This window comes from Amia ocellicauda, chromosome 14, assembly GCF_036373705.1.
Source record: "Amia ocellicauda isolate fAmiCal2 chromosome 14, fAmiCal2.hap1, whole genome shotgun sequence".
Classification (NCBI taxonomy): domain Eukaryota; kingdom Metazoa; phylum Chordata; class Actinopteri; order Amiiformes; family Amiidae; genus Amia; species Amia ocellicauda.
Genome location: NC_089863.1, coordinates 24,054,579 through 24,180,916, shown reverse-complemented (window position 1 = coordinate 24,180,916; position 126,338 = coordinate 24,054,579). Strand labels below are relative to the sequence as shown.

The 126,338-nt window shown below is 47.7% G+C and overlaps 8 protein-coding genes and 1 pseudogene across 11 annotated transcripts; 7 read left to right on the top strand and 2 right to left on the bottom strand.

The window, feature by feature from the left end:
- The first annotated feature begins 8,677 nt into the window (after window positions 1–8,677).
- Window positions 8,678–24,213, top strand: LOC136767481 (ephrin-A1). Of its 2 annotated transcripts, XM_066721279.1 has the most exons (5): window positions 8,678–8,960; window positions 21,156–21,451; window positions 21,580–21,645; window positions 22,195–22,254; window positions 22,487–24,213. In XM_066721279.1, the coding sequence occupies exons 1-5, from the start codon at window positions 8,869–8,871 to the stop codon at window positions 22,612–22,614; spliced, it is 642 nt and encodes a 213-aa protein (XP_066577376.1). In that variant the 5' UTR covers window positions 8,678–8,868; the 3' UTR covers window positions 22,615–24,213. The 2 variants fall into 2 exon arrangements, with proteins under 2 accessions (XP_066577376.1, XP_066577377.1); XM_066721280.1 differs by lacking the exon at window positions 22,195–22,254.
- A 2,368-nt stretch (window positions 24,214–26,581) lies between these two features.
- slc50a1 (solute carrier family 50 member 1) lies at window positions 26,582–34,764 on the top strand. Its single transcript, XM_066721275.1, has 6 exons — window positions 26,582–26,794; window positions 32,030–32,107; window positions 32,248–32,371; window positions 32,452–32,613; window positions 33,186–33,305; window positions 33,696–34,764. Exons 1-6 carry the CDS (start codon window positions 26,727–26,729, stop codon window positions 33,801–33,803), a joined length of 660 nt encoding a protein of 219 aa, XP_066577372.1. The 5' UTR covers window positions 26,582–26,726; the 3' UTR covers window positions 33,804–34,764.
- A 218-nt stretch (window positions 34,765–34,982) lies between these two features.
- dpm3 (dolichyl-phosphate mannosyltransferase subunit 3, regulatory) lies at window positions 34,983–36,246 on the bottom strand. Of its 3 annotated transcripts, none has more exons than XM_066721277.1 (2): window positions 36,182–36,246; window positions 34,983–35,598 (listed from the first exon to the last, which is right to left on the bottom strand). In XM_066721277.1, the coding sequence occupies exon 2, from the start codon at window positions 35,541–35,543 to the stop codon at window positions 35,265–35,267; it is 279 nt and encodes a 92-aa protein (XP_066577374.1). In that variant the 5' UTR covers window positions 35,544–35,598; window positions 36,182–36,246; the 3' UTR covers window positions 34,983–35,264. The 3 variants fall into 3 exon arrangements, with proteins under 3 accessions (XP_066577374.1, XP_066577373.1, XP_066577375.1); XM_066721276.1 differs by having other exon boundaries at window positions 36,125–36,200; XM_066721278.1 differs by lacking the exon at window positions 36,182–36,246 and adding an exon at window positions 36,058–36,080.
- Window positions 36,247–46,650: 10,404 nt separating this feature from the next.
- krtcap2 (keratinocyte associated protein 2) lies at window positions 46,651–49,065 on the bottom strand. Its single transcript, XM_066721273.1, has 5 exons — window positions 48,916–49,065; window positions 47,891–48,045; window positions 47,613–47,676; window positions 47,218–47,284; window positions 46,651–47,021 (listed from the first exon to the last, which is right to left on the bottom strand). The coding sequence occupies exons 1-5, from the start codon at window positions 48,917–48,919 to the stop codon at window positions 46,901–46,903; spliced, it is 411 nt and encodes a 136-aa protein (XP_066577370.1). The 5' UTR covers window positions 48,920–49,065; the 3' UTR covers window positions 46,651–46,900.
- Window positions 49,066–49,334: 269 nt separating this feature from the next.
- On the top strand, window positions 49,335–71,984 carry LOC136767478 (tripartite motif-containing protein 46). The gene is made up of 12 exons (XM_066721274.1): window positions 49,335–50,077; window positions 53,953–54,208; window positions 54,349–54,499; window positions 60,526–60,724; window positions 60,842–60,988; window positions 62,099–62,194; window positions 62,345–62,598; window positions 65,719–65,840; window positions 65,994–66,314; window positions 67,651–67,880; window positions 68,142–68,209; window positions 71,387–71,984. The coding sequence occupies exons 1-12, from the start codon at window positions 50,018–50,020 to the stop codon at window positions 71,862–71,864; spliced, it is 2,382 nt and encodes a 793-aa protein (XP_066577371.1). The 5' UTR covers window positions 49,335–50,017; the 3' UTR covers window positions 71,865–71,984.
- Window positions 71,985–80,866: 8,882 nt separating this feature from the next.
- Window positions 80,867–93,178, top strand: LOC136767476 (maestro heat-like repeat-containing protein family member 7). Its single transcript, XM_066721271.1, has 22 exons — window positions 80,867–80,954; window positions 81,523–81,556; window positions 81,695–81,807; window positions 82,266–82,391; window positions 82,530–82,692; window positions 82,834–82,965; window positions 83,114–83,271; window positions 83,428–83,577; window positions 83,811–83,915; window positions 84,022–84,094; window positions 84,361–84,474; window positions 85,427–85,539; window positions 85,631–85,770; window positions 85,887–86,019; window positions 86,202–86,374; window positions 89,135–89,272; window positions 89,378–89,663; window positions 89,788–89,979; window positions 90,086–90,235; window positions 90,395–90,526; window positions 90,705–90,807; window positions 91,007–93,178. Exons 3-22 carry the CDS (start codon window positions 81,721–81,723, stop codon window positions 91,285–91,287), a joined length of 2,949 nt encoding a protein of 982 aa, XP_066577368.1. The 5' UTR covers window positions 80,867–80,954; window positions 81,523–81,556; window positions 81,695–81,720; the 3' UTR covers window positions 91,288–93,178.
- A 1,449-nt stretch (window positions 93,179–94,627) lies between these two features.
- LOC136767475 (tripartite motif-containing protein 46-like) lies at window positions 94,628–99,024 on the top strand. Its single transcript, XM_066721270.1, has 3 exons — window positions 94,628–94,967; window positions 95,219–95,286; window positions 98,427–99,024. The coding sequence occupies exons 2-3, from the start codon at window positions 95,273–95,275 to the stop codon at window positions 98,902–98,904; spliced, it is 492 nt and encodes a 163-aa protein (XP_066577367.1). The 5' UTR covers window positions 94,628–94,967; window positions 95,219–95,272; the 3' UTR covers window positions 98,905–99,024.
- Window positions 99,025–108,924: 9,900 nt separating this feature from the next.
- LOC136767474 (maestro heat-like repeat-containing protein family member 7) lies at window positions 108,925–121,521 on the top strand. Its single transcript, XM_066721268.1, has 22 exons — window positions 108,925–109,012; window positions 109,581–109,614; window positions 109,753–109,865; window positions 110,324–110,449; window positions 110,588–110,750; window positions 110,892–111,023; window positions 111,172–111,329; window positions 111,486–111,635; window positions 111,869–111,973; window positions 112,080–112,152; window positions 112,419–112,532; window positions 113,485–113,597; window positions 113,689–113,828; window positions 113,945–114,077; window positions 114,260–114,432; window positions 117,185–117,322; window positions 117,428–117,713; window positions 117,838–118,029; window positions 118,136–118,285; window positions 118,445–118,576; window positions 118,755–118,857; window positions 119,058–121,521. The coding sequence occupies exons 3-22, from the start codon at window positions 109,779–109,781 to the stop codon at window positions 119,336–119,338; spliced, it is 2,949 nt and encodes a 982-aa protein (XP_066577365.1). The 5' UTR covers window positions 108,925–109,012; window positions 109,581–109,614; window positions 109,753–109,778; the 3' UTR covers window positions 119,339–121,521.
- Window positions 121,522–124,803: 3,282 nt separating this feature from the next.
- LOC136767472 (zinc finger protein 271-like) overlaps window positions 124,804–126,338 on the top strand; it is a 19,888-nt pseudogene continuing 18,353 nt past the window's right edge.

Here is a 126,338-nt window from a genome sequence, read left to right as displayed (position 1 = left end):
ACACAGCAACACAACACAACAACACAGCACAATAACACAACACAGCAACACAGCAACACAACACAGCACAATAACACAACACAGCAACACAGCAACACAACACAGCAACACAGCAACACAACACAGCACAATAACACAACACAGCAACACAGCAACACAACACAGCACAATAACACAACACAGCAACACAGCAACACAACACAGCAACACAATAACACAACACAGCACAATAACACAACACAGCAACACAGCAACACAACACAGCAACACAACACAGCACAATAACACAACACAGCAACACAGCAACACAACACAGCACAATAACACAACACAGCAACACAGCAACACAACACAGCAACACAATAACACAACACAGCACAATAACACAACACAGCAACACAGCAACACAACACAGCAACACAACACAGCAACACAACACAACACAGCAACACAACACAACACAATAACACAACACAGCAACACAGCAATGCAACACAGCAACACAACACAACACAATAACACAACACAATAACACAACACAGCAACACAACACAACACAGCAACACAACACAACACAATAACACAACACAATAACACAACACAGCAACACAACACAACAACACAGCACAATAACACAGCAACACAACACAGCAACACAACACAGCAACACAACACAACACACTAACACAACACAATAACACAACACAGCAACACAACACAACACAATAACACAACACAGCAACACAACACAACACAACACAATAACACAACACAATAACACAACACAGCAACACAACACAATAACACAACACAGCAACAACTACGGTAACTGCAACCAGCACTACCAAGCAGAGCGAAAGGTTTGATAGGAAATGCAGGCAGGTATAGAAGGCATGTTTGTAGCATAGGCTGCATACTTGTCAGACCATATACTTGCACACTGTACAAATACACACACACTCACACAGACAGACACTCTCTCTCTCTCTCTCTCTCTCTTTCACACACACACTCACACAGGACACACATTCTCTGTCCAGATCACTATTATCAGCTGTACAGACGTCTCTGACTTCACTGCGGCCGGACAGTTCAGGCTAACCATGGGACTTGTACCCAGCCCTGCAGCTTTCCCCTCTCCCTCCCCATCCCTCTCCATCACCCCTTTTCCCCATCTCTATTTAATCCCCCCCCCACGCCATCGAATAAATACAGCTTAAAGAAATGTAACGTTCAGTCTGTTTATTTATATCTCCGGACACACTTGGATCAGCAGACTCTTTATAGCACACTTTGCCCCCTTTCCCTCTCCCTCTATCCCTTTTGCTTTATCCCTCTACCCTCTCTCTCCCTCTATCCCTCTCTCCCTCTCTCCCCCTCTCTCTCACTCCTCTTCTCCCTCTCCATCTCCTTCTCCCTCTCTCCCTCTATCCCTCTCCATCTCCTTCTCCCTCTCCCCCTCTCTCCCTCTATCCCTCTCCCTTTATCCCCCTCTTCTTCTTCCTATCCCTCTTGCTCTCCTTCTCCCTCTCCTTCTCTCCTCCTCTCCCTCTCCCTCCCTCTCCTTCTTTCCCTCCCTGCCCCCATCCCCTCTCTCCCTCATCTCTCTCTTCCCCTACTTTCCCCCTCTCTCTCTCCCTTTCCCCATATATCTGTGCCCCCTTCCCCCTCTCTCTCCCTCCATCCCTCTCAGTTTATTTCTGGTGATAGCATCAGACTTGTTATATTTAGGCTGTAATCCTGAATCTCTCTGTTCAGGCTCGAGTAGAGGGAGGGATGGAGAGATCGGGGGGGTTGTGTGTGTATTGGGAGTCAGTGGGACAGTAATCCTCGCACATCTGGACACCGGCAGCGATAAGAGCCAGGGCCACAGCTGGATTACACAACATTCAGGGATTACAACACATAACGCCAACATAGTCCCGTTCCGTCCAGTCCAGTCAGGGACTGTGCAGCAGTCCAGTCCAGTCCAGTCCAGATTCTGTTTTGTGTTCCTTGGGGGCACAGAGCAGAGACAGAGGGGGAGAGAGGGAGACAGTCTGGTCTAGTCAGCAGTGAGATCATCCCTTCTTTTTTGTTCTCCACCTCTCCCCAGATCACTGCCACTCCCTCCCTCTCTCTTTCACAGCTGCAGATGCTGGCACCAGAACCCACCACTGAAACACCCCCCACCCTCTCTATCTCTCTCTCTCACACACACACACACACAAACATACACACACCCACTGACCCATAAAAAAAAACACAGTGTGTCAGGCAGTCAGAGTGTCAGTCAGTCAGTCAGTGTGTCAGTCAGTGTGTCAGTCAGTCAGTCAGTCAGTGTGTCAGTCAGTGTGTCAGTCAGTCAGTCAGTGTGTCAGTCAGTCAGTCAGTCAGTGTGTCAGTCAGTCAGTCAGTGTGTCAGTCAGTCAATCAGTCAGTCAGTCAGTCAGTCAGTCATTTAGTCAATGTTTCTCTCACTTGTTGATGGACTTTGCCCCTTTGCAATCTTTGCGGTAAACTCACACACACACACGTCACGAGCGCTCTACACCCACTCACACGTTCACAAATGCACGTACACAGACACGCATGTGGACATAGCCACGCATACACACATACTCACACTAAAACACACTAACCGACGCATGTACATACACACACACACACACATGAAGGACCAGGGCCAACAGACACACATAGACAGAGAAACAAATGGACACACACACACACACACACACACACACACACACCCAGACACACACACACACACACACACACACACACACCCAGACACACACACACACACACCCAGACACAGACACAGACACAAAAACACAGACATAAAAGCTCACTCACTCTCTCCGTCTCCCCCCCACCCCTCTCTCTTTCTATGTTTCTCTCTTAAGACAGATAAGGTATCAGAAACCCAAGCTCTGTACTTTTACCCCACCCCCCCAGCTCTCTCCTTCTTTGTCTCTCTCTCTCTCTCTTACTTATACTCTCCCTTTCCCTCTCCCCATTATCCCTCGCTCTCTCCTCCCTTCCCTTCATCTATCTCTTGGCCTGTTTCTTTCCCTCTGCCTTTCTCCCTCTCTCTCAGTATGCCTCTAAAACACACGCCGCCGTGGTGCATGCTGGGACTTGAGCCGCTCGAGCGTTTACACTACCAGGATCAAATGCTACTGATGTATTTGATCCGGATTAGAAATAGTAGTGTAAACGCGCCTACTGTGTCCCTCTCTCTTCCCCTCTTTTTGCAGTTTTCCCTCTTTCTCTCTCTCTCTCTTTCTCTGGCTCTGCCCAGGGACAGCTGTGCGATGGGAGGAGGTGCGGGAGTAGGAGGAGAGAGAGAGAGAGAGAGTGATGGTTTAAATAGACGAAGCGACTGCCCGACTGCGAACTCTGCCACACAACCAGTTATAATTAGGATGTCCAAGAATAGAGAGAAAGAGAGGGAAGGAAATGGAGAGAGAGAGAGGGAGAAGGGAGGAAAAGAAGGGAGGGGAGAGAGGGAGCAACAGGGTTAGGGAGGAGAAAGAGAGGGAGAGAGAGTTAGATGGTGGTGGGGGAGAAGGAGTGACTGACACAAACAAACATCCGAAGGGGGGAAAAAAAAACTGCAAGAAACCAAACGCCACAAAAACATCACAACACGCCTGGACACGCTGACACACACAACCTCACACGCACACAACCACACATACAAAGACACACACACACTCACACCTACACACACACACGCTCAGACATGAAAACACACATACATACAGGCACACAAACACAGACACACACACACACACCCTTGTGAATGGGATCCAGACTCACACACACTGCTGTACGTCCTACTATAAGCAAGTCATTCTCATTGTGGGGGGGGGTCGGTAATAAGCTCTCTCATCTATCCCAGCCACCCGAAATATAACGGTTGCAGCCCCCGCACGGCAACAGCCATTCTATCACGGTTATTTATTTCTTTATTAATCTTTTAATTATCCGCCTGGGCTGTTATCTGATGCGGGGGGCGGCTGCTGCGCCGAGTGTCTGTTTATCTGCCGGCTGCACAATCGCCTGCCAGCCACGATCGAACTCTGGGGGGCTCCCGCAGGCGATGAAGTTCGGGGAGGGCGGTAATTGAGTCTGCACCAGGGGGGGGGACCGGGGGGCCGCACAGCCATCCGAGCTCCGTAAGGTGCTGCGGATTGTGCCGCACTTGTGTTGATTGATTAATTGTTTTATTAATTGATTAATTGGTTTTTAAAACAATCTTCTCCCACTGGCAGAAGGTTCTACTTCAGTGATGCTGGGTTTTACTAACTCTCAGTCCCAACCCGGGGAAACCATCACCCTAAATTGCTCACTTAATTTCCGTCCCAGATAGATTGCTATGATGTAATATTAATAAAGCTCTCAAAACGACCCAAATGTAACCGTAAGTCCACCCCTGCCTTGAACCGTATCCTAAATATAGGTTTCTCAGTGTCAGAGTTGGGCCTTTAAGGTTTACAACTTTTCTGTTGACCTCTTTCTTCAACCTCCACCTCTTCGCTCTGTACAGACGTGGCGGAGTCTCAACCTCACACCCAGACTTTTTTTTTTTTTCTCGTTGTTATGACCGTTTTGTTTTTACCCCCAGGGTGCACAGGGCTCGGCGCTGCGTGTACATGTGTATATTATACATGACTGCCTTGGTGTTTCCTGTTTGTCGCGGTGTGTGTGTGTTTTTTTTTTCTCCCTTGCCTGCCGTGCGTAAGATTCTTAAAATAAAAAAGAAAGAAATAAGCAAGTAAAATAATTTGAACCTTTGCAAACGATGACATCGTCTGGCGGAGCTCTCTGTATAATTTCTCTTGGCTCAGTTTCACCCTCTCCTGCTCTCTCTCTCTTTCTCATGGTCTGTCTCGCACTCTCTCCCTCTCTCTTTTCTCTCACTCTCACTCCCTCTTTTTCTGTGTGTGTTACTGCTGTTGTTTACACAGATCCACAGAACAAATCTCGGCTAAGATCCGGCAGCATTGAATTGCAATGTATAAGATAAGACGTATAGTGTGCAGTCCAGTAGTTTTGTTCAGTACAATACTGTGTAGGCCCTGTACTAGAGTACAGAATTGCATATGTAGTTTAATATAGTTTAATGCAGTGTAGTGTGGAGTTGTGTAATACAGCATAGGTAAGTGCTGAATCCCCAACCTCTGTCCTAAAGATACAAAACATCTTCTCTATTTCATTTCCATATTCTGTGCACACTGTGTTCTGTGCTGTTTGCTGTGTGCTCTGTGCTGAGTTCTGTGCTCTGTGCTCTGTGCTATGTATTCTGTGTTCTGTGTGTTGTGTGCTCTGTGCTGAGTTCTGTGCTCTGTGCTCTGTGTTATGTATTCTGTGTTCTGTGTGTTCTGTGCTCTGTGCTGTATGTTCTGTGTTGTGTGCGCTGTGCTCTGTGTTGTGTGCTCTGCTTGGACGAACCAGCAGCCCTGATCATTGATTTTCCCTTTGCCTTTCTCTTTTCGTTCCTCCCTTTCTTCTTGTCTTTCTCTCTGTTCATCTTTACAAGATGGGGGGGGGGGTCATTTGTGTAACAGGTGGTGGAGGGGGTAGAAGAGTCTTTTAATTACAGAAGTGTGCCTGTTTGTGGTCTTACAGAAACACAGACACACACAGACACACACAAAAACAGACAGACAGACAGACAGACACACACACACACACACAAAGACAGACAGACAGACACATCTAATCAGACAGACAGACAGACACACACACACACACACACACACACACACACACAAAGACAGGCAGACAGGCACATCTCATCAGATAGATACACACACACACACAGACACCCACACACACAGACACACAGACAGACAGACTGGCTGCCAGGCACACTTAGCTGCACAGTAGAACAGAACAGAACACCATCTGGAATCATAAAAAGCTGTTAATGAATACAGCTCTGGGGAGGGAGGGAGAGGGGGAGCCAGGGAGGGAAGGAGAAGAGGAGAGGGGGATGGGAGGAAGGGAGGGAGGGAGAGAAGGAGGCAGAAAGAGGGAGATAAATTATTCTTGCTTTCAGGGCGCTATCTGCTGCAGGCATCTGGGCTACTGTCTCCTGAGAGAGAGAGAGAGAGAGAGAGAGAGAGAGAGAGAGGGAAAGAAAGAAAGATGTAGAGAGAGAAAGAGAAAACGAGAGGAAGAGAAAGAGGGAGAGGGGAGCAAAAACATCTTTTCAGCATGAGAGAGAGAAAATGATATATATGAAGTCTAAATGAATTTAAATTAATGATGAACAAATTAAAATGACATGCCGTTACTCTGCCCTATACTGTACATCTGATTTAACTGTATCACTATTCTGATTCTTATAATTCCGATTCTTATTATTCTAATTCTTCTTATTATATAAGATTCCATTCCATTGCAGTGCTGTAGTGTAATGTCTGCTGCTCATAGTGACACACTCAGTTTTGTGGAGAAAGAGAGGAAGAGACAGAGAGAGTAAGGGTGGGGGGGCGCAGTTATTCAGTGACCTTATAACCCCCCCCAGGACGGCACACTCCGCAATAGACCGCCACCGAGTCCCCCAGTCACTCGGGCCACATGGACACTATTGTGCAGGAGTGTGGCGCACAGCAGGGCAGTGTAGCAGGGCGCGGGGGGGGCACCTGTATGCTAATGGAATGGGCCTCGTCCTTTTGTGCTGCCCAAAACTGAGCAGCTTGTGTAAGTGTGCCAGACTGGATGCTCTAAAGACATGCAGGGAGAGAGGTGGGGGGGCTGTTAAATTGATTTTCCTTTTCTTCTTCTCTTTCTGGAAGGAGTCGGGGGGGGTGGTAGAGGGATAGTTTCGGGGCCACACAGAGAGACTGGGGGGCGGGGGGTGGGGGGATTAGTGAGAGGGAGAGAGGGAGAGAGGGGTAGAGAGAGAGGGAGAGATGGGGAGAGAGAGGGAGAGAGAGAGGGATTGAGGAAGAGAGAGGGGTAGAGATAGAGCGAGAGGAAGGATAGGTGAGAGGGATGAGAGAGGGAGAGAAGGGAAGAGAGAGGAAGAGAGGGAGACAGGGGTAGAGAGAGAGGGAGAGATGGGGAGAGAGAGGGAGAGAGAGAGGAATTGAGGAAGAGAGAGGGGTAGAGATAGAGAGAGCGAGAGGAGGGATAGGCGAGAGGGACGAGAGAGGGAGAGAGAAGGGAAGAGAGGGAGAGAGGGGGAGAGAGAGGAAGAGAGGGGTAGAGAGAGAGAAGGGAGAGATGGAGAGAGTTGGATGAGAGGGGGAGAGAGAGGGGAAGGGAGAGGAAGAGAGGGGGAGAAGGGGAGACAGGGAGGGAGAAGGAGAAAGGAAGAGAGTGGGGTAGAGAGAGAGGAGGGAGAGATGGAGAGATGTATGAGAGAGGGGAAAGAGAGGGGGAGAGATAGAGGAAGAGAGAGAAAGAGAGGGGGCGAGAGAGGGAGAGAGATAGAGAGAGAGGGGGGGAGAAAAAGAGAGGAAGCGAGCCGGAGATGGAGAGGGAGTAGGACACAGTTACAGACAGGCAGGGACGTATACAGTACAATATGGTTCATTTTAAAGCTGCGTTAGGTGGGGGGTAGTTGTGTCAGGGCAGTGAGAACAGCCCTGGGGGGGCTGGCTGCCTGGAAAGGTATTTTATATCTTTTGTGAAGGGTGGGGGGGCAGACAGGTTTTGGCCCTCCAGCTGTTTCTCTGGCAGAGTCTCCGAGTGAGGGAGAGAGAGAGGTTATCTTACTATCATCTGTCTCTCTCTCTCTCTCTGTCTCCTTCCCCAATTCATTCCCCCTCACCCCCGCCCCGCCACCCCCCTCTCTCTCTTCAGTGTTGTGAGGGACTTTACACTATATTATGAATGCTAAATTCATATAAATGAGTCTCTCTCTCTCTCCCCCTCTCTCTCTCTCGCTCTTGTTCTATCTCTTGGTAGTGTAGTGAAGGAGTTATATACATTGCCAATTCTCTCGCTCTCTCCTCTTCCTCATCCCCTCTTTCACTCCTTGTCTATTTTCCTTCTTTTCTTTCTCTCCGTTATGAATCTCTCTCCCTCTCTCTCGCTCTCTCCCTCCAGTTTCTGGTTACAGTCTGTGTCCGTGGTGATTGACTCAGTATTAATGACTTAATGACTGCGCTCGGAAATTGTTGCATGAAACCAGTTATCCACCGGAAAACAAACAAACAAACAAACAAAAACAAAAAACAAAAACAGACAGTGAGGGAGATGGTGCAAAGTTGCTCGGCTCCATGTTGCATTATAATACCAGTAATAATGGTTGTTATTATTATGTTATAGCACTGTATTCCTCTACATGCATGTGCAAAACTCTTTCAGGACAAGAAGAGACAGACAGGGAGAGGAAATTGACACTACATGCGTATCTTTTACGCAACTGCTACTACACTGTACTAAACTGCACACTACCATTCAATATAACACATATTCATGAACAATGCATGCAAAAGGCACTGGAAGTCCCGTCGGATACTTTAAATTACAGCTGCGGTGCGTCGTATTGTTATTGCTCTGATTGTTATGCTGATTCCTACCATCGTTTGGAGAAACAGCTTGCGGGAAGGGGGCGGGGCAACGCGGGAGAATGGGAGGGGCTTAGTGGGTGCCGTGGCCCGTGATTGGTGATCAGACCGTAGAGGGGGCGGGGTCATCCAGGAGGGCCGTTGAACAAAACCAGATGGCCCGAGGTCGGGCTCAGCAGAAGTGAGCCGGTGCTGGAAGCGCGTCTGATCTCCCGTGTTTGTTTGCACTGCAGGACATTGAGAACTGGGACTCGCTTTTTGTGTCGTCGTCGTCGTTGTTTTGCTGCTATCTGTCCGTGTTGCGGTGGGTCTGCATCACAGCACCGCCTCCCTGCTCTACCCGCACGCCGCGATGGACGTGTTGTGGATGGTGTGCGTGGCCGTGGCTGCGGGGGTCGCCGCGGCGGAGAGGCACAGCGTGTACTGGAACAGCAGCAACCCCAAGTGAGTGCCTCGCCGGCCGCAGGGTGCGTGTGCTGTGCGTCTGCGGGCCGGTTGGGACCCGGTGCTGTGCGATCGCGGTGGGAGGTGGTCGTGGGGGGGGCAGCGCAGGGTGTGAGGGGTTAAACGGGGGAGTGTGTTTTGGGGGAATGTTTGTGTTTGTGTCAGTGACTTGGAGTGTGTGTGTGTTACAGGGTTGTTGCAGTGTGAGAGTGTGTTACAGTGTTGTTGCGGTGTGAGTGTGTTACAGTGTTGTTGCAGTGTGAGAGTGTGTTAGTGTTGTTGCAGTGTGAGAGTGTGTTACAGTGTTGTTGCAGTGTGAGAGTGTGTTACAGTGTTGTTGCAGTGTGAGAGTGTTACAGGGTTGTTGCAGTGTGAGAGTGTGTTACAGTGTTGTTGCGGTGTGAGAGTGTGTTACAGTGTTGTTGCGGTGTGAGTGTGTTACAGTGTTGTTGCAGTGTGAGAGTGTGTTAGTGTTGTTGCAGTGTGAGAGTGTGTTACAGTGTTGTTGCAGTGTGAGAGTGTGTTACAGTGTTGTTGCAGTGTGAGAGTGTGTTACAGTGTTGTTGCAGTGTGAGAGTGTGTTACAGTGTTGTTGCAGTGTGAGAGTGTGTTACAGTGTTGTTGCAGTGTGAGAGTGTGTTAATGTGTTGTTGCGGTGTGAGAGTGTGTTAGTGTTGTTGCAGTGTGAGAGTGTGTTAGTGTTGTTGCGGTGTGAGAGTGTGTTAGTGTTGTTGCAGTGTGAGAGTGTGTTAGTGTTGTTGCAGTGTGAGAGTGTGTTACAGTGTTGTTGCAGTGTGAGAGTGTGTTACAGTGTTGTTGCGGTGTGAGAGTGTGTTAATGTGTTGTTGCGGTGTGAGAGTGTGTTAATGTGTTGTTGCGGTGTGAGAGTGTGTTAGTGTTGTTGCAGTGTGAGAGTGTGTTAGTGTTGTTGCAGTGTGAGAGTGTGTTACAGTGTTGTTGCAGTGTGAGAGTGTGTTACAGTGTTGTTGCAGTGTGAGAGTGTGTTACAGTGTTGTTGCAGTGTGAGAGTGTGTTAATGTGTTGTTGCAGTGTGAGAGTGTGTTAATGTGTTGTTGCAGTGTGAGAGTGTGTTAATGTGTTGTTGCGGTGTGAGAGTGTGTTAGTGTTGTTGCAGTGTGAGAGTGTGTTACAGTGTTGTTGCAGTGTGAGAGTGTGTTACAGTGTTGTTGCGGTGTGAGAGTGTGTTAATGTGTTGTTGCGGTGTGAGAGTGTGTTAGTGTTGCAGTGTGAGAGTGTGTTACAGTGTTGTTGCAGTGTGAGAGTGTGTTACAGTGTTGTTGCAGTGTGAGAGTGTTACAGTGTTGTTGCAGTGTGAGAGTGTGTTACAGTGTTGTTGCAGTGTGAGAGTGTGTTAATGTGTTGTTGCAGTGTGAGAGTGTGTTAATGTGTTGTTGCGGTGTGAGAGTGTGTTAATGTGTTGTTGCGGTGTGAGAGTGTGTTACAGTGTTGTTGCGGTGTGAGAGTGTGTTACAGTGTTGTTGCGGTGTGAGAGTGTGTTACAGTGTTGTTGCGGTGTGAGAGTGTGTTACAGTGATTTTTGGAGAGTGTTGTTTGCTATTACAGCACAGACTGTAGACTGAAGAAAGTCCAGTGCAGCTGCCAATTGAACTGCAAGAGTACCTCTGTAGTGTTTGTGTTAAACATGGGGGGTGGGGGGGACACACTGCAGTGGAGGACACTTGTGTTAAAGACAACAACACGACACGAATGCGCTCCACGCGAGTCTGTGCTAAAACCTAGGAAGTGAGTGAGTGAGTGTGTCAGAAGATTGTGTAACTGAACATTAACCCAACTTGTTTGAACACGAATAGTGTGTGTACGCGTTTCTCGACAGTTTCTGTTTGTTACTATTATTTAGTTGTGGTAGTGTAGTAGTGTGTGTTAGATGTCCTAGTTGTGGTGAATAACAATAGTAGTGGATAACAGTATTGGTGTATAAGCATAGTAGTGTTAGTAGAAGTCCTAGTAGTGTATAAAGAGTGGTATTTGTTGAAGTCCTAGTAGTAATGTATAACAGTAGTAGTGTTAGAAGTCCTAGTAGTGGTATATAACATTAGTAATGTTAATAGAAGTCCTAGTAATGTTGAACAGTAATAGTTGTGTATACCAGTTGTAGTGTTAGTAAGTATTCTAGTAGTAGTTGTATATACCAGCAGTAGTGTTAGTTGAGGTCCTAGTAATAGTGAATAACAGGAGCAGTAGTGTATAACAGTAGTAGTGTTTGTCAAGGTCCTAGTAGTAGTGACTTACAGTAATAGTGTGAGTAAAGTTTCCTCCTCTGGCTGCTACGGAAAGCTCTCAGCCTTGACTTGCGGGAAGTGAGCAGCTTGAACACACACCCTGTGTCCGACGCTGTGGGGGGGATTAGAGTCAGAGCTGCTCCTCTGTTAGTGTCGAGCGGGTCGTGTTTTGTGAGTGGGGTCCCAGTGGGGCGCTGAGTTGTGCGGCGCCCTGCCGGGCTGTGTTGTCTGACCTGGGCTGCCGTGCCGTATTTCCAAATGTCTTTGGCAGGACTTTCACAACCTCATCACACCAATGAAACTTTTTTTTTTCCTCTCTCTCTCTCTCTCTCTCTCTCTCTCTCTCTCTCTCTCTTTCTCCCTCTCTCTCCTTAATGAGAGAGGGAGAGAGATTTACAGCATCTCCCTTAAGTGCAGTGATTTCGTAGCTGCCTTAATTACAAGTGGTGCGATTCTGCCTCATCAGCGAAGTGCACATTCACACTGACACAGGACGCAAGATGCGGATATGCAGTCGTGTTCCCACATATAAATATATATAAATACATGGTGTATATAAATACACACGCACACAGTGGCTGTACAGATGCTCCCTGTATAGAATGGGCTGCATTTATAAATACTCCAAGAAACACTGGAGTCAAGTCATATATATATATATATATATATATATGTGTGTGTGTGTTATATAAATACATGAATGTCTATGTAGGGGTCTCATATCATGTTTATAACTAAAGTGCAAGTGTAAGACCAGGTAACCAAATCTCATCACAAACCCACAGAAAGACCATATTCACAAACGACAACAATAATAAATGGCCGCAGAAAGTCAGTCATTGATTGGCTGGCAGTCACACAGTTCTATACAGTGATTGGGGTTAAAGGTCAAAAACAGCAGCAGCAGTAGTAGTAGTATAGGGGACAGAACTTTCACGTGTTTGTTTTTGTTCCTGTCGGTTTCACTTCCCCCTCGAGAACGCCAGCTCTCACTCTTGCACAGACTTCTGCAGTTGATTTATAAGGTGCACTGCACCCGAGGACTGCAGCAGCGGTTCGTGCGAGTTACCTGTACGGCTCTGTGTATAAACACGGGCGTGTCCGTGGCAGGCTTTACGAGGAGGGAGGGAGGGAGGGAGAGAGAAAGGCGGAGGCTGTGTGTGTGAGAGAGAGAGAGAGAGAGAGAGAGAGAGAGAGAGAGAGAGAAAATCGCCAAGTTTTGGGGGGCTTCTTCTATTCAGTCTCTTCTTTTTGTAATCTGGAATTGGAATCCGCTCAGTGTTCTAATGACTGGATTATATTTTTTGAATTAATTAATTTCAAATTTAGTTTTACTTGTTTTCACTCAGTATGAAGGTGGGGGGGAGGGGGAGACAAAGGGAGAGAGAGAGAGAGAGAGATGAAAGATGAGAGGGAGAGCAGTAAGGAGAGACCGAGATAAAATAAACTGGAACAACCCCCCCCCACCTCACCCACCCCCAGTAATTTCTGCAGTTTTGGGATTAAGTGTATTTTCGTGGGTGGGATTGTATTTCTTTTTTCAGTGTTTTTTATCCCGAAAAGGCGCTTTAAAAATAGCTCCCGCATCTGGCGGATTAGGGCTCTGCGCCGCGCATTCCGCATATTGCTGCTTTGCGCTAATAATAATAATATTGTGGAGATGAAGATGATGATTTTTGGATGATTATCGTTGTTCTTGTGGTCGTTCGGCTTCATCTTAATCCGTCCATTCCAGGAATCAAGTCTGGGGAGGGGGCATTGGTGGCGGGAGTGGGATTATGTAAATGGCGGGGGGGGATGGGGGGATTGCTGACTGACTGTACTGTCCCTCTTCTCTCTTGTTCTTGTTGTTTTTCTCACTTTGTTTTTTCTTCAGTCGCACTCCTTCGGTCTCTCTCTCTCTCCTTGTTTCTCTCTCTCTCTCTCACCTTCTGTCTCTCTCTCACTTTCTCCTCCTCTTCAGATCTTGCTCTCTTCCTCTCTCTCACCATCTTTCTCTCTGCCCCCCCCCGACTAATTATATTCAGTCTAATTGGCTCGTTTATTTGATTGCATTAGTGTTTTGAGACACGCATCACAATACACACAGTCTCTCACACAATACACATATTCTCAGTGTGTTTGTATATCAGTGCCTTCCTGTGTGTGTAATTTGTCTGTGCGTTTTGTGCAGTGTGCATCAGTGTGTGAGTAATGGCCTCGTGTGTGACTTGGCTGGGATGTGTAGTGTGCAACAGTCATGTGTGTAACTCTTGTTTGTGTGCGTCTCTGTGTGTGTATGTGTAACTCTTGTTTGCAATCGTGTGAGTATTAATCAGGGCTGTGAGTCTGCCTACCCCCCCCAGCACAGTTACTGGAAAAGTGATCAGTGATCGTGTAGCTGTGCTAATACACGTACTCGCCCTTTCAGCGAAACACGCGGACACACGTACCAACTATCAAATCAACACACACACACACACACACACAGTCCCAAGGCACGTACTCACACTTCCAACTAAACGCACGCGCACTCTCCCCCTCTCTCTCGCTCTTTCTGTGTACTTTATACTCTCTCTCCTTCTCTGTGTACTTTCCCCATTCCAATTCTCTCCCTCTCCCTCTCCCCCCCCCTCCCCCTCTCTCTCTATCTTTCTGGCTGCACTGTGGTGTCAGTCAGTGCAATGCAATGCAGTGCACCGCTGTGATTCAGCTGATAGACAACATTTCGCAACCCTCACCCCTCCCCCCCCATCCAGGAACAAGGTGTGTTTGAGACACGACTGGAGACGGGGAAAAAAAAGAAACTCCTTCCCTCCTCCCTCCTCTCTCTCTCTCCCCCTGCACCATCTTTTCCCCGGCCCTCGGTCGAGCCGTTACCTCGTTGAGCTGGAGGTAGTAGTAGTAGCGTTGTAGTAGTTTTATCCCTGGTGCAAAACCTGTCATTAACAACGCCCCACACTTCTGCACAACAATGCACATGCACAGAGGGATATTATAGTATAGCGAGTGCCTTGTGCTTATAAGGGATCAAGCCCAGGGAAAATAAACAAGAGCAAATCAGTTTGGAGCCTGTCTGAGCAGGAACACCCAGAGAGAGAGAGAGACTGAGAGAGAGAGAGAGACTGAGAGAGAGAGAGAGACTGAGAGAGAGAGAGAGACTGAGAGACAGGCTCTGTTGAATTCGTAAGTGTGTCATGACTGTGTGTGTTGTTCCCATCGGCCTGGTCCTGAGCACTGGGCCGGTCTGTCACTGCCGTGGCCACCCTGTCACTCAGTCGGGACAATAAAGATTTCCGAATTGAATAGAGAGAGAGAGAGAGAGAGAGAGAGTGTGCACATATAGATACAGATGGATGGAGCGGTAGAAGAAAGCGAGGAGGAGAGGGGAGGCAGAGAAAGTGAGAACTATTCTAGCTTCTTGCTCCGATAGTTAGACAGACGGAGCAAGGGGGGTTGGGGAGTTTGAAAGAAGTAGAGAGAGTAAAACGTTGCCGTAGCAACAGTGGAACTCCATTGTCAATATTATTCTTCCAAAAGATCAATGGAGTCCCACAACCTGGGAGGGTGGGATGGGTGCAGGGATGATCAGGATTTTATTTTATTTTTATCTGTCTTTTAGATGTTGCCTGTTTTAGTCCATATGCGCCCTCTAGCCACCCCCCCCCCACCCCAAATGTCTGTGTGCGGTGTCTGGATTAACACAGTCAGAGAAATTGCTCTTACATTTCTGAGTAATCCCCAGATGTCTAGTCTGTCGCTTCAGGGCAAAAATAAGACTCGGATTAGCAGCTGGTCTGTTGTACTGGATTGTGTCTCCCGAGGGCTGGAGACCCTGCTGGGCTGGACTGTGTCTCTGTAGGACCAGGGCTGAGACCCTGCTGGACTGGACTGTGTCTCTGTAGGACCAGGGCTGAGACCCTGCTGGACTGGACTGGAGCGGCAGTACGTGTCATTATTGAGCTGTGCAGGGACTTGATTTTGATTTGATTAGCCCGACGAGGAGTAAATAAATGTATCGGCACCCGGAAACCCTCTATTGTCCAGAATGAGCGTGAGAGCAGTGTGGGAGCGCAGGGCAGTGTGGAAGTTGTGTGACGGGGTGTTATTTGTGCGTCGGTGTGAGATCAAGAGCGAGAGAGAGTGTGTGTGTGTGTGTGTGTGTGTGTGTGTGTGTGTGTGTGTGTGTGTGTGTGAGTTGGATGTGTGCGTGAGAGTGCATGCAGGGGCGTGTGTGTGCGTGTGTGAGAGTCTGTGTGCGAACAGTTCTCTGTATTGTTCACCGGACACGCTGTTTTCCTGATCTGGGGGGGATGGGGGGACAGAATGGGGATTAACAGGGATTCCCCCCTTCCTTCTCAGTTTGCTTTCCTTCATTCTCTCACTCTTTTTCTCTTGACTTACCCCCTCTTTCTCTTTCTCCCTACTTTCCCTTTTTTTCTCCCTCTCTTCCTCCTCACTTTCTCAGCTCCCTTACACCCCCCCCCCGCCCCTCTCTCTGTGTTCTTCCTCTCCCCCTCTTATCCTAGGCACAGACTTCCCCTCTCCCACTCGCGGCTTCCTGAGTTCTCACCAACCTGCCTCTCTACTATTACTATTACTATTGTTGTTGTTGTTGATCTTGCGTATTTGGTTCTGTCTCTGTTCTCGTCGCACTGCGTTTCCTCTCCGGGAGTGGGGGCTGGGGGGGGGACGGGGACGTACAGGGGGTTCCATTAACGCACTAGTTCACACGGACGCCTCGGTGGTGTTATTGTCATTATTGCCGGGCTGAGGATTTAGTGCCGAGGTGGGAGAGGGTGTGTGTGTGTGTGAGTGAGTGTGCCGCTTGCAGTGATTATAGTACGGTGCAGTTATTAGTGCAGTAAGTGCAGTACAGTACATTTCAGTGCAGTAAGTACAGTACATTTCGGTGCAGTGATTAGTACAGTAAGTGCAGTGCAGTACATTTTGGTGCAGTGATTAGTGCAGTGCAGTACATTTTGGTGCAGTGATTAGTGCAGTGCAGTACATTTTGGTGCAGTGATTAGTGCAGTGCAGTACATTTCCATGCAGTGATAAGTGAAGTACAGTACATTTCCGTGAAGTAAGTGCATACAGTACATTTCAGTGCAGTGATTTGTACAGTAAGTGCAGTACAATACATTCCAGTGCAGTGCAGTGCAGTACATTTCCATGCAGTGATTAGTGCAGTAAGTGCAGTACAGTACATTTCCGTGCAGTGATAAGAACCGTACGTAGTTCTATTTAATTTTTCTCCTTCTCTAGCTTCTTTCACTGTCTTTCCCCCTATTTTCCTTCACTTTCCCTTGCATTCGCACTTGCCTTTTTTTCTTTTTCGTTCTCTTGTGTAACGAATGGTGTGTGTGTGTGTGTAGGTTAATAGGTGTTGTGAAGGGTGTCTCTAATTGTAGAAGAGATGTCATCCCATGCAGTTTGGAGTGAAATAACATCTTGTACAATAAGAGACACCCTTCACACAACCTATTCACTTATTGCAAATCACACACGCAATGATTTAGACGCACACATATCTTTGGCAGCGGATTTATGTGTTGTCAGATCTTACAATCAGCCCCCTCTTCTCTCCATGTCCAAATGTTTCGTCCCCGGACCCCCTGTAATTGAGCGGTCTGCGTTGTGTTCACATTGGTAACGAAAGTGTTAAGAACAAATTGTACATCCTGTGATTCTGCACTGCTGAACAGGAAGACGTTTATACACAAGGGGTATAGGAATGTTCGGAAACGCTGCTCTGTGATTGGCCGATTTCTGGTATGTGATTTATCATGCAGGTAGTGGTGTACAGTTACTATACAGCGTTCTGTACAGTGTAAAATCTCGGTCCCCTACTGCCACCTAGCGGCCAGCTGTTCATTCATTTATATCAATATCGGGCAACTTTATAATAACTCGTTTACACCCACTCTAACAATTTTGACAATTAATAATAATAATCATAATCGTATCAGGACCAGGTATACCAAATATACTGTGTGTCACGTTGTACAAATAACAAACATCGAGCGCCTTGGGGGAGGGCGAGCAGCCACCCGGTCGGTCTAGTCTGGAGGAGCGTGGCGTCGAGGCGGGTGTGACCCGGGCGAGGCCAAGCCGTTACCGTGCCGGGGCGAATCCTATTTTTTTCCTCTTTCGCCTGTCGGGTGTTCGAGAGCGACAACGCCTCTCTGAACAGCGGGGACGGGGACGGGGAGGGGGGCCGACGGGAGGATAGGGAACAGTTCAGGGACAAAGAGGGGAGAGGAAACTGGCAGAGAGCGAGAGAGACAGCAACAGAAATGCAGGATGCAGATGGACAGAGATGAGAGGCGACACTGGGGAGGGGGGGGGTTGAGTCTCTTCTTGTTAAAAAAAACTTTGAAACCGCCCTTCTGTATCAGATCAGACTGTCAAACCTGTCTCTACAGGTCCGTTGGAATCATAATAATGATGATTTGATTATTATTAATAGTTGGGCTTAAACTCCCAGGTTCTTCCAGTCATGCGAGTCACCATAGCAACTGCAAAGGCCGCGACTGTTGGCAAACTTTTTAAGCAGCCTCTCTCCCTTCGCTCAGGTCCCCTGTTCAAATACTGCCATCGCTGTGCAGGCAGCACAGCTAACGCATTTATTGCCTCCAGTACAACGACCTTTTATACTTTTTTTTTTTTTTTTTTCCTCTCTGCAGAACAGCGCTGTTGCCTGACTCGAAAACCCCTCTCCCTCGGATCTCTTGTTTTTCGATTCCGTCTTTCTCTTCTCTCTTCCCCGTGCACAAGAATGTGCCCCATCCCCCACTCTCTTTTTCTCTCCCCCCACCCCTCTCTCTCTCTCTCTCTCTTCCCCCCCAGAGTCTTCAAAGCACTATTTGTTGTCGTTTTGCGCCGATGTAACCATGAATTGTGTCGGTGCCACTTTGTGCCCCGGCCTGCCCGCCTGTCTCTCTCTCTCGGGGCCCCCCCATCTCGGAGGCCGCGTTTGTTCGGGTCTGTTACCCCTGAATAGGCTCCTCGTTAACGGATGGCCGCGACTCTAATCCCCCGGCATTGACGCCCGGATTACTCGGGCCCCCGCGAAACATAGGCCCTGTCAACCGTCCCATAATGACCCGGAATGCCTTTGCATTCCGCTGGAGAGCGACGCTAGAATGATCACTTGTAATGAAATCGGATAGATGGGAGTTAATGGCCGAGCATGTAAGAGTTGCGGTTAATTGGTGTCATGGCGGCAGTGCTGGCGATTTTGTACTGCGTTTTGTTTTTATTTCCATGCATAATGATTTATGTAGATTAGTTGTGTGAACTGAATTGAAATGTAACTGACTGGACTGCAGCAGAGACACTGACTGGACTGGACTGGACTCTATAGCAGAGTCACTGACTGGACTGGACTGGACTCTATAGCAGAGACACTGACTGGACTGGACTGGACTCTATAGCAGAGACACTGACTGGACTGGACTGGACTCTATAGCAGAGACACTGACTGGACTGGACTGGACTCTATAGCAGAGACACTGACTGGACTGGACTGGACTCTATAGCAGAGACACTGACTGGACTGGACTCTATAGCAGAGTCACTGACTGGACTGGACTCTATAGCATAGTCACTGACTGGACTGGACTCTATAGCATAGTCACTGACTGGACTGGACTCTATAGCAGAGTCACTGACTGGACTGGACTGGACTCTATAGCAGAGTCACTGACTGGACTGGACTGGACTCTATAGCAGAGTCACTGACTGGACTGGACTGGACTCTATAGCAGAGTCACTGACTGGACTGGACTGGACTCTATAGCAGAGTCACTGACTGGACTGGACTGGGCTCTATAGCAGAGTCACTGACTGGACTGGACTCTATAGCAGAGTCACTGACTGGACTGGACTGCTGTTTCTAGTTTTCATTGCCGTGCTTTGATGTTGCGGACCCTGCTAGTGTACAATAGTGAAGTGTAATAGTTAAGTGCGAGTGTATTTTCCCCGAGTGTGGAGTCAGTGTGTGTGTATGTGTGCGATTGTGCATTAACTGACAGCCTGGCTGACCCTCGTGACCCCCCCCACCATCATTCACATTCCATCAGTGAACAACAAGACTGAAAGCCCACCTCTCTCTCTCTCTCCTCCTCTCTCTTCCTCCCTCTCTCTCCTATCCCCAGGTTGTCTTTGTCTGTTTTTTTTTTCCCCTCTTTCTTTTTCGGTATTTTGTATCTCTCGCTCTCTCCTCCTCCTCCCTCCCCTCGGGCGAGCTGGTGAATAGAGCGACACGGGATAGATGGAGTCGGGCGATGTTAACAATGATAATAGGGCAACAATCGAGGCACACCGCATTGTCAGCTCCGCAGTGCTGCATCAGTCGTATGGCTCTGCTTTCCGTTTGTGACTTGGTTGTGTGTGTGTGTGTGTGTGGGGGGGGGCAATCGAGTGCCAGGCAGGCAGATGGCATGTGAGGGGGAGTCTGTGTGTTTCTGAGAGCAGTGTTAATGGCAGAAGTATGGGAACACATTTTTCTCTCTCTCTCTCTCTGACTGAGAGAGATGGAGGGGAGAGGTCTGAGAGAGATGGCGGGGGGGTCACGTTTGTGTTGCCCCCTCTCTTTCTTCCACCTAATTAGCCTGTAATTAGTCTGTAAATGGTTAATATGGGGCTCAGGGGGGGTTGAATAGAGTCTGTAAACCTCAATCAACAAACGGGTTAAAAAGAAGCTGGGGGAAAGACAGGGAGAGAGGAGGAGAGGAAGATGGACCGAGAGAGAGAGAGAGACAGACTGAGACAGACCGAGAGAGAGAGATCGGGTGTTACTGCCCCCTCCCCCGGCCCTCCTGCCCCTCCCTTATCCACCCATGGTGCCAGTGCCCTGGGGGGAGGTGTGGGTTCTAATTACCCCCCGCCCAGGGGCAACTCTTAGATCTTCTTTAAACTTTAATTACAGCTAATTTAGCACCTATCTACTCCCCCCACTCCTCCGCCTCTCCTCACCCCGAGCCTAGGACAGTGCGGACACACAGCCGGACCTCGGCCTGCCCTCCCTGCACAGAGATGTTAATCTGCACAGAGAGAGAGAGGGATGGAGGGAGAGATAATGGAAGTCGGAGGGGTGGGGGGCAGGTGCTGTAATCACAGGTTTATACAAAATTGAGATGGTATCTGCTGTCCATTGTTTGCACATTAGTCTCTCTCTCCCTCTCCCCCCCAGTCGACTGTGGGCACAGTCTCCTGCAGAATTAGTTAGTTCAGTTAAAACCACGCTTTCGGGAGCGCGGAGGGGGTCAGAGGTCAGGAGTGGGAGGTTAGAGGTCAAGTGTTCTTGGGCTGCGTGGTGCCATGAAGTCTCCGCACTCGTGTGTAGTCTACAGCCGCAGCTCCTACCGTGCCACAATCACCACGGGGTCTGCTGCTGCTGCGATCACGCCTTTCAGCGGGAGAGAGGGAGCGTGTCCCCGTGTGTGAGCGTGTCTCAGCGTCTCTGTGTGTGGGGTGGGTCCACGGAGCCGGTCTGTCTGACCGAACGTAGCGTCTGGAGTCGTAGGAGCCAGAGGGGTCAGTAAACTGGACAGAACTCACGGCATCATAAACCCAGAGAGACGGAGAGGGAGGGAGGGAGGGAGGGAGGGAGAGGACGAGGACGAGGACATTTGGCACCATGAGAATTACAGTTTGGGTGAAACTTAAAACCTTAAAACAACACACGGCCTCTTAAAACAACAGGAGGGAGGGAGTGTGTGTGTGTGTGTGTGTGAGAGAGAAGAGAAGAGAATTTGAAGGACTTGTCAAAATAAACGAGTTGGACCAGCCGAGCCAGTCTGCGTGTCTCCGCGTTGCGACTGCGCGTCTGTCTGTCTGCGGTGTGAGTGTGCGTGTCGGTATTTGCGTGTCAGCGGTTTGTAGCATGCGTGTTGTGTATTTTTTCTTGCCTAACCTGGCGCTCCCCCACTCTCTCTCCCTCTCCCAGGTTCCTGTGGGACGAGTACCGCGTCTCCGTGCAGCTCAACGACTACCTGGACATTGTGTGCCCGCACTACGCCCACGGGGCCGTGCCGTCCAGTGAGGCGGAGCGCTACGCCCTGTACTCCGTGGAGCGCGACGACTTCCTGGCCTGCCGTGCCGGGGGCCCCCAGGAGCTGCGCTGGGAGTGTGACCGGCCCTTCGCCCCCCACGGGCCCGAGCGCTTCTCCGAGAAGTTCCAGCGCTACACCCCCTTCACCCTGGGCAAGGAGTTCCGGCCTGGCGAGACTTACTACTACGTGTGTGAGTGTCAAGGGGCTGGACTGGGGTGTGTGTGTGTGTGTGTGTGTGTGAGTGAGAGTGTGTGTGTGTGTGTCATATTTATTGCTGCAGAGCTGTGTGTTAACCCCTCGCTCTCTGTCCCCTCACAGCCAAGCCCATCCATCACCACGGAGAGAGCTGCCTCAGGCTGCAGGTTGAGGTCGTTGCAAAGACAGGTGAGAGAACATGGGAACCCCCTCATGAGTTATAATGATGATATTAATGATATTAATAATATTAATAATAATACTAATGATGATATTTACACTTGTCAGCTTTCCATCAAGCCTCTTTTTGCCATTAAAAGTCCTGTCGAATTGAAACGATGACAATGAAAACCCAGAATGTCCACTGGATTCCGTAAATGTGGACTGAAAGTTTTTGTGTTCGTCCGGGGTGGATTTTTCCTCCGCCGAATCAGTCGGTTGTGTGACAAATGCCAGTGGAAACGGTTTTACCGATTACCGGTGCCTTGTCGAATACATTTGCAGTCGTGCCAAAGACTAAGTGCTTTGGCAGGAAATGATGTTGAAATTTTAAATATTTTTACATATTTTGGTCCTGATGAGGCAAGGAAACGCACCTTGGCTTGGAAAATGCGCGCAAACTTAATGAGTTTCATACAAAATGTGTTCGTTTAAGTGGGTGGAAACCTAGCTAGTAAACGGAATAAGAAGAATAATGATGACAAGGTTAATAACGTAGATTTTCCTGCTGTGTTGCAGGAGCTCAGGAGCCCCGAGTGGGAGGTGGGGTACACAACCCTGTGACCAGACTGCCTGCAGGTACACAGCTACGCAACTACACTCTGCGCACACCCTCACTGACTAACACACTAACGCACTGACTGACTAACTGAATAACCGACTCAACGCCCGACCGACGCACTGACGGAGACCCAGACAGACACCGTGGTTGTGATAATGACAGACCGACACAAACACACACACAAAATATACAAAGTCCCTGTGTATTAACCCCTCTCTCCCTCTTTCTCTCCCCCCCCCCCCCCCACAGACGACCCTGCAGTGGTCCTACCGGACGTCTTGAAGAGTGTGGGCAACAGCTCCGGCCTCCGCGCCTTCCCGCTCTCGCTCCTCCCTTCCATCCTGCTCTCCGTGCTCCTCCTCTCCCTGTTACTGTGAGGATGAGGCCTGGAACTTGAGGGGGGAAAAGAAGAAGAAGAAGAAGAAGAAGATATAATAACACTACGGTGTCCTGGGAGGGCCACACTGAACTGAACACTACTGTCAGGCCAGTGCTGGACATTGGCGCGCGCACAGAAGGAGAGAAAGATGGAGAGAGAGAGGGCCCAAACCCTCCCGCTGTGGCTGGAATGCTGCTCGGAGCTCTTGTGCTCCTCTCCGCACATCAGAGACAGAAACCGGACTGTCACCCCCACCCACACACACTCGCCTTCAACTCGAGAGAGGGAGGGAACTGCCATCCATCTTCTCATCACCCCTCCTTCCCTGAGAGAGCGGCGCACAGACTGCAGAGAACCAGTTCTATGGCTCCAAGCCGCCGCTTGCGTTTCATTTGAATTTTTTGTTGTGTTTTGTGGTCGTCCTCCTCGCTGCTTCGCTCGTTTTTGATTTTTGTATTTTGTTTCCGTGCGTTTTGGCTTCTGACGCCAGGAGAGACTGTTAAAACAATTGACGTGCAGCCCAGTATACTACACTACACTACAGTACACTACATTTTACTACAGCACAGTTCAGTACACATTTTACTACAATATACTACACTACAGTTCAATATACTACACTTGTGTCCACACATCGTCACTGTTAACAGCTCTGATCGTTTTTGTTTTTTTTCAGTTCTCGTCTTTGAAGCCAAAGGAATTCATCTCAACCTGCTTTATCGGTTTATACATTTTTTTGTTTTTATTATTATTTTCTCTAGACTAAGGTGTATATCCTAATGTAGCACATGGAGGGGAGAGAGGGAGAGCTGGAGATTAGCTTTTCACTGGATAACTGTGGGTTAGTTGATGGGGCTCTGGCAGTGAGTTTTGTTTGGTCTGTGTTTTGTTTGTCGGTCTTTATTGTCACAGCAAACAAACAAACACACACAACGGCAAAGCAAAGCTGGGTTTTACTGCCAGAGATCGGGGGAGGGGGGAGAGAAGGACCGGAAAGATTCTGCCAAAAACTGTGAGAAGAATTCATTAGAGCAGGGAAGCTGGTCTCCCTACTGTAGCACCTCCTTACACCCCCCACACACACTGACACTCTGACACTGAGAGGCACGCTGACACGGAGAGAGACGCACACTGACACGCTTACATGGAGAGAGACAGAGACACACACTGACACGCTTACATGGAGAGAGCCACTGAGACGCACGCTGACACTGATACACAAACAGACGCAGAGAGAGACCCTCTTGAGACACGCTGACACAAAGAGACACTGATACACACACTGACACGCTGACACAGAGAGACGCACACTGACACACACACCGCACAGAGTCACTCACCTTGCAGGCTGAGGTGAAATTTGGGGGACTGCTGTGTGGTGTGGTGGGGGTTGTTTAAGGACAGACGCAGAGACGACGGACGGACGCCGGGTCCAGATAGCTGCAGCACATCCGCTCCAAGCCAGATGCATTTCAGACACGGCGTATTAATGAACTAATGGAATTAATTGGCTTCAGCGGTTCGTTGATGCACTGAACAGGTGACCGCTGTCTGACGGGGCTGTCTGTCTGTCCGTCTCATGTTTTCTCTTTTTTTTTTTTTTTTTTTTTGGTTTGTTTTTGTAAAGGTTGTATGTAAACTGTAAAATGTCATGTAAAAATGTGTACATATATATATATGAATATATAAAAGTGATACATTTGATAACTGGAAAACAAAAATGCTTAAAAAAATTTAAATAAAAAAGTTATTAAAAAAAAAAAAAAAAAGTGCTACCCTTGGTTTTTTCTTTTGAGTTTATATAATGGTTTACCTTTCATTCTCTTTCTCTCTCTCTCTCTGCTCTCCCTCTCCCTCTCAATAAACTGATCTTTTTTTGTTTGTTTGTTTTGTCTCTCCATCTCTCTTTGCTCTCCATCTTCTCTCTCTCTCTCTCTCTCTAAAACTCCACTGTTTGCATCCCTGTTAAAACTTTTTACTAACCCGCCTGACAGGAATTTCCTACACTGAGGGATGGGGAGAGGGGGGCAGGGACCAAGAGAGGGAGAGAGAGAGAGTGTGTTGGGGGGGTATGGCGTGCGAGAAAGGGTGCCTGGAGGTGAATAAAAGAGAGGAGAGGGTGAGAGGACATTGACACCCAGGTGTGAAAATACCATCACTATCTCTCCCTCTCTCTCTGATCCTGGGAAAATCAAACATTGGTCAGTGATTGGACAGGACTGTAACTGTGTGGGTCGATCGTGGGGGTTTAATTCTCAGCAGAGCAAGAAAGTAAGTGCTAAACTATACCTCTCTGAAAACTCATACTTCAATTTGACTTGACTGCACAATTACCTAATCACACACTGACGTGATTACACTGAGCTTTCCACACAGTGACCTATCCACACTGACTACAGAACTGTTAGAAACATAAGAAACATAAGAAAGTGTCCAATCGAGAGGAGTCCATTCGCCCCATCGTGCTTGTTTGGTGTCCATTAATAACTGAGTGATCCAAGGATCCTATCCAGTCTGTTTATAAATGTTCCCAAATTGTCTCTTCAGCCACATCGCTGGGGAGTTTGTTCAGATTGTGACGCCTCTCTGTGTGAAGAAGTGTCTCCTGTTTTCTGTCTTGAATGCCTTGAAGCCCAATTTCCATTTGTGTCCCCGGGTGCGTGTGTCCCTGCTGATCTGGAAAAGCTCCTCTGGTTTGATGTGGTCGATGCCTTTCATGATTTTGAAGACTTGGATCAAGTCCCCACGTAGTCTCCTCTGTTCCAGGGTGAAAAGGTTCAGTTCCCTCAGTCTCTCAGTAGGACTTTCCCTTCAGACCTGGAATAAGTCTGGTTGCTCTCCTCTGAACTGCCTCTAGAGCAGCGATATCTTTCTTGAAGTGTGGAGCCCAGAACTGTCCACAGTATCCAGATGAGCTCTAACTAGCGCATTGTACAGTCTGAACATCACTGCCCTTGTTCTCAATTCTACACTTTTGACAATATACCCTAGCATCCTGTGTGCCTTTTTTATTGCTTCCCCACACTGTTTGGATGGAGAAAGTGAGGAGTCCACATAGACTCCTAGGTCTTTCTCATGCTTTACTTCATCTAGATCTGTTCCTCCCATAGTGTAATTATAGTGTTACACCCAGCCTGATAATTTGCTCATATAGTACAGTATATCTGCTTATTGTTTTACTTTTAATTTCACTACTGGAGATCCTGCTGGACTGGACTGGACAGTGTCTCTCCAGGAACAGGGCTGGAGACCCTGCTATACAAACAAAAGAAGGCAAAATCATGCTAATAAATGGGGTAAAATCATGGTTAAAAATGTTAAAAACCGTAGTAAAAATATGGTTAAAACATTGTAAAAACGTGGTAAAAACATGAAAAAGCATTGTAAGAAAATGATATCGTCATTGGAAAAAATGTAGAATTGCAGAAAAAAAAATCAAACATGGTAAAATCATATAAATATGTGGTTAAATGATGGTAACAACCAGGAAAATTGCAGTTAACACATGGTACAAACATGAGGAAGTACAGTATGCCATGCTAATAATATGGTATACTATGTATGTATTCACTGCTAGTTTCCCAATGGCATTATCTGAATTGTCGACTTTTGAACTTGTTCATCTGTTAAATCAATCACTTTGGATGATATCCGATTATAAAAAGCGCCAAAACGGGAGAGCTGTGTCAGGAGATGTCGGAACGGTATAATAATAACAATTATTAATATCTTACAAGACAAAAATACTGTGCATGTTCTCACACGCAGATATAATAATAGACACACGTCCCGACACGCATGCTCTATTTGAGCCGCCGGCCCTTTAAGAGCCTCCACTCTCCCCGCTCGCTTCCTGACTACAAAATCTACGTCATCCTCATCGCGCTCACCGATTGGCTCCCTGTGGTGGCCCGCCCCCCGACTCTAACCAATGGACGGCCGGCTGTGGAACTACAGATTACAAACGCGGAAGAGAGAGTTCTGCGTTTCCTTGTCCACGCCGCCCGAGATCTGTACACGCACCCATAGCTGCTAATCGTCGATATTGTTGATTTTAATCGAGATTTATTTACATTTTCAATCACCCAACTATTCGTGTTGTTTCGTCCTATGGATTTCCTGCAGGTGCTGTCATGGGCTTGTATAGTGTTCACTCTGGGCATGTTCTCCACTGGACTGTGAGTCTCCCGGAGAGCTTTCTCCGTTTAATCGATACATCTGTCTGTATTTACTCTGCATGTCTTCGACTGTCGCTCTGCCTCTGAAATAAAACCACCACTGTGTTGTTTTGTTGTTGACTTTTGTTACTTTTTAAAACCAACCAATCAATCAATCAATCGATGCATCGCTCGATCAATCAGTCCACTGATTCACGGCAGCAGCCGCAGGTGAACGAGTAGTAGTTGTAGTTGCAGAAGTATTGGCAGAGTAGCAGTGGAGTTGGAGCTCTGCGGGGAGTGGCTGTAGATGTTGTGTGTGCGTCTGAGACAGAGAGAGAGAGTGTGTGTGTGTGAGAGTGAGAGTGTCTCTGTCCACAGTGTGTCAAGAGAGTGAGAGTGTCTCTGTCCACAGTGTGTCAAGAGAGTGAGAGTGTCTCTGTCCACAGTGTGTCAAGAGAGTGAGAGTGTCTCTGTCCACAGTGTGTGAGAGAGTGAGAGTGTCTCTGTCCACAGTGTGTCAAGAGAGTGAGAGTGTCTCTGTCCACAGTGTGTCAAGAGAGTGAGAGTGTCTCTGTCCACAGTGTGTGAGAGAGTGAGAGTGTCTCTGTCCACAGTGTGTCAAGAGAGTGAGAGTGTCTCTGTCCACAGTGTGTGAGAGAGTGAGAGTGTCTCTGTCCGCAGTGTGTGAGAGAGTGAGAGTGTCTCTGTCCACAGTGTGTCAAGAGAGTGAGAGTGTCTCTGTCCACAGTGTGTCAAGAGAGTGAGAGTGTCTCTGTCCACAGTGTGTGAGAGAGTGAGAGTGTCTCTGTCCGCAGTGTGTGAGAGAGTGAGAGTGTCTCTGTCCACAGTGTGTCAAGAGAGTGAGAGTGTCTCTGTCCACAGTGTGTCAAGAGAGTGAGAGTGTCTCTGTCCACAGTGTGTGAGAGAGTGAGAGTGTCTCTGTCCGCAGTGTGTGAGAGAGTGAGAGTGTCTCTGTCCACAGTGTGTCAAGAGAGTGAGAGTGTCTCTGTCCACAGTGTGTCAAGAGAGTGAGAGTGTCTCTGTCCACAGTGTGTGAGAGAGTGAGAGTGTCTCTGTCCACAGTGTGTCAAGAGAGTTAGAGTGTCTCTGTGCGCAGTGTGTGAGAGAGAGTGAGAGTGTGTCTGTCCACATTGTGTGAGAGTGAGAGTGTTTCTGTCCACAGTGTGTCAAGAGAGTGTCTCTGTCCACAGTGTGTCAAGAGAGTTAGAGTGTCTCTGTGCGCAGTGTGTGAGAGAGAGTGAGAGTGTGTCTGTTCACATTGTGTGAGAGTGAGAGTGTTTCTGTCCACAGTGTGTCAAGAGAGTGTGTCTGTCCACATTGTGTGAGAGAGTGAGAGTGTCTCTGTCCACAGTGTGTCAAGAGAGTGTCTCTGTCCAAAGTGTGTCAAGAGAGTGAGAGTGTCTCTGTCCACAGTGTGTGATAGAGTGAGAGTGTCTCTGTCCACAGTGTGTGTGAGAGTGAGAGTGTCTCTGTCCACAGTGTGTCAAGAGAGTGAGAGTGTCTCTGTCCACAGTGTGTGAGAGAGTGATAGTGTCTTTGTCCGGAGTGTGTCAAGAGAGTGAGAGTGTCTCTGTCCGCAGTGTGTCAGAGACTGAGAGTGTGTCTCTGTGCGCAGTGTGTGAGAGAGAGTGAGAGTGTGTCTGTCCACATTGTGTGAGAGTGAGAGTGTTTCTGTCCACAGTGTGTCAAGAGAGTGTGTCTGTCCACATTGTGTGAGAGAGTGAGAGTGTCTCTGTCCACAGTGTGTCAAGAGAGTGTCTCTGTCCACAGTGTGTGAGAGAGTGAGAGTGTCTTTGTCCGGAGTGTGTCAAGAGAGTGAGAGTGTCTCTGTCCACAGTGTGTGAGAGAGTGATAGTGTCTCTGTCCAAAGTGTGTCAAGAGAGTGAGAGTGTCTCTGTCCGCAGTGTGTCAGAGACTGAGAGTGTGTCTCTGTGCGCAGTGTGTGAGAGAGAGTGAGAGTGTGTCTGTCCACATTGTGTGAGAGTGAGAGTGTTTCTGTCCACAGTGTGTCAAGAGAGTGAGAGTGTCTCTGTCCACAGTGTGTCAAGAGAGTGAGAGTGTCTCTGTCCACAGTGTGTGAGAGAGTGAGAGTGTCTCTGTCCACAGTGTGTCAAGAGAGTGAGAGTGTCTCTGTCCACAGTGTGTGAGAGAGTGAGAGTGTCTTTGTCCGGAGTGTGTCAAGAGAGTGAGAGTGTCTCTGTCCGCAGTGTGTCAGAGACTGAGAGTGTGTCTCTGTCCACAGTGTGTGAGAGAGTGAGAGTGTCTTTGTCCGGAGTGTGTCAAGAGAGTGAGAGTGTCTCTGTCCGCAGTGTGTCAGAGACTGAGAGTGTGTCTCTGTGCGCAGTGTGTGAGAGAGAGTGAGAGTGTGTCTGTCCACATTGTGTGAGAGTGAGAGTGTCTCTGTCCACAGTGTGTCAAGAGAGTGTCTCTGTCCACAGTGTGTCAAGAGAGTTAGAGTGTCTCTGTCCGCAGTGTGTGAGAGAGAGTGTGTCTGTCCACATTGTGTGAGAGTGAGAGTGTCTCTGTCCACAGTGTGTCAAGAGAGTGTCTCTGTCCACAGTGTGTCAAGAGAGTGTGTCTGTCCACATTGTGTGAGAGAGTGAGAGTGTCTCTGTCCACAGTGTGTCAAGAGAGTGTCTCTGTCCAAAGTGTGTCAAGAGAGTTAGAGTGTCTCTGTCCGCAGTGTGTGAGAGAGTGGGAGTGTCTCTGTCCACAGTGTGTCAAGAGAGTGAGAGTGTCTCTGTCCACAGTGTGTGAGAGAGTGAGAGTGTCTCTGTCCACAGTGTGTGTGAGAGTGAGAGTGTCTCTGTCCACAGTGTGTCAAGAGAGTGAGAGTGTCTCTGTCCACAGTGTGTGAGAGAGTGATAGTGTCTTTGTCCGGAGTGTGTCAAGAGAGTGAGAGTGTCTCTGTCCGCAGTGTGTCAGAGACTGAGAGTGTGTCTCTGTGCGCAGTGTGTGAGAGAGAGTGAGAGTGTGTCTGTCCACATTGTGTGAGAGTGAGAGTGTTTCTGTCCACAGTGTGTCAAGAGAGTGTGTCTGTCCACATTGTGTGAGAGAGTGAGAGTGTCTCTGTCCACACTGTGTCAAGAGAGTGAGAGTGTCTCTGTCCACAGTGTGTGAGAGAGTGAGAGTGTCTCTGTCCACAGTGTGTCAGAGACTGAGAGTGTGTCTCTGTGCGCAGTGTGTGAGAGAGAGTGAGAGTGTGTCTGTCCACATTGTGTGAGAGTGAGAGTGTCTCTGTCCACAGTGTGTCAAGAGAGTGTCTCTGTCCACAGTGTGTCAAGAGAGTGTCTCTGTCCAAAGTGTGTCAAGAGAGTTAGAGTGTCTCTGTCCGCAGTGTGTGAGAGAGTGAGAGTGTCTCTGTCCACAGTGTGTCAAGAGAGTGAGAGTGTCTCTGTCCACAGTGTGTGAGAGAGTGAGAGTGTCTCTGTCCACAGTGTGTGTGAGAGTGAGAGTGTCTCTGTCCACAGTGTGTCAATAGAGTGAGAGTGTCTCTGTCCACAGTGTGTGAGAGAGTGAGAGTGTCTCTGTCCACAGTGTGTGTGAGAGTGTCTCTGTCCACAGTGTTTCAAGAGAGTGAGAGTGTCTCTGTCCACAGTGTGTGAGAGAGTGAGTGTCTCTGTCCGCAGTGTGTGAGAGAGTGAGAGTGTCTCTGTCCACAGTGTGTCAAGAGAGTGAGAGTGTCTCTGTCCACAGTGTGTGAGAGAGTGAGAGTGTCTCTGTCCACAGTGTGTCAAGAGAGTGAGAGTGTCTCTGTCCACAGTGTGTGAGAGAGTGATAGTGTCTTTGTCCGGAGTGTGTCAAGAGAGTGAGAGTGTCTCTGTCCGCAGTGTGTCAGAGACTGAGTGTGTCTCTGTGCGCAGTGTGTGAGAGAGAGTGAGAGTGTGTCTGTCCACATTGTGTGAGAGTGAGAGTGTTTCTGTCCACAGTGTGTCAAGAGAGTGTGTCTGTCCGCATTGTGTGAGAGAGTGAGAGTGTCTCTGTCCACAGTGTGTCAAGAGAGTGTCTCTGTCCACAGTGTGTCAAGAGAGTGAGAGTGTCTCTGTCCGCAGTGTGTGAGAGAGTGAGAGTGTCTCTGTCCACAGTGTGTCAAGAGAGTGTCTCTGTCCACAGTGTGTCAAGAGAGTGAGAGTGTCTCTGTCCGCAGTGTGTGAGAGAGTGAGAGTGTCTCTGTCCACAGTGTGTCAAGAGAGTGAGAGTGTCTCTGTCCACAGTGTGTGAGAGAGTGAGAGTGTCTCTGTCCACAGTGTGAGGAAGTGAGAGTGTCTTTGTCCGGAGTGTGTCAAGAGAGTGAGAGTGTCTCTGTCCGCAGTGTGTCAGAGAGTGAGAGTGTGTCTCTGTGCGCAGTGTGAGAGAGAGTGAGAGTGTGTCTGTCCACATTGTGTGAGAGTGAGTGTCTCTGTCCGCAGTGTGTCAAGAGAGTGAGAGTGTGTCTCTGTCCGCAGTGTGTCAAGAGAGTGAGAGTGTCTGTCCACAGTGTGTGAGAGTGTCTCTGTCCGCAATGTGTCAAGAGAGTGAGAGTGTGTCTCTGTCCGCAGTGTGTCAAGAGAGTGAGAGTGTCTGTCCACAGTGTGTGAGAGTGTCTCTGTCCGCAATGTGTCAAGAGAGTGAGAGTGTCTGTCCACAGTGTGAGAGAGTGAGAGTGTGTCTCTGTCTGCAGTGTCAGAGAGTGAGAGTGTATCTCTGTCCGCAATGTCTGAGAGTGTGTCTCTGTCCGCAGTGTGTGAGAGAGTGAGAGTGTGTCTGTCCGCAGTGTGAGAGAGTGAAAGTGTGTCTCTGTCCGCAGCATCAGCGAGAGTGGGTCTCTGTCCACAGTGTGTGTGTGAGAGTGTCTCTGTCCACAGTGTGTCAGAAAGTGAGAGTGTGTCTCTATCCACAGTGTCAGAGAGTGAGACTGTGTCCCTGTCTGCAGCATCAGAGAGTGAGAGTGTGTCTCTATCTGCAGTGTGTGTGTGTGAGAGTGAGAGTGTGTCTCTGTCCGCAGAATGTGTGTGTGAGAGTGTGTCTCTGTCCGCAGTGTGTGAGAAAGAGAGAGAGTGTGTGTACAGAGCAAGGAGGAAATATAGTTGTGTAAATAATCCATGAACTCTGAGCCGGATCCCATCAGTAACTGTTTGTCATAAGTAAATAGACGCCTCCCGCACACCAACACAAACTCTCACCCAGACGCACTCGAGTGAATTTCTCTCCCTCTGTTTCCCCTTTCCTTTCTCTCTCTCTTTCTTTCTGCAGTACTGACCTTCGGAGAATGGTGTCCAGTGGCAGTGCCGAAAATGTCCAGTTCCTGCCCTTTCTGACCACTTGCCTGAAGTAAGAACCCCCATCCCCCCACAATATACACACTACACACACACACTACACACACTACACACACTCGCAGGTGCAGTAACCTCGACCGGCTGGACAGTGCGTTACAGTGCTGTGGGTTGTTGTCTGTGTGTGTTGTGCAGTAACCTGGGCTGGCTGTACTACGGGACTCTGAAGAGGGACGGCACCCTGGTCATCGTGAACAGCATCGGAGCGGTGCTGCAGGCGGTCTACATCTCGGCGTTCTGCCTGTACACACAGCACAGGGTCAGTGTGGGAGAGTGTGCGAGCTTGTGTTGTATAGGTGTGTGTACCACATCGTGTGACTGTGTCGATTGGCGTTTCAGAGGCGGGTGCTGATGCAGACGGCGCTGGCGGCGGCGGGGCTGTGTGTGGGGGTGCTGTACTTCACGCAGCTGCTCTCGGACCCGGACACTCGCCTCAGCCAGCTGGGCCTGACCTGCTCCCTCTTCACCATCAGCATGTACCTGTCACCCCTCACCGACCTGGTAACCACACACCTGAGCACGACACAGTGCCACTGAACACGATACGGCGCAACTGAGCGTGACATATCGCACTCGGACCCAACCTTGCACACCTGAACATGACACAGCGCACCTGAGCATGAGATAACGCACCTGAACACAACACTGCACACCTGAGCACACCAGAATATCTACATACCTGATCACACCTCAACCACACCCCACACACATCAGACTGACTACACAGTATCCTGACACAGTAACACTCTCTCTCTCTCTCTCTCCCTCCCTTTCTGTCTTTGTCTCCCACCCCCCCTCGCTCTCTCCTTCTCCCTTTCTCCTTGTCTGTCTCCCATTTCCCCCCTCTCCCTCCCTCCCTCTTCCTGTTCTGTCTCTTTGGCTGTATCGCTCCCTCTCTTCCTGCTCTCCTCTCTGTCTTCCTGTTTGTCATTCTCTCCCTTTGTGTAACCTTCACCCCCTCCATCCTGTCTCTTTGTCTTCAACTGTCTTCATCCCTCCCTGTATTCTTCTTGTCTTTTTGTGCTCTCTGTCTGTATTTCTCTCTCTCTCGCTCCCTCTCGTTCCTCCCCCAGGTGCAGATCGTGCGCAGTAGGTCAGTGAAGTGTCTGTCCTACTCGCTGACTGTGGCCACATTCCTGACCTCCACTTCCTGGACTCTGTATGGACTGCAGCTGCAGGATCTGTACATCATGGTGAGAGAGGGGGAGGGAGAGGGAGGGATGGAGGGGGGGAGAGAGGGGGACGGGGAGAGGGGGAGAGGAGGATGGAGAGAGGGAGAAAGAGAGGGAGGTAGAGGGGGATGGAGGGAGAGGGGGAGAGACAGAGGGGGACAAAGAAGGAGAGGGGGATGGAGAGGGGGAGAGGGAGAGGAGGATGGAGAGAGAAAGAGGGAGCGGTAAAGGGGGACAGGGATGGATGGAGGGGGAGGGGGATAGAGGGGGATGGAGAGGGAGGGAGAGGGGGATGGAGATAGAGGGAGAGGGGGACTGAGTGGAAGAGGGGGAGAGGGAGGGAGAAGGAGAACATATCGTTGGTGTTTTTGTGTTAATATAAACTGTCTTTGTCATTCGTCTCTCTCTCAGGTTCCCAATACTCCAGGCATAGTGACCAGCCTCATCCGATTCTGGCTGTTCTGGAGGTTCACGCCCAGCTCCCCAGAGAAGTTCTCCTATAGGCCGCTGCAAGCCTGAGGGGCGGGGCTACCCGTCGCAATAGAAAGGACTGCATCGCCAGCGCCGTGACCTCTGCCCTCTGACCTCGGAACTCCCGCGAGGTCAACTCCGTGGCAACACGCAGAGATTCTAGAGGCCTCTGCAGTTGCCTGTAGCGACAATCACTACTCCTTCAACTGCCAAAGATTGATGAACGAATGACACACACACACACACACACACACACACACAGATACTCCAATACACACTGACACACACACACAGATATATATACACAAATATTCACAGACACCCCAACATGGACACGCAACTTTCTCCCAAATCCACTGTTATACTCCCAGCCCCCCACACACTACACACACACACACCACACTGTGTGTTAATAATAAATGTAAATAGTTTTTCTAAAAGTATATATATATATATATATATATATATATATATAGTGTGTGTGTGTGTGTGTGTGTGTGTGTATGTGTATTATGCAATCGTTTACAATGTGCAGTGTAGCTCCAGGTCTGTCTGTTCTTCCTTAACCTTTTTATTTTATTCGACTTTTTCGACTTTTACTCCACTTTGCATCTCTGAGAGAAATTGAATTTGTACTGGACCGTAATTGGCATTGAAGAGATTAGAAGCTGAAGACGGCAACACAGGGCCACTGTCCTCCGACTCGTGTCCGAACCAGCCCGTGTGAACATGACCGACAATAAAGTGCCTTCTGTTGTTATTGCAAACAAAATCTGTCTGTCTGTCTCTCCAGCTCCCTTTCTCCCCATCTGTCGTTCTCGCACCCTCTCCTCCAGTTCTCTGGTGGAAATCATTTCGCTCCTCGCTCCCTCTGTCTCTCTCTCCATCTGCCCCTCTTCCTTGGTCTGCCTTTCGTTCTTATGTTCCTTCTCCATCTGCCTCCCTCTCTCCCTCCCTATTATACAATGTAAAATCATATTATACTGCATAAAATAGTATAAAACACTGACACTGATCATAATGAAGTCTTATTACACAATTTAAAAAGTTACTTATACAATTCTATACTTAACTTAAAACCCTTACAATAATTCAAGGCTCTGATTTAGGAAATTAGATCAATTAAGGTTCAATTAAGTAATTAAGAGCTCAGTTAGAACACAAGCCAGCAGGTTAGGGGCTCCTCCAGGATCAGGGGGGCACACGAAGGACTAAACGACAGGCACATCAGTAGGAGACCTCTTTATTAGCAAACTCACTTTCCCAGTCACATGGAATGTTTCCAATTAAGGGACTAATTAATTACAGCAGCCTAATTACACAATTAACAGACCCCCGCCCCCTATAAAAAAAAAAGTCTCAGATCTCCCCCCAACCTCACGAATTGTCTGTCCGTCTCTGAGCCCTGGGTTCTTCTCTGCCTCTGTACTGGCAATCAGAGTTGTCCAGAGCAGTGCCGGTTTAAAGAATAAAGAAAAGAAAATGGGCCCCAGCTCCAGTCTGTGTCGGTCAGAGCCTCAGGCCCCTGCTCTTCAGGTCTCTCCGGGCCTCCTGGATCTGCTCCTGCAGCTCCTGGGCAGCCGCCTCGCAGTCGTTAAACGTGGCCACCCTGTAGCCCACCGTGGCCAGAGAGTAGCAGCCGAAGCAGACCAGCAGGTACACGGGCAGCGGCCAGGCCACCTCTCGGTAGGACCCCGGCAGCTCCAGGCCCAGCAGGTCGAAGGTCACCACCCCCCACAGGACCCCCAGCGTGGACAGCCCCAGCAGCCACTCTGCCAGCTTGGTCATGGTGGATTGTGGGATACTGGAGGACAGCGGTGCAGCAGCTCTTAGTAGGAAAAGACTGAAAAAGGGAGATAGGGAAGGAGGGATGGAATGGGAAGGTAGGAAAGGTTAAGGCGAGGTAAAGGGTGGAAGAAATGGAGGGAGAGAGAGACTGAATGAATAGCCCATTTGCAATACTACAGTAGCTATACACCACAGCTGTCCTTACACACTGACAGTGGCCACACAGCATCCAATTGAATAGCACAGTCCCTAATGAGTTATCTACAACACTATTACTACAGCACACCCCCCTAGTGTAACAGCATTGCTCTACTACACTGTTACTACAACACAGTCCCTGCTGTACTACACTATTACTACAGCACAGCCCCCTATCGGAACAGCACTATAGTTCTGTACTATGTCCTATAACCGCGATCAACACTTTTGTTTCTGTAACGTATAAATTATACTTGATATCTATCTGAATAATACTTTCAAATACACTAACATAAAGCAAAATAGTCAAACATACACTGTCCCGCTTCAATATTAAGTCAAATCTAAACATATACTTATGCATACAAAATCTAAACATTTACGTTTAAAATGACAATTAAGTGTTTTCAACAAACTCGCCACGGCCTGCGACAGCTCACCGATTTAGCACCCGGCTCGGGATTAGTACGTCATCGGCGAGCGTTACTCGACGGGAATTGTCGTTTTTATCTCTCCCAGACGTCGGCTCTGTCGGCACGACGGGAAGGGAAGTGCCTACATTACCCAGAATCCCACACTCAACACACTCGGCCGTCGGACTGGCGTCGGAGGGCGAGCTGCCTTATGGGATATGAAGTTTTATCGCTTACCGGTTAACCCATTGAACCCGTGTTAGGAATTGTACAGGTAGATAAATAGAAAGATGACTTAATTGACGTTAGTTTTGTTTGCTGGTTTATTATCTGTGTCAGTGTGTGACGGTGTGCGTCTCTGTATCTGTATTTATCTCTCTGTGTGTCTCTGTCTCTGTTTATATTGGGCTAAATCTGTCTTCACAGAGACAGGGAGAGTAAATATTTACCACAGGCAGACAGCCCCTGTCCCTCTCGCTCCCCCTCTCTTCCTCTCCCTCTCTCCCCTCTTCCTCTCTGTCCCACTGCTTTTCGCCTCTCTCCCCCTCTAATCAGTAGAACAATGGGTCTCTCAGGACAAACAGGATACCCCTGTTTCCTGTACACACACACACATACACAATCACACACAGTAGTTGTAGTGGCATTATTATAATTATTGTTTTGACGGGGGGTGCAGGAGTGATTGTAGGTGAAAGGGAGTACATTCCTGCATCTTCCCCCCCTCTCTCTCTCTCTCACTCCCTTGTTCCCTGGCACAGCAGCTGTGACAGGTGCATGGTTACACCCTCTCTCTCTCTCTCTCTCTCTCTCTCTCTCTCTCTCTCTCTCTCTCTCTCTCTCTCTCTCTCATGCATGTTGCTATTTTGTTCTCTTCCTATTTTTCTGTTGTTAGTGGGTGTAAGAATGTCTACAAGTGTGTCAGTGTCACAGTGTGTGTGTGTGTCAGTGTCACAGTGTGTTTAGCAGTGTGTGTGTGTGTCAGTGTCACAGTGTGTTTAGCAGTGTGTGTTTGTGTCAGTGTCAGTGTGTTTAGCAGTGTGTGTGTGTGTCAGTGTCACAGTGTGTTTAGCAGTGTGTGTGTCAGTGTCACAGTGTGTTTAGCAGTGTGTTTGTGTCAGTGTCAGTGTGTTTAGCAGTGTGTGTGTCAGTGTCACAGTGTGTTTAGCAGTGTGTGTGTGTGTCAGTGTCACAGTGTGTTTAGCAGTGTGTGTCAGTGTCACAGTGTGTTTAGCAGTGTGTGTGTCAGTGTCACAGTGTGTTTAGCAGTGTGTGTGTGTGTCAGTGTCACAGTGTGTTTAGCAGTGTGTGTCAGTGTCACAGTGTGTTTAGCAGTGTGTGTGTCAGTGTCACAGTGTGTTTAGCAGTGTGTGTGTGTGTCAGTGTCACAGTGTGTTTAGCAGTGTGTGTGTGTGTCAGTGTCACAGTGTGTTTAGCAGTGTGTGTTTGTGTCAGTGTCAGTGTGTTTAGCAGTGTGTGTGTGTGTCAGTGTCACAGTGTGTTTAGCAGTGTGTGTGTCAGTGTCACAGTGTGTTTAGCAGTGTGTTTGTGTCAGTGTCAGTGTGTTTAGCAGTGTGTGTGTCAGTGTCACAGTGTGTTTAGCAGTGTGTGTTTGTGTCAGTGTGTTTAGCAGTGTGTGTGTGTGTCAGTGTCAGTGTGTTTAGCAGTGTGTTTGTGTCAGTGTCAGTGTGTTTAGCAGTGTTTGTGTCAGTGTCACAGTGTGTTTAGCAGTGTGTGTGTGTGTCAGTGTCACAGTGTGTTTAGCAGTGTGTGTTTGTGTCAGTGTCAGTGTGTTTAGCAGTGTGTGTGTGTGTCAGTGTCAGTGTGTTTAGCAGTGTGTTTGTGTCAGTGTCAGTGTGTTTAGCAGTGTTTGTGTCAGTGTCACAGTGTGTTTAGCAGTGTGTGTGTCAGTGTCACAGTGTGTTTAGCAGTGTGTGTGTGTGTCAGTGTCACAGTGTGTGTGTGTCAGTGTCACAGTGTGTGTGTGTGTCAGTGTCACAGTGTGTTTAGCAGTGTGTGTGTGTGTGTCAGTGTCACAGTGTGTTTAGCAGTGTGTGTGTGTGTCAGTGTCACAGTGTGTGTGTGTCAGTGTCACAGTGTGTGTGTGTCAGTGTCACAGTGTGTTTAGCAGTGTGTGTGTGTGTGTCAGTGTCACAGTGTGTGTGTGTGTCAGTGTCACAGTGTGTTTAGCAGTGTGTGTGTGTGTGTCAGTGTCACAGTGTGTTTAGCAGTGTGTGTGTGTGTCAGTGTCACAGTGTGTGTGTGTCAGTGTCACAGTGTGTGTGTGTCAGTGTCACAGTGTGTTTAGCAGTGTGTGTGTGTGTGTCAGTGTCACAGTGTGTGTGTGTCAGTGTCACAGTGTGTGTGTGTGTCAGTGTCACAGTGTGTGTGTGTCAGTGTCACAGTGTGTTTAGCAGTGTGTGTGTGTGTGTCAGTGTCACAGTGTGTGTGTGTGTCAGTGTCACAGTGTGTTTAGCAGTGTGTGTGTGTCAGTGTCACAGTGTGTTTAGCAGTGTGTGTGTCAGTGTCACAGTGTGTTTAGCAGTGTGTGTGTGTGTCAGTGTCACAGTGTGTTTAGCAGTGTGTGTGTCAGTGTCACAGTGTGTTTAGCAGTGTGTGTGTCAGTGTCACAGTGTGTTTAGCAGTGTGTGTGTGTGTCAGTGTCACAGTGTGTTTAGCAGTGTGTGTGTCAGTGTCACAGTGTGTTTAGCAGTGTGTGTGTCAGTGTCACAGTGTGTTTAGCAGTGTGTGTGTGTCAGTGTCACAGTGTGTTTAGCAGTGTGTGTGTGTGTCAGTGTCACAGTGTGTTTAGCAGTGTGTGTGTCAGTGTCACAGTGTGTTTAGCAGTGTGTGTGTGTGTCAGTGTCACAGTGTGTTTAGCAGTGTGTGTGTGTCAGTGTCACAGTGTGTTTAGCAGTGTGTGTGTCAGTGTCAGTGTCTCAGTGTGTTTAGCAGTGTGTGTGTCAGTGTCACAGTGTGTTTAGCAGTGTGTGTGTGTGTCAGTGTCACAGTGTGTTTAGCAGTGTGTGTGTGTCAGTGTCACAGTGTGTGTGTGTCAGTGTCACAGTGTGTTTAGCAGTGTGTGTGTGTGTCAGTGTCACAGTGTTTAGCAGTGTGTGTGTCAGTGTCACAGTGTGTTTAGCAGTGTTTGTGTCAGTGTCACAGTGTGTTTAGCAGTGTGTGTGTCAGTGTCACAGTGTGTTTAGCAGTGTGTGTGTGTGTCAGTGTCACAGTGTGTTTAGCAGTGTGTGTGTGTGTCAGTGTCACAGTGTGTTTAGCAGTGTGTGTGTCAGTGTCACAGTGTGTTTAGCAGTGTGTGTGTGTGTCAGTGTCACAGTGTGTTTAGCAGTGTGTGTGTGTGTGTCAGTGTCACAGTGTGTTTAGCAGTGTGTGTTTGTGTCAGTGTCACAGTGTGTTTAGCAGTGTGTGTGTGTGTCAGTGTCACAGTGTGTTTAGCAGTGTGTGTCAGTGTCACAGTGTGTTTAGCAGTGTGTGTGTGTGTCAGTGTCACAGTGTGTTTAGCAGTGTGTGTGTGTGTCAGTGTCACAGTGTATTTAGCAGTGTGTGTGTCAGTGTCACAGTGTGTTTAGCAGTGTGTGTGTCAGTGTCACAGTGTGTTTAGCAGTGTGTTTGTCAGTGTCACAGTGTGTTTAGCAGTGTGTGTGTGTGTCAGTGTCACAGTGTGTTTAGCAGTGTGTGTGTGTCAGTGTCACAGTGTGTTTAGCAGTGTGTGTGTCAGTGTCACAGTGTGTTTAGCAGTGTGTGTGTGTGTCAGTGTCACAGTGTGTTTAGCAGTGTGTGTGTCAGTGTCACAGTGTGTTTAGCAGTGTGTGTCAGTGTCACAGTGTGTTTAGCAGTGTGTTTGTGTCAGTGTCAGTGTGTTTAGCAGTGTGTGTGTCAGTGTCACAGTGTGTTTAGCAGTGTGTGTGTGTGTCAGTGTCACAGTGTGTTTAGCAGTGTGTGTTTGTGTCAGTGTCAGTGTGTTTAGCAGTGTGTGTGTGTGTCAGTGTCACAGTGTGTTTAGCAGTGTGTGTGTCAGTGTCACAGTGTGTTTAGCAGTGTGTTTGTGTCAGTGTCAGTGTGTTTAGCAGTGTGTGTGTCAGTGTCACAGTGTGTTTAGCAGTGTGTGTGTGTGTCAGTGTCACAGTGTGTTTAGCAGTGTGTGTTTGTGTCAGTGTCAGTGTGTTTAGCAGTGTGTGTGTGTGTCAGTGTCAGTGTGTTTAGCAGTGTGTTTGTGTCAGTGTCAGTGTGTTTAGCAGTGTGTGTGTCAGTGTCACAGTGTGTTTAGCAGTGTGTGTGTGTGTCAGTGTCACAGTGTGTGTGTGTCAGTGTCACAGTGTGTGTGTGTGTCAGTGTCACAGTGTGTTTAGCAGTGTGTGTGTGTGTGTCAGTGTCACAGTGTGTTTAGCAGTGTGTGTGTGTGTCAGTGTCACAGTGTGTGTGTGTCAGTGTCACAGTGTGTGTGTGTCAGTGTCACAGTGTGTTTAGCAGTGTGTGTGTGTGTGTCAGTGTCACAGTGTGTGTGTGTGTCAGTGTCACAGTGTGTGTGTGTCAGTGTCACAGTGTGTTTAGCAGTGTGTGTGTGTGTGTCAGTGTCACAGTGTGTGTGTGTGTCAGTGTCACAGTGTGTTTAGCAGTGTGTGTGTGTCAGTGTCACAGTGTGTTTAGCAGTGTGTGTGTCAGTGTCACAGTGTGTTTAGCAGTGTGTGTGTGTGTCAGTGTCACAGTGTGTTTAGCAGTGTGTGTGTCAGTGTCACAGTGTGTTTAGCAGTGTGTGTGTCAGTGTCACAGTGTGTTTAGCAGTGTGTGTGTGTGTCAGTGTCACAGTGTGTTTAGCAGTGTGTGTGTCAGTGTCACAGTGTGTTTAGCAGTGTGTGTGTCAGTGTCACAGTGTGTTTAGCAGTGTGTGTGTGTCAGTGTCACAGTGTGTTTAGCAGTGTGTGTGTGTGTCAGTGTCACAGTGTGTGTGTCAGTGTCACAGTGTGTTTAGCAGTGTGTGTGTGTGTCAGTGTCACAGTGTGTTTAGCAGTGTGTGTGTGTGTCAGTGTCACAGTGTGTTTAGCAGTGTGTGTGTGTCAGTGTCACAGTGTGTTTAGCAGTGTGTGTGTGTGTGTCAGTGTCACAGTGTGTTTAGCAGTGTGTGTCAGTGTCACAGTGTGTTTAGCAGTGTGTGTGTCAGTGTCACAGTGTGTTTAGCAGTGTGTGTGTCAGTGTCACAGTGTGTTTAGCAGTGTGTGTGTGTGTCAGTGTCACAGTGTGTTTAGCAGTGTGTGTGTGTGTCAGTGTCACAGTGTGTTTAGCAGTGTGTGTGTGTCAGTGTCACAGTGTGTGTGTGTGTCAGTGTCACAGTGTGTTTAGCAGTGTGTGTGTCAGTGTCACAGTGTGTTTAGCAGTGTGTGTGTGTGTCAGTGTCACAGTGTGTTTAGCAGTGTGTGTGTGTCAGTGTCACAGTGTGTGTGTGTGTCAGTGTCACAGTGTGTTTAGCAGTGTGTGTGTCAGTGTCACAGTGTGTTTAGCAGTGTGTGTGTGTCAGTGTCACAGTGTGTTTAGCAGTGTGTGTGTGTGTCAGTGTCACAGTGTTTAGCAGTGTGTGTGTCAGTGTCACAGTGTGTTTAGCAGTGTTTGTGTCAGTGTCACAGTGTGTTTAGCAGTGTGTGTGTCAGTGTCACAGTGTGTTTAGCAGTGTGTGTGTGTGTCAGTGTCAGAGTGTGTTTAGCAGTGTGTTTGTGTCAGTGTCACAGTGTGTTTAGCAGTGTGTGTGTGTGTCAGTGTCACAGTGTGTTTAGCAGTGTGTGTGTCAGTGTCACAGTGTGTTTAGCAGTGTGTGTGTGTGTCAGTGTCACAGTGTGTTTAGCAGTGTGTGTGTGTGTGTCAGTGTCACAGTGTGTTTAGCAGTGTGTGTTTGTGTCAGTGTCACAGTGTGTTTAGCAGTGTGTGTGTGTGTCAGTGTCACAGTGTGTTTAGCAGTGTGTGTCAGTGTCACAGTGTGTTTAGCAGTGTGTGTGTGTGTCACAGTGTGTTTAGCAGTGTGTGTGTGTGTCAGTGTCACAGTGTGTTTAGCAGTGTGTGTGTGTGTCAGTGTCACAGTGTATTTAGCAGTGTGTGTGTCAGTGTCACAGTGTGTTTAGCAGTGTGTTTGTCAGTGTCACAGTGTGTTTAGCAGTGTGTGTGTGTGTCAGTGTCACAGTGTGTTTAGCAGTGTGTGTGTGTCAGTGTCACAGTGTGTTTAGCAGTGTGTGTGTGTGTCAGTGTCACAGTGTGTTTAGCAGTGTGTGTGTCAGTGTCACAGTGTGTTTAGCAGTGTGTGTGTCAGTGTCACAGTGTGTTTAGCAGTGTGTGTGTCAGTGTCACAGTGTGTTTAGCAGTGTGTGTGTGTGTCAGTGTCACAGTGTGTTTAGCAGTGTGTGTGTGTCAGTGTCACAGTGTGTTTAGCAGTGTGTGTGTCAGTGTCAGTGTCTCAGTATTTGTGTCAGTGTGTGTGTGTCAGTGTCACAGTGTGTTTAGCAGTGTGTGTGTGTGTCAGTGTCACAGTGTGTTTAGCAGTGTGTGTGTGTGTCAGTGTCACAGTGTGTTTAGCAGTGTGTGTCAGTGTCACAGTGTGTTTAGCAGTGTGTGTGTATGTCAGTGTCACAGTGTGTTTAGCAGTGTGTGTGTGTGTCAGTGTCACAGTGTATTTAGCAGTGTGTGTGTCAGTGTCACAGTGTGTTTAGCAGTGTGTGTGTCAGTGTCACAGTGTGTTTAGCAGTGTGTTTGTCAGTGTCACAGTGTGTTTAGCAGTGTGTGTGTGTGTCAGTGTCACAGTGTGTTTAGCAGTGTGTGTGTGTCAGTGTCACAGTGTGTTTAGCAGTGTGTGTGTGTCAGTGTCACAGTGTGTTTAGCAGTGTGTGTGTGTGTCAGTGTCACAGTGTGTTTAGCAGTGTGTGTGTGTCAGTGTCACAGTGTATTTAGCAGTGTGTGTGTCAGTGTCACAGTGTGTTTAGCAGTGTGTGTGTCAGTGTCACAGTGTGTTTAGCAGTGTGTTTGTCAGTGTCACAGTGTGTTTAGCAGTGTGTGTGTGTGTCAGTGTCACAGTGTGTTTAGCAGTGTGTGTGTGTCAGTGTCACAGTGTGTTTAGCAGTGTGTGTGTGTCAGTGTCACAGTGTGTTTAGCAGTGTGTGTGTGTGTCAGTGTCACAGTGTGTTTAGCAGTGTGTGTGTCAGTGTCACAGTGTGTTTAGCAGTGTGTGTGTCAGTGTCACAGTGTGTTTAGCAGTGTGTGTTTGTGTCAGTGTCACAGTGTGTTTAGCAGTGTGTGTGTGTGTCAGTGTCACAGTGTGTTTAGCAGTGTGTGTCAGTGTCACAGTGTGTTTAGCAGTGTGTGTGTGTGTCAGTGTCACAGTGTGTTTAGCAGTGTGTGTGTGTGTCAGTGTCACAGTGTATTTAGCAGTGTGTGTGTCAGTGTCACAGTGTGTTTAGCAGTGTGTTTGTCAGTGTCACAGTGTGTTTAGCAGTGTGTGTGTGTGTCAGTGTCACAGTGTGTTTAGCAGTGTGTGTGTGTCAGTGTCACAGTGTGTTTAGCAGTGTGTGTGTGTGTCAGTGTCACAGTGTGTTTAGCAGTGTGTGTGTCAGTGTCACAGTGTGTTTAGCAGTGTGTGTGTCAGTGTCACAGTGTGTTTAGCAGTGTGTGTGTCAGTGTCACAGTGTGTTTAGCAGTGTGTGTGTGTGTCAGTGTCACAGTGTGTTTAGCAGTGTGTGTGTGTCAGTGTCACAGTGTGTTTAGCAGTGTGTGTGTCAGTGTCAGTGTCTCAGTATTTGTGTCAGTGTGTGTGTGTCAGTGTCACAGTGTGTTTAGCAGTGTGTGTGTGTGTCAGTGTCACAGTGTGTTTAGCAGTGTGTGTGTGTGTCAGTGTCACAGTGTGTTTAGCAGTGTGTGTGTGTGTCAGTGTCACAGTGTGTTTAGCAGTGTGTGTGTCAGTGTCACAGTGTGTTTAGCAGTGTGTGTGTCAGTGTCACAGTGTGTTTAGCAGTGTGTGTGTGTGTCAGTGTCACAGTGTGTTTAGCAGTGTGTGTGTGTGTCAGTGTCACAGTGTGTTTAGCAGTGTGTGTGTGTGTCAGTGTCACAGTGTGTTTAGCAGTGTGTGTGTCAGTGTCACAGTGTGTTTAGCAGTGTGTGTGTCAGTGTCACAGTGTGTTTAGCAGTGTGTGTGTGTGTCAGTGTCACAGTGTGTTTAGCAGTGTGTGTGTGTGTCAGTGTCACAGTGTGTTTAGCAGTGTGTGTGTCAGTGTCACAGTGTGTTTAGCAGTGTGTGTGTCAGTGTGACAGTGTGTTTAGCAGTGTGTGTGTCAGTGTGACAGTGTGTTTAGCAGTGTGTGTGTCAGTGTCACAGTGTGTTTAGCAGTGTGTGTGTCAGTGTGACAGTGTGTTTAGCAGTGTGTGTGTCAGTGTCACAGTGTGTTTAGCAGTGTGTGTGTCAGTGTCACAGTGTGTTTAGCAGTGTGTGTGTGTGTCAGTGTCACAGTGTGTTTAGCAGTGTGTGTCAGTGTCACAGTGTGTTTAGCAGTGTGTGTGTCAGTGTGACAGTGTGTTTAGCAGTGTGTGTGTCAGTGTCACAGTGTGTTTAGCAGTGTGTGTGTCAGTGTCACAGTGTGTTTAGCAGTGTGTGTGTGTCAGTGTCACAGTGTGTTTAGCAGTGTGTGTGTCAGTGTCACAGTGTGTTTAGCAGTGTGTGTGTGTCAGTGTCACAGTGTGTTTAGCAGTGTGTGTGTCAGTGTCAGTGTCTCAGTATTTGTGTCAGTGTGTGTGAGTTTGCCAGTGATTGTATCAGGGTGTTTGTCTGAGTATTTCAGTGTTAGTATTAGAGTGTGTGTGTCTCAGTTTTTGTGTCAGTGTGTGTTTGTGAGAGTGTGAGTCTCAGTGTGTGTGTGTCTCTCAGTGTTTGTGAGAGTGGGGTGTATAATCTTTTCCTCTGCCAGAATGTGACCCCAGACTCCCCCCCACCCCCTCTCCGCCCTCCCCATTTCCTCAGCACAGGCGGTTAAAACAACCAGCTGCGGCTCTAAATTGAGACACGGCCTGCAAAACACATTTAGCCCAGTCAGTGTGTGTGTGTCTCACTGTGCGTCTGTATGTGAATGTACACACACACACACAGGGAGACAAACACACAGACACATATTGAGGCACACAATGAGACACACACACACACACACACTTCACACTCACTCATACACACTGAGACACACTGTGTGTCTCTTTCATGGTCTATACATATATATATATATATATATATATATATATATATATATAACATATTAAGGGCTGTGACCCCCATCTGTTCCTTTTAAAATGGGACCTGGAGGAATGTGCTGAGTGTGTATCTTCACACACACACACACAGTTTTTATTAGATTTTGAAATCAAATTAATGAAATACAGATCAATAGATTGGGCTGCCCTGCAACACCCCTGCGTTTGTCCTTCACAGCAGCAACAGTGAAGTGAGCAGAAATTCTAGTAGTAGGAGAGCCAGTAGTAGCAACAGCAATATGGCTACACACACACACAAATGCACACACACAGAATTGCTATTTTGGCACAACACAAGTTAAGAACTGAGAGAGAGAGTGTGTGTTGGGGGGGGGGGTAGGATAACAAATTCCATCTGAGAAAAACAACTGCCCCGCCCACACAGAAAACTCTCACAAGCTGTGAACTTCGACCCCACCAGATAGCAACTCAGCACATGACCTCTGACTGTCACCGGTGGGGTCAAGGGTTAGCAGGTGTCAGAGGGAGAGAGTTGAGGTCGAGAGGCCAGAGGGAGGTGTGTGGTCAACTGAGGGCTGGACAGACCAAAACAGCCCAAAAATAGAACCTGGGGTTTGACCTAAAGTCATCTCAACATCCCCCCCACACACACACACAAGACAGCAGTTGCCAATACTGCACTGGACCAGAGCCGAGACCCTGCTGGACTGGACTGTGTCTCTGTAGGACCAGGGCTGAGACCCTGCTGGACTGGACTGTGTCTCTGTAGGACCAGGGCTGAGACCCTGCTGGACTGGACTGTGTCTCTGCAGGACCAGGGCTGAGACCCTGCTGGACTGGACTGGACTGTGTCTCTGCAGGACCAGGGCTGAGACCCTGCTGGACTGGACTGTGTCTCTGCAGGACCAGGGCTGAGACCCTGCTGGACTGGACTGTGTCTCTGTAGGACCAGGGCTGAGACCCTGCTGGACTGGACTGTGTCTCTGTAGGACCAGGGCTGAGACCCTGCTGGACTGGACTGTGTCTCTGTAGGACCAGGGCTGAGACGCTGCTGGACTGGACTGTGTCTCTGCAGGACCAGGGCTGGCAATTTCTATCAGTGTACTGTGGCACCATCTTGTGGTGCAATGTCACAACTGCAGTCTCAGCACTTTCAGTTAATGCTTAGTTGTAGTTTAGTAATAACAGAAGTTATAACAAAAGTAGGGATTAAAAATGCATATTCATTAAAAAATAAACACACAAACTAGTTTTTTGTTTTGTTTTCTTTATTTCTTTATTTTTTTATACTTTTGCATTTCAATTATAAAAAAATGCCTGGCCTAAACATTAGCCCAGTCTCTGTGCTGTCCAATCACAGAATCAGAACTGTGGAATGTGGAATGTGGGTTACGGAACGCGGCCCCGCGATTTGATTGGCCGGCGGCGGTGGCTCTGCCTGCTCTGCGCGTGCCGTGATTGGCCAGCCTTAGTGGGAGGTTCCCCTTTGATTGATCTTCCTCAGTTCTTCCTCTTCCCTTTGCCGGCGGCCTTGGCAGGGGTCGCCATGGGAACGGCAGCTTGGTACATCGCGGCCGAAACTTTATTGATGTAGTACACGGAGAACAGAGAAAAGATCAGACTGGAGAGAGAGAGAGAGGGAGGGAGAGAGAGAGGGAGGGAGAGAGGGAGGGAGAGAGAGAGGGAGGGAGAGAGGGAGGGAGGGAGAGAGGGAGGGAGAGAGAATGCATGAAGAAGGGAGGAGGAGATGAAAGAGGGTTATTATCCCTGTAATTATGACTTCTGCTGCTTCTGCTGTTACTGCTGCCGCTACTTACCAGGTGGTGACACAGACACGGTGCACCAAGCCTGAGGCGAACAGAGCCAGACTCATACACACCAGGACTGCAGAGAGAGAGAGAGAGAGAGAGAGAGAGGCAAATCGGAGGAGGAGGGATTAAAATGACATACCATACCACAATTCAGTGTCAACGCACAACAGTAGCGGCTGTGCGGAGTGTGTGTGTGTGATTGAGTGTGATTGTGTGAGAGAGTGATTGTCAGAGAGAGAGAGGTTGTGAGAGTGAGCGATTGTGTGTGTGCAAGCGAGATTATGAGCGTGTGACTGCATGTGTGTAAGAGTGATTGTGTGCGAGTGTGCAAGAGTGCTTGTGAGAGTGACTGTGTGAGAGATTGTGCGCGTTTTCAAATGAATGGGGGAGTTGACACTCACTCTCTGGGAAGATCTTGGCCTGGAAACCCTTCCCAAACAGCAGGTTCTCCAGGTTGTTGAAGGCCTGTGGAGCCGGATAAGGACACACAACCACACAAACACTCCGTCCTACAGTCAGAGCAGCTTCGGTTATTCAGTGTGTAGTCAGTGTGTCAACTGTCAGTGTACAGTAATCCCTTGCCAACCGGTTTCAAGAATCCACGCAAAAGTGTTCATAGACCGGTTTGGCAAGGGACTCCGCGGTCAGCGTGTCAGGCGGTCAGCGCCGTGGAGGATACAGTGAGGGAGCAGACGAAGAGGGCGGAGCCGAGGAAGCCGCCCAGGATGGTCAGCCACTCGGTGGAGCCCAGCTGTCGGCTGAACATCTGCATCCCGGCGAACAGCAGCACGGACAGCAGGGAGGAGAGCACGAGAGAGGGACCGGTACTGACCGCTGCGGAAGAGAGGACGACAACACTGCAGTGACAATAGCGCTGGAGTAACAGTGTAGTAGAGTGGTGCTGACTATGGTAGCGTATTTGAAAGTATTATTCAGATAGGAAATGTAATTGATACAGTACAGAAACGCGTTTGTTGATCGCGATTACAGACATAGTACCGAAATATAGTGCTGTTCCAATATGGGTCTGTGTTGTAGTAACAGTGTAGTACAGCAGTGCTGTTACAATAGGGAGCTGTGCTGTAGTAACAGTGTGGTTACACTAGGAGGCTGTGCTGTAGTAGCAGTGTAGTAGAGCAGTGCTATTACACTAGGCTGTGCTGTAGTAACAGTGTAGTAGAGCAGTGCTGTTACAATAGGGGCTCATGCTGTGTAGTATAAAAGTACAGAAGTTAAAACCAGTCACAAAAGCTACACAAGGATCGTAGCGGTGCAAGCAGAAAAGGGGCCGCTGATAATACTGGCCTCCGCTAAAGCCACGTCAGTGCGCACCCAACAATACAGACCGACCAGAAACAACGCGCTTTGCATTTCAATCGCCCTCTTTCCTCTCTAGCGATTAAAATGTACAACCGCCCCACTCTCTCCGTCTCTTCCAATTTAATTGCGACTTTCGTTCTGTATGACCCACCTGCCGCTCCGTTTCCCCCTCTCCCTGCCCCTCTCCCTGCCCCTCTCTCTCTCTCTCTCTCTCTCTCTCTCTCTCTCTCCGCTTCCAGTTGTTTTCTTGACAGACTAAACGACCGGCCTGGCACCGCTAAAGCACGGCGACACTGCACCTATGTTAGTGCAGCCATGGGACCCGTCCGTCTGCGCCCGCGGTTGCTCACACCCCGGCCGCTGTGCTGCGTCTGGCACACTTACCCATCGCAGGTCGAGGCGTCTCTTGGTTTGGGTCTTCAGGGTGATTTTCTCCCAAACCGCGGCTCCCACTTCAACGCGACACGGAGACACTGAGCAGCGCAGGGGCTGACGTCGCCAGGCTGCAGCGGGGCGGAAGTGAGCGGGGCAGAGGCAGCGCGTCCCTGCACGTCACGTCCGGGTCGCTGTCGGTGCCGCGGCGCCCCCTGCAGCCGCGGCGGAGGCCGCACACTTGGTCGCCGTCTCCCCTTCTCTTTCTTTTTCTGTTTGTCCGATTCTGTGATCTCCATCTTCCCATTCATTCATGCATTCATCTTCTGATACTAACCTGTACACCACCAAACACAATGCAAACCACAAAACTACTGTCGCATGCAGCTACTGCAGAGACTCAATTCTACTTACTATACATCATCATTTTAATATGACATTCTTATTTGTATTAATATTGAATTCGTTATGATTCATATTATTCATAATGATGATGATGATGATAACAGAGCAGCAACACACAGAGACAAGGTGTGGTGGTGATGGGGGGGGGTTCAGGTATGCCTCTCTCAGATGTATCTTTGCTCTGCAGGGGTCTCTGCGCATGTCCCCTCCTCCCTCTCTCCCTCTCTCCCTCTCTCCTCCCTCCCTCAGGTTATTGAGCGCTGTGTATAATATACAGGATCGCTCTGCACAGCCCGGCCCGAGTATCGCAGCGCCCCGGTGCAATAAGGTTTACTGCACAATACCGGGATTATAACGGGAGACACACGGATACAGAGTGACAGATCATCGGCTTCATTTTTATATCATTTTGCATCGACTGATGGTCAGTTTGGTCCACTTGGAAGCATATTGGCTACTGTAGATATTACTATTATTATTGTTATAATAATAATAATAATAATAATAATAATAATAATAATAATAATAATAATAATTATTATTATTCCATGTACCAGTATGCAAGGATCCTCTTTCTGACACGAACGACGAGGGGAATCGCATTTGCCAAATTGTTGAATTGTATCTGTGTTGCAATACAGCAATAATACAGCACAACACGGTTAACGCACCGCAAATAACACATCAGAAGAGAAACCCCCGCACGGACATGGCCGAGTCAGATTTCCAAACGTTTACATCGATTATGGACGCGCTGGTTCGAATAAGTGTGAGTATATCATTATGATTATGATTATTATACTGTTGTGCATGTATTTTCTAGTATAGGTGTATTTGTGCGTTGACCTGTATATAGCTGTATATGTATGTATAAAGGCTATAGGTATAGGTATGCATCGCTCCTCTCGGTGGCTGTTCTGTATCGCCAGGCCGCGGTGGTGTTGTGTCGTTGCGGGCTGTGCGGGGCTGAGAGACGAGGAGGGTAGAGGGCCGAGAGAACAACACATAGACAGACGGACAGACAGACACAGAGAGAAAGAGAGACAGAGTGAGATTTGTGTATCTATCTGCGTGTGTCTGTGTCTGTTCGTGTGCATGTCTGGGGGCCTGTCTGTCTTCAGGGTGTGTCTATGTGTCTGAGTCTGTGTGTCTGTCACAGTGTCTGTCATGGTATCTGTCTGTCTGTGTCCATTCTGTGTGTCTGTCACAGTATCTATCTGGGTGTCTTGTCTGTCTGTCTGTCTGTCTGTGTCTGTCATGGTATCTGTCTGTCTGTGTCCATTCTGTGTGTCTGTCACAGTATCTATCTGGGTGTCTTGTCTGTCTGTCTGTCTGTGTCCGTCTGTGTGTCTGTCATGGTATCTGTCTGTCTGTGTCCATTCTGTGTGTCTGTCACAGTATCTATCTGGGTGTCTTGTCTGTCCTTCTGTGTGTCTGTCTGTTAGTCTGTGTGAAAGTGTTTGTTTAACTTTCTGTCTCTCTGAAAAGGCTCTGATATACTGTCTAAAACTGTATTGACTGTGTCTCTACTGGGCTGTAGTGTAGCCCCAGGGTATATGAGTCTGTTTAATTAACAGCCCGTCTCAGCGACCCGCACAGTAATTATAACTAAGATCCTGAAAGGGGGAGCAGAGTGAAAAGTGATCCTGTCACCTCTCCAATCTTTCACTCTCTCTTTCTCGCTCTCTCTCTCTCTTCTACCCCTCTTTTCTGGTTTTATTTTCTGGTCTTCGGCTCATTAATGACTTGAGCTTCATGGATTAATTTCCTTATTTCTTTCCTTCGTTCTTCCTTTCTGTATATCCTTTCATTACCATCTCTCCTGTCTTTCTGTCTGTCTTTCCTTTGCTCTGTCTCTGGTGTTTGGGCCAGACGGGCAGGCTTCCCCCAGTTTACACTCTTTGTTTACAGCTCATGTGATGCATTAACAGCAGGTCTGTGGTGCAGTTATTAATATCGCAGGGTGTCAATAGCTAATGCCGGCATGTGTCGTTGTTGATAATATTACAAAGTCAATAGCCGAGTTATTGATCATTTCAGTAGTGTTTGTCATGCGATAGTAATCGCAGTGCCCGAAGTGCAGATATTGATAATATTGCCGTGTGTCAATAGCACGTCTATATATAGCCAATTATAATTTGATAGTGTCTGAAGTGTAGCAATTGATACTCCTGCTGTACACTGTATAGTTATTGCTACAATAGTTTTAGTGTTTGTAGTAATAACATCACTGTAGTATATTGATAATATTACTGTATGCATTGTAAATATAGATAATATTATTGTAGTGTAATTAAATATTACTGTATGTAGTGTAAATATTGATAATAATATCACTGTGTAATATCTAGTGTAGTTGTTCACAGAGGGTCTGTAAGAGGCAGGTGTGGAGTCTATGAAAAATTAATGAGAGAGAGAGAGATAAAGAGGGAGAGAGAAACAGATGGAAGGAGATACAGTGTCAGGCTGAGAGGGGGGGGGGACTGAGACAAGACAGAAAGAGAGAGAGAGAGAGACATAGAGAGACAGAGACCCAGAGAGAGAGAGAGAGAGAGGCGGATGGATGGATGGATGGAGGGATGCGCGGGTGCCAGTTGCTATGGCAACGGGTGGCTGCCGGTAGTGGCACGAGCAGCTTTTTGCAGCGCAGTGAAGAAGGAAAAAAAGAGAAAGAAGCTCTACAGCGCCGGGTCACACCGGCCAGCCGACTGCACTAACCTACATACAGAGAGAGAGAGAGAGAGAGAGATGCTGAGACGTGCAGGAGAGGAATGGAAGAGGGGAGATGGAGGGAGAGGGACTGGGCACTGAGTCCTTTGGTGGTGGTGGTGGTGGTGGTGTGTGTGTGGGGTGGGTATATGCGTGTCATTATGCATTATAACGGAGACCGCTCCACAACACGCAACACAACTACACGCAGACAGACAGACAGACAGACGGACTGGCACACGCACCGGCGCAGTTCAACGCCGACTTCTAATGAACGTGCACACAACCGACCGCCCCCACCCCCCCTCCTTCGCTAATCTCTCCTCCCCTACACCTCCCTCCTTCCTCTCCTCCCTTCATCTTAACACACACACATACAAAAATACATGCCTGCATGCGTACGCACACAGTGGCGTCCTGCGCCTCTTCGTGATCACAGCGACTGTGCCCGGGGGGCCGCGGCCAGCGCCTCAGTAACATGGCGCGCAGAATCCCGGTCAAGGTAAGCCGGCGGACGTGCAAGCGCTGTATACGGGCCGAGCGGTGCGGGGGGCGACAGGGCGACGACTGTACATGTCGCGATTGCCGCGGCTGTGTGCGTGTGTAGGGGACGGTGTGTGTGCGCGATGCGGTGGTTAAGGTTGTATCGCGATAGGAATCCGAACGAGTTCCGCAACCTGGGGTGACTTTGGTGAATGACAAGAGAGGAGGAGGGAGGGATGGAGGAGGAGAGGGGGGACAAATGTGTGTCTGTGGGGTGGAGAGAGAGAGAGAGAGAGAGAGAGAGAGAGAGAGAGAGAGTATAATTGAATTGTGTGCGGCCTGACTGACTATACTGAACTGACAGAGACCGGGTGAGTATGTGTGTTTGTGTGTGTCTATATTCGTATTCATAACAGCATACATATTTGTTTGGAGTCTAGCTTTTATTATTATTATTATTATTATTATTATTATTATTATTATTATTATTATTATTATTATTATGTATATGGTACTGTGTTTAATTACTTTTCCTACACACACACACACACACACACACACACACACATATATGTAATGTTGAATATTCTACTTTACTGTTACAAGTCTACTCCATTGCAGTGCGATCGATGGTTCTTCAGCAAATTAGCCTGTCCTCGTTAATCAGGTTAATTAAATTAAACCTGCCGAGCAGACACACTGGGGGCTGCATCAACAACCCTGAGATCAACATTTCCCTGAACCTGCCCTCATCCCCTCCCTCTGTCCCACTCTCTTCTCCCTCCTTTTTCTCTTTTCCTTTCCCTCTCCTCTCTCCCTGTCTCTCTTCTCCCACCCTCCTCTCCCTCCATTCTCTCTATGCCCCTCTCTCCTCCCTTCCTTTGCTTAACACTACAGGGTGCTATATAATAGCACTTATTTTATATTATTATTATTATTATTATTATTATTATTATTATAGGGAGAGTAAAAATAGCACAATTCTTGATGGAATTTGAAATGATAATTCCTTCTTATCAGTCCAATCAATCAATCAATCAATAGGTAAACACAGTAATCAATGAGCAGCTAATGAAGGGAAATGTGTCTACATGCTTATTAAGGTCTCTCACCACATTGCCGTGGGTAACTGAGTTACCAAGTGAATCTGTGACACGGTGATGGATTGAACACGCTTGGTTAGACAGACTCGTTAATTATTAATTCATCAGAGACGGGTGTCAATTATTCATGAAGTACAAAAGAGAGGGAACAAAACACTTTGATCTCTGTCTTCCAATCTGTCAGTCAGTCAGTCAGTCAGTCAGTGTGTCAGTTTGTCTGTGTGTCAGACAACCATTCAGTGTGTCAGTCAGTCAGTCAGTCAGTCAGTGTGTCAGCCAGTCAGTCAGTCAGTGTATCTATCTATCTGTCAGTGTATCTAAAAGTTTACACTCTCTCCCCCCCTCTCAGTCCAATATGAAGAGCATGGAGAGGGAGCTGCAGTGTCCAGTGTGTAAGGAGATGGTGCGCCAGCCAGTGGTTCTGCCCTGCCAGCACAGCGTGTGCCTGCTGTGTGCCACCGAGGTGCTGGTGCAGAGCGGGTACCCTGTGCCCGATCCCCCCCCCGAGCCACACTCCCCCGCCTCTACGCCCAACACACGCAGCCCCCGCCAGGCACGCCGACCCCCCCCCAAGACAGAGAGGCTGGACAGAGTGGTGCGCTCAGGTAACCAGGGGCAACCGCCGACACACTGACTGACTGATTGACTGACTGACACATTGATTGACTGACACACTGACTGACTGACTGACTGACTGACTGCCCTATCTCTATGTCTCTCTCTATCTCTCTCGCTCTCTCTCCAGGCTATGGGACATACCCCGGGCGGCGGCGACGTGACGGCCCCCCCCCAGCCATGCTGTTCCCCTGCCCCTCCTGCCAGAGGGACGTGGAGCTGGGAGAGCGTGGCCTGGCCGACTGCCTGCGCAACCTCACCCTGGAGCGCATCGTCGAGAGGTACAACCACTGGACTGGACTGAACTGTACAGTACAGTGACAGTGTGGTTCTGCATAGTACAGTGCAGTGACAGTGTGGTACAGTACAGTACAGTGACAGTGTGGTGCAGTGCAGTGACAGTGTGGTACAGTGTAGTACAGTGACAGTGTGGTGCAGTGCAGTGACAGTGTGGTACAGTACAGTGCAGTGACAGTGTAGTACAGTATAGTATAGTGCAGTGACCGTGTAGTACAGTGCAGTGACAGTGTGGTTCTGCATAGTACAGTGCAGTGACAGTGTGGTACAGTACAGTACAGTGACAGTGTGGTGCAGTGCAGTGACAGTGTGGTACAGTGTAGTACAGTGACAGTGTGGTGCAGTGCAGTGACAGTGTGGTACAGTACAGTGCAGTGACAGTGTAGTACAGTATAGTATAGTGCAGTGACCGTGTAGTACAGTGCAGTGACAGTGTGGTTCTGCATAGTACAGTACAGTGACAGTGTGGTTCTGCATAGTATAGTGCAGTGACAGTGTGGTACAGTACAGTACAGTGACAGTGTGGTTCTGCATAGTATAGTGCAGTGACAGTGTGGTACAGCATAGTACAGTGCAGTGACAGTGTGGTGCAGTGACAGTGTGGTACAGTATAGTACAGTGCAGTGAGAGTGTGGTACAGCACAGTACAATACAGTGAGAGTGTGGTGCAGTGACAGTGTGGTACAGTACAATACAGTGACAGTGTGGTGCAGTGAGAGTGTGGTATAGTACAGTACAGTGACAGTGTGGTACAGTGCAGTGCAGTGACAGTGTGGTACAGTACAGTACAATACAGTGACAGTGTGGTGCAGTGCAGTGACAGTGTGGTACAGTACAGTACAATACAGTGACAGTGTGGTACAGTACAGTGACAGTGTGGTACAGTGCAGTGACAGTGTGGTACAGTACAGTACAATACAGTGACAGTGTGGTGCAGTGAGAGTGTGTTACAGTACAATACAGTGAGAGTGTGGTGCAGCACAGTACAATACAGTGACAGTGTGGTACAGTATAGTACAGTAAAGTGACAGTGTGGTACAGCACAGTACAATACAGTGACAGTGTGGTACAGCACAGTACAATACAGTGACAGTGTGGTACAGTATAGTACAGTAAAGTGACAGTGTGGTACAGCACAGTACAATACAGTGACAGTGTTGTACAGCACAGTACAATACAGTGAGAGTGTGGTACAGTGCAGTGACAGTGTGGTACAGTACAATACAGTGACAGTGTGGTACAGTACAGTGCAGTGACAGTGTGGTTCTGCATAGTACAGTGCAGTGACAGTGTGGTACAGTATAGTACAGTGCAGTGACAGTGTGGTGCAGTGACAGTGGTACAGTACAGTACAGTGACAGTGTGGTGCAGTGACAGTGTGGTACAGTACAGTACAGTGACAGTGTGGTGCAGTGACAGTGTGGTACAGTACAGTAAAGTGACAGTGTGGTACAGCACAGTACAATACAGTGAGAGTGTGGTACAGCACAGTACAATACAGTGACAGTGTGGTACAGTATAGTACAATAAAGTGACAGTGTGGTAGAGCACAGTACAATACAGTGACAGTGTGGTACAGCACAGTACAATACAGTGACAGTGTGGTACAGTATAGTACAGTAAAGTGACAGTGTGGTACAGCACAGTACAATACAGTGACAGTGTTGTACAGCACAGTGCAGTACAGTGACAGTGTGGTACAGTAAAGTGGTAGTGTAGTACAGTGACAGTGTGGTACAGTGACAGTGTGGTACAGCACAGTACAATACAGTGAGAGTGTGGTACAGTGCAGTGACAGTGTGGTTCTGCATAGTACAGTGCAGTGACAGTGTGGTACAGTATAGTACAGTGCAGTGAGAGTGTGGTACAGTACAGTACAATACAGTGAGAGTGTGGTACAGTGCAGTGAGAGTGTGGTACAGTACAGTACAATACAGTGAGAGTGTGGTGCAGTGCAGTGACAGTGTGGTACAGTGCAGTGAGAGTGTGGTACAGCACAGTACAGTGCAGTGAGAGTGTGGTACAGCACAGTACAGTGCAGTGACAGTGTGGTACAGTGCAGTGCAGTGACAGTGTGGTACAGTACAGTACAGTGACAGTGTGGTACAGTACAGTGCAGTGACAGTGTGGTACAGTGCAGTGCAGTGACAGTGTGGTACAGTACAATACAGTGACAGTGTGGTACAGTGCAGTGACAGTGTGGTACAGTACAGTACAGTGACAGTGTGGTTCTGCATAGTATAGTGCAGTGACAGTGTGGTACAGTATAGTACAGTGCAGTGACAGTGTGGTGCAGTGACAGTGTGGTACAGTATAGTACAGTGCAGTGAGAGTGTGGTACAGCACAGTACAATACAGTGAGAGTGTGGTACAGTGCAGTGACAGTGTGGTACAGTACAGTACAATACAGTGACAGTGTGGTGCAGTGAGAGTGTGGTATAGTACAGTACAGTGACAGTGTGGTACAGTGCAGTGCAGTGACAGTGTGGTACAGTACAGTACAATACAGTGACAGTGTGGTGCAGTGCAGTGACAGTGTGGTACAGTACAATACAGTGACAGTGTGGTACAGTGCAGTGACAGTGTGGTACAATACAGTGAGAGTGTGGTACAGCACAGTACAATACAGTGACAGTGTGGTACAGTATAGTACAGTAAAGTGACAGTGTGGTACAGCACAGTACAATACAGTGACAGTGTGGTACAGCACAGTACAATACAGTGACAGTGTGGTACAGTATAGTACAGTAAAGTGACAGTGTGGTACAGCACAGTACAATACAGTGACAGTGTTGTACAGCACAGTACAATACAGTGAGAGTGTGGTACAGTGCAGTGACAGTGTGGTACAGTACAATACAGTGACAGTGTGGTACAGTACAGTGCAGTGACAGTGTGGTTCTGCATAGTACAGTGCAGTGACAGTGTGGTACAGTATAGTACAGTGCAGTGACAGTGTGGTGCAGTGACAGTGGTACAGTACAGTACAGTGACAGTGTGGTACAGTACAGTAAAGTGACAGTGTGGTAGAGCACAGTACAATACAGTGACAGTGTGGTACAGTATAGTACAATAAAGTGACAGTGTGGTAGAGCACAGTACAATACAGTGACAGTGTGGTACAGCACAGTACAATACAGTGACAGTGTGGTACAGTATAGTACAGTAAAGTGACAGTGTGGTACAGCACAGTACAATACAGTGACAGTGTTGTACAGCACAGTGCAGTACAGTGACAGTGTGGTACAGTAAAGTGGTAGTGTAGTACAGTGACAGTGTGGTACAGCACAGTACAATACAGTGAGAGTGTGGTACAGTGCAGTGACAGTGTGGTACAGTACAATACAGTGACAGTGTGGTACAGTACAATACAGTGACAGTGTGGTACAGTACAGTGCAGTGACAGTGTGGTTCTGCATAGTACAGTGCAGTGACAGTGTGGTACAGTATAGTACAGTGTAGTGACAGTGTGGTACAGTATAGTACAGTGCAGTGAGAGTGTGGTACAGTACAGTACAATACAGTGAGAGTGTGGTACAGTACAGTACAATACAGTGAGAGTGTGGTACAGTGCAGTGAGAGTGTGGTACAGCACAGTACAGTGACAGTGTGGTACAGTGCAGTGCAGTGACAGTGTGGTACAGTACAGTGCAGTGACAGTGTGGTACAGTGCAGTGCAGTGACAGTTTGGTACAGTACAATACAGTGACAGTGTGGTACAGTACAGTGACAGTGTGGTACAGTACAGTACAATACAGTGACAGTGTGGTACAGTGCAGTGCAGTGACAGTGTGGTACAGTATAGTACAGTGCAGTGACAGTGTGGTACAGTGCAGTACAGTGACAGTGTGGTACAGTACAATACAGTGACAGTGTGGTACAGTGCAGTACAGTGACAGTGTGGTACAGCACAGTACAATACAGTGAGAGTGTGGTACAGTGCAGTGACAGTGTGGTACAGTGCAGTGACAGTGTGGTACATTACAGTACAATACAGTGACAGTGTGGTACAGTGCAGTGCAGTGACAGTGTGGTACAGTACAGTACAGTGACAGTGTGGTACAGTACAGTACAGTGCAGTGACAGTGTGGTGCAGTGAGAGTGTGTTACAGTACAGTAAAGTGACAGTGTGGTACAGCACAGTACAATACAGTGAGAGTGTGGTACAGTGCAGTGACAGTGTGGTACAGTACAATACAGTGACAGTGTGGTACAGTGTAGTACAGTACAGTGACAGTGTGGTACAGTATAGTACAGTGCAGTGACAGTGTGGTACAGTATAGTACAGTGCAGTGACAGTGTGGTGCAGTGACAGTGTGGTACAGTACAGTACAGTGACAGTGTGGTACAGCACAGTACAATACAGTGAGAGTGTGGTACAGCACAGTACAATACAGTGACAGTGTGGTACAGTATAGTACAGTAAAGTGACAGTGTGGTAGAGCACAGTACAATACAGTGACAGTGTGGTACAGCACAGTACAATACAGTGACAGTGTGGTACAGCACAGTACAATACAGTGACAGTGTGGTACAGTATAGTACAGTAAAGTGACAGTGTGGTACAGCACAGTACAATACAGTGACAGTGTGGTACAGTATAGTACAGTAAAGTGACAGTGTGGTACAGCACAGTACAATACAGTGACAGTGTTGTACAGCACAGTGCAGTACAGTGACAGTGTGGTACAGTAAAGTGGTAGTGTAGTACAGTGACAGTGTGGTACAGCACAGTACAATACAGTGAGAGTGTGGTACAGTGCAGTGACAGTGTGGTACAGTACAATACAGTGACAGTGTGGTACAGTACAATACAGTGACAGTGTGGTACAGTACAGTGCAGTGACAGTGTGGTTCTGCATAGTACAGTGCAGTGACAGTGTGGTACAGTATAGTACAGTGTAGTGACAGTGTGGTACAGTATAGTACAGTGCAGTGAGAGTGTGGTACAGTACAGTACAATACAGTGAGAGTGTGGTACAGTGCAGTGAGAGTGTGGTACAGTACAGTACAATACAGTGAGAGTGTGGTACAGTGCAGTGAGAGTGTGGTACAGCACAGTACAGTGCAGTGAGAGTGTGGTACAGCACAGTACAGTGACAGTGTGGTACAGTGCAGTGACAGTGTGGTACAGTGCAGTGCAGTGACAGTGTGGTACAGTACAGTGCAGTGACAGTGTGGTACAGTGCAGTGCAGTGACAGTGTGGTACAGTACAATACAGTGACAGTGTGGTACAGTACAGTGCAGTGACAGTGTGGTACAGTGCAGTGACAGTGTGGTACAGTACAGTACAATACAGTGACAGTGTGGTACAGTGCAGTGCAGTGACAGTGTGGTACAGTATAGTACAGTGCAGTGACAGTGTGGTACAGTGCAGTACAGTGACAGTGTGGTACAGTACAATACAGTGACAGTGTGGTACAGTGCAGTACAGTGACAGTGTGGTACAGCACAGTACAATACAGTGACAGTGTGGTACAGTGCAGTGACAGTGTGGTACAGTACAGTGCAGTGACAGTGTGGTGCAGTGAGAGTGTGTTACAGTACAGTAAAGTGACAGTGTGGTACAGCACAGTACAATACAGTGAGAGTGTGGTACAGTGCAGTGACAGTGTGGTACAGTACAATACAGTGACAGTGTGGTACAGTACAGTGCAGTGACAGTGTGGTGCAGTGAGAGTGTGTTACAGTACAGTAAAGTGACAGTGTGGTACAGCACAGTACAATACAGTGAGAGTGTGGTAGTGCAGTGACAGTGTGGTACAGTACAATACAGTGACAGTGTGGTACAGTACAGTACAGTACAGTGACAGTGTGGTACAGTATAGTACAGTGCAGTGACAGTGTGGTGCAGTGAGAGTGTGTTACAGTACAGTACAGTGACAGTGTGGTACAGTGCAGTGCAGTGACAGTGTGGTACAGTACAGTACAATGACAGTGACAGTGTGGTACAGTGCAGCACAGTGCAATATTCAATGTACCTCCTCCTCACCTGTTTCTCTCTCTCAGGTACCGCCACTCTGTTAGTCTGGGCGTGGGGGCAGTGATGTGTCAGTTCTGTAAAGCTCCCGGCCAACTGGAGGCGACCAAGGGCTGCACCGACTGCAGGGCCAGCTTCTGCAATGAGTGCTTCAAGCTGTACCACCCCTGGGGCACCCCCCGTGCCCAGCACGAGCACGTGGCCCCCACCCTGTCCTTCCGGCCCAAGGTAAGCGGCCAGCACTTGGGGGGCTGGGTGGGGTTGTGTGTGTGTGAGTGTGTATTGGGATGAAAAAAATGTCCATCTACCTTTTCTCTCCTTCTCTCCTCTCTCTCTTTCTCTCAGGTGCTGTCGTGTCCAGAGCATGATCAGGAGCGGCTGCAGTTCTTCTGCCGCTCGTGCCAGCGCCTGCTCTGTCCGCTGTGCAAACTTCGCCGTGCCCACACCGGCCACAAGGTCACCCCCGTGGCCACAGCCTACCAGGCACTGAAGGTGGGTACAGCGTAGCCTTGAATGTTTTTGGTCCAGCCTTGAACTTTTTGATAGTATCTTGGAAATTCTTCCCAAAGTCTAAAGTAAAGAAGGTAAAACAAGCGAGAGGAAGAGCAGGTTGAGAGAACCATGCAGCAAGAGCAGACAGGTTCACAGGCTAGTGGCTATAGTAGGGTGGCTAGTTAGCAGAAATAAAAATGAGTTCAACAGTTTTGATGATTTGAAACAACAAATAGATTATACATTTTCATTATAATTATATTCCTCCTTGCAAAGGCAGCATAGTGTATAACTAGTTATACAGATGGGTGACAAATTAAAGGAAAAACCTGAATAAATGAGTGGAGGAACATAACGAATGCAGATGTCTCAAACAGGTGCACTGCATGATACAATTAAGTAATTAACATCCCATCATGCTCTGTGGCATGCGTACAAATGCTGAGCAGCCCAGTTGACCTCGATTTTGGATCAAGATGGCAATAGATGGTGCCCAACACCTTACTGAGACACTTTATGTTGTTTTTTCTTTTAATTTGTCACCCGTCTGTACGTCAGTTGTATACACTGACAGCAACAAGCTAGAAATGTGAAAATACTACATAAGGAACTACTTTTGAAACAATTTGAATCAAAAGTCCTTTCAGAAAAATGAGAACAAATAAATAAAATAGGGGTGGAGGATAATGGGGGTAATAATTAATGACAGTGTAAATAAAGGCACTGAGAATACGTACAAGAACTTTGGGGGAAACATGCAGAACGGTCCGCACGTGTGTTATTTAATTTTGTCCATCTCTGGCATAAATCCCCATTATGATAGACCATTGTAAATCTGTAAATCAGCTTGTCTGTTTTCGGAAAATGATTTGTCCAGATATTGCTGGCAAGGGGTACTATGTGGGCATCGTGAGTCAAAGGTAAACCTCGAAGAATGTCGTTGTACGAGACAAATCCAGTCACAAGTGGGACCAAACATTTCACGACGACGAGGGATTTGCAGGTCAGCTTCTTGGCTGATATCGCTGTGGGCTTGGAGGAATTCATTAGTCCTCGTAGAGCAAATGCTGTGTGCAATCCACTGATCTTCTGACCTCTCGACCCCCGCAGGACAAGATAAGCAAGGGCATCAGCTACGTTCTGGCCAACCAGGAGACGGTGCAGTCGCAGATCACGCAGCTAGAGACCGCAGTCACTCAGATAGAGGTGAGAGACTGACTGTGTGTGAGAGTGAGTGTGTGTGAGAGTGAGTGTGTATGTGTGTGTGTGTGAGTGTCAGTGTGTGTGAGTGTCAGTGTGTGTGTGTCTAAGGAATGGACTCTTAACCTGCCTCCTTCCCTCTCCCTCCTCCCTCAGGTGAACAGTGGAGCAGCGCGGGAGCAGCTATGCCAGTCGGTGAGGGAGCTGGGCGCTGCGCTGGCCAATAGGCAGGATGCGCTGCTGCAGGCACTGGAGGTGGCGCGGGGGGGGCGGGCCGAGGCGCTGACCACACAGCTGGCCGAGCGGCGGGCCCTGCTGGACAACGCCGGGCTGCTGGCCTTCTCTCAGGAGCTGCTGAAGGAGACGGACCAGGCCTGCTTCATACAGGCAGCGCGGCTGACACACAACAGGTACACACATGCACACACACTGACACACAACACACACACACACACTCACATACAACACACACACACACTCACACACAACACACTCACACACAACACACACACACACACTGACACACACATGCACACTGATGCACAACACACACACACACACACTCACATACAACACACACACACACACGCAAGAAACACACACACACAGACACACTGACACGCAAACACACTGACACACATGCACACAGACACACGCACACTGACATGCACACAAACACACACGCAAGAAACACACACACTGGCACACACACTGACACACGCACGCACACGCACACTGACACACAGGGTCGGACTGGCACTGAAAAATGGCCCGGGACTTTGAAATGCAGACCGGCCCACGACTGTGTACATTTCCCAAATACAAATTCACACACCATTCACTATATAAATAATATATAAATTAATATATACATTATTTTTAAAAACCCATGTGACATCTAAGTCAGAGTAAAGTTAAAATTAGAAACATAAGACCCATTGGAACCATTGTTTGCTCATTGGTGTCCACCAATAATTTAATTAAAGAGATTGCATTTTTTTATGAGTTGGACCAAATAAACAGATTACAGAAACACTTAAGGCATAGCACAAAAATATAACAGTATCCCTGTCAGGACAAAGTGGGCGACAATATCCCTGTCAGGACAAGATGCGTTACAATATCCCTGTCAGGACAACGCATCATACTATAACGATAAATAGTTACAGATACAGACGTGTGTATGTACACACACACTACACGATACACACACATACACATATTGTGAATATGGTGTTAATATCTGATTCAGTATTGCACACCATTTACATTGTCCTGCGGCTTTGGACAGTGGGAGGAAAACGGAGGAACGGGAGAAACCACAGGGAGAACATGCAGACTGCACACAGACATTTACAATCATGCTAAACACACAGAATAAACAGTTCACAACATTAGGTATCGGTTACTTTCCAAAAGACCTGCAGAAAATATTGCAAGCCGCAAGCTTGTGTGTCTTGTTAAAAGCTCTGGTTGAAAGCTTCCATCCGAAGCAAGTCAAAAATATAATTCATCAGAGAAACTTTGGATGTGCCGATCCCCAGATGAGAGCTAATCGCTGTTTATTTTTTTAAAGCAGTAATACTCGATGTAGTTTAATGAAGGATAATATACAAAGTGTATGTTGGTGTGTATAATCATGCTAGTGATTTTAGCATGATTACACATGTATATAAATAACTACTTTAGTCTAAAACGGCAGTTCATAATCTTCGTCTACCCGCTAGCAGTCTAATGATGTAGCAGAGTCTGCCAAAAACATTTAAAACAGAAGGTGATTCCAGCAGCCAATAGCAGGACAGGAATGAGAGCCAATCCTCATTCAGTTCTCATGGATAAAATCAGAATGAACTGATGTCTGATTTCTGGCAGGGATAGCCGTGACAGGGACATTGCATGGTACCTTTCTCATGCGAGCACCAAGCACCAAGCACCAAGTCTGTAAAACGGATGTACAAATGCACAAGTTTTCACCGGGCTCACTCCAGTACAACGGTTGTATGGTATTCAGGCCAATTCTCCCAACGGCCAGTCCGACCCTCCTCACACACACATGCACACTAACACGCACAGTCACACACACACACTCCTTGCAATAATGTTTCATCATGGACATTTCATCACCAATTTGCTTATGCTTTTAATGTATTTATTTCACATTTTTTATTTTATTTAGTATTTTATGTATTTATGTATTTATTAATTTTGGCCCAAATTACCCTCCATAAATAAAACCCGGTCACTGACTTGAAAGCCAAATGCAACCCGTGCCAAGACTCAGTCAAATTATACCAGACTGTGTGATCTGATCTAATATCCCAGACTCTAAATAGACTACGCCACCCTTATTCCTAGTTGTGTATAAGGGAAATGGAGTATTTAACAAATACTGAAACCACCCCACACAGGTCCCCTTCGGCTAAAGGAAGATTATTGACGCTTATTCACACAATAGAATACAATTCATAAATAGGTCACATAAAACGAGCAGACAATAACATTAAAAAATGTTTAACAAAAACACTGGGTTGGTAGGATACAAGATCGTAATTTACATACAAGGCAACTGTAGCAAAGTGCAGATGCAAGAATGTATCAGCTGTGTAGGAGACAAGTGCCTTTTGAATTATGTTCAAAAATAATTGTGTGTATATATTTTGTTGTGAAATATAGTTTGATGGGCTTTTGCTTCCCATATTTTGATTAGTAGCTAGTGTCCAGATAATAATTTAGAGATTGGGAAGCCAAGCCCATATGAGGAAGTAATGGGGCGAAGTGGGACAGGGCAGTCCTAGCGGTAGTGGAAGCTACACAGTTTTCAACCTCTTGTCACCTACTCTAAAACTCTACCCTGCTCCTCCTTCTCCTACTCCCCTTATCTTTATTTATATGTTTATTTATGTTTTCTACGAATACATCACAATGAATTACGGATTGTACGGATGGATTACAAGTGACGTTTGCTAAAATAAAGATGGAGCGTTTCAAGGAATGGACCACTGAGCCATGAAAGGAAGAACAACGGGACGGGTGCGCTGAAAATATAAACTACTGTAGAAGCCACTGACTACAAGCTGATATAAAAACGACTTGCCTAATCTGTCGATCACCAGACTAATGTCCTGATATGCAAGTTTTTGGAATGCGCGGTGAGCAGCAAACTTAATAATACCAACAAAATAAACAAATATAGAAATGCATTTCTTTTTGAGAACAAAACCAAGCAAACTAATAACAAATGAAAACCGCTGAAAAACATTTAATAAAAGTCTGTTTTGGAATCGTAGGATATTAAGCAATATTCGATCGAACTCAAAAGTGACAGTGCGTATGTAATTTGTAAGTGAATATGCAAATGGCTGACGAATTGTCGCTGATGATGAGAAGTGTGTGATGAAAAGACGGGATCGCACAGAGACACACGTGCACACACCCACACACAGACACACCCACACACACGCACACGCACACACTCACACGCACACTATTTGCGATACTAATGTTGCAATCTCTTTCCCTCTCTCTCTCAGGCTAGTGAGGGCGATCGAGTCCCTGCAGTGCTTCTCTCTCTCCGCTGATCCCTCATTCCGTCACTTCCAGCTGGACGTGTCGCGGGAGCTGAAACTGCTGAACGGCCTGGACTTCATCAGAGGTGAGAGAGCGAATGAGGGAGAGGGGGGGAGAGAGGGGGGAGAGAGCAAGAGAGGGGAGAGAGAGGGATACAAGTAAAAAAAATATATATATTTTCAATCTTTCTCTTTCTTTCTCTCTTCTATCCCATCCCCCCCATCTCTCTCTCCCTCAGCCCCCCTGGCTCCGGTGATTGACACTCAGCGCACTCTGGCCTATGACCAGTTGTACCTGTGCTGGCGTCTGCCCCAGGACTCCGCCCCCGCCTGGCACTTCACCGTGGAGTACCGCTGCCGTGAGGGCCGGGCCAGGGCGGCGGGGGGGCGCGGGGGCGGCGCGGGGGGCTGGCAGCGGCTGGAGGAGGTGGTGGGCACGAGCGCCGTGATTGACCGGCTGCAGGTGGACTGTCTGTATGTGTTGCGGGTCAAGGGCTGCAACAAGGCCGGCTTCGGGGAGTACAGCGAGGAGGTGTACCTGCACACCCCGCCTGCGCCAGGTACGGCTGCTGACACACACACTCACACTGTGACACTGTGGCACTCTCACACTCATGCACTCTCACACATGACTCCAATTAAGGGCACCTGGGTTCCATTCCAGGTGTGTATTTCATTTTTAAATCATACTACAGCCCAGTTACAGCTATTACTCCACTCCACACCCGTCTACACACCAGTATACACCTGTCACACACCTGTCTACACACATACTGCTCATTACAGCACACCCGTCTACACACCTGTATACACCTGTGACACACCTGCCTACACACCAGCATTGCTCATTACAGCACACCTGTCATACATCTGTCTACACACCTGTACTGCTCATTACAGCACACCTGTCACACACCTGTCTACACACCTGTACTGCTCATTACAGCACACCTGCCTATAAAACTGTCTACACACCTGTACTGCTCATTATAGCACACCCGACTACACACCTGTATACACCTGTCTACACACCTATACTGCTCATTACAGCACACCTGTCACACACCTGTATACACTGCTCTGTGATACTCTACAACATCACTGTAACTGCAATTCAGACCCAAACACAATGCTGTAATTGCAGTTAACTAATTAAGAATGAAAAACAGAATCCCCTCTGGCCCAGGAGCACTGATATATATATATATATATATATAGCACCTTCTGGACTGTGTTGGAAACACCTGCAAACATCAATCTAATCTAAATAACTCAAATCTCTCTCTCTCTTTCTCTCTCTCCACCCATCTCATCCCCTCCACCCTCTGGATCGCAGCTGTCCCCCCGCCCACCCATGCATCCCTCTCTCCCTCCCTCCACCTCTCCTTGCATCTCTATCTCTCTCTCTGTCTGAGTCTCTCTCTCTCCAACTCTCCTCCCTGGTCTGTACCCTGTGAGATAATCACTCCATGAATATTTCACTGGTCAGAGTGATTCATCTGACCCCTGTCTTAACGAACGCATGTTAATTAGCTGGGCTGAAAAGGAAAAAGACCTTGATTGTGCAGCTGTCTGCTCCTTCCTCTTCCGAGTAATATCTCCCTGCGTCTCCCCCTCTCTCCGCAAATGTTTTCAGTGTGTTGCAGTTTTGCAAGTTCTCCCCTCCCGCGCCCCTCTCTCTCTCTCTCCCCCCCCAACCCAGACTCCTGTTGTTTTTCCAGTTTTCCTAATTTTTCAATATCTCCTATACCTCCCTCCCTCCTGACTCCCTTCTGATCAAATGACCCTCTCTGCCCTCCTCACCCCTTTCTCCTCTCTATACCTCCTTCTCCCCCTCTCCTTCCCTCCCACTCTCTCCTCTCTCCCTTGCCCAACCCGCCCCCCCTCCTCTCTCAGTGCTTAATTTCTTCCTGGATTCTCGCTGGGGATTCCATGGCGAGAGGCTGGTGCTCAGTAAGGACCAGCGTGGCGCCCGCAGTGTGCCCGGCGTGCCCCTCCTGCAGGCCGCAGACCGTGCCCTCACGTCCTGTCACCTGACCTCCGACCTCCTGATCGGGGATGTGGCCGTGACCCAGGGCCGTCACTACTGGGCATGCTCCGTGGATCCCGGCTCCTACCTGGTGAAGGTGAGGGGCGAGAGGGTTCACACACACACACACACACACATACTGTCACACTGTCAAACCCACACACACACACACACACACACACACACACACACACTGTCACACTGTCAAACCCACACACACACACACACAGACACTCACATTCTCAAACACACACACACACACTCACACACACGCACACACACATAGACACACACATAGACACAGACACTCACACAGACACTCACACAGACACTCACATGCTATCTGTTTGTGTTCCAGGTGGGGGTGGGGCTGGAGGCGCGACTACAGGAGTGGTTCCATTTGCCCCAGGACATGGCCAGCCCACGGTGAGAGAGAAAAGGAGAGGGAGGGAGGGAGAGAGGGAGAGAGAGAGAGAGAGAGGGGGGGAGGGGTAGAAGGAAAGGGAGGAAGAGAGAGAAATTGGGTGGAAGAGGTAGGGAGTACCAAATGTAAAACAACACATATGTTTTGCACCTTTTTTTTTTACTTAAATCTTTAGTTTTTTCTTCATTTATAAATATTGCTTTTTTTAACACTAGAAGCGCAGACATTTCAAACTATATATAAGAGCCAAAAATTGTAATTTTAACCGATAGCTCTTTAACAGCTGTGGTGTGATCAAACGATCCTATAAAACTCAGAAGATTTAATCATGAACTTCAATTCCAACATTTACATAACACAAATGAAGTATTTAAATGGGAATATGAACATACAATATTACAATTATTGGTATAAATAACATCAAAGCGCATTTTTTCTAAACGCCAATACTGCACAGTCAAAACATGAATAACTATATACAGTTAGCAAATGAAACAAAAACATGAATATTGGAATAATGCTCAAATGCTTTATTTTATTGTTCAAAAATAACTATTGCATTTATCAAAAACATTAAATAGTAAACATTTTCAAGACCGTGTAAACTTTTTTCAACATAGTGTTCGTATTCAATGTAGCTTTGTATTTCAATAAACTTTTTACTATAGATTTAGTCTGCATTCCTGGCAGCTTTCTACTCGATATCAAAATAACTGATTTTGGCTATTATAGGTAAATGTGTTTATAACTTTTTTATAACTAATTTTTTTTGTGTTTATGCAGCTAAAACACCGTAGGAACAGTACTGTGCAAAAGTTTTAGGCAGGTGTGAAAAAATGCTGTGAAGTAAGAATGCTTTCAAAAATAGACATGTGAATAAATTATATTTATCAATTAACTAAATGCAAAGTGAGTGAACAGAAGAAAAATCTGAATCAAATCCATATTTGGTGTGACCACCCTTTGCCTTCAAAACAGCATCAGTTCTTCTAGGTTCACTTGCACACAGTTTTTGAAGGAACTCGGCAGGTAGGTTGGCCCCAACATCTTGGAGAACTAACCACAGTTGTTCTGTGGATTTAGGCACCTCAGTTGCTTCTCTCTCTTCATGTAATCCCAGACAGACTCGATGATGTTGAGATCAGGGCTCTGTGGGGACATTTGCATAATCATGGAAAAAAAAGGCGGTCTCTAATAAATGCAGGGTTATGCATCTTTCTTGTTTTCAGTAAATATATATATCATATATTAATTAAAAAAACACCATCAAGTGTGTTTTTATTAATTTATTTCTCACTTTAACTATATATATATATATATATATATATATATATATATATATATATATATATACACTCACCTAAAGGATTATTAGGAACACCTGTTCAATTTCTCATTAATGCAATTATCTAACCAACCAATCACATGGCAGTTGCTTCAGTGCATTTAGGGGTGTGGTCCTGGTCAAGACAATCTCCTGAACTCCAAACTGAATGTCTGAATGGGAAAGAAAGGTGATTTAAGCAATTTTGAGCGTGGCATGGTTGTTGGTGCCAGACGGGCCGGTCTGAGTCTTTCACAATCTGCTCAGTTACTGGGATTTTCACGCACAACCATTTCTAGGGTTTACAAAGAATGGTGTGAAAAGGGAAAAACATCCAGTATGCGGCAGTCCTGTGGGGGCGAAAATGCCTTGTTGATGCTAGAGGTCAGAGGAGAATGGGCCGACTGATTCAAGCTGATAGAAGAGCAACTTTGACTGAAATAACCACTCGTTACAACCGAGGTATGCAGCAAAGCATTTGTGAAGCCACAACACGTACAACCTTGAGGCGGATGGGCTACAACAGCAGAAGACCCCACCGGGTACCACTCATCTCCACTACAAATAGGAAAATGAGGCTACAATTTGCACAAGCTCGCCAAAATTGGACAGTTGAAGACTGGAAAAATGTTGCCTGGTCTGATGAGTCTCGATTTCTGTTGAGACATTCAGATGGTAGAGTCAGAATTTGGCGTAAACAGAATGAGAACATGGATCCATCATGCCTTGTTACCACTTTGCAGGCTGGTGGTGGTGGTGTAATGGTGTGGGGGATGTTTTCTTGGCACACTTTAGGCCCCTTAGTGCCAACTGGGCATCGTTTAAATGCCACGGCCTACCTGAGCATTGTTTCTGACCATGTCCATCCCTTTATGACCACCATGTACCCATCCTCTGATGGCTTCTTCCAGCAGGATAATGCACCATGTCACAAAGGTCCAATCATTTCAAATTGGTTTCTTGAACATGACAATGAGTTCACTGTACTAAACTGGCCCCCACAGTCACCAGATCTCAACCCAATAGAGCATCTTTGGGATGTGGTGGAACGGGAGCTTCGTGCCCTGGATGTGCATCCCACAAATCTCCATCAACTGCAAGATGCTATCCTATCAATATGGGCCAACATTTCTAAAGAATGCTTTCAGCACCTTGTTGAATCAATGCCACGTAGAATTAAGGCAGTTCTGAAGGCGAAAGGGGGTCAAACACAGTATTAGTATGGTGTTCCTAATAATCCTTTAGGTGAGTGTATATATATATATATATATATATATATACACACACACACACACATATATTGTAAATCCTTTGCATACCCCAAGAACAAGCAGGAACTAAAGACACTGCAGTGCAGGCCTGTAGAGCATCACCAGGGAAGAAACCCAGCATCTGCTGATGTCTATGGGCTCCAGACTTCAGGCAGTCATTGACTGCAAAGGATTTGCCACCAAGTATTGAAACTCACAATTTAATTCATGATTATGTTAGTCTGTCCAAATACTTTTGAGCCCCTAAAATTGAGAGGCCAACATATAAAAATGGGTGTAATTCCTACACCGTTCACCCAGTTTGGATGTATCTACCCTCAAATTAAAGATGAAAGTCTACACTTAAAGCACATCTTGTTTCCTTTCCAATCCATTGTGGTGACATACAGAGCCAAAATGATGACAATTGTGTCACTGTCCAAATATTTATGGACCTAACTGCATCAAATCTTAGACTGCTAACAGAATTACCCTGCATGAGTCTGCAATATCTTTTTATTTATGAATAAAAAGTGCTTCTAGTGTTAAATACTTAAATAAATGGTAAATGACAAAATACTAAATTTGTCCCTCCCTCCCTCCAGCTATGACCCGGACAGCGGTCATGACAGCGGGGCCGAAGACTCTGCCCTGGACGCTCCGCCCGCCTTCTGCTTCCTGACCGTGGGCATGGGGAAGGTCCTGCTGCCCCAGCCGGGGGTGAACGCCTGCCCCAGCAACGCCACCAGCCCCCGCGACCCCCCAGCCTCGCAGCCCGGCCCCCTGACGCAGCAGCAAGCCCCCGCCCCGCCCCACAGCCCCCCCGCACTCACCGCCCCGCTGCCCCCCCGCCTGGGCGTGTGCCTGGACTTCGAGAAGGGGCGCGTCTCCTTCTACGACGCCGTCTCCCTGCGCCCCCTGTGGGAGGGAGCCGTGGACTGCTCCGCCCCCGTGTGCCCCGCCTTCTGCTTCATCGGGGGCGGGGCCCTGCAGGTGCAGGAGCTGGTGGCCAACCGGAGCGCCGAGCTGCCCCCGCCCAGGAGGGTCACAATCCAATCGCGCGTCACGAATCTGAACAACTGAAGGGCTGGAGAAGAGAGAGAAGAGAGACCGAGAGAGGAAGAAGAGGTGGAGAGAGGAGTAGAGGAGGAGGAGGGATAGATGGATGGAGGGAGGGAGGGAGAGAGAGAAGAGGGGGTGGGCAGGGAGGGAGGCCCCGAGAGACCCAAAGAAACGAACAGACAGACAGACCTGGTATCTCTCCCTGACTTTGTGCCAGAACATTCTCCGACCGAAACCAATGTAATCTCGGTGCCTCCCAGTGGATTGACTGGTTATGCTTTTATGCTTTGATGCTTTTTTAAATAACGTTTTTTGCAGGGGGACATGACCAGGGGTGGGGAGGGAGACTGTACTGCTCTCCCCACATATCACACAGAGGCCGTGGCGTGGGGTGGGGGGTGGGGGGTGGCATCACTCGAAAACCATAAATAAATAAATAAATAAATAGGAGTAAATAGTTCAACACGATTTCATTAAGCATTCATTCACTCCCTTGACCTTGACCTTGATAATTGGTTAATTGGGGGAATGACTGACAGGTACAAAAAGATAAAGAGTAACACACCTACACAACACACCTAACATGCTCACACACAAACACACACTCCTACACACACACACACACAAACACACACACAGTATCTGTTTAGAGTTCACACCCTGGCTGCTCTCCCCCTCGTGTCCCAGAGGCCAAAAGTAGGCAGTTGCCTCCTCGTTAAAGAGCCAACACTAACTAGCAACTTCTCTGTGGACCTTAACCAACTTTATATCATTATAGTTAATTAATCATTTCAAGTATCATTTTCTATTTATTGGGGGGGGGGTAATGCTTGAATAGATAATCCAAATTTCTTAATTTTCTTCTTATTGTTACTATTATTATTACAATCATTAGTATCGTTACTGTTGCTCTAATTATTATTATTATTATTATTATTATTATTATTAATTATTATTGCGGATGTTGGTAATAATACTGCTACTTCCAATAATAATACTAATAATAGTAATTGATAATCTATGTATTTAATGGATCGATTCTTCTAGTTTCTGTTGGAGAGGCGGAGCAGCACTTTGCAAAGCCTGTCAACAATCATTTCACTGGCGGCTCTTTAAACCTGAATAAAACTCACCACGAGTGGACCTGACTGGAATAAACTGGATCAGAACATCAGCTACACAACGCAGTGTCCTTCTCAGTGTGTGCTTTTGCGTCTGTTGTGTTTCTCCCTGTGTGTGTGCACTTCCACTGGTCCCATTGCAACAGCGCTGCTCTACTACACTGTTACAGCACAGCCCCCTAGTGTAATAGCACTGCTCTACTACACTGTTACTACAGCACAGCCCCCTAGTGTAATAGCACTGCTCTACTACACTGTTACTACAGCACAGCCCCCTAGTGTAATAGCACTGCTCTACTATACTGTTACTACAGCACAGCCCCCTAGTGTAATAGCACTGCTCTACTATACTGTTACTACAGCACAGCCCCCTAGTGTAATAGCACTGCTCTACTACACTTACTACAGCACAGCTCCCCTATGTAATTTCACTGCTCCACTCTACACAATGTGTGTGTGATTGTGCACATGTGTGTGTCAGTGTGTGATTGTATGTCAGTGTGTATTCATGTGTGTGATTGTGTGTGTGTCGGTAGATGTGTGTGGTTGTGTGCACTGTGTGTCTGTGTGTGTGTCTCCAGTGTTTACCAGGGTGTGTCAGTTCTCCAGTGTGCCGTCAGCGAGGACAGTGAAGGGGGGGATATTTAAACAGCAGTGAACACTCCTCCGTCATCCCTTCTTCCTGACACAAGATGATCTCTCCTTCACTGCACAGGTAAGAACAGGGAGGGGGTTGCAGGTAGGATCACTAAACTATACTACACTCTACTGTACTATACTATGCTGTAGTATACTACACTACGTTACTGGGTGTTATATTGGAGTGTAGTGCAAGACTGCTTCTGTCATCGCTGTCAGCTCAGAACAGTCACAGGTTTCTACACACACACAGACAAATTCACGCACTTACACAAACAAACTAACACACAACGAAGAACCCAAACTGAACAGTCCACTGCACTGTCCACTGTGTGTGGGGACTGTCTGTGTGTTAGTTTGTTTATGTAAGTGCGTGAATTTGTCTGTGTGAGTGAGTGAGTGTGGTTTTGTGTGTGAGTGGGTGTGTTTATTTGTGTCTTGGATTGGCCTGTTTTCACGTGTGTTGCTGTGTGCGGCATATGGAAAGCAGTGTAGCGTTCTATTGCACACTGATTCACTGACTCACCCTCACAACAACACACTGATTCACTGACACACCCTCACAGCAACACAACACACTCACCCAACCTGCCTGTCCGCACACCCAGCAACAATAGTTCCCGCGGTGAAATTATTCCACATTGCCCAGAATTGGATTTGGTCGATAGATTTTTCAATATCTGTGAGTGTTTTGTGTTTTAGTTGTTTCTGTTTAAGTGCTGGTTTGTGTATTTTAAGGGAATTGATTGCACTGGAGAATTGGTCCGCTCCGTTTGGAGCCCATCTGTATGACTGACTCAGGCTGTGTCTCGCACTGTCGCAGGGCTGTGTGTGTGTCTGTGCTGTTTCTGTGTGTGTGTGTGTGTCTGTGCTGTTTCTGTGTGTGTGTGTGTCTGTGTGTTTCTGTGTGTGTCTGTGTGTTTCTGTGCTGTGTGTGTGTGTGTTTCCGTGTGTGTCTGTGCTGTTTCTGTGTGTGTCTGTGCTGTTTCTGTGTGTGTCTGTGTGTTTCTGTGTGTGTCTGTGCTGTTTCTGTGTGTGTCTGTGCTGTTTCTGTGTGTGTCTGTGTGTTTCTGTGTGTGTCTGTGCTGTTTCTGTGTGTGTCTGTGTGTTTCTGTGTGTGTCTGTGCTGTTTCTGTGTGTGTGTGTGTCTGTGTGTTTCTGTGCTGTGTGTGTGTGTCTGTGTTTCTGTGTGTGTGTGTATGTGTTTCCGTGTGTGTCTGTGCTGTTTCTGTGTGTGTCTGTGCGGTTTGTGTGTGTGTGTGTGTTTCTGTGTGTGTCTGTGCTGTTTCTCTGTGTGTGTATGTTTCTGTGTGTCTGTACTGTGTCTGTGTGTTTCTGTGTGTGTGTGTGTTTCTGTGTGTGTGTGTGTTTCTGTGTGTGTGTTGTTTCTGTGTGTGTGTGTGTGTGTGTCTGTGCTGTTTCTGTGCTGTTTCTGTGTGTGTGTGTGTCTGTGTGTTTCTGTGTGTGTCTGTGTGTTTCTGTGCTGTGTGTGTGTGTGTTTCCGTGTGTGTCTGTGCTGTTTCTGTGTGTGTCTGTGCTGTTTCTGTGTGTGTCTGTGCTGTTTCTGTGTGTGTCTGTGTGTTTCTGTGTGTGTCTGTGCTGTTTCTGTGTGTGTGTGTGTTTCTGTGTGTGTCTGTGCTGTTTCTGTGTGTGTCTGTGTGTTTCTGTGTGTGTCTGTGCTGTTTCTGTGTGTGTCTGTGCTGTTTCTGTGTGTGTCTGTGTGTTTCTGTGTGTGTCTGTGCTGTTTCTGTGTGTGTGTGTGTCTGTGTGTTTCTGTGCTGTGTGTGTGTGTCTGTGTTTCTGTGTGTGTGTGTATGTGTTTCCGTGTGTGTCTGTGCTGTTTCTGTGTGTGTCTGTGTGTTTCTGTGTGTGTCTGTGTGTTTCTGTGTGTGTCTGTGCTGTTTCTGTGTGTGTGTGTGTCTGTGTGTTTCTGTGCTGTGTGTGTGTGTCTGTGTTTCTGTGTGTGTCTGTGCTGTTTCTGTGTGTGTGTGTGTTTCTGTGTGTCTGTGCTGTTTCTGTGTGTGTGTCTGTGTTTCTGTGTGTGTGTATGTGTTTCCGTGTGTGTCTGTGCTGTTTCTGTGTGTGTCTGTGTGTTTCTGTGCTGTTTCTCTGTTTGTCTGTGTGTGTCTGTGCTGTTTCTGTGTGTGTGTGTGTGTGTTTCTGTGTGTGTCTGTGCTGTTTCTGTGTGTGTGTGTTTCTGTGCTGTGTGTGTGTCTGTGTTTCTGTGTGTGTGTATGTGTTTCCGTGTGTGTCTGTGTGTTTCTGTGCTATTTCTGTGTGTGTCTGTGTGTTTCTGTGCTATTTCTGTGTGTGTCTGTGTGTTTCTGTGCTGTTTCTGTGTGTGTCTGTGCTGTTTGTGTGTGTGTGTGTGTTTCTGTGTGTGTCTGTGCTGTTTCTCTGTGTGTGTATGTTTCTGTGTGTCTGTACTGTGTCTGTGTGTTTCTGTGTGTGTCTGTGTGTTTCTGTGTGTGTGTGTGTTTCTGTGTGTGTGTGTGTTTCTGTGTGTGTGTTGTTTCTGTGTGTGTGTGTGTGTGTGTCTGTGCTGTTTCTGTGTGTGTGTGTGTGTCTGTGCTGTTTCTGTGTGTGTGTGTGTGTCTGTGCTGTTTCTGTGCTATTTCTGTGTGTTTCTGTGCTGTTTGTGTGTCTGTGTTTCTGTGTGTGTGTGTGTGTGTGTTTCTGTGTGTCTGTGTGTTTCTGTGTGTGTCTGTGTTTCTGTGTGTGTCTGTGTTTCTATGTGTGTGTGTGTTGTTTCTGTGTGTCTGTGTGTGTGTGTGTGTGTCTGTGCTGTTTCTGTGCTATTTCTGTGTGTCTGTGTGTGTGTCTGTGTGTTTCTTTGTGTTTCTGTGTGTGTGTGTGTGTGTGTGCTGTTTCTGTGTGTGTCTGTGTTTGTGTGTTTCTGTGCTATTTCTGTGTGTGTGTGTGTCTGTGTGTCTGTGTGTGTGTGTGTGCTGTTTCTGTGTGTGTCTGTGTGTGTGTGTGTGTGTGCTGTTTCTGTGTGTGTCTGTGTGTGTGACAGTGACTGACAGAGGTCTGACGGGGGGTTTGCTGTCTGACAGTGAAGGCACTAATGATTGGGGTCCATGTCAGTGAAGGTGCAGTCACTACACTGGAGCCCAGAGCAGAGCAACATGTCAACCTCCATATAGAGTTCCCTCTGTCCTCTCTCTCTCTCTCTCTCTCTCTCTCTCTCTCTCTCTCTCTCTCTCTCCAGCATATTTTCCTGGGTGCGATGTCCTTGTTTGGCCTGCAGGGGGCAGCAGTGGTTCTGCTCCTCGTTGCCCTCAGCCTCATCCTCACTTCAGCCTCTGGTCAGTGCTCCACACTACACAACACACAACCAACAACACTGCACAACACACAGTACACAACCAACACTGCACAACACACGGCACACACAAAACACAACACTGCACAACACACAGCACACAACCAACACTGCACAACACACAGCACACAACCAACACTGCACAACACACGGCACACACAAAACACAACACTGCACAACAAACTGCACAACACACAGTACACAACCAACACTGCACAACACACGGCACACAACCAACACTGCGCAACGCACAAAACACAGCACTGCACAACACACGGCACACAACCAACACTGCACAACACACAAAACACAGCACTGCACAACACACAGACACACACCACACAACACTGCACAACCCGCACTACATAACACTGCACCAACACTGCTCAACACAAATCACAACACTGCACAACACACAGCACACAACCAACACTGCACAACACACGGCACACACAAAACACATCACTGCACAACACACAGTACACAACCAACACTGCACAACACACGGCACATACAAAACACAACACTGCACAACACACAGCACACAACCAACACTGCACAACAAACTGCACAACACACAGCACACAACCAACACTGCACAACAAACTGCACAACACACAGCACACAACCAACACTGCACAACACACGGCACACACAAAACACAACACTGCACAACACACAGTACACAACCAACACTGCACAACAAACTGCACAACACACAGTACACAACCAACACTGCACAACACACGGCACACACAAAACACAACACTGCACAACACACAGCACACAACCAACACTGCACAAAACACAACACTGCACAACACACAGCACACAACCAACACTGCACAACACACAGCACACAACCAACACTGCACAACACACGGCACACACAAAACACAACACTGCACAACACACAGCACACAACCAACACTGCACAACATACCACACAACACTGCACAACAGACACACAACACACACTGCACAACACACCACAGCACACAACACTGCAGTAACTGCCCGCCCTCTTCCTGCTGTCCTCAGAGCAACACTCCAGTGACCAGGCCTGTCTCGACCATGACGGGCTGCGCAACCTGCTGCGCACAGACATGAGCAACTACATCAAGGTCAGTCCTGACCCCTGACCGGCTGTGTCTGTCTGTCCTTCTGTCCGACTGATGCCTGTGTGTGTCTGACCATCACTCACTGCTCACATCTCTCTCTTTCTCTCCCTAACACACCACCCCCCTCACACTCACACTCCCTCTCTCTCTCTTTCCCTCCCTCTCCCCCTGTAGGAAATGAATCTGGCACTGTTTGAGGAGCTGTGGAACTATGCTGACAAGGATGCAGATGGCTGTGTGACCCCTGAAGAATACAGCAGTCTAGTCACCTTCATCACTGGCTGACCACACACTGAACACTGTGTGTGTGTGAGAGAGAGAGAGGTGTGGGGGTGGAGGAAAGGTGTTCCACTGTATATGTAGTGTGTCTCTGAATCAGTGTATAGCTGTGTGTGTGTGTGTATGTCTCAGTATCAGTGTGAGTGTGGGAGGGGGGAGGTTGCTTTCAGGGCACTATATAAATTGATTAATTGCTTGGGGATTATTTAAATAAACAATTCAGTACATAACTGGTGTAGTGGTAGTAACTTCTGTCATTCTTAAACTGAACTTTGTATTGATTTGTATTACTGCACTTTTGTATTGCTTGCGTTAATTGCCCTGGAGAAGGGGCGTCTCACAATAAATACATAATCATTAAATAATAATACAAAATCATAATAATAATCAGGGGTGGGTTTTGAGGTCCCAATCAAAGCTCTGTTCAGGGGGCCCTCCACCTCGCCCCGTCATGACCATTTTAGTGTCAACACACACACACACACACACACACACACACACACACACACACACACACACACACACACACACACACACACACACACACACACCAGTGTTTACCGTCAAACAGGAGAGTGAAAGGCTTCGAGAAACGCACATTATTGGAACGCATTAAAAATCAATTTTTAGCCCCCTTTCATCCACCTGTAACTTCACTCTCGTTCTGCAGCTCCGTTATCGAATGCGTGAAAACAACAACATACACCAATTAAAATTGTATAGCTTCTGATGGTTCAGACTTGTCGTCTGTTTACCTGGCGTTGTCAGAAGTCGGTGCGGTTCAGACAGTGGGATGTCATTCCCAGCAATTGGCTGAGCAACGACCATGCTAAGAAGTCCCTTGCTATGAAAATGTGGGAAGCTCTGACCTGGTGTTTTAAACAGGCATTTTAAATCTTGGAGGTTCTGTTGGGAAATGAAGTCCATCTGCCCATCCACAATGGTTCAGGGTTTCCCACAGCTATATTCAAAGAATCGGTGCCCCACAGTACACAAGAACCCCCCCCACATATGACTGTAAAATGAATTTAGGTAGAAGAAGAATTTGATTAAGATGAACTCATTAGGAGATGACACTACATGGTCAAAGGTATGTGGACACCCCTCTCTTCCTCCACCCCCTTCTCTCTCTCTCCCTCCTTCTCTTCCTCCACCCTCTCCCCTCTCTCTCTTCCGCTCTGCCCCCCCCCTCTCTTCGCAGTGCCATTTTCTGATTGAAGGACCGTTGTTAATTGCTCGAATGTTTGGAGAAAGAAAAGTAATGAAAAAAAACTTCAGTTTACGAGCAGCCTCTCTGCTCCCTCATCTTTTCTTCTCTACCTCTCTCTCTTTTTCGAGAAGAGAGGAGAACATAAATATCTATTGACAGAACTGCTGGAGAGGCGGAGAGAGAGAGAGCGAATGGGAGGGACAAGCAGGCATTCGGACTGACTGATAGACACAGAGACACAATGATGGAAAGAGAGCGAGAGCAAGAGATCCTGCTCAAAATGTTACTGCACTGTCTGGTATTTTGATGTACTTTGACCCCGTCTGGTCAGTTTGGAAAATATCGCCCCAGTTGACGTTCTGGATTTGCCAGCACTCCCCCAGGCATCCGGTATCTTCATAGCTCCTCAAGGGTGGCAATCCAGGTGCAGGGGGCCCATGATGCCAGCATGTGACCTTAACTCCCTTTCGGTCAATCGAAAGTCAGGACATTTCAGATAACATTTAAGCTGCATTGGGAGGGAAAACATCCAGTGTCTATATGAAGCCAGTTAAGTATGAATGTACTTTGTGAATCTCACCTGTGTTGCCTGCCTGCCACTGCGTACTCTCATCTTCTTATGAGCATCCAAGATGGTGGACAGGAATCTCACTCAAAATCAGCTGGTAACAGATCTAGTCCTATAAACCGAGGAGGAAATAAGAGGGTAAACCTGTATCCAATTCTGCAGTGCAACAGCTATGAGAAATACTGGAGTGGATCTGTCGAGCTGAAGCAACGGCTTATGAACACAGCCCTGTTCACAGTAGCCTGTGTGTCTGTATGGGATTGTCAGGCAGTTTGTGTCTACTATACAGGAGTTACTGTGTCTGTCAATACAGTCGGCGTTTCTCCTGTGTTGCTGTCTGTGTTTTGTCAGTTACTGACACCTGCATGGCTATGAAGCAGGAGCAGTAATGTCTGTGTTGGATGTAGTACTGCAGTGCTTTCCTACCTCAGAAGGTGCTCTAATATAGCACAGCGCACTGCAGTGTGTGTAGTATCTGCAGAATACTGTAGTTATCCACACAATACAATACATCACCACTGCAGTAGATAATAATACAATACTATGAACTGTAGTAAATAATATAGAATGGTTTAGTTGTATCAGCAGGAGCTGAGATCAGATCATTTTGTTGCCACGTCTCTTAATTTCAACATTCATAATTCATATATTCAACAAGCCGCGCCGCACATCCGGGACATCACGGAACAGCGCGCCTGCGCAGCTGCGCCCGTCGCGTGCGCTGAGGGCGCTCGGGCGCGGTTGCCGCGGTGACGCGTCACAATGCGCAGGCGCGCTGTGCCGTCAGTCCGCGCCGCTCGGCGCCATTAGAGATTCAGACGTCGGTGGAAGATGGCGGCGAAACAGACGTGAGTGTCTGACTGTCACTGCAAGACTCTGCCTTGTCTAGATGTTAGTCCTAGTCGGCAGTAGTCACCCAGCAATCATATTAAACACCCGTTTCATGTAATACAGGCTACTACACAAGCAGATACTTTGATTGGGAGGCGTTTGATTCCGTGTGTATTTTACTCATGAGGCTCGTCTCATAATCATTGCAATAATAACACATGATGATCGTGTATATTTTAGATAAACAATTGCACAGGAGACATAGCGAATCAAGTGAACCAACACGTGTGCTATACGAGAAGGATACCTATTGTAACTGCTTGCTTAATACGTTTAAAGTTTAAACTGGTGAATATGCATGCATATCTTACCTGCCAATGGAAAATGTCTTTGGGGTTGGGATTCATACTTGAATTGCCCGGACTAAACTATATTACACTGCCTTGTTTTAGTTTTAATACGGACATTATTGTTTAAAACTACACTTCATAATGGTTTGACTTGATGGTCAGCGTTTATTCACACAAAATAATACAATCAGTAAAGTGGAATGAAATGTAACCCAGAATTCCTGTTGTCTTTTAGTGTGACGACACAGTGGACGAGTCTGAGGGTTTGGGTGAGTGTCTGTTTGGAGGACTTTTTACTGACTATATGTAATAACAATTAATCATACAATCCGTTGGGAACCACTGCTGTAAGGATGAGCTGGACTTGATCCTGGCTGATTTAACTGTGATTTGTGTTGATATTGTAGAGACGGTTGATCCCTGGCAGGTGATAATGGAGGACATCCAGGAAACCTTAGCGTCTCTCTCTCAAATGATGGCCCCAAACACCTTTTGCCTGAAGTGTCTGGAATACCTCAAGGTGAGAATTGAGCGTCTGTTGATGCCAAGACCGTCCGTTTCGTCTCCCGACAGAGTGCTTAACTGTGTGGCTTTTCTTCGGAGTTGTTTCTTCCAGGTTTTGTTCTGGAATTGCTTCTAAAATGTGTGTATTGTGTGATTGTATATTTGAATGTATAGTAATTATCTTCTTTCTTTATTCAGTTCCTTTTAAGAACCAGCTGAAGTATGAGTGTCTATATGAGTAGTTTGTTGTTGAGGTTACTATGTGATGCACATTTTTCTGTTTGACAAAATCCAGATTTTTGGAAATCTGTACAGCTTTCAGTGTCCTTGTGCACAAAGGGTTCAAGATATAACATGGTGTCTGTTATGCAGAGAAGAGACATTGACATTGATTTGTCAATATTGTAACAGTTCTTCTGAGTTGTGCTGTGTCACATCCCTCCTAAGCTCTTCCTCCTGTCTTCCTCTGCTCAGCTGGCCCATCCGACCCTCGTCCTGCAGGCCGTGGAGAAAGTTCTGCGCAGCCAGATCGAAGACATCAGCTCCTCCACAGCCAGGAAGGTCATTGCTGTGGCTGCTAGACTGATGGGCAGCGATGCGGTGAGCCACTTGCTCCTGTCAGGCTCTTCCTGTTTTTTGTATAAAGATTCTTCTCACTCAGAGATGTGCCAGGAACACTGCTGTCCCCAGAAAGCCTTCTCAGACTCACGCCCCTCCTCTCGTCTTCCCCTGACCCAGAACATGCCTCTCGACACGAAGCAGGCAGCCAGTGACGTCCTGGTGGCCGTGGGATGTGGGTTTCCGGGGGAGGTCCTGCAGACCATGGATTGTGTCATCGATGAAGATGTACAGCCAGAGACCATGTGGCTGAACACTCTGGCACATCTGTTACGAGCCAACGGTGAGTCTGCCTGCTCCTTCCATTCCTGAAGCCACTTTGTCAAAGGGGTTTCACCCCATGCTGGGACAGCATCTGTGCGCTGTAAGGGAACTGAGATGTGCCCTGTTTTCGACCCTAACCATCTGTTGTCTGTGTTTGCAGGGTCCGGCACGATGCCCCATCTTGAGAAGACCCTCACCGGTCTGCTGCCCAAGCTGGACGCTGCCAAAACAGTGGAGATGCACTCAGTGGAAGCCCACTCCAGGGCTCAGCTGCAGATGGCTCTGTGCTCAGGTGAGTGAGGGTGGCTGACTCCTGCAATGACAGATCCCCAAAGGGCGCCCTTGTTCTTCTTTTTGTTTACGGTTTAGTTCAGCGGAGCTGAGCTGTGAATCGTGTGTCTAGTGGAGAGTGACCCCAGCGTCTGTTTTTTGTCTCCCAGTGCTCACCAGCGCCTGCACCAGCCTCCAGGAGTATGTTTCTGGCCCCGGAGGGAGCGCTGACCCCACAGTGAAGAAGCAGGACTTCGCTCCAGTCATTGACTCCGCCTTCAAAACCATTTTGAAGGGCTGGCTGGTGCTGGAGGGCAGGAACCTGCAGGTACGGGCCAGTGGGAAATGTCCGGAGGAGGGGGTGGTTGTTAAATATGGACTGGCAAAATATCCAGCTCCACACATGAGAATGTCTAGAGTCATCTAGTCACTTGTTCTGCGCTGTGACTCCTGTATGTGCTCCTATGTCCTTCTGTCTGTGTAGTCACTGAGGCTTCAGGAGACGCTCGTCGGTGCCTTGGCTGCCATGTCGCCCCTGCTGAGCCCTGAGACTCTGCAGGCCAATGTGACCCAGCTGGTCGCCGCTTCAGTGGAGGTGTACAAGCACAGCTCCAACGGTGAAGCCCTGGGCCAGGTAGGACTTTCTCTGCTGTCTGGGGTAACAGGGGTGGGCGAGATCAGACCGGCTCCAGATTAAGGGCTTGATTTTATGTTTAACATCAGGATCAGGGTTGGGGTTGGTTTGGTTTATTGTTTTGGAGTCCATGTTAACAGCTCAGCCGGATTCCAGGTCTGTGAACCGGCCCACAGTGCAGTGTGAGTCAGCGGCTGTGTTTCTTTATTATTATTATTACTTTTCTTATTCAGAACGTGCAGCAAATTCTGCTGGCAGCCTTGGAGCCGGGCTTCACTGTGTACCACGTGGCCATCTACTCCTCCGTGGACAGCCTGCTGCGCGCGCTGCACCAAGAGGTAGGTCCCGCTCTGCGGAGCAGCCGAGACGCACCGACACAAGGCTACCGTGCAGCCGAGCGACGCTTCCCCCTCGGTACGCAGTGACCGTGTCTTTCTCCTTCAGATCTGCGCCCGTCAGGAGACACGGCCGCCTGTGGACGAGGACAACGCGGTCCTGTCATCACTAACGCTGCTGGGTACGTCTCAGTCTTTAATAAGTTCTAGTATCCAACTATATACTTAATTTAAACCCCCTACTGTTTCAAATAATTGAAAGGCTCTGATTTAGGAAATTATTAGTTCAGTTAAGGGTTCAATTAAGTAATTGAGAGCTCAGCAGGGTGGGTTGGGAGCCACTGTTGATGCAATGAAGGCTTTCGCGGGCGTCTCTCTCTGTGGTCCCAGGAGAGAGTGCGCTGGCCTGTGTTGTGACCTCACTGCTCTGCCTGCCTTTGTCCTACAGCCAACGCCTTCCCAAAGAAGGTGGCCAAATTCATCGTTGGGCAGCTGAAGAGCAGCAGTGAGCCGGGCCGGGCCGGGTCCGCGGCAATGCTGGCCCACCTCCTCCGCGCCGCAGGTACCGTCCTCTCCCCCGTCCTGTCCCGCTGCACTACAGCGCTCTCTGCTGTCTGACCTCCTGCTGTCATCGAAACTCGTGACAAGCATTTTAATAGACAAGGCCTCGGTCACGCGGTTTAACGACGCATGCGTTGTAATATAGCGTGTTATTGTGAGGAAATCGAATGCCATGGTGTCGTGTTGCTGTTGCTTGTACTGTAGTTGTTGTAATTGTCTCTGATACTTGCTCTGACTAGCACTAAACTTATTGTATACTTTGATGTATTGTTTCATACTTTCTTATTGTCTTGTAATTCTTTGTGTATATTGTGTTTACAGTTGTAAATCGTTGTAAGGTCATCTGCTCAGACATAAATAATAAACTATGGCAACTATCGGATTAGAAATATCAATTATAATCGGGGAGACAGAATAAACAGACTTGCATAATTATGAGCAGAAGACTTCAAATACACTATAGACGGCTCGTTCAGTTTGTCAAATCTATAAATATTTTGGTATATATTCCGTTTACTTATTTAAAAACGGGTAGAAATTCAAAACAACTTTTCCAAAGCATTTATTTTCATCAATGAGCCTCTTTTGCCTGCCGTTGTTATAACGAATATTTTGTTTTCTAATGCAGTAATTCATAATTATACTACCTTAACTGGGAGCTTTATGAAACTGCACTGAATTGGGAGAATCACCACACTGAATCACCAGAGCAGCCCGGTGTGTCTTGTACCCAGACTAAGTGCTTTGGACATTTCTGACGCTCCGGCACTTGAATCTAATACTTTTTAAATTGAATTGGCCTTCATAACCGCTTAAGTAAAATATTAACAAAACCCACAGTGACGTCTACCGACCCGGCGCATTCCGATTACATCAGCCACGGATACCGAGAGAACCTGCCATGTGGTGTTGTTTTCCGATTACCAAACCTGATTCTGCCGAATCCGTTACAGGGAAGGCCGATTCCTTGGCGCCACGGGGGCCCGGTAAGCCCTCCTTCTATGGCCCCTCCAGCACCATCTTCTGCAAGATCCTGGAGGCGATACGAGCCCAGCTGAAAGAGCAGGTGAGGGCCAGTTTGGAGTCTCTCACGCCCGCTGTGTTTCCTCTCGCTGCGCTGGGCGGCAGACTGAGTGCATGTCTCCTCTGTCCTCCAGGTCCCTGAGATCCTGCACGCTGTGCAGCCCTGCCTGCCCCACCTGACTGACCGGCAGCTGAGAGTGGTCGCCCACATCGTGTCCCAGTGCCCGGAGGAGCTCACCAAGGCGCTGCTGAACGAAGCCCTGCCGCTGGACCGGTGAGCCCCACAGAAGCGCCTCTCTCACAGTGACTGTCTGCATTGCTGATTGGCTCGTGTGTCACATCAAGGAGCTCCCGTGTGCCTCTGTCTCACTGTGTCTCTGTCTCCCACAGCTCCAGCCGTGTGCTGTGGAGGGCCTTGGGATCTGAAAGCAAGATGTCCCGCAGGCTGCTGGCTTTCCTCATGAGGAAGCTGCCCAGGGACCCGGCTGAGGACTGTGTGTCCGCTGCGCGCCGGACCCTCGCTGTGAGTCCCCAGACACTTACTCACTGTGTAAACCAGGCCGGGAACATCGCAGGACTTTTCATTCACTGATGTTTCCACTGACCTGTCCGTGATCTACTGACTCTCCAGAAAGCAGTACAGAGGGGCTCTGAATGGGGTGCCTTTTCTCTGACTGTGACCCTGTGTGTCTCTCCCGGTGTCAGGTGACCACTGCCATGCAAGAACTGCTGGCCGTCGCAGGGAGGACGGGGGCCTTTCAGAGGGTCTTTCCCCGGCTGTTTGGGGCCCTGCTTCTCCACACGGACTGCAGAGAGGAGATCCCACAGGAGGCCGGCACCCCCAGCCAGGACACGCCAAGAGAACCAAGTATATCCAGGTGAGCAGGTCGTACTGAGTGCCGTCTCGCTGGGCAGACCCACAGGGTGTCTGTTCACAGTGTGGTCCCTGATGGAGCCGTCAGTACCTCGCTGGTCTGTGTGTGAGTGACCTGAGCGGCCAGGAGGGCCACAGTGAGAGACGCACTTGATTCTGCTGAGTGTTGGTGCTCTGCAGACACTGGATAAAATTAACTTTTTTGGCCACTAGCCACTGTGTCTGGTAGAAGGAAAACACTTACCAGCCACTTGGTATTTTTACCAGCCAAAGGCAAACATCACCAGAAATGCATGAGGGTGCGTAAATGTGTAGTGAACATGTTAAAACGTGGTATTTATTCAGGTAATTCATCAATCACCATAACAGAAGCTAACTGCACACCTGTATAGACTAGACAGGTGTGTATGAGGAAAAGGATCTGGATAGAAAACATGCTCCCACACAGTTTCTACTTGCAAGTGTTATAAGGTCTTGATTGCCTTCTGTTGAGTGATAACACTTGCTAGTAGAGACTGTGCGGGAGCATCGTTTTCAAATGAATCAATCACATGCAATAACACGGCAGCTGCTGGGGATCTGTATAAACACACCAACACATGAGAAGGGGTGTTAATGACACATTATTGCTCTTCATACTCCTCTTCTTCTTCAGTGCTTCTCCCTTCTCTGGGTTTCTGCACGTCATTAAAAGGATTTCATTGGATTGGCTAGATATTCATAGAGTCACGGTCTGTGGTATATATATATATATATATATATATATATATAGGAATGAAGACAGACAGTGACGTCCTTTCCATTGGTCAATACGATGCACGCCAGCAGAGACGCGATGTAAACAAACCGCACGTTTCTCTTCAGCAGAATCTCCACTACGCAGGAAAAAATGCATGTCTCTATCGCAAATCATTTCAGCAGAAATGTATATGGTGTAATTGATGCAATTGATGAATACTTTTCTAACACAATAATTTTGTTAAATAAATATCTACGTAAAAATACATTATTAGAAGACGTATGGAAATGGCATAAGAACAGCAGACCTGTCAACTCTCACACACCTCGTGTCAGAGTCTTGTGTTGTCCCGACATTAGCACAACTTTTAGTTCATTTGTCACAAATTCAAATTAACTATAAAGGTTGTGACTATTTGTTTTATAAGGGAATATTTTGCAATTACAGCTGTAATTAACCGACCAATATGTTTTTCTTTTTCATTTTTTATACATTTTCATTCAGTTGCATTCAGTTTAGCAATGTGAGCTGCGATGAAAATGCCTTAACGTTAGCGTCCTTGTGGCAATGTGTTCCGGTCACAACAGCGAAATACAAAATGTATAAGACCTATCCAGCTAATTTATACAATGTACTTGACTAAACGATTGACTTTCACTCTCCAAAGCACACACTCAGACTGCTGCTCTGCGCTCAGAAACATAACTGTGCGTTTGAGTTCCAGCGAATACAGAATTAATACATACACTAGGGTTGGCCGTGTGCCGGCTCCGGTGTGGAGCTCATCGGAGCGCTCTGGAGCCGGAGCTGAGGTCACGGAGCTGCTCCACTCTTCCCCCTTCCATTACCCAGATATTAAGTCCACTTTTCTTAAATTAACAACATGTATAACTTCATAGGTATTGTTGTGTATTGGGGGTTATAAAATAAGATCAGTTCTCACTCCAGCTATTGGTACATAATACATTATTTTTTATTAATTGTAATTATATGACACCTTCACTTTCTTACACCTGTCACTTTCTAGAAGTGATGCTATAATCTCAGGGCATCTCTCATAAACCTCATGCAAAAGAAGTAAAGTCCATTTTAACTGTAAAGTTTTAATTATTTTATTCCAAGCAAATTCTTCATCTGCCTAAATTAACCTCATTTTATAGCCGTCTGTTATTTGAAATGTCCTGACTAGTTTGTCCAGAAGTTGGTTGCCAGGGAGTTAAGGTCACATGCAGAGTCATGCCCCCTGCACCTTGTTTGCCACTTTTAAGATACGAAAATACTGGACCCCTGGTGGGGGGGGGGGGGGGGGGGATGCGAAATGTCAACCACAAAAGTATGTGGACACCTGCTCCTCAGACATCTCATTCCAAAATCATGGGCATGAATATGGAGTTGGTCCCCCCTTTGATGCAATAACTGCCTCCACTCTTCTGGGAAGACTTTCCACTAGATGCTGGAACATTGTTGAGGGGATTTCAGACACAAGAGCATTAGTGAGGTCGGGCGCCGATGTTGGGCGATCAGGCCTGGCTCACAGTCGGCTTTTCCATTCATCCCAAAGGTGGGATGGGGCTGAGGTCGGGGCTCTGTGCAGGTCACTCAAGTTCTTCCACACCAATCTCGACAAACTATTTCTGTCAGGACCTCACTTTGTGCACGGCTTGTCATGCTGAAACAGGAAAGGGCTTCCCCAAACTGTTGCCACAAATTTGGAGGTGCAAATTCACCCAGAATGTCACTGTAGGCTGTAGCGTTACGATTTCCCTTCAGTGGGACAAAGGGGCCGAGCCCTGAGACCATTATTCCTCCTCCAAACTTTACAGTTGGTCTATGCATTCGTGCAGGCAGCGTTCTCCTGGCATTTGAAACATGCCGACTAAAAGTTGAGTCCCCGTACACTTGTTGGCAGCCCGCCAAAGTGGCTGGTAAAATTGACATTTACCCGCCACGGGCTAAATCTACCCACATTTGGCGGGTGTTAATTTTATTCCCTGTCTACAGCACTGTCCTCTCCTCTCTCCACAGAGAGATCGTACTGGCACTGAAGGCCCTTCTGGCCCGGGCCAAGCTGAGGAAGGCGACCGATCAGCTAAAGCAGGAGGCGGCCTGGGCGAAACTGCAGAGCCCTGACAGCCACCCCGAGGGCGTCCGTCTCCTGGCCAGGTACGGGTCTCCAAACCAGCCTGTCATTCGGGGCTTCCCTTTGTCTACTCCGTTCCCGAGATCGGTTATCTATTGTCTCATTACGGCTGTCCCTTTATCCTCCAGGGCCATGGTTGAGCACGCCGGCCCGCAGCTCCCTGGCATCATGGAGGTCCTCGTCCCTTCCCTGAGCTCTGACCGGGAGCAGCACAGAGTGACGGCCACTGCCTTCTTCTCCGAGGTGAGTATGTGGCTGAGGGCTGCTCTCACTGCGCCTCGCTCTGCTGTCTTGCAGCTGCTGGGCGGCTCGGAGAAGCCACTACTGAAGAGTTTGAAGCGCCGAGCCCAGGACCCCTGTGTGCGCGTCAGGCTGCTGCTTTTCCAAGGCATAGAGAGATCCACAGCTGCCCAGGTAAGGACTTGTGCTGGATGCCCAGTGCGGACGGGGACGTGGGGATGAAGCCGCTCTGTCTGTGTGTTAAACAGTGAAGAGAGAGATGCATGTTTCAATTCCAAAGCCACCACTCTGTGTGCAGGTGACAGAACACGGCCGGGAGCTGCTCGCCATCCTCCGCTCTGGCCTGCAGGACACGGACGTGGCGGACAGGCAGGCGGTCCTGGCAGCTCTGTCCGCCCTCTCACACGTTCTGCCCCACCTGAGACGGCACAGCGTCAGCCGGGATGTCGCTGCAGATGTCCTGCGAAGGATCACTGCGCTCTGGGAAAAAGTGAGTCGCTGTTTAAGGCTGCGGTGTCCGTGCAGGCTGTCGTGCTCAGTGTTTCACAGGCTGTGCTGTCGCCACTCTGTGCCTGACCTTCTCTGCTTGTTTTCAGGATGATGCAGAGCTGCACTGTGCCTGCGCCACCGTGCTGGGGAACCTGTGCAGGTGCCCGGCAGTGACAGCCCACCTCAAACGTGAACTGCAGGTGGCCCTGGTGCAGCTGGCGCTTCACCTGCGAGACCCCAACCCTGAGGTGACCCAGGTAAGAGCAGATCAGACACCACCCGGGCAGCAAACCCAGGAGGGGCTGCAGGGGCTTTTAAGAATATCAGAAGAGTTACAGGCGTCCTGCTGTCGGATTGTGCCGCTGTGTCCTGGCATCAGTGCCCAGTGTTGAGTCTCAGCTCGTGTGTTTGTGCAGGCCTGCCTCTGGACCCTGAACAACAGCATCTGGGTTCTAGATCTGAACATTGTCAGGACACTGATCTCCAGGAACCAGGACAGAGGGGCGCTGTTCGTAGACGGCTTTCTGGAGGACCTGGCCGCGTTCTTGGTGAGGACCAGTTCAGCCAATCCCATTGTCTCACATGAGTTTGGCTCCTGCAACACGCAGGGCCGAGGCACACACGTGTGACGTTGTGTATGAAGGACAGAGATGCACAGAGATGTTTGTGGCTCTTGAGTTACAGGTCTGCTGAGAGTCCCCGAATCTGACTCCTTGTCTTTTCCAGGCATCTGATTTCCCCGAGGCGCTGGGCGGGGCCTTCAGCTGCGTCCTGGACTGTTTGAACAGCCGCTCTCCTGCAGTCAGAGCCAACGCCGCCGTATTCACAGGTGAGGAGATGAGACGCCGGGGGAGGATGTGGCCCATGATGGAGCGCACAGGCGATTGGTATCGATTCTGTAACGCCACTGAGGAACCCGTGGAGCTGAAATGTTTCTGTGGATCTGATGGCAGCCAGGGTGACATTGTCTTGCTGCTCTAGACCTCTGTGTTGAGTTGTGACTCAGTGTTGCTCTCTCTTGTCCACAGAGTCCCTGATTAATAAGAACCTCCTGGGACGCCGACAGTGGCAGGAGGTGGTCCGTGCTCTGACGCGGGCCAAGCAGGAGGAGAGCGACGCCCTGGCTAAGAGCTGCACTGCCCAGGCCCTGGAGAACTGCTCCGCCTCCCAGTGCCAGAGCGCAGCGACGCAGCCCGTGTGGAAGAGGCTCTTCAGCCCACAAGGAGACGGGAGGAGATTAGGTCGCACTCTGCCGTCTGAGATGAATGACTGTGTGCCTGAGCCCCCGCTCGCTAATGAGGTGCCATGAGGGACACAATACTGAGACGCACTATATAGACGCACTATATAGACACACTATATTCTGAGACGCACTATATAGACGCACTATATAGACACACTATATACTGAGACGAACTATATAGATACTCTGTGTACTGAGACGCACTATATAGATACTCTGTGTACTGAGACGCACTATATAGATGCTCTGTATACTGAGACGCACTATATAGATGCACTGTATACTGAGACGCACTATATAGATGCACTATATACTGAGACGCACTATATAGATGCTCTGTATACTGAGACGCACTATATTGATGCACTGTATACTGAGGCGCACTATATAGATGCACTATATACTGAGACACACTATATAGATGCACTGTATACTGAGACGCACTATATAGATGCACTATATACTGAGACGCACTATATAGACACTATATACTGAGACGCACTATACAGACGCACTATATACTGAGACGCGCTATATAGACACACTGTATACTGAGACGCACTATATAGACACACTATATACTGAGACGCACAGAGACAGACCAGGAAACAGAGACACAGAGACCTGGATTCAAACAGGGGGGTCTGGCTCAGAGTGGGCAACAACACAGCTGAAGGTCCTCTATTTAAACGAGATGGTCAGCTCCCCCTTTTCTTCTGTCTTTGAGCTGCAATGCATTATGGGAGTCACACAGAGTTCCGGTGAGGCTTTTCTTCTATGCAATGGAAAACCAGCCTCTTTAATATTCAATGATTTCTTTTTATAAAACACTTGCATTTTTATACATGATGCACCTGGCTTGTATTAGAGACGCCCCTTCTGAAGACATGCAAGTTATTATCTAACCAGCAGTGTGTTCACCTGTCCTGACGAGCGCTTTATGGCCGAAGTGCTGTCTCTATTCGCCGGTCATGAATATTCATGAGCACAAGACTGCTGAGGCAGATCCTCGATCTAGGAGGCGGGGTTTGTTATCGGAGACAAGTGACGGATTGGCGGCGATTCAAAACGAATAGTCAGCGTGTGGATCATTATTATTACTGTCAGTAGTAGTAGAAGTCGTAATTCTGATGCCATGAAGGTGTTCGGTATTTAATTGTGGCAACACAACCAATAAGAATAAGAATCTCTTTTCCGTTTTCCGCTGGATGATATTCTGTACATTTTACATTTTATATATAATACAAAAAATACCGAACATTTCCGAGACATTAGTGTTACTGATTTTCTAATATATAAATAATAATAATTACCCACAGGCTCTCGTATGTTTTGAATTGCCGCCGATCTGTCACCCGTCTATAACAACCAAACCAGGCCTCAGGCTTGATGTGCTCATGGATATTCATGACCGGCTACTAGAGAGAGCACTTCGCTGATACAGCGCTCGTCAGGCCGGGTGAAAACACTGCTGGTTAAATAATAACTCGTATGTGTTAAGAAGTGTCTAATACAATCCAGGTGCATCCTGTTAAAAATGCAATTGTTTTTTAAAAAGAAAGCTTTGAATATGAAATGAGGCAGGTTTGCCATGACAGAGATGGGGAGAAAAGCGCCACAGGAACTCTGTGCGACTCCCATAATGCACTGCTTCGGGTAAGACGGAAGTCCCGATGTTAATAGGTGGGGCTGACTGTCTTGTTTCAATAGAGGGGCTGTGACAGCCTTTATTGACGCCCGGCACACAGTCTGGGGGTAAAGCAGCCGTTGCTGAAAGGGCAAGAGCGCGCGCTGGAGTCTGGGGGGCTGAACGCGGCTCAGTCAGTACGATGGCAGACAGCAGCGCCGGGTGTGTGTTCTCGAGAGAAGACGCGACTAATCTTGTGATGCTTTGGGCCAAGTGCGTTTATTCTTTTCAGCTGTTGTATTTTGAAATAAAAAGATGATTTTAAATGCACTTGATTTGTTATTGTTTTGATTGTTTGGTAGTTTGATTTGTCTGATGCGTTTACAAAATGCACTACATTAACGCACTACTAATGCATTTGACCTTTGACCTTGTCCATTCCTATCGGAGCAGGTGGCCCCACAGCTTGTGTTTCCGGGTTCTTCTGTTATTGGCGCAGACAGGCGAGCTTCACTGGCAAAACCCGTCTGAACGAGAGCTGCGCCCAGCTACTGCCCTTCTGCAAACGGCCCCCACCTGTGGGATCCTTGTGGGATCAGTTTGCTTCATAGTTGTGCCATTTCAGTTCAGCTAACATAAAGTCATTGTTGGGCACAATTACATTGTTACTGGTCTCCATTGTGGCTGTGTTCCCATAGTTATCAATGCCATATTGCACTGGAATACAACGCACTGACTCCTCAACGCGCTGACCGCAGCACACTGAGACACTGCGCACTGACGCACTGACACGCTCGCTCCCTCAAACGCTCGCCTGTTCACTCTTTCAAACAGTCCGATCCTCTCCCCCCGTGTTCTCTGGTGTGTTCCTGGCGTGTTGCAGGTGACCAGAGACCCTACGGTGAGTCCGACGCACGTCTTTCCTGTCACCGATTATACAGTCATGACTTCATCGTCTCCCTCACACTTTCCCAGTGAGCGGTAATGGGACCTGTGTGTCTGGGCCTTTGTTACCAGAGTTGTGAAACTTCTGACATCTCCTGTGTGTGTGTGTGTGTCCGTGTCCGAGGCGTCTGTTCAATATGCACAGTTGTACAGGATACCCAGTGAGAGGGACAGGAGATTACGCCGCGTTTTGCACAGCTTTAAGATAAGGAATTAATTTTATCTAAAGAAGGAAGAGGGACTCTGACTGGTATTGCTGGGCCCACTGCTAGTGCTGTATACTGTATTGTCTTTACCAAAGTCCCCTCACATTCCCAGTGGGCAACAAAGCAGGCATTCGGAGTCTGATGCCATGGTGCCTGTCTGTAGCAAATTCCTGTCCTTTTTCACTTTAGCTGGAAAGTTTTTTAAATCAACAATTTCCTCTCCCCTCCCTGATTGTGTTGCAATGTCTGTCCTGATTAGGGCTTTGTCCACAGAGACTAGTGTCAATAAAATCTGTTCACACTGTAATGACTTGTCAAGCATTTTTCTTGGTTTGCTTTCTTCAGAGAATTCCAGTCGGTGAAAGGTAGTGATCAAAAGTGAGATCGAGGAGGAGTGGGACAGGGGAAAGTGTCAGTGGAGTGAGCCGTGCGAAAGTGCGATTAACAGGAGGTGTAGTAAAGGCGTGGGGTTTAAAGAGGTTTGATTCTTGTTGCCATACTACACCACTGAAGGCACCACCTTCAGATTAGGTTCCTTCATTTGCCTACTCTCCCAGTGCCAGTTTTCCTAATTTTTCAATATCTCCTATACCTCCCTCCCTCCTGACTCCCTTCTGATCAAATGACCCTCTCTGCCCTCCTCACCCCTTTCTCCTCTCTATACCTCCTTCTCCCCCTCTCCTTCCCTCCCTCTCTCTCCTCTCTCCCTTGCCCAACCCGCCCCCCCTCCTCTCTCAGTGCTTAATTTCTTCCTGGATTCTCGCTGGGGATTCCATGGCGAGAGGCTGGTGCTCAGTAAGGACCAGCGTGGCGCCCGCAGTGTGCCCGGCGTGCCCCTCCTGCAGGCCGCAGACCGTGCCCTCACGTCCTGTCACCTGACCTCCGACCTCCTGATCGGGGATGTGGCCGTGACCCAGGGCCGTCACTACTGGGCATGCTCCGTGGATCCCGGCTCCTACCTGGTGAAGGTGAGGGGCGAGAGGGTTCACACACACACACACACACACACACACACTGTCACACTGTCAAACCCACACACACACACACACACACACACACACACACACACTGTCACACTGTCAAACCCACACACACACACACAGACACTCACATTCTCAAACACACACACTCACACTCACACACAGGCACACACACACACACACACACATAGACACAGACACTCACACAGACACTCACATGCTATCTGTTTGTGTTCCAGGTGGGGGTGGGGCTGGAGGCGCGACTACAGGAGTGGTTCCATTTGCCCCAGGACATGGCCAGCCCACGGTGAGAGAGAAAAGGAGAGGGAGGGAGGGAGAGAGGGAGAGAGAGAGAGAGAGAGGGGGGGAGGGGTAGAAGGAAAGGGAGGAAGAGAGAGAAATTGGGTGGAAGAGGTAGGGAGTACCAAATGTAAAACAACACATATGTTTTGCACCTTTTTTTTACTTAAATCTTTAGTTTTTTCTTCATTTATAAATATTGTTTTTTTTAACACTAGAAGCGCAGACATTTCAAACTATATATAAGAGCCAAAAATTGTAATTTTAACCGATAGCTCTTTAACAGCTGTGGTGTGATCAATCGATCCTATAAAACTCAGAAGATTTAATCATGAACTTCAATTCCAACATTTACATAACACAAATGAAGTATTTAAATGGGAATATGAACATACAATATTACAATTATTGGTATAAATAACATCAAAGCGCATTTTTTCTAAACGCCAATACTGCACAGTCAAAACATGAATAACTATATACAGTTAGCAAATGAAACAAAAACATGAATATTGGAATAATGCTCAAATGCTTTATTTTATTGTTCAAAAATAACTATTGCATTTATCAAAAACATTAAATAGTAAACATTTTCAAGACCGTGTAAACTTTTTTCAACATAGTGTTCGTATTCACTGTAGCTTTGTATTTCAATAAACTTTTTACTATAGATTTAGTCTGCATTCCTGGCAGCTTTCTACTCGATATCAAAATAACTGATTTTGGCTATTATAGGTAAATGTGTTTATAACTTTTTTATAACTAATTTTTTGTGTGTTTATGCAGCTAAAACACCGTAGGAACAGTACTGTGCAAAAGTTTTAGGCAGGTGTGAAAAAATGCTGTGAAGTAAGAATGCTTTCAAAAATAGACATGTGAATAAATTATATTTATCAATTAACTAAATGCAAAGTGAGTGAACAGAAGAAAAATCTGAATCAAATTAATATTTGGTGTGACCACCCTTTGCCTTCAAAACAGCATCAGTTCTTCTAGGTTCACTTGCACACAGTTTTTGAAGCAACTCGGCAGGTAGGTTGGCCCCAACATCTTGGAGAACTAACCACAGTTGTTCTGTGGATTTAGGCGCCTCAGTTGCTTCTCTCTCTTCATGTAATCCCAGACAGACTAGATGATGTTGAGATCAGGGCTCTGTGGTGACATTTGCATAATCATGGAAAAAAAAGGCGGTCTCTAATAAATGCAGGGTTATGCATCTTTCTTGTTTTCAGTAAATATATATATCATATATTAATTAAAAAAACAAGTCAAGTGTGTTTTTATTAATTTATTTCTCACTTTAACTATATATATATATATATATACACTCACCTAAAGGATTATTAGGAACACCTGTTCAATTTCTCATTAATGCAATTATCTAACCAACCAATCACATGGCAGTTGCTTCAGTGCATTTAGGGGTGTGGTCCTGGTCAAGACAATCTCCTGAACTCCAAACTGAATGTCTGAATGGGAAAGAAAGGTGATTTAAGCAATTTTGAGCGTGGCATGGTTGTTGGTGCCAGACGGGCCGGTCTGAGTCTTTCACAATCTGCTCAGTTACTGGGATTTTCACGCACAACCATTTCTAGGGTTTACAAAGAATGGTGTGAAAAGGGAAAAACATCCAGTATGCGGCAGTCCTGTGGGCGAAAATGCCTTGTTGATGCTAGAGGTCAGAGGAGAATGGGCCGACTGATTCAAGCTGATAGAAGAGCAACTTTGCCTGAAATAACCACTCGTTACAACCGAGGTATGCAGCAAAGCATTTGTGAAGCCACAACACGTACAACCTTGAGGCGGATGGGCTACAACAGCAGAAGACCCCACCGGGTACCACTCATCTCCACTACAAATAGGAAAAAGAGGCTACAATTTGCACAAGCTCACCAAAATTGGACAGTTGAAGACTGGAAAAATGTTGCCTGGTCTGATGAGTCTCGATTTCTGTTGAGACATTCAGATGGTAGAGTCAGAATTTGGCGTAAACAGAATGAGAACATGGATCCATCATGCCTTGTTACCACTTTGCAGGCTGGTGGTGGTGGTGTAATGGTGTGGGGGATGTTTTCTTGGCACACTTTAGGCCCCTTAGTGCCAACTGGGCATCGTTTAAATGCCACGGCCTACCTGAGCATTGTTTCTGACCATGTCCATCCCTTTATGACCACCATGTACCCATCCTCTGATGGCTACTTCCAGCAGGATAATGCACCATGTCACAAAGGTCCAATCATTTCAAATTGGTTTCTTGAACATGACAATGAGTTCACTGTACTAAACTGGCCCCCACAGTCACCAGATCTCAACCCAATAGAGCATCTTTGGGATGTGGTGGAACGGGAGCTTCGTGCCCTGGATGTGCATCCCACAAATCTCCATCAACTGCAAGATGCTATCCTATCAATATGGGCCAACATTTCTAAAGAATGCTTTCAGCACCTTGTTGAATCAATGCCACGTAGAATTAAGGCAGTTCTGAAGGCGAAAGGGGGTCAAACACAGTATTAGTATGGTGTTCCTAATAATCCTTTAGGTGAGTGTATATATATATATATATATATATATACACACACACACACACATATATTGTAAATCCTTTGCATACCCCAAGAACAAGCAGGAACTAAAGACACTGCAGTGCAGGCCTGTAGAGCATCACCAGGGAAGAAACCCAGCATCTGCTGATGTCTATGGGCTCCAGACTTCAGGCAGTCATTGACTGCAAAGGATTTGCCACCAAGTATTGAAACTCACAATTTAATTCATGATTATGTTAGTCTGTCCAAATACTTTTGAGCCCCTAAAATTGAGAGGCCAACATATAAAAATGGGTGTAATTCCTACACCGTTCACCCAGTTTGGATGTATCTACCCTCAAATTAAAGATGAAAGTCTACACTTAAAGCACATCTTGTTTCCTTTCCAATCCATTGTGGTGACATACAGAGCCAAAATGATGACAATTGTGTCACTGTCCAAATATTTATGGACCTAACTGCATCAAATCTTAGACTGCTAACAGAATTACCCTGCATGAGTCTGCAATATCTTTTTATTTATGAATAAAAAGTGCTTCTAGTGTTAAATACTTAAATAAATGGTAAATGACAAAATACTAAATTTGTCCCTCCCTCCCTCCAGCTATGACCCGGACAGCGGTCATGACAGCGGGGCCGAAGACTCTGCCCTGGACGCTCCGCCCGCCTTCTGCTTCCTGACCGTGGGCATGGGGAAGGTCCTGCTGCCCCAGCCGGGGGTGAACGCCTGCCCCAGCAACGCCACCAGCCCCCGCGACCCCCCAGCCTCGCAGCCCGGCCCCCTGACGCAGCAGCAAGCCCCCGCCCCGCCCCACAGCCCCCCCGCACTCACCGCCCCGCTGCCCCCCCGCCTGGGCGTGTGCCTGGACTTCGAGAAGGGGCGCGTCTCCTTCTACGACGCCGTCTCCCTGCGCCCCCTGTGGGAGGGAGCCGTGGACTGCTCCGCCCCCGTGTGCCCCGCCTTCTGCTTCATCGGGGGCGGGGCCCTGCAGGTGCAGGAGCTGGTGGCCAACCGGAGCGCCGAGCTGCCCCCGCCCAGGAGGGTCACAATCCAATCGCGCGTCACGAATCTGAACAACTGAAGGGCTGGAGAAGAGAGAGAAGAGAGACCGAGAGAGGAAGAAGAGGTGGAGAGAGGAGTAGAGGAGGAGGAGGGATAGATGGATGGAGGGAGGGAGGGAGAGAGAGAAGAGGGGGTGGGCAGGGAGGGAGGCCCCGAGAGACCCAAAGAAACGAACAGACAGACAGACCTGGTATCTCTCCCTGACTTTGTGCCAGAACATTCTCCGACCGAAACCAATGTAATCTCGGTGCCTCCCAGTGGATTGACTGGTTATGCTTTTATGCTTTGATGCTTTTTTAAATAACGTTTTTTGCAGGGGGACATGACCAGGGGTGGGGAGGGAGACTGTACTGCTCTCCCCACATATCACACAGAGGCCGTGGCGTGGGGTGGGGGGTGGGGGGTGGCATCACTCGAAAACCATAAATAAATAAATAAATAAATAGGAGTAAATAGTTCAACACGATTTCATTAAGCATTCATTCACTCCCTTGACCTTGACCTTGATAATTGGTTAATTGGGGGAATGACTGACAGGTACAAAAAGATAAAGAGTAACACACCTACACAACACACCTAACATGCTCACACACAAACACACACTCCTACACACACACACACACAAACACACACACAGTATCTGTTTAGAGTTCACACCCTGGCTGCTCTCCCCCTCGTGTCCCAGAGGCCAAAAGTAGGCAGTTGCCTCCTCGTTAAAGAGCCAACACTAACTAGCAACTTCTCTGTGGACCTTAACCAACTTTATATCATTATAGTTAATTAATCATTTCAAGTATCATTTTCTATTTATTGGGGGGGGGGTAATGCTTGAATAGATAATCCAAATTTCTTAATTTTCTTCTTATTGTTACTATTATTATTACAATCATTAGTATCGTTATTGTTGCTCTAATTATTATTATTATTATTATTATTATTATTAATTATTATTGCGGATGTTGGTAATAATACTGCTACTTCCAATAATAATACTAATAATAGTAATTGATAATCTATGTATTTAATGGATCGATTCTTCTAGTTTCTGTTGGAGAGGCGGAGCAGCACTTTGCAAAGCCTGTCAACAATCATTTCACTGGCGGCTCTTTAAACCTGAATAAAACTCACCACGAGTGGACCTGACTGGAATAAACTGGATCAGAACATCAGCTACACAACGCAGTGTCCTTCTCAGTGTGTGCTTTTGCGTCTGTTGTGTTTCTCCCTGTGTGTGTGCACTTCCACTGGTCCCATTGCAACAGCGCTGCTCTACTACACTGTTACAGCACAGCCCCCTAGTGTAATAGCACTGCTCTACTACACTGTTACTACAGCACAGCCCCCTAGTGTAATAGCACTGCTCTACTACACTGTTACTACAGCACAGCCCCCTAGTGTAATAGCACTGCTCTACTATACTGTTACTACAGCACAGCCCCCTAGTGTAATATCACTGCTCTACTACACTGTTATTACACCACAGCCCCCTAGTGTAATAGCACTGCTCTACTACACTGTTACTACAGCACAGCCCCCTAGTGTAATAGCACTGCTCTACTATACTGTTACTACAGCACAGCCCCCTAGTGTAATAGCACTGCTCTACTATACTGTTACTACAGCACAGCCCCCTAGTGTAATATCACTGCTCTACTACACTGTTATTACACCACAGCCCCCTAGTGTAATAGCACTGCTCTACTACACTGTTACTACAGCACAGCCCCCTAGTGTAATAGCACTGCTCTACTACACTGTTACTACAGCACAGCCCCCTAGTGTAATAGCACTGCTCTACTATACTGTTACTACAGCACAGCCCCCTAGTGTAATATCACTGCTCTACTACACTGTTATTACACCACAGCCCCCTAGTGTAATAGCACTGCTCTACTACACTGTTACTACAGCACAGCCCCCTAGTGTAATAGCACTGCTCTACTACACTGTTACTACAGCACAGCCCCCTAGTGTAATAGCACTGCTCTACTATACTGTTACTACAGCACAGCCCCCTAGTGTAATATCACTGCTCTACTACGCTGTTATTACACCACAGCCCCCTAGTGTAATAGCACTGCTCTACTACACTTACTACAGCACAGCTCCCCTATGTAATTTCACTGCTCCACTCTACACAATGTGTGTGTGATTGTGCACATGTGTGTGTCAGTGTGTGATTGTATGTCAGTGTGTATTCATGTGTGTGATTGTGTGTGTGTCGGTAGATGTGTGTGGTTGTGTGCACTGTGTGTCTGTGTGTGTGTCTCCAGTGTTTACCAGGGTGTGTCAGTTCTCCAGTGTGCCGTCAGCGAGGACAGTGAAGGGGGGGATATTTAAACAGCAGTGAACACTCCTCCGTCATCCCTTCTTCCTGACACAAGATGATCTCTCCTTCACTGCACAGGTAAGAACAGGGAGGGGGTTGCAGGTAGGATCACTAAACTATACTACACTCTACTGTACTATACTATGCTGTAGTATACTACACTACGTTACTGGGTGTTATATTGGAGTGTAGTGCAAGACTGCTTCTGTCATCGCTGTCAGCTCAGAACAGTCACAGGTTTCTACACACACACAGACAAATTCACGCACTTACACAAACAAACTAACACACAACGAAGAACCCAAACTGAACAGTCCACTGCACTGTCCACTGTGTGTGGGGACTGTCTGTGTGTTAGTTTGTTTATGTAAGTGCGTGAATTTGTCTGTGTGAGTGAGTGAGTGTGGTTTTGTGTGTGAGTGGGTGTGTTTATTTGTGTCTTGGATTGGCCTGTTTTCACGTGTGTTGCTGTGTGCGGCATATGGAAAGCAGTGTAGCGTTCTATTGCACACTGATTCACTGACTCACCCTCACAACAACACACTGATTCACTGACACACCCTCACAGCAACACAACACACTCACCCAACCTGCCTGTCCGCACACCCAGCAACAATAGTTCCCGCGGTGAAATTATTCCACATTGCCCAGAATTGGATTTGGTCGATAGATTTTTCAATATCTGTGAGTGTTTTGTGTTTTAGTTGTTTCTGTTTAAGTGCTGGTTTGTGTATTTTAAGGGAATTGATTGCACTGGAGAATTGGTCCGCTCCGTTTGGAGCCCATCTGTATGACTGACTCAGGCTGTGTCTCGCACTGTCGCAGGGCTGTGTGTGTGTCTGTGCTGTTTCTGTGTGTGTGTGTGTGTCTGTGCTGTTTCTGTGTGTGTGTGTGTCTGTGTGTTTCTGTGTGTGTCTGTGTGTTTCTGTGCTGTGTGTGTGTGTGTTTCCGTGTGTGTCTGTGCTGTTTCTGTGTGTGTCTGTGCTGTTTCTGTGTGTGTCTGTGTGTTTCTGTGTGTGTCTGTGCTGTTTCTGTGTGTGTCTGTGCTGTTTCTGTGTGTGTCTGTGTGTTTCTGTGTGTGTCTGTGCTGTTTCTGTGTGTGTCTGTGTGTTTCTGTGTGTGTCTGTGCTGTTTCTGTGTGTGTGTGTGTCTGTGTGTTTCTGTGCTGTGTGTGTGTGTCTGTGTTTCTGTGTGTGTGTGTATGTGTTTCCGTGTGTGTCTGTGCTGTTTCTGTGTGTGTCTGTGTGTTTCTGTGTGTGTCTGTGTGTTTCTGTGTGTGTCTGTGCTGTTTCTGTGTGTGTGTGTGTCTGTGTGTTTCTGTGCTGTGTGTGTGTGTCTGTGTTTCTGTGTGTGTCTGTGCTGTTTCTGTGTGTGTGTGTGTTTCTGTGTGTCTGTGCTGTTTCTGTGTGTGTGTCTGTGTTTCTGTGTGTGTGTATGTGTTTCCGTGTGTGTCTGTGCTGTTTCTGTGTGTGTCTGTGTGTTTCTGTGCTGTTTCTCTGTTTGTCTGTGTGTGTCTGTGCTGTTTCTGTGTGTGTGTGTGTGTGTTTCTGTGTGTGTCTGTGCTGTTTCTGTGTGTGTGTGTTTCTGTGCTGTGTGTGTGTCTGTGTTTCTGTGTGTGTGTATGTGTTTCCGTGTGTGTCTGTGTGTTTCTGTGCTATTTCTGTGTGTGTCTGTGTGTTTCTGTGCTATTTCTGTGTGTGTCTGTGTGTTTCTGTGCTGTTTCTGTGTGTGTCTGTGCGGTTTGTGTGTGTGTGTGTGTTTCTGTGTGTGTCTGTGCTGTTTCTCTGTGTGTGTATGTTTCTGTGTGTCTGTACTGTGTCTGTGTGTTTCTGTGTGTGTGTGTGTTTCTGTGTGTGTGTGTGTTTCTGTGTGTGTGTTGTTTCTGTGTGTGTGTGTGTGTGTGTCTGTGCTGTTTCTGTGTGTGTGTGTGTGTCTGTGCTGTTTCTGTGTGTGTGTGTGTCTGTGTGTTTCTGTGTGTGTCTGTGTGTTTCTGTGCTGTGTGTGTGTGTGTTTCCGTGTGTGTCTGTGCTGTTTCTGTGTGTGTCTGTGCTGTTTCTGTGTGTGTCTGTGTGTTTCTGTGTGTGTCTGTGCTGTTTCTGTGTGTGTGTGTGTTTCTGTGTGTGTCTGTGCTGTTTCTGTGTGTGTCTGTGTGTTTCTGTGTGTGTCTGTGCTGTTTCTGTGTGTGTCTGTGCTGTTTCTGTGTGTGTCTGTGTGTTTCTGTGTGTGTCTGTGCTGTTTCTGTGTGTGTGTGTGTCTGTGTGTTTCTGTGCTGTGTGTGTGTGTCTGTGTTTCTGTGTGTGTGTGTATGTGTTTCCGTGTGTGTCTGTGCTGTTTCTGTGTGTGTCTGTGTGTTTCTGTGTGTGTCTGTGTGTTTCTGTGTGTGTCTGTGCTGTTTCTGTGTGTGTGTGTGTCTGTGTGTTTCTGTGCTGTGTGTGTGTGTCTGTGTTTCTGTGTGTGTCTGTGCTGTTTCTGTGTGTGTGTGTGTTTCTGTGTGTCTGTGCTGTTTCTGTGTGTGTGTCTGTGTTTCTGTGTGTGTGTATGTGTTTCCGTGTGTGTCTGTGCTGTTTCTGTGTGTGTCTGTGTGTTTCTGTGCTGTTTCTCTGTTTGTCTGTGTGTGTCTGTGCTGTTTCTGTGTGTGTGTGTGTGTGTTTCTGTGTGTGTCTGTGCTGTTTCTGTGTGTGTGTGTTTCTGTGCTGTGTGTGTGTCTGTGTTTCTGTGTGTGTGTATGTGTTTCCGTGTGTGTCTGTGTGTTTCTGTGCTATTTCTGTGTGTGTCTGTGTGTTTCTGTGCTATTTCTGTGTGTGTCTGTGTGTTTCTGTGCTGTTTCTGTGTGTGTCTGTGCTGTTTGTGTGTGTGTGTGTGTTTCTGTGTGTGTCTGTGCTGTTTCTCTGTGTGTGTATGTTTCTGTGTGTCTGTACTGTGTCTGTGTGTTTCTGTGTGTGTCTGTGTGTTTCTGTGTGTGTGTGTGTTTCTGTGTGTGTGTGTGTTTCTGTGTGTGTGTTGTTTCTGTGTGTGTGTGTGTCTGTGCTGTTTCTGTGCTATTTCTGTGTGTTTCTGTGCTGTTTGTGTGTCTGTGTTTCTGTGTGTGTGTGTGTGTGTGTTTCTGTGTGTCTGTGTGTTTCTGTGTGTGTCTGTGTTTCTGTGTGTGTCTGTGTTTCTATGTGTGTGTGTGTTGTTTCTGTGTGTCTGTGTGTGTGTGTGTGTGTGTCTGTGCTGTTTCTGTGCTATTTCTGTGTGTCTGTGTGTGTGTCTGTGTGTTTCTTTGTGTTTCTGTGTGTGTGTGTGTGTGTGTGCTGTTTCTGTGTGTGTCTGTGTTTGTGTGTTTCTGTGCTATTTCTGTGTGTGTGTGTGTCTGTGTGTGTGTGTGTGTGTGCTGTTTCTGTGTGTGTCTGTGTGTGTGTGTGTGTGTGTGTGTGCTGTTTCTGTGTGTGTCTGTGTGTGTGACAGTGACTGACAGAGGTCTGACGGGGGGTTTGCTGTCTGACAGTGAAGGCACTAATGATTGGGGTCCATGTCAGTGAAGGTGCAGTCACTACACTGGAGCCCAGAGCAGAGCAACATGTCAACCTCCATATAGAGTTCCCTCTGTCCTCTCTCTCTCTCTCTCTCTCTCTCTCTCTCTCTCTCTCTCTCTCTCTCCAGCATATTTTCCTGGGTGCGATGTCCTTGTTTGGCCTGCAGGGGGCAGCAGTGGTTCTGCTCCTCGTTGCCCTCAGCCTCATCCTCACTTCAGCCTCTGGTCAGTGCTCCACACTACACAACACACAACCAACAACACTGCACAACACACAGTACACAACCAACACTGCACAACACACGGCACACACAAAACACAACACTGCACAACACACAGCACACAACCAACACTGCACAACACACAGCACACAACCAACACTGCACAACACACGGCACACACAAAACACAACACTGCACAACAAACTGCACAACACACAGTACACAACCAACACTGCACAACACACGGCACACAACCAACACTGCGCAACGCACAAAACACAGCACTGCACAACACACGGCACACAACCAACACTGCACAACACACAAAACACAGCACTGCACAACACACAGACACACACCACACAACACTGCACAACCCGCACTACATAACACTGCACCAACACTGCTCAACACAAATCACAACACTGCACAACACACAGCACACAACCAACACTGCACAACACACGGCACACACAAAACACATCACTGCACAACACACAGTACACAACCAACACTGCACAACACACGGCACATACAAAACACAACACTGCACAACACACAGCACACAACCAACACTGCACAACAAACTGCACAACACACAGCACACAACCAACACTGCACAACAAACTGCACAACACACAGCACACAACCAACACTGCACAACACACGGCACACACAAAACACAACACTGCACAACACACAGTACACAACCAACACTGCACAACAAACTGCACAACACACAGTACACAACCAACACTGCACAACACACGGCACACACAAAACACAACACTGCACAACACACAGCACACAACCAACACTGCACAAAACACAACACTGCACAACACACAGCACACAACCAACACTGCACAACACACAGCACACAACCAACACTGCACAACACACGGCACACACAAAACACAACACTGCACAACACACAGCACACAACCAACACTGCACAACATACCACACAACACTGCACAACAGACACACAACACACACTGCACAACACACCACAGCACACAACACTGCAGTAACTGCCCGCCCTCTTCCTGCTGTCCTCAGAGCAACACTCCAGTGACCAGGCCTGTCTCGACCATGACGGGCTGCGCAACCTGCTGCGCACAGACATGAGCAACTACATCAAGGTCAGTCCTGACCCCTGACCGGCTGTGTCTGTCTGTCCTTCTGTCCGACTGATGCCTGTGTGTGTCTGACCATCACTCACTGTTCACATCTCTCTCTCTCTCTCTCTCCCTAACACACCACCCCCCTCACACTCACACTCCCTCTCTCTCTCTTTCCCTCCCTCTCCCCCTGTAGGAAATGAATCTGGCACTGTTTGAGGAGCTGTGGAACTATGCTGACAAGGATGCAGATGGCTGTGTGACCCCTGAAGAATACAGCAGTCTAGTCACCTTCATCACTGACTGACCACACACTGAACACTGTGTGTGTGTGAGAGAGAGAGAGGTGTGGGGGTGGAGGAAAGGTGTTCCACTGTATATGTAGTGTGTCTCTGAATCAGTGTATAGCTGTGTGTGTGTGTGTATGTCTCAGTATCAGTGTGAGTGTGGGAGGGGGGAGGTTGCTTTCAGGGCACTATATAAATTGATTAATTGCTTGGGGATTATTTAAATAAACAATTCAGTACATAACTGGTGTAGTGGTAGTAACTTCTGTCATTCTTAAACTGAACTTTGTATTGATTTGTATTACTGCACTTTTGTATTGCTTGCGTTAATTGCCCTGGAGAAGGGGCGTCTCACAATAAATACATAATCATTAAATAATAATACAAAATCATAATAATAATCAGGGGTGGGTTTTGAGGTCCCAATCAAAGCTCTGTTCAGGGGGCCCTCCACCTCGCCCCGTCATGACCATTTTAGTGTCGACGCACACACACACACACACACACACACACACACACACACACACACACACACACACACACACACACACACACACACACACACACACACACACACCAGTGTTTACCGTCAAACAGGAGAGTGAAAGGCTTCGAGAAACGCACATTATGGGAACGCATTAAAAATCAATTTTTAGCCCCCTTTCATCCACCTGTAACTTCACTCTCGTTCTGCAGCTCCGTTATCGAATGCGTGAAAACAACAACATACACCAATTAAAATTGTATAGCTTCTGATGGTTCAGACTTGTCGTCTGTTTACCTGGCGTTGTCAGAAGTCGGTGCGGTTCAGACAGTGGGATGTCATTCCCAGCAATTGGCTGAGCAACGACCATGCTAAGAAGTCCCTTGCTATGAAAATGTGGGAAGCTCTGACCTGGTGTTTTAAACAGGCATTTTAAATCTTGGAGGTTCTGTTGGGAAATGAAGTCCATCTGCCCATCCACAATGGTTCAGGGTTTCCCACAGCTATATTCAAAGAATCAGTGCCCCACAGTACACAAGAACCCCCCCCACATATGACTGTAAAATGAATTTAGGTAGAAGAAGAATTTGATTAAGATGAACTCATTAGGAGATGACACTACATGGTCAAAGGTATGTGGACACCCCTCTCTTCCTCCACCCCCTTCTCTCTCTCTCCCTCCTTCTCTTCCTCCACCCTCTCCCCTCTCTCTCTTCCGCTCTGCCCCCCCCCTCTCTTCGCAGTGCCATTTTCTGATTGAAGGACCGTTGTTAATTGCTCGAATGTTTGGAGAAAGAAAAGTAATGAAAAAAAACTTCAGTTTACGAGCAGCCTCTCTGCTCCCTCATCTTTTCTTCTCTACCTCTCTCTCTTTTTCGAGAAGAGAGGAGAACATAAATATCTATTGACAGAACTGCTGGAGAGGCGGAGAGAGAGAGAGCGAATGGGAGGGACAAGCAGGCATTCGGACTGACTGATAGACACAGAGACACAATGATGGAAAGAGAGCGAGAGCAAGAGATCCTGCTCAAAATGTTACTGCACTGTCTGGTATTTTGATGTACTTTGACCCCGTCTGGTCAGTTTGGAAAATATCGCCCCAGTTGACGTTCTGGATTTGCCAGCACTCCCCCAGGCATCCGGTATCTTCATAGCTCCTCAAGGGTGGCAATCCAGGTGCAGGGGGCCCATGATGCCAGCATGTGACCTTAACTCCCTTTCGGTCAATCGAAAGTCAGGACATTTCAGATAACATTTAAGCTGCATTGGGAGGGAAAACATCCAGTGTCTATATGAAGCCAGTTAAGTATGAATGTACTTTGTGAATCTCACCTGTGTTGCCTGCCTGCCACTGCGTACTCTCATCTTCTTATGAGCATCCAAGATGGTGGACAGGAATCTCACTCAAAATCAGCTGGTAACAGATCTAGTCCTATAAACCGAGGAGGAAATAAGAGGGTAAACCTGTATCCAATTCTGCAGTGCAACAGCTATGAGAAATACTGGAGTGGATCTGTCGAGCTGAAGCAACGGCTTATGAACACAGCCCTGTTCACAGTAGCCTGTGTGTCTGTATGGGATTGTCAGGCAGTTTGTGTCTACTATACAGGAGTTACTGTGTCTGTCAATACAGTCGGCGTTTCTCCTGTGTTGCTGTCTGTGTTTTGTCAGTTACTGACACCTGCATGGCTATGAAGCAGGAGCAGTAATGTCTGTGTTGGATGTAGTACTGCAGTGCTTTCCTACCTCAGAAGGTGCTCTAATATAGCACAGCGCACTGCAGTGTGTGTAGTATCTGCAGAATACTGTAGTTATCCACACAATACAATACATCACCACTGCAGTAGATAATAATACAATACTATGAACTGTAGTAAATAATATAGAATGGTTTAGTTGTATCAGCAGGAGCTGAGATCAGATCATTTTGTTGCCACGTCTCTTAATTTCAACATTCATAATTCATATATTCAACAAGCCGCGCCGCACATCCGGGACATCACGGAACAGCGCGCCTGCGCAGCTGCGCCCGTCGCGTGCGCTGAGGGCGCTCGGGCGCGGTTGCCGCGGTGACGCGTCACAATGCGCAGGCGCGCTGTGCCGTCAGTCCGCGCCGCTCGGCGCCATTAGAGATTCAGACGTCGGTGGAAGATGGCGGCGAAACAGACGTGAGTGTCTGACTGTCACTGCAAGACTCTGCCTTGTCTAGATGTTAGTCCTAGTCGGCAGTAGTCACCCAGCAATCATATTAAACACCCGTTTCATGTAATACAGGCTACTACACAAGCAGATACTTTGATTGGGAGGCGTTTGATTCCGTGTGTATTTTACTCATGAGGCTCGTCTCATAATCATTGCAATAATAACACATGATGATCGTGTATATTTTAGATAAACAATTGCACAGGAGACATAGCGAATCAAGTGAACCAACACGTGTGCTATACGAGAAGGATACCTATTGTAACTGCTTGCTTAATACGTTTAAAGTTTAAACTGGTGAATATGCATGCATATCTTACCTGCCAATGGAAAATGTCTTTGGGGTTGGGATTCATACTTGAATTGCCCGGACTAAACTATATTACACTGCCTTGTTTTAGTTTTAATACGGACATTATTGTTTAAAACTACACTTCATAATGGTTTGACTTGATGGTCAGCGTTTATTCACACAAAATAATACAATCAGTAAAGTGGAATGAAATGTAACCCAGAATTCCTGTTGTCTTTTAGTGTGACGACACAGTGGACGAGTCTGAGGGTTTGGGTGAGTGTCTGTTTGGAGGACTTTTTACTGACTATATGTAATAACAATTAATCATACAATCCGTTGGGAACCACTGCTGTAAGGATGAGCTGGACTTGATCCTGGCTGATTTAACTGTGATTTGTGTTGATATTGTAGAGACGGTTGATCCCTGGCAGGTGATAATGGAGGACATCCAGGAAACCTTAGCGTCTCTCTCTCAAATGATGGCCCCAAACACCTTTTGCCTGAAGTGTCTGGAATACCTCAAGGTGAGAATTGAGCGTCTGTTGATGCCAAGACCGTCCGTTTCGTCTCCCGACAGAGTGCTTAACTGTGTGGCTTTTCTTCGGAGTTGTTTCTTCCAGGTTTTGTTCTGGAATTGCTTCTAAAATGTGTGTATTGTGTGATTGTATATTTGAATGTATAGTAATTATCTTCTTTCTTTATTCAGTTCCTTTTAAGAACCAGCTGAAGTATGAGTGTCTATATGAGTAGTTTGTTGTTGAGGTTACTATGTGATGCACATTTTTCTGTTTGACAAAATCCAGATTTTTGGAAATCTGTACAGCTTTCAGTGTCCTTGTGCACAAAGGGTTCAAGATATAACATGGTGTCTGTTATGCAGAGAAGAGACATTGACATTGATTTGTCAATATTGTAACAGTTCTTCTGAGTTGTGCTGTGTCACATCCCTCCTAAGCTCTTCCTCCTGTCTTCCTCTGCTCAGCTGGCCCATCCGACCCTCGTCCTGCAGGCCGTGGAGAAAGTTCTGCGCAGCCAGATCGAAGACATCAGCTCCTCCACAGCCAGGAAGGTCATTGCTGTGGCTGCTAGACTGATGGGCAGCGATGCGGTGAGCCACTTGCTCCTGTCAGGCTCTTCCTGTTTTTTGTATAAAGATTCTTCTCACTCAGAGATGTGCCAGGAACACTGCTGTCCCCAGAAAGCCTTCTCAGACTCACGCCCCTCCTCTCGTCTTCCCCTGACCCAGAACATGCCTCTCGACACGAAGCAGGCAGCCAGTGACGTCCTGGTGGCCGTGGGATGTGGGTTTCCGGGGGAGGTCCTGCAGACCATGGATTGTGTCATCGATGAAGATGTACAGCCAGAGACCATGTGGCTGAACACTCTGGCACATCTGTTACGAGCCAACGGTGAGTCTGCCTGCTCCTTCCATTCCTGAAGCCACTTTGTCAAAGGGGTTTCACCCCATGCTGGGACAGCATCTGTGCGCTGTAAGGGAACTGAGATGTGCCCTGTTTTCGACCCTAACCATCTGTTGTCTGTGTTTGCAGGGTCCGGCACGATGCCCCATCTTGAGAAGACCCTCACCGGTCTGCTGCCCAAGCTGGACGCTGCCAAAACAGTGGAGATGCACTCAGTGGAAGCCCACTCCAGGGCTCAGCTGCAGATGGCTCTGTGCTCAGGTGAGTGAGGGTGGCTGACTCCTGCAATGACAGATCCCCAAAGGGCGCCCTTGTTCTTCTTTTTGTTTACGGTTTAGTTCAGCGGAGCTGAGCTGTGAATCGTGTGTCTAGTGGAGAGTGACCCCAGCGTCTGTTTTTTGTCTCCCAGTGCTCACCAGCGCCTGCACCAGCCTCCAGGAGTATGTTTCTGGCCCCGGAGGGAGCGCTGACCCCACAGTGAAGAAGCAGGACTTCGCTCCAGTCATTGACTCCGCCTTCAAAACCATTTTGAAGGGCTGGCTGGTGCTGGAGGGCAGGAACCTGCAGGTACGGGCCAGTGGGAAATGTCCGGAGGAGGGGGTGGTTGTTAAATATGGACTGGCAAAATATCCAGCTCCACACATGAGAATGTTTAGAGTCATCTAGTCACTTGTTCTGCGCTGTGACTCCTGTATGTGCTCCTATGTCCTTCTGTCTGTGTAGTCACTGAGGCTTCAGGAGACGCTCGTCGGTGCCTTGGCTGCCATGTCGCCCCTGCTGAGCCCTGAGACTCTGCAGGCCAATGTGACCCAGCTGGTCGCCGCTTCAGTGGAGGTGTACAAGCACAGCTCCAACGGTGAAGCCCTGGGCCAGGTAGGACTTTCTCTGCTGTCTGGGGTAACAGGGGTGGGTGAGATCAGACCGGCTCCAGATTAAGGGCTTGATTTTATGTTTAACATCAGGATCAGGGTTGGGGTTGGTTTGGTTTATTGTTTTGGAGTCCATGTTAACAGCTCAGCCGGATTCCAGGTCTGTGAACCGGCCCACAGTGCAGTGTGAGTCAGCGGCTGTGTTTCTTTATTATTATTATTACTTTTCTTATTCAGAACGTGCAGCAAATTCTGCTGGCAGCCTTGGAGCCGGGCTTCACTGTGTACCACGTGGCCATCTACTCCTCCGTGGACAGCCTGCTGCGCGCGCTGCACCAAGAGGTAGGTCCCGCTCTGCGGAGCAGCCGAGACGTACCGACACAAGGCTACCGTGCAGCCGAGCGACGCTTCCCCCTCGGTACGCAGTGACCGTGTCTTTCTCCTTCAGATCTGCGCCCGTCAGGAGACACGGCCGCCCGTGGACGAGGACAACGCGGTCCTGTCATCACTAACGCTGCTGGGTACGTCTCAGTCTTTAATAAGTTCTAGTATCCAACTATATACTTAATTTAAACCCCCTACTGTTTCAAATAATTGAAAGGCTCTGATTTAGGAAATTATTAGTTCAGTTAAGGGTTCAATTAAGTAATTGAGAGCTCAGCAGGGTGGGTTGGGAGCCACTGTTGATGCAATGAAGGCTTTCGTGGGCATCTCTCTCTGTGGTCCCAGGAGAGAGTGCGCTGGCCTGTGTTGTGACCTCACTGCTCTGCCTGCCTTTGTCCTACAGCCAACGCCTTCCCAAAGAAGGTGGCCAAATTCATCGTTGGGCAGCTGAAGAGCAGCAGTGAGCCGGGCCGGGCCGGGTCCGCGGCAATGCTGGCCCACCTCCTTCGCGCCGCAGGTACCGTCCTCTCCCCCGTCCTGTCCTGCTGCGCTACAGCGCTCTCTGCTGTCTGACCTCCTGCTGTCATCGAAACTCGTGACAAGCATTTTAATAGACAAGGCCTCGGTCACGCGGTTTAACGACGCATGCGTTGTAATATAGCGTGTTATTGTGAGGAAATCGAATGCCATGGTGTCGTGTTGCTGTTGCTTGTACTGTAGTTGTTGTAATTGTCTCTGATACTTGCTCTGACTAGCACTAAACTTATTGTATACTTTGATGTATTGTTTCATACTTTCTTATTGTCTTGTAATTCTTTGTGTATATTGTGTTTACAGTTGTAAATCGTTGTAAGGTCATCTGCTCAGACATAAATAATAAACTATGGCAACTATCGGATTAGAAATATCAATTATAATCGGGGAGACAGAATAAACAGACTTGCATAATTATGAGCAGAAGACTTCAAATACACTATAGACGGCTCGTTCAGTTTGTCAAATCTATAAATATTTTGGTATATATTCCGTTTACTTATTTAAAAACGGGTAGAAATTCAAAACAACTTTTCCAAAGCATTTATTTTCATCAATGAGCCTCTATTGCCTGCCGTTGTTATAACGAATATTTTGTTTTCTAATGCAGTAATTCATAATTATACTACCTTAACTGGGAGCTTTATGAAACTGCACTGAATTGGGAGAATCACCACACTGAATCACCAGAGCAGCCCGGTGTGTCTTGTACCCAGACTAAGTGCTTTGGACATTTCTGACGCTCCGGCACTTGAATCTAATACTTTTTAAATTGAATTGGCCTTCATAACCGCTTAAGTAAAATATTAACAAAACCCACAGTGACGTCTGCCGACCCGGCGCATTCCGATTACATCAGCCACGGATACCGAGAGAACCTGCCATGTGGTGTTGTTTTCCGATTACCAAACCTGATTCTGCCGAATCCGTTACAGGGAAGGCCGATTCCTTGGCGCCACGGGGGCCCGGTAAGCCCTCCTTCTATGGCCCCTCCAGCACCATCTTCTGCAAGATCCTGGAGGCGATACGAGCCCAGCTGAAAGAGCAGGTGAGGGCCAGTTTGGAGTCTCTCACGCCCGCTGTGTTTCCTCTCGCTGCGCTGGGCGGCAGACTGAGTGCATGTCTCCTCTGTCCTCCAGGTCCCTGAGATCCTGCACGCTGTGCAGCCCTGCCTGCCCCACCTGACTGACCGGCAGCTGAGAGTGGTCGCCCACATCGTGTCCCAGTGCCCGGAGGAGCTCACCAAGGCGCTGCTGAACGAAGCCCTGCCGCTGGACCGGTGAGCCCCACAGAAGCGCCTCTCTCACAGTGACTGTCTGCAGTGCTGATTGGCTCGTGTGTCACGTCAAGGAGCTCCCGTGTGCCTCTGTCTCACTGTGTCTCTGTCTCCCACAGCTCCAACCGTGTGCTGTGGAGGGCCTTGGGATCTGAAAGCAAGATGTCCCGCAGGCTGCTGGCTTTCCTCATGAGGAAGCTGCCCAGGGACCCGGCTGAGGACTGTGTGTCCGCTGCGCGCCGGACCCTCGCTGTGAGTCCCCAGACACTTACTCACTGTGTAAACCAGGCCGGGAACATCGCAGGACTTTTCATTCACTGATGTTTCCACTGACCTGTCCGTGATCTACTGACTCTCCAGAAAGCAGTACAGAGGGGCTCTGAATGGGGTGCCTTTTCTCTGACTGTGACCCTGTGTGTCTCTCCCGGTGTCAGGTGACCACTGCCATGCAAGAACTGCTGGCCGTCGCAGGGAGGACGGGGGCCTTTCAGAGGGTCTTTCCCCGGCTGTTTGGGGCCCTGCTTCTCCACACGGACTGCAGAGAGGAGATCCCACAGGAGGCCGGCACCCCCAGCCAGGACACGCCAAGAGAACCAAGTATATCCAGGTGAGCAGGTCGTACTGAGTGCCGTCTCGCTGGGCAGACCCACAGGGTGTCTGTTCACAGTGTGGTCCCTGATGGAGCCGTCAGTACCTCGCTGGTCTGTGTGTGAGTGACCTGAGTGGCCAGGAGGGCCACAGTGAGAGACGCACTTGATTCTGCTGAGTGTTGGTGCTCTGCAGACACTGGATAAAATTAACTTTTTTGGCCACTAGCCACTGTGTCTGGTAGAAGGAAAACACTTACCAGCCACTTGGTATTTTTACCAGCCAAAGGCAAACATCACCAGAAATGCATGAGGGTGCGTAAATGTGTAGTGAACATGTTAAAACGTGGTATTTATTCAGGTAATTCATCAATCACCATAACAGAAGCTAACTGCACACCTGTATAGACTAGACAGGTGTGTATGAGGAAAAGGATCTGGATAGAAAACATGCTCCCACACAGTTTCTACTTGCAAGTGTTATAAGGTCTTGATTGCATTCTGTTGAGTGATAACACTTGCTAGTAGAGACTGTGCGGGAGCATCGTTTTCAAATGAATCAATCACATGCAATAACACGGCAGCTGCTGGGGATCTGTATAAACACACCAACACATGAGAAGGGGTGTTAATGACACATTATTGCTCTTCATACTCCTCTTCTTCTTCAGTGCTTCTCCCTTCTCTGGGTTTCTGCACGTCATTAAAAGGATTTCATTGGATTGGCTAGATATTCATAGAGTCACGGTCTGTGGTATATATATATATATATATATATATATATATAGGAATGAAGACAGACAGTGACGTCCTTTCCATTGGTCAATACGATGCACGCCAGCAGAGACGCGATGTAAACAAACCGCACGTTTCTCTTCAGCAGAATCTCCACTACGCAGGAAAAAATGCATGTCTCTATCGCAAATCATTTCAGCAGAAATGTATATGGTGTAATTGATGCAATTGATGAATACTTTTCTAACACAATAATTTTGTTAAATAAATATCTACGTAAAAATACATTATTAGAAGACGTATGGAAATGGCATAAGAACAGCAGACCTGTCAACTCTCACACACCTCGTGTCAGACTCGTGTTGTCCCGACATTAGCACAACTTTTAGTTCATTTGTCACAAATTCAAATTAACTATAAAGGTTGTGACTATTTGTTTTATAAGGGAATATTTTGCAATTACAGCTGTAATTAACCGACCAATATGTTTTTCTTTTTCATTTTTTATACATTTTCATTCAGTTGCATTCAGTTTAGCAATGTGAGCTGCGATGAAAATGCCTTAACGTTAGCGTCCTTGTGGCAATGTGTTCCGGTCACAACAGCGAAATACAAAATGTATAAGACCTATCCAGCTAATTTATACAATGTACTTGACTAAACGATTGACTTTCACTCTCCAAAGCACACACTCAGACTGCTGCTCTGCGCTCAGAAACATAACTGTGCGTTTGAGTTCCAGCGAATACAGAATTAATACATACACTAGGGTTGGCCGTGTGCCGGCTCCGGTGTGGAGCTCATCGGAGCGCTCTGGAGCCGGAGCTGAGGTCACGGAGCTGCTCCACTCTTCCCCCTTCCATTACCCAGATATTAAGTCCACTTTTCTTAAATTAACAACATGTATAACTTCATAGGTATTGTTGTGTATTGGGGGTTATAAAATAAGATCAGTTCTCACTCCAGCTATTGGTACATAATACATTATTTTTTATTAATTGTAATTATATGACACCTTCACTTTCTTACACCTGTCACTTTCTAGAAGTGATGCTATAATCTCAGGGCATCTCTCATAAACCTCATGCAAAAGAAGTAAAGTCCATTTTAACTGTAAAGTTTTAATTATTTTATTCCAAGCAAATTCTTCATCTGCCTAAATTAACCTCATTTTATAGCCGTCTGTTATCTGAAATGTCCTGACTAGTTTGTCCAGAAGTTGGTTGCCAGGGAGTTAAGGTCACATGCAGAGTCATGCCCCCTGCACCTTGTTTGCCACTTTTAAGATACGAAAATACTGGACCCCTGGTGGGGGGGAGGGGGGGATGCGAAATGTCAACCACAAAAGTATGTGGACATGCTCCTCAGACATCTCATTCCAAAATCATGGGCATGAATATGGAGTTGGTCCCCCCTTTGATGCAATAACTGCCTCCACTCTTCTGGGAAGACTTTCCACTAGATGCTGGAACATTGTTGAGGGGATTTCAGACACAAGAGCATTAGTGAGGTCGGGCGCCGATGTTGGGCGATCAGGCCTGGCTCACAGTCGGCTTTTCCATTCATCCCAAAGGTGGGATGGGGTTGAGGTCGGGGCTCTGTGCAGGTCACTCAAGTTCTTCCACACCAATCTCGACAAACTATTTCTGTCAGGACCTCACTTTGTGCACGGCTTGTCATGCTGAAACAGGAAAGGGCTTCCCCAAACTGTTGCCACAAATTTGGAGGTGCAAATTCACCCAGAATGTCACTGTAGGCTGTAGCGTTACGATTTCCCTTCAGTGGGACAAAGGGGCCGAGCCCTGAGACCATTATTCCTCCTCCAAACTTTACAGTTGGTCTATGCATTCGTGCAGGCAGCGTTCTCCTGGCATTTGAAACATGCCGACTAAAAGTTGAGTCCCCGTACACTTGTTGGCAGCCCGCCAAAGTGGCTGGTAAAATTGACATTTACCCGCCACGGGCTAAATCTACCCACATTTGGCGGGTGTTAATTTTATTCCCTGTCTACAGCACTGTCCTCTCCTCTCTCCACAGAGAGATCGTACTGGCACTGAAGGCCCTTCTGGCCCGGGCCAAGCTGAGGAAGGCGACCGATCAGCTAAAGCAGGAGGCGGCCTGGGCGAAACTGCAGAGCCCTGACAGCCACCCCGAGGGCGTCCGTCTCCTGGCCAGGTACGGGTCTCCAAACCAGCCTGTCATTCGGGGCTTCCCTTTGTCTACTCCGTTCCCGAGATCGGTTATCTATTGTCTCATTACGGCTGTCCCTTTATCCTCCAGGGCCATGGTTGAGCACGCCGGCCCGCAGCTCCCTGGCATCATGGAGGTCCTCGTCCCTTCCCTGAGCTCTGACCGGGAGCAGCACAGAGTGACGGCCACTGCCTTCTTCTCCGAGGTGAGTATGTGGCTGAGGGCTGCTCTCACTGCGCCTCGCTCTGCTGTCTTGCAGCTGCTGGGCGGCTCGGAGAAGCCACTACTGAAGAGTTTGAAGCGCCGAGCCCAGGACCCCTGTGTGCGCGTCAGGCTGCTGCTTTTCCAAGGCATAGAGAGATCCACAGCTGCCCAGGTAAGGACTTGTGCTGGATGCCCAGTGCGGACGGGGACGTGGGGATGAAGCCGCTCTGTCTGTGTGTTAAACAGTGAAGAGAGAGATGCATGTTTCAATTCCAAAGCCACCACTCTGTGTGCAGGTGACAGAACACGGCCGGGAGCTGCTCGCCATCCTCCGCTCTGGCCTGCAGGACACGGACATGGCGGACAGGCAGGCGGTCCTGGCAGCTCTGTCCGCCCTCTCACACGTTCTGCCCCACCTGAGACGGCACAGCGTCAGCCGGGATGTCGCTGCAGATGTCCTGCGAAGGATCACTGCGCTCTGGGAAAAAGTGAGTCGCTGTTTAAGGCTGCGGTGTCCGTGCAGGCTGTCGTGCTCAGTGTTTCACAGGCTGTGCTGTCGCCACTCTGTGCCTGACCTTCTCTGCTTGTTTTCAGGATGATGCAGAGCTGCACTGTGCCTGCGCCACCGTGCTGGGGAACCTGTGCAGGTGCCCGGCAGTGACAGCCCACCTCAAACGTGAACTGCAGGTGGCCCTGGTGCAGCTGGCGCTTCACCTGCGAGACCCCAACCCTGAGGTGACCCAGGTAAGAGCAGATCAGACACCACCCGGGCAGCAAACCCAGGAGGGGCTGCAGGGGCTTTTAAGAATATCAGAAGAGTTACAGACGTCCTGCTGTCGGATTGTGCCGCTGTGTCCTGGCATCAGTGCCCAGTGTTGAGTCTCAGCTCGTGTGTTTGTGCAGGCCTGCCTCTGGACCCTGAACAACAGCATCTGGGTTCTAGATCTGAACATTGTCAGGACGCTGATCTCCAGGAACCAGGACAGAGGGGCGCTGTTCGTAGACGGCTTTCTGGAGGACCTGGCCGCGTTCTTGGTGAGGACCAGTTCAGCCAATCCCATTGTCTCACATGAGTTTGGCTCCTGCAACACGCAGGGCCGAGGCACACACGTGTGACGTTGTGTATGAAGGACAGAGATGCACAGAGATGTTTGTGGCTCTTGAGTTACAGGTCTGCTGAGAGTCCCCGAATCTGACTCCTTGTCTTTTCCAGGCATCTGATTTCCCCGAGGCGCTGGGCGGGGCCTTCAGCTGCGTCCTGGACTGTTTGAACAGCCGCTCTCCTGCAGTCAGAGCCAACGCCGCCGTATTCACAGGTGAGGAGATGAGACGCCGGGGGAGGATGTGGGCCCATGATGGAGCGCACAGGCGATTGGTATCGATTCTGTAACGCCACTGAGGAACCCGTGGAGCTGAAATGTTTCTGTGGATCTGATGGCAGCCAGGGTGACATTGTCTTGCTGCTCTAGACCTCTGTGTTGAGTTGTGACTCGGTGTTGCTCTCTCTTGTCCACAGAGTCCCTGATTAATAAGAACCTCCTGGGACGCCGACAGTGGCAGGAGGTGGTCCGTGCTCTGACGCGGGCCAAGCAGGAGGAGAGCGACGCCCTGGCTAAGAGCTGCACTGCCCAGGCCCTGGAGAACTGCTCCGCCTCCCAGTGCCAGAGCGCAGCGACGCAGCCCGTGTGGAAGAGGCTCTTCAGCACACAAGGAGACGGGAGGAGATTAGGTCGCACTCTGCCGTCTGAGATGAATGACTGTGTGCCTGAGCCCCCGCTCGCTAATGAGGTGCCATGAGGGACACAATACTGAGACGCACTATATAGACGCACTATATAGACACACTATATTCTGAGACGCACTATATAGACGCACTATATAGACACACTATATACTGAGACGAACTATATAGATACTCTGTGTACTGAGACGCACTATATAGATACTCTGTGTACTGAGACGCACTATATAGATGCTCTGTATACTGAGACGCACTATATAGATGCACTGTATACTGAGACGCACTATATAGATGCACTATATACTGAGACGCACTATATAGATGCTCTGTATACTGAGACGCACTATATAGATGCACTGTATACTGAGACGCACTATATAGATGCACTATATACTGAGACACACTATATAGATGCACTGTATACTGAGACGAACTATATAGATACTCTGTGTACTGAGACGCACTATATAGATACTCTGTGTACTGAGACGCACTATATAGATGCTCTGTATACTGAGACGCACTATATAGATGCACTGTATACTGAGACGCACTATATAGATGCACTATATACTGAGACGCACTATATAGATGCTCTGTATACTGAGACGCACTATATAGATGCACTGTATACTGAGACGCACTATATAGATGCACTATATACTGAGACACACTATATAGATGCACTGTATACTGAGACGCACTATATAGATGCACTATATACTGAGACGCACTATATAGACACTATATACTGAGACGCACTATATAGATGCACTGTATACTGAGACGCACTATACAGACGCACTATATACTGAGACGCGCTATATAGACACACTGTATACTGAGACGCACTATATAGACACACTATATACTGAGACGCACAGAGACAGACCAGGAAACAGAGACACAGAGACCTGGATTCAAACAGGGGGGTCTGGCTCAGAGTGGGCAACAACACAGCTGAAGGTCCTCTATTTAAACGAGATGGTCAGCTCCCCCTTTTCTTCTGTCTTTGAGCTGCAATGCATTATGGGAGTCACACAGAGTTCCGGTGAGGCTTTTCTTCTATGCAATGGAAAACCAGCCTCTTTAATATTCAATGATTTCTTTTTATAAAACACTTGCATTTTTATACATGATGCACCTGGCTTGTATTAGAGACGCCCCTTCTGAAGACATGCAAGTTATTATCTAACCAGCAGTGTGTTCACCTGTCCTGACGAGCGCTTTATGGCCGAAGTGCTGTCTCTATTCGCCGGTCATGAATATTCATGAGCACAAGACTGCTGAGGCAGATCCTCGATCTAGGAGGCGGGGTTTGTTATCGGAGACAAGTGACGGATTGGCGGCGATTCAAAACGAATAGTCAGCGTGTGGATCATTATTATTACTGTCAGTAGTAGTAGAAGTCGTAATTCTGATGCCATGAAGGTGTTCGGTATTTAATTGTGGCAACACAACCAATAAGAATCTCTTCTCCATTTTCCGCTGGATGATATTCTGTACATTTTACTTCATATATAATACAAAAAATACCGAACATTTCCGAGACATTAGTATTACTGATTTTCTAATATATAAATAATAATAATTACCCACAGGCTCTCGTATGTTTTGAATTGCCGCCGATCTGTCACCCGTCTATAACAACCAAACCAGGCCTCAGGCTTGATGTGCTCATGGATATTCATGACCGGCTACTAGAGAGAGCACTTCGCTGATACAGCGCTCGTCAGGCCGGGTGAAAACACTGCTGGTTAAATAATAACTCGTATGTGTTAAGAAGTGTCTAATACAATCCAGGTGCATCCTGTTAAAAATGCAATTGTTTTTTAAAAAGAAAGCTTTGAATATGAAATGAGGCAGGTTTGCCATGACAGAGATGGGGAGAAAAGCGCCACAGGAACTCTGTGCGACTCCCATAATGCACTGCTTCGGGTAAGACGGAAGTCCCGATGTTAATAGGTGGGGCTGACTGTCTTGTTTCAATAGAGGGGCTGTGACAGCCTTTATTGACGCCCGGCACACAGTCTGGGGGTAAAGCAGCCGTTGCTGAAAGGGCAAGAGCGCGCGCTGGAGTCTGGGGGGCTGAACGCGGCTCAGTCAGTACGATGGCAGACAGCAGCGCCGGGTGTGTGTTCTCGAGAGAAGACGCGACTAATCTTGTGATGCTTTGGGCCAAGTGCGTTTATTCTTTTCAGCTGTTGTATTTTGAAATAAAAAGATGATTTTAAATGCACTTGATTTGTTATTGTTTTGATTGTTTGGTAGTTTGATTTGTCTGATGCGTTTACAAAATGCACTACATTAACGCACTACTAATGCATTTGACCTTTGACCTTGTCCATTCCTATCGGAGCAGGTGGCCCCACAGCTTGTGTTTCCGGGTTCTTCTGTTATTGGCGCAGACAGGCGAGCTTCACTGGCAAAACCCGTCTGAACGAGAGCTGCGCCCAGCTACTGCCCTTCTGCAAACGGCCCCCACCTGTGGGATCCTTGTGGGATCAGTTTGCTTCATAGTTGTGCCATTTCAGTTCAGCTAACATAAAGTCATTGTTGGGCACAATTACATTGTTACTGGTCTCCATTGTGGCTGTGTTCCCATAGTTATCAATGCCATATTGCACTGGAATACAACGCACTGACTCCTCAACGCGCTGACCGCAGCACACTGAGACACTGCGCACTGACGCACTGACACGCTCGCTCCCTCAAACGCTCGCCTGTTCACTCTTTCAAACAGTCCGATCCTCTCCCCCCGTGTTCTCTGGTGTGTTCCTGGCGTGTTGCAGGTGACCAGGGACCCTATGGTGAGTCCGACGCACGTCTTTCCTGTCACCGATTATACAGTCATGACTTCATCGTCTCCCTCACACTTTCCCAGTGAGCGGTAATGGGACCTGTGTGTCTGGGCCTTTGTTACCAGAGTTGTGAAACTTCTGACATCTCCTGTGTGTGTGTGTGTGTCCGTGTCCGAGGCGTCTGTTCAATATGCACAGTTGTACAGGATACCCAGTGAGAGGGACAGGAGATTACGCCGCGTTTTGCACAGCTTTAAGATAAGGAATTAATTTTATCTAAAGAAGGAAGAGGGACTCTGACTGGTATTGCTGGGCCCACTGCTAGTGCTGTATACTGTATTGTCTTTACCAAAGTCCCCTCACATTCCCAGTGGGCAACAAAGCAGGCATTCGGAGTCTGATGCCATGGTGCCTGTCTGTAGCAAATTCCTGTCCTTTTTCACTTTAGCTGGAACGTTTTTTAAATCAACAATTTCCTCTCCCCTCCCTGATTGTGTTGCAATGTCTGTCCTGATTAGGGCTTTGTCCACAGAGACTAGTGTCAATAAAATCTGTTCACACTGTAATGACTTGTCAAGCATTTTTCTTGGTTTGCTTTCTTCAGAGAATTCCAGTCGGTGAAAGTTAGTGATCAAAAGTGAGATCGAGGAGGAGTGGGACAGGGGAAAGTGTCAGTGGAGTGAGCCGTGCGAAAGTGCGATTAACAGGAGGTGTAGTAAAGGCGTGGGGTTTAAAGAGGTTTGATTCTTGTTGCCATACTACACCACTGAAGGCACCACCTTCAGATTAGGTTCCTTCATTTGCCTACTCTCCCAGTGCCAAGAGGAACAACCGGTACATCAATCAATGTTTAATGAAATGTCAGGGGGATACAGGGGAGCAATGGAAGTAAAATGGATGCAAATATAGAATAACCCTAAACCACAATGGGAGGCTTGCCAATGGAGAAGCCATGAAGCTCCCTGTAATAGGGATAGCAATAAATAAAAGATGTGTTCCAGTCTGCCCATCTATGGTCTTGAGAGAATGCACTTGCCCATTTCTCCACTTCTCGGCAATCGTCCTTTCCTATGACCTGGTCATAACGAGCTCAGCAAGACCCAGGGGGATGGGACAGTTGACTTTTCTACCAATCAGCTCTATTGATCATTCAATTAAATCACCATTAACGCTGTTTACCTGCTGGTCTATGATGGGCGAAGACCCGGACTGTGTATTCTTGTGTGAAACTCTTTTATGCTGCTGTTGCTTAATGGGTCGAAACACCTGCCTTGTAAACTGGAGATTGTGGGTTATCTGGGACTGAGAAGAGCAAGGGTCTTGGTGTGATATTAAAGTAAAGCAGTTTACAATTTAAAAAAAACATTGTGTGGATTGAAATCAGCAAACTGCTTCAGCTGAGAAGTGCTTTGAACCTCTGTGTTTTAGCATGATGCGCTGACACCCCCTCCCTTCAGACACACAGGCCCGTGATTGGTGGCCAACTGGGGTGAGATCCTCTCTCACAGGAAGTCAGGCCACTGTTCTGCTCTTTTTCTGTTTTTATGCAATTTTTATTAACAGAGGTAAACAAAACAACACAATAACGGTCTACATCTAAACAGAAGGGGGGCTGATGCATTGGGAGAACGTATGTGCAGAGTCATTGAAAAACTAGGGACCAGGGGGCAGGGAGCTCTGACAATGGGAGATGTTCCACTGAGGAAAGAAAATCAAGGGAGACTGCTGGTATTAAAGTCCTGAAATGTTTGTACCTCAATGCCAGGAGTATAAGGAACAAGATGTTAGACCTAGAAGCCACAGTGCTGGCGGATGACTATGATGTTGTAGGAGTGACAGAAACATGGCTTACAGAAAATGATGGGGATGAATACAAGTTGAAGGGATACACACAGTTTAGGAGAGACAGGCAAAATTGAAGAGGGGGTGGGGTAGCATTATATGTCAGAAATGACATTGAGGCAGAAGAACTCAAATTAAATCTTTGTGGGTGAAACATTTGAACAAGAGATCTGGAGGATTAGCGGTAGGAGTGTTACAGACCACCCAACTCAGATATTCAGAAAGATGCTGCATTGTACAGTGTAATCAGGACTGCATGTAGCAAGGATGTGGCTGTTATAATGGGGGATTTCAATTTCCCAAACATAGACTGGGAAAGCCCAGTGGGGACTACACAAGCAGAAATGGAATTGGTTGAGATGGTAAATGACTGCTTTCTAACTCAGTTTGTCTGGGAACCAACCAGAGAGAGCGCATGCATCGACTTGATCTTTTCAAATGACCAGGATAGAGTCAGGGGGACAGTAGTTAGAGAACCAATGGCAAATTGTGATCACAATATGGTTCGCTTTGAGGCATTCCTTCAAAAAACAAGGCCCAAGTCTAAAACAATGGTCTACAATTTCAGAAAAGCAAACCTGGAAGGTATGAGGCGGCACTTTTAGACTGGGGCACACGGGATACTATTGTATTGAAATAACATACAAGGACACATCAGCATACGAGAAGATATGTGGGTAACACAGCCACAATTTACATGGAGATATACAAAGGTCTCCTCTGTTCACAGGGTTGGATCTGGCCTTGAAGAAGTAAGTAAGCCAATCAAACGCGGGATGTACGTCCCGCCTCCTAAAGGCAAGCAACCAATCGGCCGCGGAGGGCAGAACGGGAGGACTCGTCTGATTGGGTGCGGGACGTGGTGACGTGTGTTCAGTCCCGCAGACGGCGGACTCGGCTCTGCTCAGCGAGCCGGCCGGAGAGCGCCTGTGCCCGGCTCTGAGGAGAGAGCAGCGCGGAGCGGAGTGGAGCCGGAGGCAGCAGGACCGGGAGCGGCGGACACGGACACAGAGGCCCTCGGTACCGTGTTTATTTCATTACCTGTTTCAACCGCGGAATGTCGGTGTCGGACACTTCATGCCACAAAACTAATAACGGGATTTAAAATAAGTGCCCAAACGAGAGGAGGCCCTTCGCCCCATCGCCCCCCTTTTGTGTCCATTAATAACTAAGTGATCCGAGGATCCTATCCAGTCTGGTTTTGAATGATCCCAGATTGTCCTTCAGCCACATCGCTGGGGAGTCTGTCCAGATGGTGTCTCTCTGTGTGAAGAAGTGTCTCCTGTTTTCTGTCTTGAATGCATTGAAGCCCAGTTTCCATTTGTGTCCCTGCTGGTCTCGTATGTCGATATGTCTTGTGTTTTCGACACATCTGCTCGCTTTGCATCAGTATTCAAAATGTCGGTCCACATCCACGTATGTATTCACAGCTTTTGTCAGACAATGGACATCACTTGCAGGCTGGAGTTTCTGTGGGAGTTTGAACTTTTGTTGGTTACCTGCATGTAATACCTTGCACTTATCCCCATTGAATTTCATCTGCCAGGTGTCGCCCACAACTGAATATTATCCAAGTCCCTCTGAATAGCCTGTTGAGACACCTATTTTAGTATCAACTGCAAATTTGCTAACTACAGAAAATCATACAAACTGTGAGCACAAAGTAGCATCAGATGAATCATTATCTACATATTTACATTTTTTTTTATTCCTTTCAGTGGAATAAAGTTTGTTACCGTTTTAAATAACACAATTTGTCAATATTTTCAACAATTTTTTTTTCTGACAATAATTTAAAATAATGACTGGATTTGAATTGGCTGGTTAGTGCAACTTGCGAGCCACTAGTCCTGCTGGCAAATGGAAAAAAAAAAAGTCAACATCTACCCCTGCTATACATCAACCAGTTCATAATCCATCTACTTACATTACCCTGAATGCCTACAGCTTCCAATCTGAGGATCAGTCTTTGGTGTGGAACCTTATCAAAAGCTTTCTGGAAATCTAAGTATATCATATCATATCATATGCTTTCACATGATCTACAGCTGCAGTTGCATGTTCAAAAAAGTCTAATAGATTAGTAAGACATGATCTGCCTCGTCTAAACCCATGTTGACTATCTCCAAGAATATGGTTTTCATTAAGATGCTCCTCTATTTTCTGTCTAATTGGTAATTGGTCTGTAATTTCCTGGCTCAGTTTTGTCCCTTTCTTGTGGATTGGTTTGACATTTGCTGTCTTCCAGTCAGTTGGCACATCCCCTGTTCTAAGTGTCATTTGGAATATTTGAGATAGCGGCCTATAAATCATTTCCCTCATTTCTTTAAGTACTGTTGGAAATATACCATCTTGCCCAGGTGATTTGTTTGTTTTTAATTCCCTTTAGTACCTCCTCCTCATTCATCCTGAT

Bases quoted from the DNA above. Each gene is read 5' to 3' on its own strand.
- slc50a1 (XM_066721275.1), top strand. From the start codon at position 26,727: ATGGATTTCCTGCAGGTGCTGTCATGGGCTTGTATAGTGTTCACTCTG. The intron at 32,372-32,451 runs GTCAGTGTGGGA...TTGGCGTTTCAG, and splicing joins GCCTGTACACACAGCACAGG to AGGCGGGTGCTGATGCAGAC. The intron at 32,614-33,185 runs GTAACCACACAC...TTCCTCCCCCAG, and splicing joins TGTCACCCCTCACCGACCTG to GTGCAGATCGTGCGCAGTAG.
- LOC136767481 (XM_066721279.1), top strand. From the start codon at position 8,869: ATGGACGTGTTGTGGATGGTGTGCGTGGCCGTGGCTGCGGGGGTCGCC. The intron at 8,961-21,155 runs GTGAGTGCCTCG...TCCCTCTCCCAG, and splicing joins TGGAACAGCAGCAACCCCAA to GTTCCTGTGGGACGAGTACC. The intron at 21,646-22,194 runs GTGAGAGAACAT...GCTGTGTTGCAG, and splicing joins TGAGGTCGTTGCAAAGACAG to GAGCTCAGGAGCCCCGAGTG.
- krtcap2 (XM_066721273.1), bottom strand. The intron at 47,677-47,890 runs GTATCCTCCACG...CCGGCTCCACAG, and splicing joins TCTTCGTCTGCTCCCTCACT to GCCTTCAACAACCTGGAGAA. The intron at 47,285-47,612 runs GTGAGTGTCAAC...CTCTCTCTGCAG, and splicing joins GGCCAAGATCTTCCCAGAGA to TCCTGGTGTGTATGAGTCTG.
- LOC136767478 (XM_066721274.1), top strand. From the start codon at position 50,018: ATGGCCGAGTCAGATTTCCAAACGTTTACATCGATTATGGACGCGCTG. The intron at 60,725-60,841 runs GTAAGCGGCCAG...TCTTTCTCTCAG, and splicing joins CCCTGTCCTTCCGGCCCAAG to GTGCTGTCGTGTCCAGAGCA. The intron at 60,989-62,098 runs GTGGGTACAGCG...CGACCCCCGCAG, and splicing joins CAGCCTACCAGGCACTGAAG to GACAAGATAAGCAAGGGCAT.
- dpm3 (XM_066721277.1), bottom strand. From the start codon at position 35,543: ATGACCAAGCTGGCAGAGTGGCTGCTGGGGCTGTCCACGCTGGGGGTC.
- LOC136767474 (XM_066721268.1), top strand. From the start codon at position 109,779: ATGGAGGACATCCAGGAAACCTTAGCGTCTCTCTCTCAAATGATGGCC. The intron at 111,636-111,868 runs GTAGGACTTTCT...TTTCTTATTCAG, and splicing joins ACGGTGAAGCCCTGGGCCAG to AACGTGCAGCAAATTCTGCT. The intron at 118,030-118,135 runs GTGAGTCGCTGT...GCTTGTTTTCAG, and splicing joins TCACTGCGCTCTGGGAAAAA to GATGATGCAGAGCTGCACTG.
- LOC136767476 (XM_066721271.1), top strand. From the start codon at position 81,721: ATGGAGGACATCCAGGAAACCTTAGCGTCTCTCTCTCAAATGATGGCC. The intron at 83,272-83,427 runs GTACGGGCCAGT...CTGTCTGTGTAG, and splicing joins TGGAGGGCAGGAACCTGCAG to TCACTGAGGCTTCAGGAGAC. The intron at 86,020-86,201 runs GTGAGTCCCCAG...TCCCGGTGTCAG, and splicing joins CTGCGCGCCGGACCCTCGCT to GTGACCACTGCCATGCAAGA.